At 40.9% G+C, this 144,179-nt stretch overlaps 5 protein-coding genes and 3 long non-coding RNA genes across 12 annotated transcripts; 4 read left to right on the forward strand and 4 right to left on the reverse strand.

Annotated features, from left to right (window-relative positions):
* Positions 1–8,752: 8,752 nt before the first annotated feature.
* Positions 8,753–21,406, reverse strand: LOC119139404. Its single transcript, XR_005101354.1, has 3 exons — positions 21,394–21,406; positions 12,844–12,852; positions 8,753–8,847 (listed from the first exon to the last, which is right to left on the reverse strand). It is a non-coding gene; the product is annotated as an uncharacterized LOC119139404 (long non-coding RNA).
* On the forward strand, positions 14,206–18,663 carry LOC119139405. Its single transcript, XR_005101355.1, has 3 exons — positions 14,206–14,381; positions 14,464–14,555; positions 15,301–18,663. It is a non-coding gene; the product is annotated as an uncharacterized LOC119139405 (long non-coding RNA).
* Positions 21,407–24,332: 2,926 nt separating the features above from the next.
* On the reverse strand, positions 24,333–25,164 carry LOC119139225. The gene is made up of 3 exons (XR_005101328.1): positions 24,980–25,164; positions 24,809–24,875; positions 24,333–24,426 (listed from the first exon to the last, which is right to left on the reverse strand). It is a non-coding gene; the product is annotated as an uncharacterized LOC119139225 (long non-coding RNA).
* Positions 25,165–28,326: 3,162 nt separating this feature from the next.
* On the forward strand, positions 28,327–65,486 carry nrp1a (neuropilin 1a). 2 transcript variants are annotated; one of them, XM_037279310.1, is made up of 18 exons: positions 28,327–28,776; positions 29,762–30,173; positions 30,760–30,934; positions 40,522–40,703; positions 46,073–46,300; positions 47,115–47,270; positions 48,868–49,034; positions 53,350–53,505; positions 55,185–55,329; positions 57,481–57,812; positions 58,659–58,803; positions 60,313–60,423; positions 60,694–60,744; positions 61,826–61,969; positions 62,094–62,371; positions 62,454–62,550; positions 62,641–62,694; positions 62,953–65,486. In XM_037279310.1, the coding sequence occupies exons 2-18, from the start codon at positions 30,107–30,109 to the stop codon at positions 63,237–63,239; spliced, it is 2,775 nt and encodes a 924-aa protein (XP_037135205.1). In that variant the 5' UTR covers positions 28,327–28,776; positions 29,762–30,106; the 3' UTR covers positions 63,240–65,486. The 2 variants fall into 2 exon arrangements, with proteins under 2 accessions (XP_037135205.1, XP_037135206.1); XM_037279311.1 differs by having other exon boundaries at positions 60,313–60,402.
* Positions 65,487–68,109: 2,623 nt separating this feature from the next.
* itgb1a (integrin, beta 1a) lies at positions 68,110–80,941 on the forward strand. Of its 2 annotated transcripts, XM_037279437.1 has the most exons (17): positions 68,110–68,435; positions 73,878–73,938; positions 74,241–74,326; positions 74,491–74,710; positions 74,787–74,957; positions 75,031–75,269; positions 75,352–75,507; positions 75,584–75,679; positions 76,127–76,216; positions 76,718–76,858; positions 76,937–77,139; positions 77,212–77,450; positions 77,522–77,744; positions 78,237–78,472; positions 78,550–78,716; positions 79,345–79,422; positions 79,808–80,941. In XM_037279437.1, the coding sequence occupies exons 2-16, from the start codon at positions 73,878–73,880 to the stop codon at positions 79,420–79,422; spliced, it is 2,406 nt and encodes an 801-aa protein (XP_037135332.1). In that variant the 5' UTR covers positions 68,110–68,435; the 3' UTR covers positions 79,808–80,941. The 2 variants fall into 2 exon arrangements, with proteins under 2 accessions (XP_037135332.1, XP_037135333.1); XM_037279438.1 differs by lacking the exon at positions 79,345–79,422.
* A 398-nt stretch (positions 80,942–81,339) lies between these two features.
* Positions 81,340–85,411, forward strand: rab18a (RAB18A, member RAS oncogene family). Its single transcript, XM_037279439.1, has 7 exons — positions 81,340–81,519; positions 82,175–82,230; positions 82,422–82,483; positions 82,679–82,751; positions 83,369–83,487; positions 83,818–83,884; positions 84,091–85,411. Exons 1-7 carry the CDS (start codon positions 81,452–81,454, stop codon positions 84,258–84,260), a joined length of 615 nt encoding a protein of 204 aa, XP_037135334.1. The 5' UTR covers positions 81,340–81,451; the 3' UTR covers positions 84,261–85,411.
* A 10,408-nt stretch (positions 85,412–95,819) lies between these two features.
* On the reverse strand, positions 95,820–111,140 carry mkxa (mohawk homeobox a). Its single transcript, XM_037279935.1, has 7 exons — positions 110,940–111,140; positions 110,050–110,302; positions 108,005–108,164; positions 107,014–107,167; positions 105,003–105,362; positions 98,349–98,382; positions 95,820–98,083 (listed from the first exon to the last, which is right to left on the reverse strand). The coding sequence occupies exons 1-7, from the start codon at positions 111,127–111,129 to the stop codon at positions 97,882–97,884; spliced, it is 1,353 nt and encodes a 450-aa protein (XP_037135830.1). The 5' UTR covers positions 111,130–111,140; the 3' UTR covers positions 95,820–97,881.
* A 4,910-nt stretch (positions 111,141–116,050) lies between these two features.
* odad2 (outer dynein arm docking complex subunit 2) lies at positions 116,051–134,826 on the reverse strand. Of its 3 annotated transcripts, XM_037279965.1 has the most exons (22): positions 134,760–134,825; positions 134,527–134,571; positions 134,161–134,376; positions 133,915–134,075; positions 133,681–133,843; positions 133,487–133,593; positions 133,271–133,407; positions 132,598–132,711; positions 130,803–130,897; positions 130,245–130,343; positions 129,922–130,075; positions 128,252–128,398; positions 127,954–128,163; positions 127,368–127,601; positions 127,182–127,292; positions 126,959–127,113; positions 124,519–124,699; positions 124,380–124,441; positions 121,998–122,112; positions 119,994–120,182; positions 119,598–119,819; positions 116,051–116,219 (listed from the first exon to the last, which is right to left on the reverse strand). In XM_037279965.1, the coding sequence occupies exons 3-22, from the start codon at positions 134,370–134,372 to the stop codon at positions 116,097–116,099; spliced, it is 2,991 nt and encodes a 996-aa protein (XP_037135860.1). In that variant the 5' UTR covers positions 134,373–134,376; positions 134,527–134,571; positions 134,760–134,825; the 3' UTR covers positions 116,051–116,096. The 3 variants fall into 3 exon arrangements, with proteins under 3 accessions (XP_037135860.1, XP_037135861.1, XP_037135862.1); XM_037279966.1 differs by lacking the exon at positions 134,527–134,571 and having other exon boundaries at positions 134,760–134,824; XM_037279967.1 differs by lacking the exon at positions 116,051–116,219 and having other exon boundaries at positions 119,809–119,914; positions 134,760–134,826.
* Positions 134,827–144,179: the final 9,353 nt, after the last annotated feature.

A 144,179-nucleotide genomic window follows, 5' to 3' on the forward strand; every position in this document is an offset into this window, starting at 1 on the left:
CCAAAAGGTAAAGGAATTAAGCAGCCTTTGTAACCTGTCAGCTACTTGGGAGGGAGTGTTTAGGTAGAATGAAAAGGTAGTCGTAGGTTATTTGGGTCTTGGGTAGATATGATCCCAAGACAACCAATTTATTAGTAAGTTGGCTTTGTGTATTGCGCTTTTGTGTTTAAGGTAAACACAAAAACCGGCATTAAAGGGGCTCGAATTTCTATAACTGTGGAGTAAAATTGAATTCATCAACATGTGGTTTTAAATGTTATGTTTCTGCAACAGGATGTTCTGTCGAGAAAAAAAAGTTGATCAACGACAGCCTGGGGAGCAGGCTGATGATGTATTATGGGCCTTGTTTTCTTTCTTTTTTTTTTCGGAACCACAAGTTTAGTACCAGAAAGACTTCTCCTTTCCTCCCACTCTCCGGGTCTGCCAAGAGGACACAGAGGGGAAAAAAACAAAAATAAGAGCGATGGGAGGAAAGATGAGAACTCTCCCACCCATTTTGGAACAGTTCCCACATGCTGGGCTTTCAGTGGGAGGGCCGGGTTATTACAGTAGTTTGTCAAATGTTCCGTTTGGAACCATCGCTGCATCTTGGTTTTTTCCCGGAGCTGGTTAATTGTTGGAGAGCAATCAGATTTGATTGCAGTGAGTTAAACCTCCGAGCAATTTTAGCCTCTCACTGGGTACGTTAAAAAAGCTTCATTGTGTTCCACATGAATGATGGACACGGTGCACGCTAATGACGGAGCATTACATACATACGAATGACCTAACCGCAACATATGTTGCAGGAAATTTTCTCCGCTTTGTTAAACCTGGAACAGGTTAATAAATAGTTCCATGAGCAGCTTTGTGTTCGGGAATGTATTTTGTGGTATTTCGTACAAAGCTAGAAGGGCTGTGACTTGTTTGTATGAGTTTTTGTCTTTGCAGTCAGGGGGTGGAGCCAGATGGAAAAATATGTCAAGCAAATAGAGCAGAAATTCTATTGTTGTGGGTAATGACTTTCCATAACACGCGGTGAATATGAAAGGAACCCCCCCATCATTTCCCTAAGAAACCCCTTTTTCATCTCATTCTCCTCCTGTCTGTTTTATTTTACAAACAAAGCCAACTACGGTGCATGTGCGGAAATAGTCTTCAAATACTTATAAATAAAAATCGGGTAAAAAGCAGGTGCCAGTCCGCTGGGGGTTGCATTAGTTTCATATCCTATTTTTCGTGTGATGTACTTTTACTGGTTTCGGGCATACAATTAACCTCAGCATGGCGCCGGCTCATAATATTTCCACATCGGCCTAATTTGGGCTCAAATAACAGCGGCTGACCAATAGTGGTTTATGCTAAAGCTCCCACAACAGGGGCCAATTCCAATTTGCCATATTTGTTGCGGCGAGTTTTGTGTTGTTTGGACTCGTGCGGAATTATAATTGTACTATCTCAGAAGCACAGAAAAATGTGCAACTACTCTATTGTCCTACAAATTTTATGTAGTCAATAAAAGGAAAACACAACAAACAGTAGATGGCAACTTTCCCGACCTCCTTCCTTGTGATGAGTAAAAAGCAAAGCACCAGAAGCAAAAAGACAAACGGCAGTCATTACATTGGCTGAGGTGTTCCTTTTGATTCACAAGGAATAGGTTCTACATTAATGGAGTCATTTTGACTCGTCTCCTACTTCACAGGAGGTGAAAACAAAGACTGGGGGAATGATAGCCTCGAGCAGTAGCAACGTTGCTTTGCTATACATTACAGAAGCAAGAAATGTTTTTGTTTTTTTAAATCCGGTGGCATTCATGTTGAAAATGCAATTCTCCAGAGCGACTGATTACATTCAGTTGTTAAAACGATTTAACTATATCCCACATAATTGTCAGTGTTGCTAATTGCTCTATACTGCGATATAAGAGGCACCCAAGTCTTCTAATTGCCGCATTTCTAGAATACAAGCAAACAGATGAGCTCTGATGACAATCAAAAGCAAAATTAGCGACGCACTCTGCAGGTGCAGAGGAAGGCAGCAATAACGGTATTGATTAGCCGTAGCCACCTTTTGCCACGCAATCAGCCGTTCACATGCCATTGCAATTAACCGTTTACATCTGCGCCTTAGCTTTCCATCACTGTCAAATTATCATCATGCGCTGTTTTGTGTTGACCGCTACCTTTGTTCTGCACAAAATGGAGATGACACGAAGGAATGTTGGTAGAGAGATCACAAAAAACACAGAAACAAGGAATTATTGTGTGGGTTGAGGAGGGCACAAAAGAAGCGAAATGGCGCCCGTCATCGGTATCGGACTCGAGTCGTGACATTTGAGAAGCTTTGGGAAAGGAGGCGGTTGGTGAAAGAGTAGCGAATACCTTATCCAAGAAAAAAAAACATATTATACATATATATATGAATATATATATATACTTTGTTTTCTTCAAGGCTGTTACAACGTGGATTAAAATTCTTTGATGATCCTATTTTAGGTCATGCGTAAGGCAGAATATGTAAATCTTTACTGTTTACCCAAAGGATGCATATTTGGTTTTGTCTGTAAAGAAATCCACAGAGGAGCAACCCCATTAGCGCACTACAGGATAAGCACACCAAGACCCAGGGGAGATCATTATGAATAAGCTGTTTGCTGCCCTCCAATATGTAATTAACAATGCACGGAGAAGAATTAGTTCAACAATAGTTGTATTATGGTGGTTGAGGTTTGATGTCATTTACTTTATCCGTGGCGGAAGTTTTCATTGGGTTATATTATTTCATGAACAAGTGATAAAAATAGAATCGTCCCTTTTTGAAGACCTTTTGATGTGTTTTGGTTCGAAAGAAAAAATGGTATTCCCCATTCCCCATGTGAGTCGTGAGTTTGCACATGACAGCTTCATATTTACACGTGAAGACTGCATGAATATAGAACAAATCCATAAGGGATGCGCCTCTGATTTTATTCCCCCAACATGAAGCGAGAGAAATGAAATGAAAACAAAAGCAAATGTGTGTGTTTTGCTGATAAACCAGACATCCATCTTTCATTTGAAAAGAAAAAGAATGAAAAGGCTGACGGAAACAATCACTTTGTGTCGCATTCTTTTGTAATTGACACAAATTCACAGGGAAAGGAACAGGTGGGCAACCGGTTGTGTCCGATTGTGGACCGTCTAGAAACGGTTCCCAGAGGCAATGGGCAAGCATTCAAACAAATGCCAGCTTCGTTTATCCCAACCCTGCCTCATCTCACCATCTAGCCATCGCTTGCCAAGTGCTTCACAGGCTACTGCGTGCGGAAGGCGCAATTTCATGGGCTGTTGGCCAAACTTTCTCAATAGACAAGTTTGTTCAGTCATATAATTTAAGGATGTATTTAATGTAGTGATGAGAATGCTCCGATGTGGTCACGCAACTTCACATTCCATTGCTGACTATTTTTTGATGCATTTCCAATTTCGGCAATCAGCAGGCAAACTTGTAGCATGGATTTTTTTTGTGTGTGAAAAAACTATCTTGATTTTTGGAAGTAAAGGTAAAAATATTGTACAATTTGGTTGTTTTTGTGCAAGATTGTAGAAAGTTCCTGCTGCTTAACGTGTACAAAGCCAAGGCCTTGACAAGCATAAGGTAGCAGCTGGTCAGAGCCGTTTTCATTTGGAAATGAAAATGCTTTCATACATATGCACAGGAACACACGCTCACACACACACAAAGAAGTATAAAAGAGCCTCAGGATGTTTCAAACGTTCCAAGCGAGCAAAACTTTTGAAGTTCTCGGATGTAAATGCTTTCCAGGTTTCGTTTTCAGATGACTGGGTTAGCCTGGAGTCCATATTGTGCTTTTGATGATTCAATACCTGATCCAAAGGATTATGATGGACCCATGGGATGAAAGGTAGCAAAAAAAATCATAAATGTGACTCCTCTCTTACCTTTCTTGTTGTGTCACATCTCATTTGATGTAAGGATTTTTTTTTTTTAGTGCTGGCAAGATGTGCTTGTTGTTTTTTTTTGCTGCAGGTGCAAGTTGCATATTAACAAAAAAGACAAATGGGACTCAAACCGAGCTTTAGGTCATCGGGGTCTTTCATTAGAATGCTGATCCTGTCAGATGAGCCTGGAAAACACAAACTTGGTGAGGAGGCCTTTGCTTGCCTAGTCAGGATTTTGCATTCATCCAACCAAGAGGGCAGTCCCGACTATCTTTTTTCCTTCTCTTTCTGCCTCCTATTGTTCTGCTTCACGGCTTGGTCAGCGTTTTCTTCCCCCGTCGGAAAGTGTGGGATTATGCAAGACGGCCGGCATCAAATGATCGGTAACTTAGCCCTTCTCTTGTCTTTAAGTCTCGTAAATGCTGAGCGTGGATATCTGTGGAGCCTGGAACAACACAACAGGCAAGCCCTGTCAGCACATAGACGCGTGTGGACACGCATGTAGCTATAGAAGCATTCACACGTGTAGCTTTTTGATATCAAGGTCAAATGATGTCGTTTTTGAATGTAGGAAAACAACAAGAACGTCTCTTCTAAGGCTGAAGAATTCTTATTTCAATTTCCTGCCTGAACAAAAACACAGTAAAGTGACTTCACGCTATACGCCGTGTAACATCACGACTGCAGTCGATGAATAACGCAGCATGTAATTGCCGTACGACTGCACTATTTTTCTGTGTTATTCCAGTAGAATTTCCTTTTTTTTTTTTTGAAGGCAGAAGGCCCTCTGTGGCATGTCCCAGAAAACTCGTCTGATGCTTGTAAACTCAAAGCATATTGATTATTGGGTGTCAGTGAGTGAACTGTCTCTGAGGCATTGTGTCTTATCTGAGGCATTGGGTCATCTTTTCAGTCATCACACTGTTTTTACTTCTGCCTGAACCCACACTGTCCTTTTAGTTGATGAAATCTCTAACTCACTCCCACACGCTTTGCCCTTTTAAAAGATCCCGTTCAATACGTGTTTCCAGCTCTGGAAGTTTGTGATCCTCTGATTAAAGCATTTCTCTGCCTTTCATGGATCGGCCTTAACCAGTTTATTTTACCTAAATGATTAAGTCTTAATTTTCTTGTTTGCGGGCGCTTGCTCATTTGCTCTAATGACCGAAATGATGCCAACATTGCAATTACAGAGCTCTTGTTTGATTGAGAAACATGTGTCCAGCTGGTAAGCCAATGAGCTATTAAACATACACACATTGCCAAATCAAATGGATCCACTATTACATCCAGTAAATACTTTGCTCCGTTTAATAACACTAATAAAGTTTATTGTGCGATCAAAACACTACCCGGAGTTTTTCACAGCAGTACAGGGAGGAAAAAAAAAAGTACTGCATTTCACACCACATTATCACTACTGTTCTGTTTTACTGTCAATGTAATGAGCCATTGTGTTTTCTAATCGGTACAGTAGATTTTATTCAGCCACCCAAGTTGGAAGTTTGCATGTTAAACATTTGCCGTGCTTGATAAAACACATTAACAGTCCGATGAAACGTCGAATCCTCTTCCCATGCAGAAGCGTCACCCTGAATTACACTCCGGTGGATGCACAGTCAACCAAACAAGCTCAAGTACAGCCTTGCAGGCAGTCAGTCATTCTGCCCGGCAACACCTTATCCCAGCCATGACAGATAAGTGTGTGTGTGTGTGGGGGGGGGTTCAGTTCGTTGGAGGGTTGCGGTGTGAGTGCAAGAAATGGATGGCTGAGTTGGATGTTTGGGAGTGAAGGAGTGGTGGGTTGCAGGGGTACTTGAGCCTTAGCTGTGGAGGCACTGAAGTGTTTTCCTAGCATATTTTTAGGCTGAATAATGTGTCTCCATAGATTTGTGGGTAGATTCTTACTTCTGCATGTTATTTTATTATTTAGCCAATAATGGAGCGAGGGTCAATCTATTGGACAGCGCTCTCATTAATTGCATTTAGTCATGTCTACAATTTGTGTCATCACATCACTGTCTTACCATCAGTGTACTTATATAATGTAAAATTCTTTCTGATGAATTTTGCCAAGTCTCAACCCCACAGACCTCATCACTGGATTCCTTTGTAGTGAGACAAGAGGAAAGCTGCAACACAAACATTTACATTGCAATGGTGGCTGACGTAAATATGAGTTAGAATTACAATGTGGAAGGGTTTGCGCAATAGTGTGGCAAGTCCAACGGTAGAAAACACCGTACTGATGGATTGCTATAGCTTAAGAACAAGGAGATATATCATGAGGGGGCCTGCCATGAGGAGGGGCCGGGGCGGAAGAAGAACTTTCAGTAGAGCAGAGTCCATGACAGTTAGGACACATGGGGGAAGGCAGGTGGTTCAGTAGTGATAAGGAATGAAAGGGGCTGAGAGACTTTTGATGGCTTATTCTTAAAAGAAGTGGATACGAGGAACCCATGACTGCTTCCAGTCAGCAGTTGAAACAGATTCATGGATGAAAGAGAGAAGGGACACGGTGTGTCAGCGATGCTGGATGCTCACGTCACTGTCGTGGAAGGATAAGCTATTCCGAGTATACCCACTACCATTACCATGCTAATGGAATATTACACACCAATCTAATGAAAGAAAAAAAATACAACCCACAACTCCTTTCTTATTTATTGGCCTGTCTGGGGACAACGGATGAAAATTAGCTTTGTAGCTATAACCCAACATATTTATGTTCATGACTGTGCATTGTCCCTATTTAAATAAAATAAAATGAAAAATCAATTGAATCAGATTTGTTCTGTTATAAAAAAATAATATTTAGATCTTAATAAATTGAAAGAGTCTGCTACAGATGGCCCAAAAGGTTTCGGTAATGGTTGGCTCCATCATTTTGATTTCTGAGAAGGAGATGATGGGTTTTTCAAATCCTGTTATGTCCCTTCTGTGTGTGCAATTGTGTGTGTGTCGAAAAGGGACAGGAGATCATCAGATTAATAACTACCTCTTTTATTAAGAAAACACTGTTACTTTGTTTGTTCATCCAAGCATGACCCAACTAAGCCAATACACTCGCTGCTCCAGAGCTGATTATTGTCCATTATGTTTGTTCGGAGGATTTTGGTCGGACTCAAATGGATTAGAGCTGATTTAAAGACTAAAAAAGAGGGGATTATTTTGGGAGGGTGGGTGCACTTGTGTACATGTGTACAAAAGTGTTTCCTGAAAGTAGGAAGCAAACACTTTTTTTTTTTTTCTTTTTAAATCAAACTGGTACTGTATAGCCTTGTTGCCTGGTGACTCTGTAGCTAGCTGCTCTGACAATGCAAAAGGATAATGAAATCTCTTGCTGTTCCAAGTCTCCAGGCGATGGTACAAACAGAAGAGAGGAAATAAATATACTTCAAGTCTTTGTAGCCTGTGGATTACAACTCACTTAATAAGCCCTTTTGCTCTGAAGCAACAGCTTGGGACATTATATAGTGATGAGAGAGAAAGAATAATTCCCACTGTCCTGTTTTTGTGCCTCCACTTTTTATTCTCCACGCCTTGAATTTGGATCGGTCTATTGTTCTTCATTGGTAATTTTAGCAGCTTTGGTACGCCTCTCCATTCATACCTGTCATTAGCGAGGGGGCCTCCTCTTCCTCCTCTGAGCAGGTCACCTCGTGGAAGGTGTGAGGAGAATCTATTACAGCCACCTTGGGGTTTCGGCTCGAGGACGATGAGAAACTATGAAGCTGCTCTTGAATGTGAATCGCTTTTACCTATTTTAAATATTGTCACGCTGCTGTTTCTTTGCCCTCCTTCCTCATGTTATGCAAGATATTTGACGCAGATCTGGCAGCTTGACAATTACTCGGAGCAAGGAAAACAACAATACAAGAAAAATGCACGGGTGTCAAGTGACGACTGCAGGCTCTACCGCGCAGAGAAGATAAACATAAATCATGTGTGTGTGTTATTTGGTGAAAACACACTCCTGGTGCTTCTAATTAGCCAATGTGTTCATTAGCTCTGTGAAGAGATTAGACGGTCAGTCAATCAGGGTGACGGGCCAAAATGTGACTCCTCTCTCTTGTAATTATGCAAACTAGCGAGAGAAGACCAATATTGGACTGCTTGGGTGTTTCTCACTCCTGCTTAACATTCTGGTAAAAGACTTAAAAGTCACTCTAACTTGTTCAATGTCACCTTGGTGGCTGCTCCTTTACTTTTTTTTCAAAAGCTGCAGTGCATTGTTTCCATTCCACACACCATTTTTTAACCTTGAAGAACCAAGGTGCTGTGCAAAACACGTACTACTCGAATTCAAAAGAATAATGATTCAATGGCATTGGCAACCTAGGGAAAAGAGAAAGATGTGGCCCTTGTGTATCCATGGTTACGTTGGTTTTATTGCTGTTTGTTTTGGGCAGTCGACGCAATAAAAGTCCTGTAAGAGAACTGAATAGGCACCGGGTGCAGTTCCAAAAGAAGGCTCATAGAATTCTCATGAAAAAAAAAAAAAATCCCTCCTTTTCAAAGCCATCTGGTTTCCAAGGGTCTTGTGATTGGATTGCCCCTGAATGCACGCCTTCATCATGTTTTAGTTTTCCAATTAAGATTCAGAGTGCAAGAACTCTCATGTCTGCTATTAAAAAAAAAAAAAAGCCAAATGGAAAATTAAGGGTCTCTAGTAGCAGGCTCGATCAAGCTTGACCTCATTTTGGTGTTAATGAAATATAGCGGCGGCGACTCATGCATGTGCAGAGGAGGGGGAAAGGGGAAGAGTGCATGGTAAAGGGAAAATAGGGAGTGGCAAAACATAAAACGCATGTAAAGGCTTTATTTTGCACTTTTATCCCCCAACTTGTACCTTCCTGTAAATCGAGCTGTTGTTACATGCAGTTTCTCACACGTGAGATTAATAAAGTTCCTCTTATCTTATCTTTATTGATAGTGGAAATCACACATTGTCCTGGTTTGAAATTGTCTGTACGCCTATCATCTATTTTAAAAAAAAATGTTTCTTAAAATTACATGAAATTAAATCCAGTCTGCTTAATTCTAGTTTCTGATCGTAATATGGTTACCTAGTTGCCTTGAAATAAGGCTAGTATCGATACCTGGTATCGGTACTTGCCCATTTCTAATATGTAACAATAGACCACTTTAGACTATTGCACATTTATTTGTTATATTGATTAAATTTATTATATTTATTTATTTTCATTCAAAAAAAATATTGGATTATTTGATTTATTACGTAAATATATTTGATTTAAGTCTAGGTAAAATGGAAGCCTTTCAACCAAAATCTGGTCTGACTTTTGCAAACATGCAAATAATGACTCCAGTAAATGTAGTCAGCCAAACAACAGCAGTAATGTTCACCCATGCTGACAGCCCAACACTTATCCAGGCTAATATTCATCATCTGCCTTTCTGAGGCGTGTTCAACAAATTGGACGGGAGACGTGTCTCTCCAGTTATTATTTAGCAGACTATGAGGAGGTGCCATAAAAGCTAAATGCACCCTGTGCGTGAGTTATGCAGCAAACATGAAATTAGACACACATCACTATCCAAGGGCATACAAATGGGATGATAAAATGCATTCAAGCATTGAAATCTGAACATTTGCCACATTTGACTCGTTCCTGATTACCATCGATTGACCACACAGGAAATTTTATTTTGAAAATAGATTTTTTGAGGGGGTGGAGAGTGAAGGATGACACCAGATGCTTTAAAAACCCCTCTTGATTCATTAAAAAGTCACTGTCACCAGAGACGAGGCAGGGGTGGGGGTTAATCCTCGTTCACAATGTGTGTGTGTGCACAAGTGTGTGAGACACAGCTGAGTGATCCTCGTCATGTCTCTGAGGGGTAATTAGCTTTGGCGTGGCCTGTCGGTGTTCCGCAGGCCTCCCCAGTCCCAAGACTCAGCTGACTGTGTCATGGCGGAGGCAGAGCCTCGTCTGCGGGGAGAATAGCAAGCAGCGGAGCCGTTAGGATGGAGAAGTGACGAGGGGGCTCACGTTGGAATGATACTCCCGTCAGACTTCTCTTTCTGCAAGAAATATGTCTTTTACTCATGTTATTCCTCTTTTTCTGTCCTTCTTTCCCATCTCTTAACTTCTGCCTTTCATCGGTTTGAACATTGTCAAATATAAAACGTAGAGTGATATAAAAAAAAATAATATTGCCTAAACGTAATTCATAATGCTCTGTGGTTTTTAGTGGTGTCTCATAAAGTCGTACCTGTCCAACTGTCAATCAAAAGTGTCTTCTCTGTAAAGTCTCTTGTATTAAGTGTATCTAGTGCTATGGCAGATGGATTTCTATATATAGATAAGAAATCATTTCATTTCAGCTCCCCCCTTCCCTCTCTCTCTCTCTGCCCTCTGTTTCCATCAATTCGTTGTCTTTTCCTCCACCTTTACATTGATTTTCCCTAACATGGAGCATGACGCCTATCAATATTTCCCGCTGCTATGGCCAACAGCCATCCATCAGTGGTTGAAATACACAACTCGCTCATTCTAATGTTAACACGCCGAAGCTTGTGTCTGCCCACCTTGTGTTATATTTCACCAGCTTTGTTCACTGCTTGATCAATTTCTAGTCTTGTGTCTTTAATAATATAATATAATAATGATAATAGAGAAACAGTTTCAACCATTAATGCAGTAATTATATTAAATTTGCAAAGTTTTGATTGTTTTGTGATTGTGAACTCTAGTTAGCCATTTCATCGATATATATAGAAATAATTCATTCTAAAATCAATGTAACTTGAACGATTCTTCGTTGTTAAGAGGATATTGTAACTTGTTTTATAGATTCCAATCGCTCTTCCATCGAAGCATTGTCAGGGAAGTATTTAGTGTTGACATTTTTAACAGAGTGGTCAGGGCATGTTGATTAATAAATAATTAATGGTGTAGATTGATGAAGCCTAAGGACATTGGATGTTCTTGCAAAAAGTTAAACTTTAATGACAAGAATTGAGTTTGTAGAGTGTAATTAATGAATTGAAGGGGGGGGGGGGGGTCACCGAGCCTCATTAAAAAGGCTGACTCGAGACTGCCAGCTTGGGTGACCATCACAATTCGCCATTTTGCTAATGATCGGGTCATCACCTATATCCATACACCCGGCATGCCAATCAGAAACACACACAAACACACAACTGTGTTCTTTCTGAGTGCTTGAATGGAAGCAAAGGCCAAAGAGTCATCAGGACTCCACAGGATGCGCTTGAGCTCAGGCATTCCCCTGCAGTAAGACGCTATCCGCCATCTGCTTGACCTTTTATTTGAATACTTTGGAGGCTAACTAATATTGAACTTCTGTTTACCAGAGCATAAATACAATATCATCCGCACTGTAAAAAAAAGCATATTAGTATTATAAAACATTTGTGCGTAGACTACACAACTAGAGCGATCCATCATTTCAAAAGATGGGAAAGATTGTCACCAGCCCAGTATGAGAAATTAGCATGATAAATGTCTTTGCTAATGATTTATGCAGTGAGCATATAAATATATGGACGTAAACCCGGGGGACTAGCCCAGATCGGGAATCCCAACCCCCTCACAACAGTCAAGACCTTGAGGCGGGTGCTCCAGCCATAGTCGCAAAAAATGGCCTGTCCTACATCCTGACATCCCTTAATGAATGTGACATTTAGCTGATATTTGCATGCCATGCATGATGTTAAATTAGCATGTTGAAACACTAAGCTTGAGATTAGACAAAGCTCAGCAAATGCACACAATCCATCATGCAAAGATTTACAACAGGTGACCCGTGCGGCTTATCCGAAAACCCACTTAGTCCCGCTTCCTGGTGTAACCTTCATTAAAATGTTACACACACGACTTATTTACAAAGCGTCGGAGCGAAACGTAGAATCTCTGCGGGGAAGAAACTTTCAATCCCATCTGTCAGCAGATGAAATTGCATTGGTGACAAGAGGCGAAATATCAATCAGAAGTAATTTCTTCCCACCGCCTTGGCTGTCAAAGCTGCAGGAGAAAGTTGACCCTCTGTCATTATACATTTGTTTAGCCTCTACATCATCCGCTACACCGACTACAAAACACTCTTGAGATGTTGTGGCGTGGGAATATAAAGCAGCTGAGGTCATTTGTGTGACATGCTCAGTGTTGCTCAAAAATGCCAAGTGAGGATATATTGATTGCTTCTTATATTAATCATATAAGAGCAATAGTAAAGTCCACCATCAACATCCCTAACAGACAGCTATCGCCAATAATAGTGCTTCTATCAGCAGGTTGGGGCCCAGAGAGCCTTGGGAGTCCCGTCAAGGATTTAACTGATTGGTATTACTGGTTCCAGTAGAATGAATGTCACTGCAGTCAACACAGTCTATGTATGTGTCTCACATGTCAGACTTCATCCAACCCCAGTGTCGCCTGCAGACAAAAACACCGAAGCGTCTCTGAAATGATTCCTTCAACCCACACACCTTTGCAAAACACTGCAGCGATGGGGATGTTTGAATAGAAATGTCAGGTCATTAATAACTATTATCACAGCCTTATTGCATTTTCTATACCCAAGGCAGAGGAAACACGGTTTACTTGAATAGATTTGTTTCGAACTGGTGAAGCTGAAGGCTGGTATATGGGTCCAGGTGATAAGAATGACATTTGGAGGTAAAAGTCAAGTACAGATGCCAGAGGGACTGCACTTTTCCAAGTAAGATAGTAATTCTGCAAATGTGAAATGAGATGGTGAGCTCCCGTGCTCATTTACACTTGTGTCCACTGTATCTGCTTTCATGGCGACAGCCCTCAGGTTGCGTATCTGTTCATCACTCTCTCCGAGATATCCGCGAGTTGAGAACCCATCTGGGGGCTTCCTCTGGAGCCTCTTGAGAGGGCCACAAAGGCTTCTAATTATCCCTGACCTTCTGGTTCTCCCACAGCTTGCCTCCCTCCCAGGGCCCCTGTGGCTCGCACAGGACTGCCTTCTCCTCATGGGTTCCACATCTTCAGTTTGCCCCCATCTCACCACCGAAATAACCCTTCAGCTTGGCCCCGGACGCTAATTGCTGCCGTTAAATAGACAGAAGGTTTTTGGTGCAATGCAAGGTCAGTCGAGAAGAAGAGCTCGACAATGTCTGCTCCTTTGTTGTTGTGTTGGTTGAAAATGAAAAAGTTACATTCAAGGACAAAGAAAACAGTCGTAAAAATAGTAAACAAAAAAAAAGTTTACTTAATTATTAGCAGATGATGGATGAGTTTGGAACATTGAGCTTAAGCTGTGTTTTTATTTTATTATTTATTCATGGTCATGCATGAATTAAAAAAAATAAAAAAAATCCAAACACACAAACCCTGTTCCGGAAAAGTATCACTTTCTAAAAAGCATCCTTATTGACCCAAAAACAGAGATTACTTGTGTAGTCACTCTAATTTTCTTTTTACGACATGAGAGGGCCATAAACCTTTGGAAATGATAGCGTTTCCACCTGCCGCAAACCACCAACCATCTGGGACTTTTCTCTCTTTTTCATTACACATCATTGCAGTAGATCAACATGTCCAGTGAGTAACCTGACCAAAACACATTGCCTTGGAAACTGCAATTATCTGCGTCCTAATGCGGGAGAATCGAAATAGACATCAGTAAAAAAAAAAGGGGCTGACACTATAAAGCATGTCAGTTAATATCAGTGAGTCAGAGCCATGTTGTAAATCATGACTCCGCTGCTGCACTCCGTCTCTTGCTGCTCGCTAAGAAAAGAGTTACCAAGGAAACCGTGAATTAAATAAATCGAGTGTCTTGACAGGTGCTTTGAACCAGATATGACCATGCAACACTGCTGATATCCTATTTATAATCAAAACGCTAATAATTACTGAAATAAGAATTGTTACAACCCTGGACACCGGAAAAATCTCACAGCTAAATAATCACATTTTTAAGATTTATCTGCTAACATTAACCTTGAATCCTATCGGTGAACAAAAGCTCACTGTCAAGCTGAATCGGAATTAAAAATGGCGTTTTCGAGCACAAACGGTACGGATTGAATTGACCTTGACTCACATGAACCTTTTTTCTTGTTAAGCTTTGGAAGAGCAATATGAACATTTTAAACAACTAAACGTCTCTGTCACGGTCTTCCTCCTCTGTTAAACTAGTGTGTGTGTTTTATCAGTGTGAAAGTGTTTATTTTATCCTTGTTATGCATGTTTATTCTACAATTACAAGAGAACCACACAACACCAAATTCCCCGCTTCATCCATTATGTATCAGGTGATGTCCTAACTGCTCGGAAACGGGCCTTAAACAACTGGCGACGTCTTGGCGAGAAAAGCGAGTACCCATATGACAAGGATTGGGGAGCCGTGGCAGAACAAAGCTGCTCAAATATTGATCAGCGGCGGCGTCTTTGAGGTGTTTAGTCTCAGCCAGACAGCCGCCCGTGGGACTTGGTGGTGGGTTTTAAAGGCTATGCAACCAAAAGTGTAAGTGCAGGCAAGCTTGGTGCGCTTGATCCACCTTCTGCTGTTGATTCAGGTGGAACAGAAGAACACAAGTCCGCAGAGGGAGGAGCGCATCAGCAGAACCGCAGCATTGATCAGTGAAGATCTATTGGATACACATGTATGGTATGCTGTATTTTTTTTCCGTAAATTGGAGGCTATCCAACATATATTAGTTTATTTTGCAAAACAACATTTTTGAATTTACGATGTTTTGTTTTAAGTATGGCCGTTTCGTTGTCATATTTTTATGACTTGGTTTCGATTAGATTTGTGTTGGTAAATTGCCTTGAATCAAACGAATGTTTTGCTTATCATTTGCCAAGATATAGATGGAGCAACATGGTTGATTCCATTTCATTAACTCATTCACTGCCAACCCAATTAATATCTTTGACGTCTATAACCGTCAATGGCACTGAATGAGTTAAATTGTGTACTCTTAATTATTATTTTCATTTGATTTTGCAAAGGGTGGGTGTAACATACACTGGTCACATCACCCATAAACCTAAAATAATTACTAAGAATTATCATTTTGTTCCACATTTGAAATGCCTACAAATGGGAGCTTGTTTTTTGAAGCTTGAACATGATTCGGTGACAAATATTATCAGGAAAAGGGCGGAAAATGAAAGTACTTGCTTGGCTCCCCTGTTCATCTGGCTGTTTTCTAATTAAACTCAACTTTTTTGATGAGCCCCCAACTTCTACTTCACCTAGCTAAGCTGCCAAAACCACTCTGCCTTTCTACCCGTGCTCTCCGAGCTGATTTGGACGTCCGCCACCGATTCCCTGCATGTCGACACAGCATCAGGTGAATTTCCACTCATTCCATGCCCATTTCAAATTTCCATCCTCGCTACCGCAGGCTGCTGACGGGAGACGGCTGGCCAAACATCTCCGCTGTGCCAGATTCCCGACACAAGCTGCAGATGCACACAGTGACACAGGGTCCCTTCACCCTGCTGGCACAAGTCCCCGCCTGGCCATCTGGTGCTTGAGGAACAGGTGCCAGTCACTCCTCACGCCTGCCCTCCTATCTTCCTGAAAGACACAGCCTTCCAACACTAAGGTCCCTTGCACCAGCTTCACAGCTCCTCACCACATTTCTGCCAACGCACTTATCTCCTGCTGGGGACACTGCCCACATAACACCAGAGAGCCAGCGTGTTAGTTGTTCAGAATCAGCTCACATGCACAATGGGTAGCCGAGCTGGAATATTCTGAATAACCTGCTCTCAGCTTGCCTTGTTTTGGCTACTCCTGAAAAAGACATCGATTGAATGCACAATCACTCACATTCATCCGATTATTGAAAAGGAATAAATTTATTGGCGGGGAAGATGGGCCCGCATGGAACAAACTCGACTGGGAGTATCAGCTCAAGTTTTGCAGCTTGTATGGAGAAACTAGAAATGAGTAGAAAATGGCCATTAATTTGAAATAATTGTAATTAGGTTTTTCTTTCAAATAATCATAAGTGCAGATATTCTTGACTCATTAATTTACTATGTAAATATATATCAGTCACAGTCATCAAAAGGTTAAATTAGGGAGCCTGTTTCGCAACACATCGGCGCTCTTATCTGGAACTTCCTAAATACTTCCAGAGGCTCCCATTTGCTCCGCCGTCACGGTTAAATCTTAAACTTGCGGGAGAGTGTAACTCAACCCCTACTGGGTTTTATTTCTATTTGATGTGTTTTCGATTGATTTAGTTTGTGTTCTTAATATAGGCTTTACACCTGGACCAAATATCTTGGAACTCTGTATGTGTGATGGATATTTTGGCTTTAACACACATTCTTCTCAGCAGAATATGCTGCTCTTCCAACATCATCTTCTATATGCACTTAAGTAGCTCTTCAAAGATCCCCCCTTGTATTCCAGCAACGTGATAAATGCCACCATTTCCCCCTCCATCTCTTTGATAAGGATGAGCACAGATGAAAGAAAATCTAACAGAGGGATGCATTTGCCGTTTGATATCCGCCACATGGAAAGGACAATCGAGGTGCAGAGGGACGACTGAATAGAAAGATGCCAAATGTTTTAAGCACAAATGCAACACTTCAGTTATTTGTACCACTGATGTCTGCACTCGGGATTTCTCTATGAAGAGAGTGAATCATTGTGGTACGATAGTTTGGAGTAGAGAGTAATCATTCCTCAATTACCGTAATTTCCAGACTATAAACCGCACCTGAATATAAGGTTAGCTAAAATTAGGGGAAAATCCTGTTTTGTTCATCTATAAGCCACACCGTTCTCAATTCTATTACATATATTACCAAAACTAATCCTTTTACAATATTATAAAAATCATAAAAAAATCTATAGATAAGCCGAACTGGACTATAAGCCAAAGTTCAAAGCTTGTGCAAAAAGTAGAGGCTTTTGTCCTGTACGTTTGGTGCACGGTAAGTTTAGAGTCTAACACTCTACGATTCAAATATCGCTAGAAGTCACCGTTGGCGAGTCAGTTGATGTCTAGGGTTCACCGTTTCTTTTTATATTAAAAATAATTTCGTTTATACGTGCATATTTGTATACTTGTGTGCGCGAGTATACATATACAGTATACCTGAATTATGATGGGGTTTTTTTCTGCAGGAAGGACGATCACAATTCTAATTTAAATGCGATTTAGTGAAGGGAAAATATCATAAATAAAATGATTTGACTGTGTATACTTTCTGCCCTTGGCCAATGATTGCAAGCCTAACAGCTATTAGAGTCACCTAAGTGTTTTATTCTTGGAGATTACCTGCACTATCATTTTGCATCCTTATTATACCGTATGCATGGGAAAAAAAAACAAAAAACATACTCAGCAATCAGCTCTTGATCTCGGCAAAAGCCAATTTGCTCGTTGTTTTGCTTCTGCCGCATATCAACTAAGACGGGAGTCACTTTGGTTTTCCATTTTGATCATCAGCACCAGTCAAGAACTCTTGATTGTGCCCAGCGAGTGAGTCATTTTCAATCATGATATGAGACTCGTACAGTATCTGTCATGAATAAACATGGCCAATAACAGCACCCCCTTCCCTCATATTGTTATAATTCTCACCTGCTGTATTAAAATGCATAATCTTTTCACAATTGCAGCCTGAGTGTGGTCTATTGTATCAACAATATCATAGCAAGCAACAAAGACCTAATTAGTACCTGCCTAGATATGATGAGGAATAATTAGCGGAATCATGGAGAGTCACTGACAGCAGTCTTACAAGCGGCACACGAGGGCCTATGAATGAAACAAAAATAAAATCACCAAATATTGTAAGGAAAGGAAGATAAAAAGTGTCATCCCATGATTGGGTGTGGTTGGCTTTTCCAAAGCTGACGTGGTCACCATGACATCTTCGCAGATGATGTAAAAAGGAAGCGAGACTTGTAATCAACAAGCCAGTGCTGGTTAAAATGACACATTTTGTTTTTCATGCAGTTCCAGCAAATAAAATGGCCTCATTAAACAGGCGTCTTTGTGGCTCGATTAGAGGAGTGGAAAGGAGAAAGTAAGGCAGACAATATGTCTTCCTTGTTATTTAATGTTACGTCATTAATCCGAGTGGTAATAGTAATTTTGGTATTGCTAATAAATCATATGAAATTTACTCGGTTTTCTGCGTAGCGCCATAACTATTTTTGCATGTGTGTGTCAACACAAACATTCGTGACACACCTAATAAATACCATTGGCCGCCTGATCACATGGGCCAACGTAATCCGAGCACATGACAGTTCCCTCATCCGAAACAATAATAGACACAATTTTATGTTGAGCCTGATTTGTTATTATCAAGATGTAATATATTTAACCAGTGCTTATTTGTATGCTAACATTAACTTTTTTTCTCTTTCTGTTTATAGCCCCTTGGTCATTAACGTGCTTACTCATTTGCACATTTTGATGAGTTTACCCCGCAGCTGTCTTCAGGCCCGTTGTGAAAGTATGTGTTGAACTTGTTAATTTTACTCATGCGCAAACATTGTGTGAAATGACTTTTAAGAGGCTTTCAAAAATGGCTGCTTTTATGTGTTTGTGTTTACTCCTAAAATAGTGAAGATTGCTATCGGCTTGCGAATGCTTTCTGGTTTGTCCCCGCTTGATAAGAGAACCAATTGCACGTGTGTGCTTATGCTTGTTTGTAGAGCGAATTGGAAATAGAGAGAGAAAATGTAGAATGCAACACACAAAAAGATTGTTGTGGTAATAACATTTGAAATAAATATTTAAGGGAATCCATTGACAGCATAATTTTTTTTTTTTGCAAAAACATTTGAATACAGCGCATATATTTTCTCACCTTATTTAATTAAAGTTATTGGATATGTGCAAGAAAATATGAATTCTCAGCAATGGCTTCTCCCTCATATCGTTTCATGCAAATGATCTGCTACAAGGCTCTCCGCAGAAAAAAAAAAAAAAGATGAAGGGGGAGCTCCAGCACAAATCCTGGTTGGCTAATCAAAAGATTTAGCAGAGCACTGAAGTCGAGGACTCACCATGATGCTGTACCAGTTGGAATAACGGAAATTTAAATTGAGTCCTGAGGGGTGAGCATGAAGAACTTTCTGATTGACACACGACCCCGCTCATATATATATATATATAATACCGTATTTTCCGGATTATAAAGCGCACCTAAAACCCTAAAATTTTCTCAAAAGCCGAAAATGCGCCTTATAGTCCGGTGCGCCTTATATATGGACCAAATTCCTAAATTTAAACTGGCCCGAAGCATTGTGTCATGAAATCAATCATACGTGAGTGGCCCGAAGACTATGAATCATGAATCAAAAAGACTATGGGTCATTATTTTGTGATTATAAAGTAATTTGTTGCATCTGAAGTTGAAATAAAAAAGATAAAATGGAGAATAATTTGATTTGGATTAAAAATCTGACATGATGCATTAATGGTGCGCCTTATAGTCTGGTGTGCCTTATATAAGGACAAAGTTTTAAAATGGGCCAGTCATTGAAGGTGCGCCTTATAGTCCAGTGCGCCTTATTGTCCGGAAAATCCTCATCCACAGAGGAAATGATCTTCCACACGTGTTAGATCAGCTCCTGTTGCAGCTTGTTTACACTATCCAGACCACTTTGCACTTAGCTCCTCCACACAGAAGCCTGTTTGGCCACAGAGGCCAGGTGACAGATAAAGCTGGCGGACACTCCACATCCAGCGCTGTAACGTGGCTGACCTTAGTCAACACAGATAATCAGTGACTCATTCAGCCCACAAGCACAGGATCTGGGTTGTTCAGCAAGGTTATCTTCAACTAAAAGTGGAGTCTGGACCCTGCAGGCATGTGACAGGATGGCAAGCTTATGTGACCTTGTTAGGCTGTGACTCCATACAAACTCCAACAGTGCCCCTGGTTAAAGGTTAACACCCACAAATGATGAAAGAGGCTCTGTTGTTGCTGAGCTCTCTGGTGAGGAATATGTACATCCAAAAGCTTACAGCCCCCTCAAAAGTAGATATAAATTATATGCCATTCTTTATATTATTAGATTATTTGACACTCATTTTGTTTACATATAAAAAAATCATTCCGCAATAAATCTGAAATAATTGGCATGATTGTATTGCATCATACATCAACATGTGTCTCCAGAAAATTATTAATGTATAATAGACCAAAATAAAAAACTGTATTTAGCCGTAAAGCACAAGTACTGAGATTTTTTTGCACGTCAACAACCTCCAGGCATTTCATTCCGGCTGAAATCCATGACTTGGTGAAGTGCAATATTTACCCAGCACAATGGACAACCTAACTCTTCTTTCACAGTGCTGCGTCCAAACGGAGCACTACAGATCCTATCTATTTGATTTTTCACAGTCCTAATATAACCTCTTCCACGCGAGGCTTTTTATTACCGCTCAGGGAGACAAGCTTTATTTGCAAGCTGTTTGCTGTAGCAAATGGTTATTGCACTGTGGCATTTCAATTGAGTGAGATATCAACGTATTGTGTCATTCACTGGACGGACGTGACTCCAATAGTAAAATAAAAATATTGAAGGAAGGATTTTATTAAAGGGAACGAATGATATGCTTTGACATGAAGAGAAATGTTCGACAATGGACTGATCCAAACTCTGGTTCAGATGGTCACGATTGTTATCCAGCTTCTGCGGACCTTGCTAATTATCTGATCATTTAAATCGGGTGTATTGAAACAGGACACCAGCCCTCGAGGACCGGAGTTGCCTACCCATGCAATCGGCCTATTGCCAAACTGTCTGTTGATTTTCAATTTGCAATAGGCCTATTGCCAAACTGTTGATTTTCAATTCTGCAACCATATGTAGAGTTTTTGTGAAAGCTCACGTTAAGTCTTTATTGGTTGAGATTATCCAGAAAGGCAAGTTATCCTTAGACCTAAGATGTCTCAAGAACCCCAAAAGCCAAATATTAGGTTTAGATAATGATTGCCTTAGCCAGTCAGGGACTTAACAAGCAATGTAGAGTTTCAAATAGTGCTTGCATCAAGTGCGTCTTGCAAGGGGTGAGTGGCAAACAAGTCAAAGCAAGGCCAGTTTTTTAACTCGCCCCCCCCCCCCATAGATCAAATTACGATCTTAAATAAAATGGAAACATGTTCTGCACTGTTTGGCTCTTCCTTCTCTGTCCGGCCCCAAGTGACTTCTTTCTTTAGTCTCTATCGTCTTTGTTTCTTTGCCTGTCTTCATTAAACTTGTCAAGTTGTTGCTGCAGAGGCTTTGCCAGCCTACTTCTTCTGCTTTACTGCTCTCATCAGCGTGCCCTTCAGTTGCCTGGAAACTGAGCGTGACGAAGACCTGAGGAGAGCGGCAACACCTGATGCCAGCTAAACATCAAACTGAGTTATATAAAGTGGACGAAAAGTTTCAGAAGCCAAATGAGATGGGTATGGAATGATTTTGATAAGTGCTGTTAGGATTGCATAGTAAACAACAACACTGATTGAAAAGATTTTTATTTGTATTATCTTGTTTTAGATTCTATAAAATACATTGTCGTAGCCACAGTTATTGTGAAAGCGCAATAGTAAATATTTGATTACACAAAATCTAAACTGGCTAAAAAAAAAAAATCTAGCTGCCAAAACATGATGTTCAGTACATTCGAAGGAATGCACAGCATGAGTTTTCTGAATGATCGACTTTATACCACCAGCAGTTAGTTATGTTCAACCATAGTCGAGTTCACCACTTTTCTCTGTGTATTTGATATAAAATATTTATTAAAGCTCTTCTGTCATTTCGGTGTTAACCAAACAATCTCAGGAATGATGCAGCTGACTGCTTACTGTAATGAGAAATTAAATGACTATAATTTATTAATTAAATTGACACAAAAAAAAAGGTACGGTATGCTATGCATGCACAAACTGCTGATTATTTATTTCTTCCGTGGATTGCCAAAAATGTTGATTGGGAATACACTAATCTACGATACCGAATGAATATTATTAAACTTTGATGAGGTCGCGGCTGTAGAAAAGGAGCAAACACTGGACTAAAGAGTAATCATTTTTCCTTCAGGAATTTTGTTTTCAAGAACCATGTTCCTGTTTCAAGTGTAAACATTCTGATATGAAGTGGATGTAAACCTTATAATCAGTGCCAGATTTCCTGTCTTTGTGGATTCAAGCTCCCTTCTGGAAAGTGAGACTGTCCCACTTTTCCAAGAGTGAAAAGAATAATCTATCAAATCTCACATCACCAACTGCCTCTCGTCAATGCGTAACAAACATTAAAATGAGCTCTTCCCCCATCACTTTTGCAAAGCTGATTCGTACATCACTGCCGGGCGGCTTGTGATGTTAAATCAATATAAGGGGCATGTATTTGTACGTGGCTCCACGGCTACGGAGCTAATGACCCAACAAAACGGATGGAGTGTCTGCTTAGCAGGCTGATGGGACAGCAGAGTGAGGAAATAAGGAAACAATGAGGCACCTATCTGAGAAGAGCACTCCGTCTTTTTGTGATGTGACGCTGATTGCAGTCACCGTGGATAATGTCTGTATATACCGTATGTGCATTGAGGGGCCCATTGTGAGACTTTGAGAGGTTGAAGAGACACTGACAGGGTGGACAAATCAGCAGGTCTCATTGGATGCATGCAAGTGAAACTAATTGAGAAGCTCAACAATCTTTGCATGACAATCTTAATTTGTTGTTGTATAACTGGTGGAAAGTAGAGAATGCACAAACTATGGCTTCTGATCACAATTGAAGTATTACAAAATAAAAAAAAAGCTCAATTCAATTATAATGTAATTATAAATCGGACAACGTAACGAAATATCTGAGAGCTGACACATACCAGTAACTCAAAATCTGGCATCAGATCTGTATTAGACTCGGGCAAGGCTGGGGGTGTTTCACCATTCAGCAGATAGTGTCTGTGTCCAATGGCAAATTAACATAACAGTTAACAAGAATTCAATGTGTTGGAACCAATGTGTGGTTTGTGTTTTGCGCTCTGGCCCATTTTTGAACATTCCCACAAACCTTGTGGCGATTGCACACAGCCATATGTCTAGTCTGTAGCTTCACAGACACTCCAATCCATTTAGCCTTTTCAAAGGATGGCTACGAGCTTCAAACACTTTATAATTAACCATAAAATATGACTGGAGGAATTGTGGTGAGCTGTATGATTTTTTTTTGTCTGACATCCAAAACGGGCTTCTTGTTGAGTGATGTCATTCATTTTTAGAGCAAATTACAAAACCACGACTAACTAATGTGGCATTATTTTTATTAAGTAGAAAAGACTTTGATGCAGATTTACCAAAATAACTTTTTGGTACCATAGTCTTTTTTTTTTTTTTTTTTTCTTAAAATATTTTTGTCCATTCCAGCTCTGCTCGCTCTCTCTACATTTCTTTGTCGTGCTGTCCGTCTCTATTTGTCTCTGTGGACACGTTGCTTTCTCTGAGGGCTGCACTCTGACACAGTGTAAAGAAATAAGTTTGCTCCTGCAGTGACAGCAGCACTTTGCAGTCGGGATAACAGCTCGGGATATTGACAGAGTTGAGGGAAAGGGTCACACTTAGTTGGCAGCAAGGCGGATAGGAAGCTTATTTGTCTAAGGTTACAAAATGGCATTAAAAGGCTTCAAATGAAGTGCTTATGTAGTAGCCGTCCTCACCTTTTTACCTTTGGAAACGGAGCGGGCCTGCTATTTTGTAAAATTGCCAATTCTCGCTATTTTATCACATACCATTCTTCAACTAGAATAAAAATGAGAGAGATCAAGTCTAAACATGAACCCAGACTTGCCGACCTAAACAATTCCATCCCACAGTATTTTTCCACAATACCTATTTTTATCGAAACAATTATTATTTTATTATATCAATGTTGGATTTGTTGCAGTACAAAGTCACTTGACTACACTTGGGTTAGCCAAGAAAAATCATTCCGGTTAAATAATCAGTGGACACAAGCAGCTCTTTAATGGAGATGCTGTCCATGAAAAAAGACTTTGAGCTAAGTATGGAAGAAGGTCAAATTGAATTCATCTTTTCTTTCTTTGAAAAAACAAAATATTCCGATTGCTCGGAGAGATTCTGAAGAGATGAATAAAACAATTCCAATTATTATAATTGAAGCTCGATTGACTCAAATTATTGCTCGCTGTGTTTTTTTTATTGCAAAATATCCTTATCGAAAGACACAATCGGAATGAAACCTTTAGAATGCTGAAACTGTAAAAATCTAAAATGACGTAACCGTATGACTCATTCAGAGGACAACGTTTCATTCTCTTTATTAATAACATTGACAGATCTTGTGATGCGACATACCACACTGCAACCACACTTCCGTTTTAAAAGTCTTCATCACACATCCGTTTTTCCTGCGTGCGAATCACATCCTGTTGGCAACCCCGCCTGTGAATAACGTAAGACCAAGTCATTATGTCCAGTAACTTTTGATGCTTTGTGTGTCTGCAGTCGCTCCATGACAACAGTTAGACCTTGTGATACCGAAGAAAAATGGAGAGAGAGAAAATGAGCAGAATATAAGACTTGGACAACAAATACAGTTCATGCAAGGACACTGGGTTAAAATAGTTTAGAAAATCGGTCGTTGACTGAATGCATAGAAATGATTGTGTAACGCTACTATACAACTCCTCTGGGATTTGTTTCAAGGCTCACATAATGTATATCCACCTACACAAACACTCTGACTGATTGAGGTACCGCCCACCCCTCCAGCAAGACTTTGACACAAAAGCCCAGCTTCTCATCTTCCTCGGTCGCCTGTCTCGCTGTTTCAGCTAATCTTGGGCATCGCAAGCATTGTTGGGATTTGCTCTTCTTAATTGCCGGGACTTTGGGGTCTCGATTTCAAACCTGTTTTGATCAGATGAAGGTGGATTGGTCGGAGGGGAGCTAGCTTGAGCACATGTTGGGGCAGTTCCTGTTATTTAACAAAGCATAGGTGACAAGATTGGTGATTAGTGCATTCGGTTAAATTTTTTAAATTTTACTCCATCGCTTATGACAAATAGAAACATCACGAACCTTGTTGAAAAGCATTTGCAGGACATCTCTGTGGAATAATCCAGTCAACATGAAGAATAGATATTATTGATCCCCCCGGGGAGCTTTTTTTTTTTTGACGTCATTCACCGAGGAGATTTTAGTGGGGTAATCTCTCATGATTTAAGTCAGATGGATTCAGCAGAAATCATATCAGCCTCCCCAGACTGTGAGCTGAGGAGGCAATATCCCGATGCAATTCTTCAATGACCTACATAGCTTTTTTTTTTTTTTTTTTTCTGGCTGGCACTTCCCTCCTGGACCACACCCCCCTCCCCTTCATCATCTGGGGTTTCTCCCGATGTGTGTGTGTGATGATGAGTAGTGTTCATTATCTCAAACTAAAAAAAAAAAAAACATAAAAATTGAGCGAAAAATTCAATTTTCCAAGCAAGGACCCATTCTTGTTTTCCAGAAATGTAATTAAACATCAGAAACAATTGCAAATTGGCTTCTGAAAAAAAAAAGATTGCTTGATTAGGTATCGAGGATTCGCTAATTTCCATCAGCGGTGTGAAATTGGGGTGCTACAAGAGCAACTTTGAAATGTAGGCCGCGTGCACGCGGCACTATAATGGCGTCGCATGTTCAGCTCGCACGCACACCCCGAGACTGACAGTCGGCCGCCTCATCATTAATTCAGGAGCAGTCTCTCGCACCCTCCTTCTACCCCTGAGAAGCTCTCACTGCTTCCCGGCAACATTATGCATATTTATTCATACATCTTTCCTGCTTGGCTAAATGTCACTGTAAATGTGTCTTCTACCAATGAGACCGTTTCTTTGTTTTTGTTTCATTCGCTGTACGCTCTTCTTCAGCCCCCCCCCTAACCCTTTTCTTGAATGAGCAACCCCCACTTGCAAATGTTTCATGTTCTTTAACTATTATCATAATGTGTGTGAACTTCAGATGCGCTTTCTTCAGCCCTCTGCTAATTTCCTTGCCAACGTTTCAGCGTAGCATTTACACCAGAGCTTGATATCACTGAGGGATGTCCCACCTCCCACACAAACATCCTGCTGCTAAAGAATTAAAAGATTTATTTGTGTCCACCATGTCTTCACCCGGAAACAACGAGAACCATCCCATAGTGGTTCCTGGTTGTCTCCTTTCTACATTATTATTGTTTTTTTTCTCATCTTGTACTATAAAACACAAACACACAATACATTCCTCAGATATGACGAAAAAATTCCCAGTTTATAGCTTTTGTCTCAACGAAGGATTTCTTTGGCTAGCAATAACCGACATCTGCCTTTTTAACTGTGACAACGTTTAAGAGCGCGTCAATGTCTTTAACCATGGTTGTCATGAAGGACAGACCGGAATACAGTAATGATGGAAAAAGTCTTAAAATGTTCAAGGGCTGCTCTTCTAATACATGCTGTAATTCCTTGGAATGAGATGCTCATATAAGGTCCCCAAGGTCTGGGAAGGAGGTTTTTTTTTTTCGCCTCTCAGACTTGAGTTAGTCTCATCTGAAAAGAAAGACAGATGTTTACATTGTTAAATAATTGTAAGATGAGTAACATGACTTACTGTGTGGCTTACATCTGCTTCACCACATTTAAAATGAGGATCGTTGGGCATTCTATCATTGTTGCGTCACATGGCGTTAACATTACAACGAAAAATTACATCTGGCCGAAGCCCAATATTTAATCACTCAAAATAATTACATAAAGACTCGTACAGCAATTTTCACAAAATTTGCTAGAGGAGGTGGAGCACAGGCCAAGGTAGAACCAATAAAACGTTCGGGCGGATTTTTATAAATGGCCTTGGAAGAGGTCTGAGCTGTAAAGAGTGCGCTAGCAGTACATTAATGTTTTCCTTCCATTCAAAACCTTTTTGTAACCTCTCATCCAAAATAGCCCCAAAGTATTTAATTGCAAACGGCTTGTTGGGATAAGACTCAAAAAAAACAGATTTTTCAATCCAAACTCCAGGTTGGAATGTTCCCTCCTGAGCCAAATAGCTTGAACCTGAAAAGCTTAGTTTGAAGAGGGGGGAAAAAATGCTAATGAAATCAAATCCACCGCTTTCAACAGCAATAAAAACGTCTGCTTTTTTTTTATACCACAAGTAATTATTCACCCGGCTCTACAAAAGATTATTGGGGTAATATAAGAAAGAGCAAATCCTTTAAATTGTTCTTTTATTGTTCCTCTCCAATCAAGCCCTCATTTCGGATGACACAGTCAGGCACCCTTGTGAAATGACTATCCACATTATTCCTGTTATCCCGAGGACACCAAAGGCTAGTTTTCCCGTCGTCGATTTAACATTTGCTTTATCAGTCAGAATAATTACTACAGTTAGGATGGGACTGTAAATCTTGCTCTCTTCGAGGGTGGAAGAAACATTGTACTGCTTTGAATCCAAGGCTTGTATTACACTAAAAGGCTTTACTCAATCAAGGCCAGCGAGCGAGCGCATATCACAACCATTCATTCAAGTTCAAAGAAAATGCATGTATGAATTTTTGCTGCTGAAATATGTTGTGCCACGTGGAATCGGATTGTAACGCATACAGGATGCTTTGTGCTTTAAGTCTGACAACAAGCCTTATTCCACTTAAATGCACTTGTCTGGGAAGCAGCTGTGCTGTCAGTCTTTGAGGGGGACTGCTAACCACCACCCGACGCCCCCTATAGGGCACAAGGTTCATAACTACTCAGACCTGCAGCTGGAAACGCTCACTTTGGAGTCGGTGCAACTTGAAGCAAGCTTTTTTTTTTTTTTTTTTAACTAGATTTGGCCTCCAGCCAGAAGGACAAAGCAACAAGTGTAGACACAGGCACATTTAAAATTCCCAATTCACTTTTGTGTTTGTTTTTTTGTCATCCCTTCGTGTCAATTCTCCTGGCACTTTTAATAATTTAAAAGGTAATGAAATGGAATTTACGATCTTAAAATGACAATTTGTTATGAATCATTCTGGGAGCTCTCAACATCAAACAGCATTATATAATATATAAGTAATATATAAAAATAATAATCATATATCTCCCTTTGAGTCTTTTTTAATTTATAAAAAAACAAAAAAATCTCTAATGACGAGCCAGATGAAGTAACAGTAAAAGTTAGAAAAATTACTCAATATTTGAAGTGCAAATATCAGAAACTATCAGAAGTATATTTCTTCCCACAACTGAAGAATTTTTCCTTTCAAACTTGCCCTTCAAGCTCCTTTGGGTCAGCGCATGAAGTTCAATAAATGCATATCGGACTCAAAGAGAAAAAAGACAGCTGCGTGAACTCGCGCACCAACACGCGCGCGCGCGCGCGCGTACTCATCCCTCGTAAAAGGGGCGTGAGGGGCTGGCAGGCACTCAAACCTTTGGCGTTTTCCATCAGAGCAGCGGCAGCAGTGTTGCGCGTAAGACACGCGGACGGGAAGAAACTCGCACAACTGGATATATCTGTTGCTTTATGTTATTTAAATCCATCGTTTCAACCTAGTGGAACACTTTTGGGTTCGCCGTGAGACAGAGACGCGGAAGAACCGAGGGAGCGAACAGCAAAAGGCAGCCCCGACAAGCGCGTCTGAATGCAGGGAAGACAGCAAGGAGTCTTCGGGCATCGCCTGCGCGTCTTTACGCGGCAGGAAAATCGGCAAAATTGCGGTTCTCCCTCAGTATGAAAAAAAGGGCGGTTGGGTGTGCGTTTAACTTATTTTAGTTTGTTTTAAAGACCACTTTAAGATTATTTGACGTTCTGAGGCAGTCTGTCGGATCGCAGCTTGGAAGTGCACCGATGCACGCTCCTCCATACAGGTGACTATAATATTTATTCATATATGTATTATTCTTATGACGTAAATAAGATGAAGATGTTTTGTGAGCCTTTAAATGATGGTAGGCTGTTATTTAAACGAGCCATAGACTGCCAACTTTCCCGATTTTCTAATTAATTCAATAAATCCAGGAGAATGCTACATTATTCTAAAATGTGTCTCCTTGTGGTATTAGTGGCGATTGTACACAATTTAGAAGGTTTATGGACATGAATACAAGCCGTCTTTGTTCTTAATCGAGCTGCGTGACCCCATAAAAGCAGCCTTGAGTAAAACACCAAGACAATTCTGCTCCTATCGTTTATGCTTGAATTGATTCCCCCCTGAATTTCAGAGTGCTATTTTGTATGTCAATGCTGGGGGCAAGGTCCCATTGCCTCATCTTGATAATCACTGCGTGCAAAAAAAATAAAATAAAGTCAAAGAATAAACTGTATTATACGAGTTTACGCAGAAAGTGACGTTGCAACAAGCGGTGATGGGGTCCAAGTGATCTGAGCAGAATGATCACATTGAAGTTAGACTGTTAAAAAAAATAACATTCTCATACTTGATTAATGAGTGCAAATCAATTTGGTGAAAATGTTCCATGAATATTCCTGCTGGAAGGGCTGTTGAAAGACTGCGTCTTTTATTAATGGCTTGCTCCTCTGTGGAAGAGAAGACAGGGGGTGAAGAGAGGGTGGCAAAAGCGAGAGATGGTGAGGAGAGAAAGAGAGATAGAGAGGGAGGGAGGCATTCCTTGCACTTAATGGACGACTGCCGCTCTGTCAGCCAGAGCGCAGCTCCGCTTTTACGCATAAAAGGTGCATGGCCAACCTTAACCTCTCATGTAGGTAAAAGGTGGTGGATATTTAAGGAACCTTTTCTGTTCTCCATTCAAACTTGCTCCTGAGTTGTCAAAAGCGCACAAGTTTCCAAACTGCGTGCGCACACCTGTTTAAACGTGTTTGTCTTCTCCACAGCCGAGGATTGCGCGCTGCCAACTCTTCGTCTGACTAAAATAAAGGACGCAAAGTGGGGAGTGGATCGTTTCTTGCGCACCTTGGCTCCGGTGGTGGGGATATGGCCAACTCCGGGCGAGAAAGCAAAACGCAGTGGGTTGATGCGAGAGGAAACAGGAGCTGAATGACAGGATGCCAGCGACGACCTGAAGTCAAAACGCAGAAGCTTCACTTCAAGTGACTCGTTTTTATTTATTTATTTTTACTACCGAGATAAGACTGGACATCTTTCCCAGCCATAAAGTGGATGAGTTTGTCTGGGATCTTTTTTTTTTGCTAATTTTATTTTGGGTTTTCAAAACGAGGATGCATTGTGGATTAGTTTTTGTCCTGTTGATGGGATTCCTCTTGGTGGCCAAGGCTTTCAAAAACGGTAAGTGACATCTGATGTCTATATAAATAATCCTTTTACTCTGCTAATCCTAATATAGAGATATTTAAAGATTAACCCCTTTGGATCCTCACTGATACGACGGTGAACGTTCACAAGCACCGCCTGGCTAGAACAAAAGTTTTTACAATTTGACTTTATACATTTTATAACGCATTAAAGTTAAAAAGTCTGCCCATACCTTTTCATATGCTGCAAAATTCACATCAGATACATTTTAAATTTTTTATGAGTCATTTAATATTCAACAGATTACTTAATTTGATGTTTTGAAACATTTTTGCCCTGCGTTTTAATTAATTTCGTCTTCCCAATTTTTTTTAGCATCACTTTTGCTGGTTACACTTTTGTTGACTTACATTAAAACTAACCTGATCGCAATGAGAAAAATCTTGAGCACTAAGTTGCTAAATAAGATGAATAAATGTTGGGAAATATTTTTCTTTTGCATGCCAAAATTATACAAAACTGCTCACTTTCTTTCTAGTCTATATTTGATCATTCATTAATTTCGTTTGTAAGCAATACTTGGCTCAATTTTAAATGCTGGTCATTTCCCGTTTTGCAGACAAATGTGGAGGCAACATCCGAATCTCAAACGCCAACTACCTCACATCTCCCGGCTACCCCCAGTCTTACACCTCTTCTCAGCGCTGTACATGGGTGATCTCGGCCCCTGGCCCCCACCAGCGGATCCTCATCAACTTCAATCCGCATTTTGACCTGGAGGATCGGGAGTGCAAGTAAGAACTGGTTCTGGAAAGAAAAAAACATTTTATATATCTAGATTGCAATTATGAAATAAAAGTTATTTAATGCATTCTTACCCCATAAATGCAATTAAATTAGATGATAGATGACGAATAGTTTAAATTTGTGGTAAAATAAAATAAGTGGGACTGTTTGTCAAAGTGAAGTTGACATAAGTCCCTTTTGTTTAAGCGTCCCCGTTCCTCAATATTGCACGTGAAACTGCGCCCTCTAGCGATTGATATGACCTCAAGCTTGCACTGCACACATAAGGTCTCACCCAGCTTTGTGGTTGTGAAATGTCCTCACTTCCTGTCTTTGTGGCATAGAGGAGCCACGTGGTTTTGGGCTGAGAAAAGGTTTGTATTGTTGTCAGAGTTGGGCAGACAAATCATCACATGAGGGGATTTTTTTTTTTTTTTTTGCAGCAATGACTCATAGCAAAACTGTAAGTCTTGACCACACATTTGTTTCTTTCCTATCCTCTGAAGTTACAAATTCCAGTGAAATGTTTGCAAAAAATAGATCTTGTTCTCAGGTTGGTTTCATACTTCAAGATCTCTGTCAAAATTAAGATGAATTTAAAAAATATATATATAAGCAGTCCCACTCAGCAAAGTCTACCAATCTGTTGTCGGATTGATAGTTTGAGCAGATGAAACCAGAGACAGAAGCTAATGTGATGAGTCGATGTCATTGTGGGTGCCCGGAGGTGCGCCTGAGCTGGGCAGAATGCCTTGCTCTGATTGCCTGTCTATGCATGTGTGTGTGTGTGGTTGGGTGCGTGTGTCGGAGCCTCTGCCCCGCTCTGTCTCAGCTGTTTGTTTACGCTGCAGGGCTCAAGAGAGTAGAGGGCTTTGCTGGATCCTGTTACTGTATCCCCACTCCACCCAAAAACCTGGACCTGCTCTTCCTTTGTTCTTCCCTGAATGGCTCCTGTATCTGATTACAATTTTTTTTAATCCAGGATTTTAGTCTTTTAACCTATTTAACCTACCTTGATTTATGATTCGGTGTATTTAAGGACTAGATGTGCCACGGTTCTTCTTTGGGTTCAGATTTCAGTTCCAGAGGGACTATAAAACTGTCTAAGGGTGAGGAAGCGACAGGAGGAGTGTGGGGGGATGCCTGCCACAATGATCATGCTAATCAAATTAGCCAGGAATGAATTTCCTGTGTCTCAGCACAGGCAGAGGAAAAAAAAAAAAAGAATCTAGTCTGTGAAGGCTCAAGGATGACAAGAGGGTGGGATTTTGAATCATTCAGGATTTTCTTTTTTTTTTTTTTTTTTTTTTACTTCCAGCCACTGATTGTTGACTGTTGAGTGCCAGTTAGTTGAGATTGTACTGGAAAGCCGGGATGTCCTGACCTCAAACTATTTCTATTTTTAACCAGATGCACTGATGTTTCATTTTTAATGGTTTTATAATGGAGCTGTTTCCATGGGTCTTGAATTTTACGACACATTACTTTCCAGCTTGTGTAGGTGATTTAGCCAAGAGTTCATGTTTTGCTCTTTTCACAATATACCAATTTGTCACATGTGGGTGGATTGTTTTGGGCAAGACTGTATTATGTTTTTTTCAAAGTCCATGTCGCAACACCCTTCGTCAAATCAGCCTTTACAAAAAGGACACTGATGAGAGAGAGACAGAATGGCCTTCTTATCTGATTGACTGGCAGAGTGGATGGAGGCGGAGGAGATGTGGGGTGGGTGCTACAGTGCCACGGTTCACTGCACATCCTTTGCAATCTAATTAGTGGGCAAATGGAACACACATGCACCACATGTTCCTCCAACATGGCCGTTATCAGAAAAGCAAACAAGAAGCACTCAAAGTGGCGCTGGTTGGGAAAAAAAAAAATAGCATTGGTGTTGTTGTATGCGTGCGATACCCTTGTGGGCTTTGTTTGGGGAAGTGCACGGGCCTGTGTCCTGACGAAGAAGTAGGAAAGCACTTCATCACAAAGATAAGGCGACTAAGTGAGCCCTGCGATTCTGAATGTGGAACGTGTTTACCTTTCACGCACCGTTGTAGACTTTCACAGAGCGTGGTTTAAAGTGATGGGGGGGGGGGGAGCCCGTGCAGAAGAAAACCATTCAAACAGGCTCTAAAGCGCAATTGATGTAGAAATTAAAATAACTGTTGGGTTTTTTTTGCAAAGCAATCCCGTTTTTAAGCAATCTGCTAATGTCGAAGCCAGGCAAAAAGCTTCAATCGTCCATCTGTAGCTGCAGGCTGTTCTCGCCATCTCGCTCCCAAGGCTGACTCATGGAGGAGAAGGAGCTTTCAATACATATGATCCCGACAGTCCTTATGAATCATTGATAACATCACATTTGCTGACCATTCCGAAAAACATGTCCTGTAAAATCAATGCAAGTCAGCCAGCCAGTCAGTCGGTCTCATATGTTTGATCATGGCTGGGAATAGGGGACTTGGAGTTTTCTGGATTCCATGGAGAAGAATTCCAAGTAAATTAGACAGTGGGAGGGGTCGAGGGAGGGGGGGTAGACGAGATATATGGCGGAGTGGTAGTAAGCCAAGTTATTTCAAGAATGCCTTCTCAAGCAGCCTTTTGTGAAGGTGAAAGAAGGAAAGCATCTGCAGAAGCCCCCCTGCCTTCAGGTGGCCGTAGCTCAAAGCTCCAAAAGCATTTCTTTCCTCTAATGAATGGTAGCCTTCCTTTTTACTCCACCCCGCCCACTCAGATCTCCAACCGTGTCGCTCCCGTCAAGCCGCTCGGCCTGCCGGGAAGGCAAACAGTCTCTGCTGTGCACCCTTCTCCGGCGGACGACATCCTAGTTTTTCCGAACCAGGTTTGGACTCCACGGTGGAAAGAGGAGGAGCAGGGTATGACTGGAGCTTGGATCTATTGTTAGCTCTTCCTTTGACATTTGAAAGGCCGCTGACAAAGAGTGCCACCTGTTAGTGGGAAGTGAGAGTAAAGGACAGAAGGGTCTTTGGGGTCAGCTCCTCTGTAAATCCGATTAACCTCTCCATCTGAATATCATAGGAGCTCCATGTTCAAGGAAGGTGGACCTGGACGGCTGGAACTTTCCATGCTAGTCTAGACTCTCCTACTCCCGCCACCCAAGCAGACTGCGTGGTTATTTATTAACAGTTGTTATGGTGGTGACCAAAAAAAAAATAAATTCTCTTACTCCTAAAACAGACTAGCATACAATTTTCCTATTTGATATTTTTATACAGGGCGGCTCGGTGGCGCACTGGGTAGCACGTCCGCCTCACAGTTAGGAGGGTGCGGGTTCGATTCCACCTCCGGCCCTCCCTGTGTGGAGTTTGCATGTTCTCCCCGGGCCCGCGTGGGTTTTCTCCGGGCACTCCGGTTTCCTCCCACATCCCAAAGACATGCTTGGTAGGCCGATTGAAGACTCCAAATTGTCCCTAGGTGTGGGTGCGAGTGCAAATGGTTGTTTGTCTCTGTGTGCCCTGCGATTGGCTGGCAACCGGTTCAGGGTGTCCCCCGCCTACTGCCCGATGACGGCTGGGATAGGCTCCAGCACTCCCGCGACCCCCGTGGGGACTAAGCGGTTCAGAAAATGGATGGATGGATGGATATTTTTATACAGGCAAAAGCAAACAGATACCAAATTGAGTGTTGTTTTTTTCATAGGGATGTTTGATATCAGTCACCAAAACCGATACCAAGCACCGATACCACCAGTACTTTAGTTCCCCCAAAAACTCAGATCATTTGATAGAAAGACCAAATAATAGACCAAAAAATAAATAAAAAAAAGAGCAAAAAGATATTTTTTGTTCTCTCAAGAATGACAAATATCACAGGAGTCCAAAGCACAGCTACAATTGTCAAAACAGTGTGTTAAGTGGCGACAATTCTCTTAGCGATGACCATTTTTCCCCAAAAGTGCCCTAAATTATGCACCTGGTATTTTGCACACCGCAGTCGATGACAATGGAAATCAAATTGCTTGTGAAATTACGCCTGAAATGCCTCCCCGTCGTCAAGAAGAGCAATCTACTTTGAATGCTTCTTGTTTGCGCTACACAACAATTACTGCAAACATGTTTTGTCAACATCTTGATAGCGGCCCCTTGCAAAAATACAGTAGTTAGCCGTTGCAAAAAAAAAAATAATCCAGCCGTATAAATGTTAAATGCTCACCTTATCAATTAACCAGAGTCCAGCATACAGGAACACACCGTTGACCTTCACTCCCATTACTTTCTTTCTTCATCACTTTTAAGCATAAAAGGTTACTCGCTGGCTAATGAGCAGGATTAAAGCAGAACTCTGCACATGTGCGATAGAAAGCAGCGCGAATGACCGTGGCTATTTTTTTTTTAAATCTGCCTGTGAAGTATTTCACCTTGGCTTAGACTTGGAAGGGCAACCTGATTGAAAAGCTTCCTGGCTGTGGCATCTGCCATCCTCCCCGCTGCTCTGTCACCACTTTGATTCATGCACAATCGGACCACAAGCGGGAGGTGAGTCTCCCTACCTCACAGCGGGAGAGAGGTGGCCATGTTCGGAAATAAACTCGGCGGATTTTAAGTCTTCCTCACCATGTAGGTTGTCGCAACACATGTTTGCGAGGGATGGAATGTTGCTCAGACATCGGCACACTGTGGATTTTTTTTTTTTTCCTTTTCTCTTTCATCTTGCTCGACTTCTTTCCAGCGCCAGACCGATCCGGGCCGGGAAACTGCTCTGTAAATTGTTTCGACATGTTTCTACAAAAAGAACTACGATTAGGAAATTGAATGGATTTTGTATTGAAATGACAACATTTTATTAACAGTCTGCTTCACTACCATAGACGGCTATAGACGTCAGAGATCAATTTTGACTGGGCTGGCAGTGATGTAGATGCATCTGAGGGAAATATATTTTGTTTGCAGTAGGAAGTTAGGCCCCAGGCCTCCTAGATCCTCTGGGTGATTTTAGGTAACTGTGTTTTCACACAGCAGGCTTCAAATCGCTGCTGGTTGTCCACCACTCAACGTGGCGTGATTCGGCCACAGGACAAGCAGACAGTGATTGATGGGGCGCTTGCCTGCTGCGCTCTGATTGAGTTGGAGCCACTCACAATCTCTCGCTTTGTTTGCTCTTTGCTTGATCTCGCGTCACTTAAGTGGCTCTTTCTTTTTCATTGCCGCCGCTGTTTTTTTTCACAGCTTTGTCTTTTCTGGAGCAGCTAACATTTAAAAATCAGCAAATCATCTGCTTTTAATTGATAGATTAAAATTTGAGAGAACATACTGAAATATTTTGTGATCCTCGACTGAAGTAGACACGGACGCCACATGTTTATTTGAATTTCAAAGAGTGTCCAGTTCTTAGTTGGCCACAAATGATGTAAATAAATGACGCATGTCGGCCGTTGAATGACTATTTTATCTCCTCCTTTTTTTTTGTTAAGAACCTGTTTGCTTATTTAGTTGATAAAAATATGAATATTTGATGCTGAGTCAATACTGTCTGATTCAATGGCTTTATATGTTTATATTGGGTTTGTTTCTTTATCACCAGCTCACTCCAAAAGTCGTTTTCTTTCTAACGGACTCAAAGCCACCCACCCACGACTCCTCTTTTCTCCTTCCTGGCCATTGTGACAGTCGAGAGCAATTTGAACAGCGCCCAACAGCTTTTACCTCGGGTTGACCTGAGTTTCAACTCGCCTCCTCCCCGTCCTCGGCCCACTTTGAATGTCGTCCGCTCCGTGCAGCTCATTACCGCCTTGGCGTTGCTCGCTTGTACAAGCAGAAAGTCTCAGATGGATGAGCTGATGCTCTGATCTGTTGCTTTTTCTCATCTTCTGTGATTTTGGTTGCAGTGTAGATTACGGGCTTTCATTTAAGTCGAGCACCGCAATTCTTTTTCAAGCATCCTAAATCCCTCGCGACAACTCCCCGTTGATTTTTATGATCATCCAGCATCGTTGCATATTCTCCTATTTAAATTGGATTATCATGCTAGCGTGAATAATCTTGATGCTTTAGAGTTTGCTGATGTTAAGTCAAGCATGCACTTGATGTTTTTACGTGACAAGGCAAAGGCAGGAGGACCAAAACCAGCTTAACACAGACATACAATCCGTAATAGTCTCTCCGTGCCACTTGCCGCCCTTCTTTTGCCCTGTTAGTTTTACCCTTGACCTCAAATCGCTGCCACAGTGGCGGATCATCTGGGTCACGTCACCGACCCCTGAGGAGACCTCTCTCTTTACTCACCTTTGCCTGCTCCTCTCTCCTTTGCAATCAGAGATCCTTTCAAATGTCAAGGTGGGACAAATGGGAGCTATTGCCGCCTGTAATGGCCCACAGAAATGAGGCTCTCGCTCTCACACACTCTTTGAGCACTGCAAACCATAACATTTATTTTTATACATTTTGTTTTATACTGCGTTAACCTGCACTGAGTCGAGAAAAAAAATAGCAAACTTCTCGTCAATGTGGTCTCATATATCTCAATGAAGGATTATTCTGTATAGTGTATACAAAGTGGGTAGATGTAATAATGGAGTGTAAATCACCGGAATCATTCAAGTGATTGTTGTCGTCTACAGATCACACGACAGAGTAATTTGGAAAATGAATATATGGAGGCTGGCTACTTCCATCAGTGGTGATGATAATTGCTATTTAGGAAAATGCTTAGGCCGCAAAACCAGAAACATTGGCAGATAAAAACGTGTCCCGAGCGAGTGTGGCCATATTGAGGGTGTGAAAGCCAAAGAGGAACGTTTGGTTGGGTACAGCTGCGCTTTTGAGGCCAGGGAATTTTTACCTTTTCTTATCTTTCCAACCATCCCTGTGGCAATGGAGTGGTGAGAGACGTAATCACACCCTTCTTCCCTCACTGACAAGGAACCACTTCTGAAAAGGCTCTGATTGGCTGTTTTATCCTGCTGTGTTGATTTCTACATCCGAATACTTCAACAATGATTATGGTGTGGGCATACAGGAGTGCGATATATATATGTTTTTTTTTTAATAATATTCTCATATGGATGTTGACTGCTGAGGAGTGAATTAGTTCCCAGATTATATTCCAACGCAAGGAAATAGAGTCGGGAGGGTTTCGAGTGAAGGGTAATGAATGTCATATGCGAACCAGATTTACATGGAGGAGGAATGTTGAGAAGAAAGAGCATTCTATTTCAGCCAGGATCAAAACACGGAAAAAGCACCTCAGCGATCATGGTGTACAAGCGTTAATGATGTTGTGACTGTGCCCCCAGTGACAGTTAGTAAGCATGTGGGCCCAACTTTCCTGACAGCTGACAAAAGCTAATTTTCCTTTTTGAGTCCTCTGGGGCCCTCCCAGACCTGCAAATCAGTTGCTTAGGCTCTTTCGCCCTTAGTGTTACCCTGTTTGAACATGTTGTAGGTGACATGTTTTCATACAACAGCTTTTCAAAAAGGACAGCTGCAGAAAAAGACATGGCAGTTGCTCTTAAACTGCAGCCAGGATCCAATTAAGGGGTTTACATTGTGCTTTTTGAGGCTGATTAAAAAAAATCAAGTTTTCAGAGGCGGCATGTGAAATAGTCCAATGGGGAAAAACTGCAGGCGATATAAATGTTCGATTCTCACGCTGAGCGTTTGTTGCCTTCTTCTTGGCTTTTGCAAGAAGCTACTAATGTTCTCGTCCGATGCTAGCCAATTGCTTTCACTGTGTGCCTGGATAAAGAGGGCAGGCTAATACATCTGAGTCACTGAAGCGAAGGTTGTAGAGAATTACTTTCAGCCCCTTTCCCCATCCCAACACCCCCCTCTCTTTTTTCATTTTAATTTCCCCATTGGATTGACAAACCATTTTGTCTGTGAATGTGTGCCAAAATGTGTGTGCGGCTCCAGAGCAGACAAGACAAATAAATAGGTGCAATGTTCCCTCTAATTATATTGTCGTGAGGCATAAGAACAACACCTTCTGCAGTTATATGATGTGACATGACACCAAAAAGGCCCAGAGAGACAGAATGCAACTTTAACTTGACAGGTTAGGGCTAACCCCGAAACTGAGTGGGGCCGTTTGGGACTTAAAACCGGGCTGTGTTTCCTGCGTGATTATAGATAAGAGACTAATACATGACCTCTGTCATTTCTAAAGACTCTCAAGTTTTGAAATAAATCCTCACAGGTGTAATCGGAACGAAAATAGACAGGGGAGGTGTTAAATTGCCCCACCAAGCAATTTTCTTATAATGCCATCCAGATGATAAGTCTAAATGGATTTTCATTAGCGTAGAGATGGTGGAGTCACTGATGCGGAACTACTGGAGGTCTTGCTGAGAAATCCACTCATCAAGGAGCAATAAAGACATTTTGTCAAATCTTTTTAGTGCACACAGTGGAGCAGGCACGCAGAAAAGAAAAAAATCTATTCTCTCTGGATTCCCATTTTGTCACAGCACCATCTGAGCTGATGATGAAACAGGATGTGACAGATTAAAAATGTAATAAGCATCTTTCCTGGAGGTGTGAGGAGCTAATTTAAACGGTGACAAAAAAAAATTCAGAAACAAGCATGCGGCATTAAAGTTAATCTATGCTCCCTTTATAGCAGATTCACTATATTGGGAAATATAAATTGGCAAACTAGACTAGTAAACCTTAAACGAACTTATAGCACCTGCATCCGAGAAAGTAACAAGCATCGTTAACCCAAAATGTTTAGGGAGATTCTTTAAAAGCAAACTTCCTGACCATGAAACCACATTTCAGGGAGAATAACATTGTAAACACTATGTGCGCCTTGTAATCTTTTTATTGCACTTGATAAAGAAGTTGAAACAAAGTGGTTCTTGTTAAAGTTGCACCAGCGAAGCCGTTCTCACAGCTTGCGGGAAACAAAAAGAGCACGCAGAAGTTTTAAGGCAGGAAACAGGAAAAAAGGAATAAAAAAAAAAAGACTCAGATGCCTTGGCGGCTTTGAAAAACAGAAAATAGAACTCCTGTCTTGTCAGTGGTAAATCACCTGAAGAGGAGAACAGGCGGTGGAATGTTATGCACGTCGAACGCTTTGAGTTGCACTGCACATTTTCATGAGTGCAAAGTAATTCCGCAATAAAGATAAATGCCAACCAACTATCGATCCATCTATACCACTTATCTTCACCAGGGTCTCGGGTATACTTGAGTCCATCCCTGCTGACTATTAAATTAATATTTCTCAAAGAATAATAACAACAAGCATATTAACATCCCGGAGGCTGTTTGGACCACCTTGGATAATCTCAGTCAATTTTTGCATACGTTACACTCTATGTGTGTTTGCATTCATGTCTCCTTTTTTCCCAGAGTCCAATTTCAAAGCTTATCTGCTTCTAAATCCAGTTCTGACTCAATTAGTCTGCTGTTTCCCCCTCCGGTGCTGGAGATCTAAATTCCATCGGCATGTAATTTTTCGCGCGTGTGCGTTTTTAATAGATTTGGCACCTGCTCTGCAGGTTCAATGCACATAGATGGCAAGACTAGCAGTTTTTGTGTGGGTGTGTGTAGAATAGAATAAAATTATGACCACAAATATTTGCGACTAAATCATAAATGTGTTTAGCCATGTAACTCATGGTGGCTCTTTTTTTCAGGTATGACTACGTGGAAGTCCGAGACGGCGTGGATGAGAGCGGTCAGTTGGTGGGCAAGTACTGCGGCAAGATCGCCCCATCTCCCGTCGTCTCCGTCGGAAACCAGCTCTTCATTAAGTTTGTCTCCGACTACGAGACCCACGGAGCAGGCTTCTCCATACGATATGAGATCTTCAAAACGGGTAGGCAGAAGCAAAACATTGTCACTATTGAGAATTTATGATCATTTCAAGCTCCCAGAAATGTGAAGGATCTAGTAAGTCAGGTTGTTTGGATAAATGTTTCCACAGATTAAGACTAACTTGTAATTACGAAATGTTATATTCATGTGTGGGATCTCTGAGGCTCTCTTTGTAATTTCATGCTTTGTTGGTGATCAAGCAAGGCAGCAAAGCATCAAAATGACATGTTTGCAATATGGCATGCAATATGCTGCATTCCAAACCAATGATTCACATATGTTCCACAATTGCTCTGCTATTTATTTTGTGTGAAGGCATTATTAGATTTGTCTGAACTTGGTGTCTGCAAGAAAGTGTTTTTTTTTTTTTTCGGTCAAGAAACTGCTAGCAGTTATTTGAACCATTTTCAGGTTGGCTCTAGCTATTCATCTTCAATGCAACTTCATTTTCATAGTGAAGGAGTCTAAAGTCTATCTCAATTGACTTTGGGGCTAAATGGCGGCCTCCACCCTGTAGCGGTTGCCAGTCAATTGCAGGGTGGTGGTGAACGGGCCATCAAGTGGGAATCGATTCCATGCCAGCTGCACCAATGTCGGATGTCACTCTATTAGAGGCCATATTTTAGGAAACTAAAAAAAAAAAAGTGCAGATATGGGACTGAGTGATAAACATATTGGATACATAGGGGGGGGGTGCTTCTCTATTTCCAAGAGGGAGGAGGCTTGAAACACATCTGCAAGTGACTACCACTTTCATTAATTACCCTTAGCAGAAGTCTACGGGACAGCCCCCGTTGACCTCAAAGACATGATGAACGGTCGGCGAAGGTCCCCGCCTTCATTTTAATCTCGACATACGTGTGTGCAGCAACGCAGCTGGTGGAGCGTGGTTCCATTTACAAGATCAAAGTGACACTCCAGCCCACCAAATGGAAGCTCATCGGCGCTCGCACCGCCTGATCCCCCCTTGATAGACCAGTTAAATCCACAACATTCTTCCTTTGATTAGTCTGGTATTTTCCAGTCCCATCTATTATCATAGATTTGAATTTGAAATGTGGAAGGGGCTTGGTGGTGAAAGTAATGTAGCATACTTAAAAAGCTGAGGACAGACAAGGACTATTCCAGACATTTTTTTTTCCAATCTAATGAAACGGATTTGCTCCCAGTAGGTCGTACGATTGTTAAATCGACGCGACCAAATTAGCAATCTGTATTAAATATAAAAGACCAATTAAAAAAAAAAAGATGGAAAAACAGTACCAACTGCCGATTCTGACGGGACCGCCCCCCGTCTACGGAGGAGCTGTTATTTCTCAGTCGACCAAAAGCCTCATTATGCTATGAATAGACTCCATGTTTTGACTACTGCAGAGCAGGGAGCCAAGAATGAGGCCCTGAGATCAATTAAGTGTGCGGTTTCTTTGACGGAGACAGAGAGCCAAGTCGAGCAAGGGATACAAAGCTAGCTGATTAGCGCCGTCTTATCAACAAGCAGAGTATTAGCTGGGAAAACATTGTGTTGGCAAACACATGTAACGTTAATGATGATGCGCAGATGATCTGATAATGAAGGAATTGCCAACTTGTGCGTGCCAGTAAAGAATGCGGGATGTTTATTACTCTATGATTAAAGGCTCAGCCATCACTTGATGTCAAGCTCCGAGACTGGCACCGCCTTTTGTCACGGTTTCATCGCAACCAAAGGTCACGCTGACATTAAACATACACTCAAAGTAAAATTATGTAAGCACACTAGGATCACGTCCCAAATATATTTACATGAGCTGGTGGACCCATTTCCACTAAAGACTACCGTATTTTCCGCACTATAAGGCGCACCGGATTATAAGACGCACCTTCAATGAATGGCCCATTTTAAAACTTTGTCCATATATAAGGCGCACCGGATTATAAGGCGCACCTTCAATGAATGGGCCATTTTAAAACTTTGTCCATATATAAGATATATACATTTGGCCCGCGAGCCGGACTTTGGACACGCCTGCTGTAGTGGATCAATATTGGACCATATATAAGGCGCACCTGATTATAAGGCACACTGTCGGCTTTTGAGAAAATTGGAGGTTTTTAGGTGCGCCTTATAGTGCGGAAAATACGGTAGGTACATAAATGTACACAAATATCTGAAATATGCAAACATTGGTACTCCTGGCCTTCATCACGGGAGGCTGGCAAGTGTCTAATTGGAAAAAAAGCAGGTTGTTTTGCCGCACTCTACGGTCGGGTCCTCATCCGTCTCTCAGCCACTCCGATCCAATCCAACCATCTTAATTAGCATGGGCTATTTAGTTTATAGCTTGCAAATTGGCAGCCACACTCCACTGAAAATGGAGAGGAAGTGCCACAGGGTGTAGGAAGTGAAATTATCCTAGACTCACAAACAGAAATTAAGGTTGGGAGATTGTTTTGTGTTTCCTGATGGAATCGGCGGTGACTGAAAGCTGTTTCAAATATCATCAACGCAGTCTTGAGCAATCGTGTAAAAAATATCTTCGATAAAATATTCAGCAAATGGTGTGATTTGACCTAAAAAAAAAAATCTTTTATCAGCATGAATAATTGTTTTCCTCTTGTAGAAGACAAAGCCTTTTCGATAAAATCTGCAAGTGTTTCTTAAATGTTAGCATGCTGGCTCGACATATGTTTTCCTTTAGCAGCTTGGCAGTTTGCATAGAGCCACATCAAGGCTGGCTGCGGGCCCATTCAAGTGGGCGAGGTGGCTTCGATACTGCCGTTGTGGACCACCCCTCCACTCCCCCCCTCACACACACCAACCACATTCAAGCTCATCATTACAATTACTCAGAAGCATGACTAAGTCTGCCGGAAGACCGTCTGACATGACTGCTATCTTTGAACAGAAAAATAGCCTTTATTACAATTTGGGTTTTGCACCATAAGCAGTCAAGGTGCTTTTTACTTACACACACCTGTAAAAACACACTCAAGGTGTGTGTTGGTGTGTGTGGGGTTGGGCTCAGAAATTTAGCTTTCATGCCCAAGTGGCACAGGTCACATCTGGCACTGAGACATGCTGTCATCATCCACACACAAGAACACACAAAGAGACGCTTGCTCATGGAAATATATATAAATATATAAAAGACTGTTTGAGGGCAGTCAGGAGGAGACTGCAACATTTTACCTCAAACACCGTCACCCATTATTTGATTGGACCAGGCGGGGGTGACAACGCAGACACTTGAAAGAATTTTAAACCCTGTCAGAATGAAAATATCTTTAAGCTCCGTCTGTTATTAGTTTTGATTAGCACGGCAGGCTGAAGGAGTACGAAAGGATGATAGAAGTGAAACGGTTCCAGGAGGTCGGGGAGTACGACTAGAACATCAACAATTTAGCTGACTCTACCTTCTCCTATCGCTCTTGATGCTAATAACTTCTGACCGAGGAGCGTGAGCGATGAACTAATGGAAACATTAAGTGAAAGACAGAAGCCTCATTTTTTACACTCTTTCCACTGTCCGACGACACGCTTTACAGCTTTGTGTAAACTAAACACAGACATAAGAAGGCACTGTGGAATGTTTTTTTTTTTCATGGTAGTGAAACGGGACATCTGGAACAGCGGAATTTCTCCCTTATAGAACATTGAGTTGATATAGATGCTCTTTATCTAAAAAGAACCTTGGAAATGAAAATGTTACTCAAAACACATCAATAATTATTTGTAGCTAAAGTCTTGGCGAGGCTAAAATCAATGAAATATTATTTGACAGGCATATTTGGGCCAAATTGCAATAAAATGAGCCTGAGTGACATTTGTTTATTCCCCACACCAACACAGCAGGCTTATTTCAATGGAGAGCTCAAAGAATCCATTACTGCTTGCAATAAACATTGTAGCCATCCCGGTTGGATATTGTCACTCAGCATTATTTCTTTTCTCGCTGTCATAAAATGTAGTTTGCTTAAAAGCAATATTTGGACGACTGTGACTGCTTTGTCTCAGATGCGATGACACATCTTAGTGTGCGTCTTGCTCGGCGATGAGCTCGGCCTGACTCAGTCCTCACAAATTCCCTTTCTGTTACTTATTTTGACCCTGCGGGTAAATCCCGCCAGGAGACATCGAAACATCTTGGGCGATAAAGCAAGCAGACGCTGAGTCAGTTGGGAGCAGGGAGCGTGTACTTGGCTGACAACAGGATATACATTTCCTGCAATGCTGCTTGTCATCATGGATCGCTGTTCTCGTGGTCTGGGGACTGATGGTGTCGCAGGGAAGAGGTGCTTTCCTTTCCTTGGAGGAGGGGGCGGGGCATAAATGGTGTAAGCCAAAGAAAGAAAAGGGCACAAAAATTTGAGTCACAAGACTCACAACTATTAAAGGAGTATTTTTTTTTACATTGCTCTAGGCTGCCCCCGATGGTGTCTTTTTAAAATAAAATTTAATTACTCTGTCAAGAGAAGACGGTCAACAAGGTTTTCATGTTTTTCCCCTTCATTCAACTGACATTTTTCGAGCTAAAGCAAACCAGGGGAATAACTACTGACCCGATCCTTCTCCTCAAAGTATTCCCATTTCAAATATGTGCAAAAAGCTGTGAAATTAATATCACCCACTGTTTTCAAAGGGCACACTTTCACTTCTGCTCTAAATGTCAGCTTTCTAAAACGGACCTCGTCCGGGTTTTCAACTTGAATTAAGAGCAAATGGAGATGGTTCTCCCTTTAATTTCTCCCCCCACAAGTAGACAGGTTAAAGCCTGCCATGTATGATGGCTTGAATTTGCGGCCCAGCAAGATGCCTGAGTGTCAAAAGCAGTTTACAGCATTCAGCTACGACAAATGTAGCCTGGTGGTTTGCATCAGGCAGAAAGAAAAAAAAAAAAATCCTTGCAATTATGTTTTTGGTCAACCCCTTCTGCAGGCTGTCAGACGAGCGGGAAAATGATGTTATCCCAGGCACATTTCTGCCACTAATAGCTCCAAATGATTGCACAGGATGTGCTTATGTGAAGCAGGGTCATTGAGAATCTGCATTTGTAGAGAACTCTTCCTCACAAACTTATTCTGTCACTCTTTCAAAACTTTCCTGTGGCTGTCAGCGCCTTTTTTTTTTTTTACCGGATTTTAATTTAATGCTAAGACAGGGGTAATGCATTCATGCTAAGCCATTGACACTAAGCACTTTAAAGCGGGAGTAAAATATTTTGACATGAAGCTTTGTCAAATGTTGGGTTTGAGTTTCAATATTGATGAGGCTTATTTGTGATGTGTATTTTGTTTTAGAAAATAACAACAGACCTTTATACCATTGATGGCTATATATGTTTGTTTTTTGTTTTTTTTAAAGTTAAATCTCCTTCCTGTTCTTTCTTGCAGGTCCTGAATGCTCCAGGAACTTCACCTCCAATAGCGGTGTCATAAAATCGCCGGGCTTTCCAGAAAAGTACCCCAACAACCTGGACTGTACTTTTATGATATTTGCCCCAAGGATGTCAGAAATGATCTTGGAGTTTGAGAGCTTTGAGTTGGAACCTGACCCAACGCCTCCAGCTGGCGTGTTCTGCCGTTATGATCGTCTGGAAATCTGGGATGGCTTTCCTGGAGGTGAGCGTTTCTCTTAGTCGCCCTCAGGAGACAATTAAAAAAGAATAATAAACAACATTCGTCTATTTCAATGCTAATTTTGTTGGATTGACTGGAAAGTCAGGGCATATTACATTTTGCCACTAGAGACAGACAAACAAATGTTTTGTGATATTCTGAAGTCTCAGTTTCGGCTCAACATGACACATAAACAAGTCAATCTTGTCAGGGCAAAACCACCTCAGCCTGTCACGTTATCACAGCACTGAAGTGTTTTTCTATGTGATAGACAGCCTTGGCTAACAGTAAACAGCTGGAGGATTTTTTTTTCTTCTTTTTTTGAGCATCCTGAGGTGCCTGCTGGATCACTTGCTCACTAACGTGTTTTTTTTTGTCCAGCTCCGACTTGATCATGTCTAAAACCGCACATCTTGCGTTTGCGACCGGTTACAAAGATTAATCTGAGCCGTCACGGTGCGCTCCCTAAAATCCCCGGGGCCTGGCCTTTGCCCTTTTATCCATCTGATAGACAGGGAGCGCCGTGTTTTGGGATGACAGCCAGCTGCAGGGAGGTTGTCCTGACACTCGCCACTGATCACAGCATTAGTAATCACAGATAAGACACAGGTCTCAGCACACCAACTCGAGTGCATTCTTACAAAGAAACATGGATCAGAGCGCATAGAGCAAGGTCGTTGCGTTTGTCAGCACCCCCCTGTGCCGCTACCATTTATCACTTTTTTGTCCCTGGCTCACTGACTTGATTTTGTGACATGACTTGCAAACTCCAGTCTAGCATTTGCCTGAATTTCCCCTCTTTTATTTTCCAATTTAGTTGGACCGTACATTGGACGGTATTGTGGACAAAACACACCCGGAAGAATCATCTCTTACACTGGCATCCTGGCGCTTACAATCAACACGGACAGCGCTATTGCCAAGGAGGGTTTTTCTGCCAACTTCACAGTCATCGAAAGGACCGTTCCAGAGGGTGAGTTGGCGTAAACACACTCAAGAAAAAAAAAAAAAAAGAATCATCATCATGATTAGATGACATAAAGAAGAAACAGCACTGTTTTCTTTGTGGAATGTTTTACAAGTCCTAAATTAACGGCACAACATGCCTAGACGTGACCCAAAATGTGGATTCTCCATTTTGCAGACACACACACACACACACACACAGACACACACGTCTGGTGTTTTAACATGCGGCATCGCAGTCACTGCGTTTGACCTCCTGACCCCATTGTACAAAAACGCTCCAACTAAACATTTCATTAAGAAAGACAGGGCAGCTAAGAGTCATAAATCTGCCCGGAGGCTAAAGACCACCCTTAACACATACATACAAAGTCTGCCTTTGACTAACACGGGAGATGTCTGACATTCAACAAATCTACTAATCATCTCCAAAGGATTTAGTTTTACCCTGAGGGGGGAACCACAGATCACAAACATTAGAAGAAGTAAGGCATTGTGATGATGTCATTCTTTGCTGATTTACCCCCCCAAGATACTCGAGCTGTTTTTATCACAAATCTAAGCTCGGGCTGACTTTTTCATAATGATAAAATGGTAAAACAGCCGAGTTTATTAGCTGATGCGATGGACCAAGACAGTCCTCCCTTTTCTTTTTGAAATAGCTGCAAGTCATTGATGAAGGTGATAAGGTGTCAGATCACATTTATCTTATTCGGTGCCTTGTAGGCTGTGACAGCTCACCTGATCAGGTTGTGCCGGTGGTTACAAACAAGCGGCTCTTTGTGTTTCTCAAAGTCAGTCGGCTACACAACTTAACGGATGAAATGTCAGTTTGACAAGACCAGACAGGGAAAAGCGGAGCGTTTGTTTTGTATTTTTTTTACTCGCTCGTCAGGAGTGAGATGCCAACATGCATGATCACATTTCTGTTTTAAGGAAGTTTCGAAAGAAAAAATAGTGACCAATGGACCATCCTCTGTTTTGGCTGGCCATTACAATGGCGCCGCCTGTTGAGGTGTCAGCATGTCTGACCTCCCGGGGTTAGCTGAGTCGACCGCAACCTGACCCGGCTGGATCCGTAACCTCCAAGTTTGGTATGTCCGGAAAGGGCTGCCCCATGTCAACACAAAACAACATCAACCATCTCTTGACACGCTCGCCGGGTCGTTTTGATTGCGATTTACAACCCCAAGATACAGATCGTAAATTCACCTAAACTCTCCCAAGAGACCAAGTCAAAACTAAATAATGGCATGTTAAAAGAAAGTCCCATAGATGAGGGAAGCAGATTCAGTCCCAAGTGGGGAAAAAAAAAAAAGACAAACTTAGCCTGGACTGAATATTTTATGGTGACATTTTTACTTCCTAATGCAGAACACTTCCAACCTGAAGCAAAGAATGAAAACAGAAAGGATTTAGTGAAGCATGTGAAGTTCTTTTCTGGACATCAAGCACTGAGTGCTTGTTATGTGGCATCCTCCTCCCGAGAGATGAGCTCTGAAACTAGGAGACAGTGAAAACAGATGCTCCATCTATTGTGCAGCAGCCAGCACAGCGCTACAGTCTCTCGCCTTCTCATCATTTTGTCAACCTTCCTTTCTCAGACTTTGATTGCGGTGACCCGTTGGGAATGGAATCTGGTGAGATAACATCCGACCAAATCGTGGCCTCATCCCAGTACAACCCGAGCTGGTCCTCTGAGCGTTCCAGACTCAACTACTATGAGAACGCGTGGACCCCCGAGCAGGACTCAAACAAGGAGTGGATACAGGTAACAAAAGACATCATTAAGAACTACAAATTATTCGACACACCATATTGGATAGAAGCTTTTCCCAGCTTTGTATGGGAATAAATCGAGGAGCCCAAGTGACAGCACAAGCACCTTCAGTGACTGAGCCAGAGCACTACCTAGATGCAAATGGGGCGTGTTTGATTTATGATCCAAAGTCCCTTCAGGCCTTGTAAATTCCCAGACTGTTTTTCTTTTCCTTCCATTTTTTTTTCCAACTCTACTCTCTCTGCTTCATTGCTGAAAAGTTTGGCCCCAACATATTCCTGAGGGGATGAATAATAGAGCCGACCGCAAGGCAAATATTTACTTGCCGAGAGTTATAAGCAAGCCTTTCCTTTATTATTGTAGTGAAAATATTGTCTTGGGATCCCTTGGTGCTCCTTCAAACTAATTTAATCAGTGAGAGAATGTTTATGTGTGTCGGTGCTGTGTTCTCCCATACATACTTTTTTTTTTTTTTTTTGGGTACGTTTGGATTTATGGGTGACTGAGCAGGTCTGGAAGGGGCCCACGCTCTCTTGTGGAAGAACACAGCATGAGCTTGAGTGGACCTGGAAGCAAAAATACTTCCTAGTTTCAGCCGCAACTGTTGTTACATTTTCTTCCCACACTAAAATTCGGTCCAGGAATATTCGTCTCCGGCCGATGTTTCTCGAATACTTCGTCCCAACGTGGCTCCTTTCCAGTCGAAAGACCTCCGCAACGATTTGTTGTCACTCAAGACTCCCCTTGTTATACAGTATCGATCCTATCGAAAATTTGATTTGGCAGTAAAATGTGGATTTTAAAATGGATGCGCTCTAATGGGCTCGCTCGATTCTCCAATACTAATCGGATCAAAATCCTTCTAATGTCAAAGCAAACCAAAGAGCCAAGTCTGTGGTTACCATGTAATTTATGCCGTCTGAGGAGCGTGTAGCACTTGTGACGGGCACTTTGAGCACGAGCCCAATTATCACAAGTGGTATTAAAAGACTGGAATTTGTCATTCCGCTTTCATTAAGTCGGTCTGCGTCTACGTAACAAGCTCAGGTCCTCTCGCGGCACGTACAAATCATCTCAGTGTACCGTGAGATGCATCACGACCATTCATTATTTATTTCGTTATCATTCTCTGGCTGGAGTTTGTGGAAAACTGTTTTATAATTCATGACAGGTGACCTTTTGGTTCCTGGACATTTCTTTTTCCTACTTTTGCTTGTTGTCATTAGTGATGATGATGTTGAGGTTGTTAGTTAGATTCATTAGGCTTTTTTTTGAAACCCTGAAAGAATCTTGGCCACCCAATGCCCCCCCCCACTCCAAAGAAAATAAATCCTAGCTCCGCCAGTGGATGAAGGTGCTAATCCTTTAAAACAAGCCTTTCTGTTTTTTTGTTTGTGCTCAATCTCTACCTCTCTCCTTCACTCATCAACTCACTCCTTCCTCATGAAAATTCAGGTCTGCAGAGGAGCATGAAGGTGGGAGATTTGTGCATATTATCCTCCTGTATGTGCCACTGTGTTCTTTGAAGCCTAAGAGGATGAACAGCAGGAGCCTCTGCAGCAGGTTGAAATGAAAATAAATTAGCCCGTACCCAGGACTCCCCCGGCTTAGAGCCTGATCATCGGCTTTATGAAGTCAGGATAGCGCCAGAAGGAAAACTTGATTAACACTTAGTATTGTCAAGAAAACACCTGCATATGCACATTGTGGATCAGAGCACGGTGGCCCGGGAACTAAGGGTTCCTCGGGGACCGTAATGGGGGAAATTACTAAGGAGCTGGAAGCATATTAGACAGAAAGGATCTGATGGCCGCAAAGAGTCACTGGAGTGTCTGAATGATTCAATGAAAGCTGGAGCAGGTCGCTGTCAGGCAGCTACCATTGATTGCATGCACACACAACATGAATAATTAACGCCGTCTTGGAGAGAGCCCAACTGTCGATACTTAAAAGCCTTTTTATTGAACAACTCACAATGGCATCATTATATACACCAGCATATGCGCCATACAGTAAGTCAGCTTTTTATGCTTTATGAGTCACATTAATAATTTATCATAGTTCCCGCTATTGACTGCAATGTTTATTCTATTCTTATTGGTATTTGTTTATTTTTTAACTGATTGGAGATAATACCAAGCTCATAATTAGTGTCATGGATCTCGAAACGGGACGTTGCCAGACATGACGTAAAGCTCCAGGTTGCCTTTGTTTCCTGTCCAATGACCGTGTCATTGTTTCATAAACATGACTCAGACTTGTAGTCATTCATGGACATGTGTCATGAATGATGAAAACAATGGAGGAGTAACTATCATGATTTGTTTCTTGGTATGGTTTGTTTTCCTGTATCCCGTCTTTGTTAAGTGACTATTGTAGTAAACGGGAGTTTTTCGAGCAGTCAAAATTTAATTATAGTCAGAATACTCAAAAAGAAGCAGACCGGCTGCTCAAAGCTCATTAAAAAGTATGACTGAAGCAAAACGTGCTGTCTCACCCCAAAAAGAAAATTTCTTATTATCACAAAAAATGATTATGACTATTTAGGTCAACCCAGAGCAATAATTTGAATCCAATAGAAGGTCACGCTTTTCTATTTGAACCTTCAAAAGCCATAAAATAGTTCCAGAATTTACGTTCTTTCGATGTCTACCAGCTGGTCTTTCCTGACTTTGAAGGCGCTGCTCTCGTTCCCATTTCTCACGTTGTTGTTTTCAGTAGGGTCTAAATCTCACATATTCACCCAGCATTCCCATCACGAATGTTCCCCAACATCGAAAAGGAGGGTTTTTAAAAAAGTATTTGACATTTTTTTTCCCACAGCGCAGACTGCTGCCTTTTTGGCAGCTCAATTATAAGTCAATCAAGCATAGAAAGATATATTGTCAGAGAATTTTGTTGATTTTTTTTTTCCTAACGCCCATTTTAGCAGTTTTCATGCTGCATTCACGCAACAGTGACTATGCTTAGTGTAAAATATATATCATGTAGCTTGAGTAATAGCTCGACTTTGCACTCCCACAACTGCCAGCACTGTGGACGTATAATTTTACAATTATTGCTTCAAAACATCCCCCACCACAAAAAAAATAAATACGTGATCTGGATTAAAATAGTTTTGGATTTACTTGCACCCACATGTGAAATGAGTCACTTACGAGCGTGATTCAGCCTTTCGGCCGTGCACTTCAAGTCATCGCCGAATCTTAATTACGACATCAGTCTCTGCATAAATATCACTTTGCACCGTTCACAAGCTGGAGCAACTGCCGTTAGAACTTTCACTCATTGTTATTTCAGTGCGTTTGTTGTTACTGTGGCCTCTGGGCTGTGGAATGCAAGCACCCAGGCAGGCAGTCTTCTCTCCTCTTGACCCATGTAACCTTGGTCTGTTAGCGCAACCACTACCTTGTTGTTGTTCCCCTAACAAGCAGCCATTAATAAATCATGCTTTGCCCATTATCCGGGCCCCTACTGTCTGCCAGTCTATATGAAAGTGATCCACCCTAGACCTCACTCTGTCTACCTTCCACATCTTCTGAGCACATCTAGCTCGGTCTTCTCAAAGCATTCCCAAACGTACTGCTCAGCTTTTTTATTAGCATCTGAATGCAATTACTCTTTGTTAATATCTGGTGGGCCAATCAAAGTAGAGTTGGAGCTTGTTTCTTTAAATGGCATATACTTAAAATAACATTTCAGTTTGCACATCAGTGCCACTCAGTTTTTGGGTTTAAGGGGTCATGCCCTTAGATTTTTCTCTATTTTATTCATGGGCTAGTGGATTAGCTCTTGCTTAAAAAAGCCGCAATGGTCGAGTTCTACTATAAGCTTACAATATTATATGTAGCAAGATCTTTAAAAATATGAATGTCCTTGCCACGAAAACAGATGCCAAGTGACTTCTATAAGGGTTTGTGTGGTCTTCCTTTCCTGAAAGTCATGGTCGTGGTTGTGATCATGCCTGATGGTTGGCAGACACACACTTGGATTCTTTTTTTAAGTCTGAGGCAGGCCAATTACTAACTTTGCTGAGCATCAGCTCTGAAAACGTAAACATGTGACAAAGATAGAAAGAACAGACATCCACCCACACACTCGCAATCTTGTAAAATGTAGACTTATACTTCTTAAAGACTATCTTTGATAGTCTCTAATTCTTATTGGTCACTTTGGATTTGATCTGATTGCGCAACTGTGTTTCCTGTTAAAAAAAAAATATATATATATCCAATTAGTGCCATCCACATCAGGAAATGAAGTTGTCATCCATTAAAGGATTTTCTGTGTTTGTTCTGATTCTCAGGTGGACCTTGGGTTCCTACGATTTGTCTCAGCCATCGGTACACAGGGTGCAGTTTCCCAGGAGACCGAGAGGACTTATTTTGTCAAGTCCTACAAAGTCGACGTCAGTTCAAATGGAGAAGACTGGATCACGCTCAAGGAGGGCTCGAAACAAAAGGTTCCTCAAATTTATCAGGCACTCTTTTTTTTTTTTTTATATGAGCAATAATGTCCTCTAGCATTTTCCAGATGTCAACAGTCCAATAATAGCATTGCATCATAAAAGTTTTGGGTGATTTCTCTGCAATGGCCAAGTCACAGCAACATTTGGAATATCCCATCTCAAGAAGACCAGCTGATTTGAATTATGGTTTGCTGCATGTTGCCTTTCAATACCACAAAATGGGAAATACCCTGTCATGTATGCTCTAACATGCAATTATGCACTCTGCTCAGCGTGGTCACGTAGCCACGTGCGTGTGCGTAAGCGGTCATCTTTTACTGAGGGTGCTCGTAGTAACCGTCGATTTTCCAAGGAATGTCGTTTTTCTTTGTCTCTTGTAAAAGATACAAGCAGTGACAAAAGGCTTGACAAACAACATTTTAGTGGAATGCTTGTTGAGGATGTCATGTTTGAGCAGCTGCTAGAGAAGAGGAAGGGCGGAATGGTATGCTTGACCGGAGTCTGGCTTCCATTGATTGCTGATCAGCCGGTCAAACAGTTTTTTTTTTTTTTCCATCTGGATGCAACCAGCAAAGTGGGTGTCCTTAGGGTCAGCGAGGCATGTTTGACGTGTAAATACTTTTGAAAGACTGTGGAAGCGACACTTTCTCACTAGCAACGGGGTAAACCATCAAGTTTGTGCACACACACCACTGAGTTTACTTCCTTTTTTCGTCCTCTCTTAAGTACACTGACCCTTGTGTGTAAAGTGCTGGTTGCAAGGTGCCACAGTAAGACTCAACCAACCCCCCCCCCCACACAACTCTAAAGTGCTTCTGGACAGAATGGGCACCATTTACTGCCTGCTGAGTTTGCAGTTTTGCTCTGTAGAAAAAGCAACTTTACACTTAGCAAGGGGAAGACTGATGACATTTAGACTGAGTTGTTTCGTTGCGAGTCCTTTCCTGGCATGTTTAGAAGTAGACTGCGTGTGATAATGACTCAGCCCTTGCATAGGTCAAGTATTTTTCAGTGTATTTTTCTATTTATCCACCTTGCTCGTCTCTGCTTCTCTATAAGTTCAGGAGGTTAGTGGATTGTATGGTCACTGGTAATATTCAATTACCCAGAATGAACTCTTTGGCTGGGTGGTCAGGCTTCATAAATGCCGCTAGTAAACTCAGTGAATACCCCAAGGCACTACTCTGACATCAGCTGTGCCATTCCTGACCTTTAAACAAGACACTGCAGTAAAACATTCACAAATCTGGAGTTGGAGGACAGAAAAAGGGACATCTTGGGTCAATTGTGTCCAGATAGTGTTGCGAATACTTCCTCGGGTTTCACAGGCCGTAGCCCACATGTAGTGCGCAGGAGACGGGGGAAACTATTTATGAGCCGCCAAAGTTCAGGCCAAAAACTTTTGGGGTCATGTGGATTTTCACTTACTAGTTGAATATTATCGTGATCAGATTAAATATGTAACAATTTTATGTCAGACATATTAGGGTATCCAAATTATTTTTGTTCCTTTCACTCACCTGTTTTTCTTAAATATTACTAATATTAAAAAAAAATATATATATATATATATAATAATATTTTATTTGTTATATTTTATTTATAATAATATTATATTTTCTAAAGTATTCCAAGTGCAGGAAATGATTTGCCTCCCTTTTTCTGACTCTCAGGTTTTCCAAGGTAACACCAATCCAACAGACATTGCCAAGACGATGATACCCAAACCCACTCTGACGCGTTTCATCCGCATCCGTCCTGTTACCTGGGAAAAAGGCATCGCACTGCGCTTTGAAGTGTATGGATGTAAGATATCAGGTGAGTACACAGCCGAGCCATTCGTGACCGACCCGCATGCACACATGCTTTTCTGTTGCATTTCTTACTAAAGCTTCAACTAAAAATATCTTTGTTGTCATTTATATTTGAAATTTCACCGATATGAAAAGGTACGATAGGTTGGGGAAGTAGCAGTTGTTGTGAGATTAGCTATTCATGTTATCTTGTTTTTAGATGTAGCTCATAAAATATAAATGGTGCTAACAGCTGGCAGACAGAGGGGTGGGCTTTATATGCTCCGATTCCTCCTGTTGAGCTGGTCTTGGCTTTCTTTTTAGCTAGTCTTTTTTTTTTTTTTTGCAGAGCTTTGATTTTGGCCAGAACTCTTTTTGTGTTGGCCTTTTTTTTTTTTTTTTTTTCTGTTCACAGGCACATCTGTTTAGGACTTTGTGAGAATATGCGGTCATCGGTGTCCACGTAAAGCACTTGAGACATATTAAAAACCGTTTTCCCCGTTTTCAGTTACAGGTATCTCGGCTAAAAGAAGGTTTAGGATTCACTATATATTGATCTAAGAAAGACGAGTGGCTGTTTGTATGATTGCAGAGGGCATTGTGGGTATATCAGTGTTGCAGCTGCGTTGTGTGTTTTTCGGGAACACAACCAAACCAGAGCAGAGCGGGGTAAACACATCACAGGACTGAAGTCACCACAGGGCCTCCGACATGACGTCAGCACACCCCTGGGTGCTCAGAAGACACTGCCAGCTCGACTGCATTAGTACAGCACATGTGGCGGGATAGGAGCTGGAAGGCTCTTGTGGCCTGTATACAACTATGATTCACTCTTTTTTTTTTTATTTGAGGTTAACAATTTCTGATAGCCGAACAGGAACTAAAAATATAAAGTGTTGTGGTACGCTGAGCTTGTTAATGCATCCTTAGTTTTTATGAGAAGTATCGGAACAACTATATGGTTTTTATTAGAGAAACAATTCAAACATCAGAAGTGGTCGGGGCTTATCATAAAGTATTTCTAGTCATTAATATCAAGAATCTCCGCCCACAGTTTGTAAATATAGCCTATGTGATGAACCACTGAGGCTCCACCCGAACCCAAAATGCAAAACATGAAGCTGTGGATGTCCAGCTGGGCTAACTGTTTGTTCCTCTGGGTGTGCCAGTATTTTACCCGTTCATCTAAACAACTCCAGAAGCCCTGACAAATATGAATAAAATCATACTTCTTTGTCATTCTAGCTGGAGATTATTTGCAATGATTGCTGAGTTTCTATGGAGACCTTTTCGAGCGCATTTCTACCAACAGATTACAGAACTTGAGATTTCTCTCACGGGTCTTACATAGGAGTTGCTTTAAGATGACCAGAGAAAGTCTGAATGAAGCCTTGTTCTCCAAATCTTACGCTGGCTTGTCCCAGATGCAGTTAGGCTTCTTAGTTGTGCTGCAACACAGTGGACACTTTGTCTCTTGCTGACACAGAAAAGATGTAATAATGTATGGATGTATTCCTCTGTGCTTACAAGTGGCCTCAGCTTCGGCATCTGGGAATATGCTGGAGGTCAAACGCATGTAGGAGGAGGGGCTTTTTATTACAATAAGCTACTAAGTGTATTCTTCTTTGTGTCATGTAAATGGGAACGGTATTATTGCATGTGTCACATGAGAACAGGAATGCATTTAATTAAAAAAATGCGCCATTCATAATCAGTCACTCTGTGCCATTATAAGTATGAATTTGAAAAGTTGACCAAAGTTGGTAATCAGTTGTTTGCATAAAATTAAATATACAGTAGAAATATGTCAACAAGAAAAGGATGAGCGGATAAAAGAGCCCAGCAGATGTCTGCACCTGTGGAGCAGAAGGTAGATGAGTGCAGCAGCGGATGAAACAAAGTGGTTTTTTTTTGGTTTTTTTATGTGTGAGATTAAACACACGTCTGTTGAAGAAGAAGGGAGGCGAGAAATGAAAAGAAAGAGCGCCTCCAGAATGCAGGAAATGGAAGCACCAGTTGAGTGGAGGCTTTTAATTGGCTGCCTGGAGACAAGTGCCTCGGGCTGGAAAAAAAAATTAGAATGCATGAGATCTGTAGGCAGGGAAGAGAATAGCATCACAATGAGTGACAACCACTGCATAAACCTCAACTGTGCCTATTTGTTTTTCTCTCTTAGAGTACCCATGCTCGGGCATGCTTGGCATGGTATCGGGCTTGATCACCGACAACCAAATCACCGCATCGTCACACACGGACCGGAGCTGGGTCCCAGACAACGCCCGTCTGCTGACCAGCCGGACAGGTTGGACCCTGCTGCCTCAGCCCCAGCCTTTCACCAGGGAATGGTTACAGGTGGATCTGGGGGAAGAGAAAGTGGTCAAGGGATTGATCATTCAGGGAGGAAAGCACCGTGAGAACAAGGTCTTCATGAAGAAATTCCGCCTTGGCCACAGCAATAATGGGTCTGAGTGGAGGATGGTTCTGGACACCAACGGAAACAAACCAAAGGTGAACATGAGTTACCGTATTTTTCTATGAATACCATGTATACAAGGCAGCTTGCAGAGAAAAATAAATAAATAAAAATAAAAATAAATGAATTAAATAAAATGAATGAAATAAATAAAATACATAAAATAAATGAAATAAGTAAAATAAATAAATAAAATAAATAATTAGTCCTTTCGGCTGCAGTTCCAATCCAAATCCTACCTTGAAGGGCATTGTGTTTGTTCACCAAGCTCATTAGTCCTAATTAAAATGAATGTACTGTTTCCCAGCTTTGTAAGTCTCTCTCGAGTCAATGCGAGCAAGTTTCTGTCATGACTTGAATCAATTGAGGATCAGCACCAAGAGTTATTCCCACTGCTCTTTCCTTTTAGTATTCCGTACAGCTCACACAGTTCAACTCTTGCAATGGATGCAAGAAACTTCACCTGAAGAGAGGTTGAAGGGAGAGGGGAGGAGGGGGGGAGGCACAAAGGGTGGAAAGAATATCCATCTTACTGTAGAAACTTAAATGTATTTTCCAGCATGTACCTACATATACAGTACCGTATTTTCCACTCTATAAGGCGCACCTAAAACCCTCCAATTCTCTCAAAAGCTGACAGTGTGCCTTATAATCAGGTGCGCCTTGTATATGGACCAATATTGAGCCACTACAGCGAAGTCGGGCCCGCGGGCCAAATGTATATATCTTATATATGGACAAAGTTTTAAAATGGGCCATTCATTGAAGGTGCGCCTTATAATCTGGTGCGCCTTATAGTCCAGAAAATACAGTACATTAAAAACAAAAAAGTCAAAAAAGCCACCTTCTGTTTATTTCTTATTTTCATTTTCCTCTGTCAGCTTTTCGAAGGAAACAGCAACTACGACACTCCCGAGTTGAGGACGGTGGAACCACTACTAACCCGCTTCATCCGAATCTACCCGGATAGGGCGACCGCGACTGGAATGGGCCTTCGACTTGAGCTCCTGGGCTGTGATATTGAAGGTAAACAATCCATCAAATTACAGTCAGCGGTATCACTTTTATCCAAGCGAGAAAAATATATTCAGCCGTGGTGATGACTTCTCTAAAAGCAGTAATGGCATTGCCACCAATAGCGGTAAAGTGCCATTGACAGTGAAACCTTTTCCCCACTCATGCTAATGACGTTTCCAGCTGTGCTAAGGTTTCTCGGTAATGATGCGTTCACTCATCGTGACCTTATCTTTCCCATCTACACTCAACGAGTAGCATAGATGCACTTATGACCTGTGTGTTATTTCGCATATTTCGAGTAGATGTTGAAATACACACAGGTGAGCACATCTATCATCCCAACCGATAGCGTGACCATGAGTGGCTTCATGGTTGCAACAATCTGAGTTATTTAAAGGTGTGCATGAAGGCTTGGTATTGTTGATCTCACAGCTGTGCAGTTGCTGTTACGTATTCCCACAAGGGACACTTGTCTTGTCTCCCACTTTCATCAAATCTGCCCCCATTGCTCGTCACTTCTTGGGGGGGGTCGGATAGATGCCCACCTGGTCCAGCTGGATTATAACAGCCTGGCGTCCATCAAATTACGCAAGCTCCTGTGCGTTCTTTGTTCTTTCCGAGGCCCCCACACATTATCTTTAAAATTAGCTTTTTTTTTTTTTTTACTCTCCAAGCTGATAGCACAGCAACAGCTTAGCAATATAAGAATGCATAGCAGGCTAGGCCTAAGTGGATTTACATATTGAATTTCAGGGCTGCCCATTTTGTTGTAAGCCTCATTGACTCCCAACAGCAGCTTTAGTCAGATGATAATGCTTGTTTTCAGTTTTAATGCCAAACACACACAAACACGGGAACACACTTGCACACACGCAAGCATAATGTTGGCCAAACCACACATGTACACACTATAGCATAAATACACCGGTGCAGTTTGTGTGTATGTGTGCATGGACACACACACAGCCCATAAGCGGCCGAGCTAAATCCTCATTTCAGTGAGAGGCTCCCCTGATGCAGCAGTGACCCCATTTCTGACCTTCTCCACCCTGAATCTGACAGGGGCTGATCTGCCTCATATTTCATCCAACTGAAGAAGAGCATGCACACACGACACACATGCGTGGAGTTTACTTCAATTTATCTATGTCTGTCTTTATCTCTACATCCCATCTTTTCTCCTATTCCTCTTTCCTCCCTCTGTAATAGTGAGACCCATTCATTACATTATATGTGTGTCTACACTGTCGCCGGAATGGGGACACACACATGCCGGATGGGTTGTGTAGAAAAGAAGCAAGAACGGATTTGCAGTCTTACCCACAACCAAGTGTCACGGGATCATAATGACAAGCCAGTGTGGCCCTGTTAATAACCATCTGAAAGCCTGTTCAAAGTTTTGAGCTCGGACTTTGATTTAACACTATTTATAAACACCTTTACAAAGGTAGATGTAAAAAAAAAAAAGGGTGTCAAAAAAACATGAAACATAAAATCAATGTATTTTGTTTGCCACAGCTCCCACGGTCCCCCCTTCCACGACCCTTCCGACCTCGTCGGCGTCAGACGAATGCGACGACGACCAAGCAAACTGCCACAGTGGCACAGGTGATGACTACGATAACACAGGTGCTAACTTCGCCCACATGAGTCTGCAACTAACCCCTCCCTCTCCACCCCCCCCCCCATCTCATTAATTCAAAGCCCCATTTCCTGCTCGCTTTAGCAGCCCTGACACACATGCATGCACCCATTTGCCTTCTTCCAACTCTAACAGTAACTCCCACCTAAATCATTCTTTGTTCCTCCTCGATGCAAAATATCTATCGCTCACCTTTCCTCAAGTCCTTTAACCACTCATCCTTAATTTCTCGCTAACCCAGTCATTTCTTACTGCAGGTAGTACAACAATGCCAGAAACCACAACGGCTGCAGCCGATCTCGTCCCAGGTTAGTTCCTAATCACTACGGATTCCGTGATTTAACACCGAATATCTTTTCCGCTGATTGTGTTTTGCCACCATGGGCAAATATTTACCTACTCATGGTTTGTTTTGCATTCCGTTTTATCGTGCCTCATAAAATCTTCCCTCCGCTGATGTATGTGCGTTATTAAAGTTGATGATAAGCCCCTCAGAGTCCCATGCTGAGGCAGGAGGTGAGGATATGTGATGCAAAGATGATTAGCACTGGTGCTTTGCTGCTGCATCAGCATATTCACTAATCACCGGGCTGGCATCAACATGCACACAAAAAGAGGAACACAATGCAATTGCGGTCATCTGAGGAAGCCAAACTTCATATATTGCTTATAGAAGGTTCTTTCGATGAGGTGGTAACCAGCTGAGAGCCTGTGCCCTGCTGTGACCTTGACTAATGGACCATTCGGTAGACCATCTCTGGCTCTGAGTTCCGAGTATATAAGAGTGTTTTTTCTTGTGTGTGCAAATATAAATCCATTAAATGGTGAGAATTTGATGCAAATATGACCTTAGATAACATCCCAAACATCTTCAGGCATCTTTGTTAATCCAATGTGAACAAAACACCCAGAGCAAGAACACCCACATATTTTCTGGCCTCTATGGAAGGAACCTCTTTCAATGTGTGGCATGTGTTCATGAAGAATGCCATTGTTGGTCATTGAGGCCCCTGCACTGTTACCATAGTTGTCTTCAAACCTCAGGTCCCTGCTCTCATTAAAATCCACAAATCTCTGTGGGTAGCTTCTATTGAATGGAGCTTTCAAATAGACAGCATGCCAGCAACTCATTTGTCCTCTTGTCCCACATCTTTATCCGCATTCTGTGGGATTCGTTCCAATGTGTCAAAGCCAGTAACTTTTTTTTTTTTTTGTAAAAGACGATAATACATTTGTATATTATTATAGCAATGGTTAGGTGTATACTGCAATAAATGATTATTTCTTAATTTTGAGATGCTGGGCAATGAAAGGACATTTTCTATAGCTATTTGCTGCCCTCTTGTGTTTACAGCGAAATTTTATATATTTGTTTCAATACATTTGCAGACTTTCTTTGGTTCGCCTGCGACTTTGGCTGGGCCAATGACCCGTCCTTCTGCAGGTGGACTTCGGAAGATACTGTCTCTCGATGGCAAATCCAGTCCAGCGGAACCCCCACCCTCAATACTGGACCCAATATGGATCATACAGGTGCGGATTTTCCAAAATGGACCATACAATATTAATACACTGAGCCTTATTTATGGAGGTATTTTATATTGTGTTCAATAATAATTCTGCATATTATATTGTGACACGTTCTTTTATCCAATAGGTGGCTCAGGAAATTTCATTTACACCTTGGCGACGGGTTTACAAGACACAGAGGTGGCTCGGCTGGTCAGCCCAGAGGTCATCTCCCCCGATTCGGACCTGTGTGTGTCATTCTGGTACCACATGTTCGGGTCACACATTGGTACACTACATATCAAACAGCGCAAACAGACTGTCGACGGACCCGCTGACATCTTGCTGTGGACCGTCAGCGGTCACCAGGGTAACCGCTGGAGGGAAGGTCGTGTTCTCCTGCCACGCACTAATTGGCCCTATCAGGTAAATTCAATTACTTTGCATTTTAAATAAATCAACTTCTCCGGGAGCTTCACTGTTTGTTCTTTTTATCTCTGTGTTCTAGGTGGTGATTGAAGGGTCGGTAGAGAGAAAGAGCTGGGGTGATATTGCCGTGGATGACATTAAGGTTCTTAGTGGACTCACTGCAACAGACTGCAAAGGTGACTTTCCATTTTGAGAATAAAACTGACATTTGTGGAGTGTATATCCTTTTTGGCCCAAATGTTGAAATAAATTCTCTGCTTTGACAGATCCAGATGTACCCACCGAACCAATGCTGCCAGAGGATCACTTTAATGAAATCAGTAAGTTATTTCTGAACTTTTGTTTTTGTGCATAGGTTATAAGGTTAAATCAGTGTGTGCCGGATACTGAGTGGAAATGAAGCTTCAAATTTGCTTCATGAACCAGTTGTATTTTTTGAAGGGTTGATTTAAATAGAGGTATTTATTATAATGTATTTATATTTATAAAATTATTATAATTATAAAATGATATCTTCTTTATGGTTTCTTATATTTGAGCTCATATGTCTATTTTTTTTTTTTCAATTCCCTCTGCAGTTGAGGAGATCACAGAATATCCCGACTTTGTGGAGACCAACCAGATCAGCGGAGCCGGCAATATGTTAAAGACACTTGACCCTATTCTCATCACCATCATCGCTATGTCCGCCCTGGGCGTTTTCCTGGGCGCCATTTGCGGTGTTGTCCTTTACTGCGCCTGCTCGCATGGCGGCATGTCAGAAAGGAATTTATCAGCCCTGGAAAATTATAACTTTGAACTGGTGGACGGGGTCAAGTTAAAGAAGGACAAACTCAATGTACAGAGCTCGTATTCGGAGGCGTGAGGCCCGAAGCGGCTCATTCATGTGACTATGTAACGTGCACAGCTTGAAGAGCGTGCACGGGACTCGCTGTAGCTACGTCTCGTGTATTCGTACGAGAAGGCGGACTCTAAGGAGCGCCCGTTACCCTCAGCTTTCCGAATGAGGGACAGATTCAGGAACCGACGGGAGGTTTGAACTAATCTACGCTTTTCTCAGGAGCTGCAGTAAAAAGAACCTACCAGTAGGGGACACTGTGTACAAAAATAAATACAGGAAAAAAAAAAAAAGATGTACAGATACGTAGATGAAATTTTAATTTTCTATTTTGATTTTCCATTCATTTTTACAATCGGATGCTGGTGTTGAGACCAATTTATTAATAATGTTAAGAGTATTTATCATTTTCTGGAGTTTTTTTTTTTTTTTTTTAGTTCATGAAGGCGATAAATTTCAAGTTTTGAAATGAAATATCCAAAATGAACCATATCCGGCAAAACTGTCGATTTGCCCACGCTATGGCATACAGGGTGTGCTCATAATTCATAAATCTGATATATGTACCCATTTTAACCTCCCCTCACTCCAGAATGAGTCGCATCCATGGGAATTTATGGTTCTGATAGTGCCTTTAGTACATATCGGATGGTCTCCTCTTTTGAACTGGGTGTTATTTTTATTTTTTTTGCTGTACTTGGCTTTATTTATAAGGGCAGAAAACAGGGGCACATGATCATACCTGCAAAATGGTATCTGATCTTTCAATCTATCACATCATAGTGCTTTACTTGTTTGTGTCTGAAAACCACACACTGTAAATAAGTTTTAATATATTTTATTGTCTTTTTTTAAAGAAGGTGATAAGAAAAAAAAAAGTCTTTTTTTTTTTCCTCACTGTGTGTCTGTGTGCAAATCACACGTGTGTGTGTAAATACAATCCCTCTGACTGTTTTGTGGATGGTGCAGTGTTAACGTTTCATTTAACATTACCGTGACGATGTTAAAGCAATTTCAACATGCATTCGGGCCAATTGTCATCACAACACCCACTTCATTAAAACCACCGATGGATGAATGAGTTTTAAAAAAAAAAAACACACACAACAAAAAGGCACACACAAAAAAACTCAAGCAATGAACTAATTGCATTATCTTCTGCTCTCATGTAGCTTTGCTGATTTTGTTGGTAGAGTCACCAACATACCAAAAAAAAAATGCAACAATCATTTTTGCTTTACCACTTTTAAATGTCACTGTGGATTGATTGCTCACTGACGGAAAAGCTATCTCGACAATGCAGCTTGTGTGCACTTTGTTACTGATTCCCTCTTGATAGAAATCTATTAAAAGGGGTGAACTGATGAATGGTGCTATACAGTAATTACTTTAAACACACACACAAAGCAGTAAGCGGCTTATAATAATGTCAGAGGTGATCTGAGTAGAATAGAACATTGGTTGGAATCGGGGATTGGGTAGAGCCACCAAATTGACTTTACCTAGCCTCCCTCTATGGCTTTACCAAAGTTTGGTGGTACAATTAGATGGCAGAAATGACAGAAATGTAAATGTGTTTTTCTATTTGCATTTAAAGCAACAAGAGGCCGGACATCAGATTGGTGTGAGCCCCCCCAGAGACTCTTGTTTGTTTGGAAGTAGAAGGATGAACTTTGCAGCATCAGAACACAATATTGCCGCCTGGATTTTATATCCCTGCCCACCCCCCAAAAAAAAAAAAAAAAATGATAGCGAGAACTCGAAGGCATACCTACATCTTTTGTAGTAGTGTGATTTGCGTGTTGTACTGTGGTGACGACATTCTCAGTTTGTTCCTTTTAGATTGAAAATGACACGTTGCTCCATGGCTACACATCATAATGTCTGCGCTTTTGTCTCGGAAAATAAACAAACAAAAAAACAAGTGTAGCTTCAGCGACATCTGCTGCTCAAATAGGGGGTAAAGAATACTGTAGCGTGGACTCAAAAGAAACAATGTTGCACTGATAAATATTATATTTGAAAAGCGTATGTGTTTATAGCGAATATTTGCAAGGAAAAACAAACAAAAAAATAAAGTACAAAAAACACATATAGTGATGATATCTTTCATGTTTTTATATATAATTTCAGGTTATCTGACATAATTCTGAAATGTAAAATACCGGGATGTTTTCATTATTGAAAAAAGAATTATAGATTGCCCCCCTTACATTATAATGGCATATTAACGCCCCACTTTGTACTGTCATTACAATTTTGTGCTTTTTTTTTTTAATAAAACAAGAAAATACTACTTTTATTTTCAATACTGCTTCTGTAATTTGCTGTTGTAGAAAATAATGAATAAACAGCAACGCCTTAAAAGAGAGTGTTTTTCAAAAATACTGACTTATTAGAAAATGGTGTAAGAAACGGCATTACTTAGAATATGTATTTCAGCTGAGGATTGTTTTGTATGTTTTGCACTCCTTGAAATAAGTTGGAAATAAATTACTAAGTCTGTGATGTGAGGATTTACCGCCACTGGACTGGTCAAAATGATTGCATCACGAAAAGGGCGCGTACTTACCACTAATGAGACACTGATGTAAACTTGGTTGGTTTTCCTGGTAGCCTGTCATTAGTTGAAATCAGCCATCCCCCCTACATTGGTATGGCCTCTTTTGGTGCACAAGTATTGCATTACCAATCACTTGAAGTCATGAATGTCTTAAAATAGGAATTGCTATAATATTACTATTCACGAGGGTTAGGTGCTTAAACCCAGACAGGTAGCAAAAAAATAATAATGATAATCACATAGCAGGCTTTAAAAGGTTTGAAATTCCACAGAGGTGCTAGTATATGGTAGCAAATATAATTTTTTGTCGAAATGAAGCTTCTTAACTCACTTTAAATTGTTTCCGTGGCCCATCAGAGTGCTTAAAAATGTCATTAACTTAATTCATGATACCCTGCAACACATGACTATGAAATTTTAATAAAATACAGAAATAAGTAATCCCATATTTAATTATTATATGAAACATTTAATCAATGAGATCTAATGATTTACTGGTGGATTTATTAGTTTGGTGTGATGCATTTAGGGTCATATTCAATTCTCATTAACAAATAACATTTTGTTTAAATATTTCCTGGTGTATTTATTTATTTCATTTTGGAACTTGCGGTCCTCCATAGGTAGGATGACATGGGGAAGCAGGAATGCACACATCGGAGTATATGCAATGTGGTCAGGAGGCTTACAAGGTAATTGGGCTTTTTATTTTTTATCTTTTGTTTATTTAGTCCCTAGCCTTTATTGCTGGATGGGTGCAGCTCCACGTGACAGTTGCATTATTCTTCTGTTGCTTTCCTTCTGCTCACTGGTGTAATTTATGCTGTTTTGGAGATGGTTTTGTCTCCTTTATCCGCAGTAACTAACTTTGACCACAGGAGAGCGCTACAGATTACAATACTCAGCAGATAGGTACTTAACCACACTGTTTGCTTATTAATTCGTCTCGATGGTCTGTAAAATATTTATTTCCATCCATCTACTTTGAAATTCAGCGCACTTTTTAACTTATGATGCAAGTTTTGGCGAATCTTAAAGTTTTTTAACAGAACTTTTTTATTTCTATTTCCCCCAAAAAATGTTATATTTATTATCCGATGTCGCCTGAGCTGTGATTGTTTTGCCAACCTCCTCAGATAACATTTGTCAAATGTCTGGCTTCCTGTTACACTTCACTCATTTGATTTTTATTTTGATATAGAAATACCAGAAATGAAATACAGCTTGATTTCCCTCATTTGTTGAGGAAAGAGTAAGTAAAATAAAGTTTGATTTTCTAATTTTATTTCTAAACAAAAGTAGAATACAGCACAACACACAAATCAAGAAACGGCTCGTAAATGTATTTGCTTTGGATTCCTGGAATTTATCATTGGGTGCAATTCTCGTAATAACCCGCAGAGGGCGACATACGGTACACTTTTGCCATTTTATGGTCAAATCCGGGAATCCAAAAACGAATATACGCTTCGTTGTATTTTTATTTGTTTCTCGCGATATATTCTGTTTTTTGTTTTAGAATTAAAACAATAATATCAAACCACTCTTTTACTTACTTTTACCAGACAACATATTAAAAAAAACAAGCGGTATTTCAATTTTGGTATTTCTATATTAAAATTGAAATCAAATAACGGGTCATTTTTCTGTTTTTAAAAACGGCTTCTAAACGCACTATCCAATAAACAAAAAAGACACGGACCCGAGCATTCTCTGGTTAAACCCTCCTTGGAGACTAAACAGGATTCAAGGCCCTTCCGGGGCTGATATGGTTGTTTTTTTCCCAGTGTGAGTCCCTTGCGTGTAAGGAAACATTTTTTTTTCTCAAACAAATGGCTTTCAAAATATCATTATACAAATTATAGTATCTTCAGTTTTAATTTCTGCAACAAAACAGAATACAGGACGAGCTATATCTGTTTTCTTTGCACGAATACACATTTAAAAGCAAATTTAATCAATCAAATTAATAGCACATTCCCATCCAAGTGCCTTTGGCACCAAGGAGGGTCAGTTTCAATTGCTTACTGTTTATGCGGTTAATTCCCTAAGTAGTGACAAAAGCGCACATACGTGATATGATCACTAAAATTAAAAAAAAGATGAACAGGAACCCCATTTGCACTATCTTCAAATTAAAGCACGTTGCGTGCAAAATAACCAAAGGTTTGCCATTGGAGCGAAACAAAATTTTAAGTGTTTATGACATTTCTTTATTGTGTTTTTATTGGACAGATTTTCTGGTGAAGTAATAAAGAAACAAAAGTGACAAAGAATGATGCCCGAGGTAATTTTATTTTGGTACTGCAACAGGAAGAAGAAAATAGGTCTACGTCATTTCAAGAACAGTGCGTTTCGGGCAGGAGGAGAGAGAAGCGCTTCGTGTCAGCTTCGCCGCTTGTTACTTTACAAAAAACACGCACTACCCGGAGATTATCATTTTACATTTGAATTGAATTGAAAACAATTCCTATCTGGGATCGGGATTAAATGGGCGGTAGTGTAAATCTGCGGTGACGTTTTTATTTTTATTGTTTTGGTGGAGAAAGTGATCGGGTGCCAGCGGAGCGGTGTGGAACCGCCGCTGCTGTGACCGATTGTCTTTGGAGAGGGTTGCTATCTTCTGTGTGCTGCAACGGGATTACCACTTCAACGCAAAGGTAAACAAGATAATCATTTTATATTAATCTTAAATTACAGGGAAGAAAAAGTATGTAGCTGTTTTTTTTTCACTTATGTTACGATTTTTTTTCTATAATTGTAACGTTTTTACTTTCTTGTTCGTGGTCCACTGCTCTATTGATATTGTCTAATATAGTGTTAAAAAAGTGAGCAAAATGATTTTTTCCCCCCCATCAGGCTTTAATATAGTCATTCTCAATAAGATAAATACATGCAACAGTTTTTTTTGTGGACAATAATGTGAAAGTGCATCCCCTCTTCACACATGCTCAGTTGAAATTATTCAGGCATCACTTAAAATCAGGGGATGCTTCTGGCTCATAGAAATTGGTTAAAATATTTATTATAATATATTAAACATATATCAATTGCAGTAAGGAGAATCTGTGCATCGGTGTATCACTTTTTAACTTCTGCTCAGTTTATTAATTTTGCATGGATACAAGCCGAACAATCACCAGACCTCGTCTTCCATAAATGACAGGCTGCATTTCCATTGGATAAAAGCTCCACATGAAGGCGAACACAATGATAAAGACCTTCGAAACAGTCGCTGACTCCGCAGCCAGTTTAATCAAGGAAATGGAGGCGGGATGAGAGCAAGGGCAGAGGAAGCATCGGGGATGTAAGAATGAAAAATGAGGAGGATAGGACAAAGGGGGTTGGATTTAGCGTAAAGAAGAAGGTAATGTCGTCAGCGAAATGGACGTGACCTCAAGTTGCCATGCAGGACACAGCTGCCATAGCCCTCTGTGACGTCAAACCTGATCAAGTCTTAGTCACCAACTAAATGCAATTGGATCTATGTGGTTGAATAAAAATGCTTAACAGCTGCCAGCTTGATGACGCTTAAGGGACCAAGGACTTGTTATCCCCGATTCAGTCCGGTGATTCATGTTTAGCTTCATGTGACAGCCACATACCATCAAAGTGGGAAAACAGCCAGGTCTCCTGCTGATAATCCCAGAAGAACAGTTATGCATTAGGAAGGGAATCACATGCTTGACCAACAAGCCTTCTTTATGGAAATGCATCACTTCCAGTTTTTCTTAAAGTACATACATTGGCAGTTAGATTGCGGGGTGTGTCTTCGGAGTTGTATTTAACCAACAATTTAGGCCTCTCTGTCTTTCTTCCCCTTCCACATTTAGGTCGGATGTCTATGGGTGGTGGCGCCTGCTTCTAAAAACAGAAGAGTAGTGAAAGCTGACCTGCTTGCAAGGGTCTCCTGTGAAAACCAAGCTAAACTTATTATGTTAACGGGGAAAAAATAGTAGCAGAATGCGTTTATTGTCTGAACTGTGAGAGGGAACGGGAATGTTTATTAGGCTCTCAAGCTCCGCATTTTTCCAAATAAACAGAGACTCTGCCTCGGAGTGTTACATTAAAGATTCAGACCTCTACTGCTTTTATATCTTACATTTTGCCTCAATTCCTTCTGCAACAATCCAGCTTGCTGTAAATTACGAAACACAAAGTTCCAAGAGAAAATAGCGACATTGTTAAAAGTTCATAAATTGGCTTGAAGCAGTGACGTGATAAACAATGCAAACACTGTTCTCCGTCTTTTTGAATGACTCTTTGACACTCAACTCTCAGCAATGCCCGGTGAGTCACAATCCGATTCTTGCACATATTGTAGATGAAAGAGTCATAAAAACAGCAGACATTACCAAATGAGGGACAATAATGACCATGACAGCATCCTAATTAGTATGGCAGCTCCAGTTGTCTGTAATTAGACAAATTAAATCCGAAATAAGATTTCCTTCGAGGTACTGAAGTGCATGTTCACTCAGGAACCTCTATCTTGAAAAACAGTCCATCGTAAAGTATTTACTGTTGCCAGTCTGCAGATTTCTCACTCACTTGTGGTTGCGGAAACAGAGGCCTTCTAGGTCAAGTGTCAAACTCGGGGGGCTCTAATGAAAGACATCTGCTTGTCATTAATTCGGCACATTCAAGCAAAGGCGACTAACAGCTGGACTTTTTTTTTTTTTTGGGAATTAACACTTTTGACGTCGCTATTTGTGCAGCACCGAAGATCTTTATGACGTCTTGGCTACTGTCAGCTGGTTTATGTTGTGCTCAGGCACGTGTTAAGAAGTGTACTGTACAACTATTTTGAGTCGCCGCCAGTTAAAGTTTGTCCCTTTGGGGACCGGTAGCTCCGATAAAGTCTAAATCTAGGCGAGGTTTCTGAGTTTAATACTTCACAGCTGTTTTTTTGTCTGACACTGCAGACATGTCGTCATTTTTTATTTATCTTAATGATTTGTTTCTCGCGATGGCAGTTCTTGTTCCTGATCCTAGAAAATAAATATCCAGGCAACTATTTCTTTTATTTATTTATTAAAAACTGTCAAATGACAACTATGATGTCATGCTCATGGGGGTGGGGGGGGTCATATGTGACTCCTTCTCCAGCAACATAATACAGGCTTCCTGTGTGATCTAGTTGAGTTTCCTGTGTTCCAGCAGAGGAAGGGCCAACTCAACAAAGACGTTGCGCTTTGTGGAGATTTGAGTGTTTAGCGACTCCTCCTTCTTAAACTCACAATTGGTCTTTGACGACAGCAGCTCAGGGCAAACACTTGCCAGGTGGCAGGAACAGGCAGTTCTTGTCTTCCATGCTCTCGCGATGACAACTTTGAGTGTAAGCTCGCCAAAGCAACACATTAGAGGCAGATGAGGATAAACATCTGCATGGCAACCATATTGTCTGCTTTTGTAGTTTTGATCTGGTAATGGCCTTACAAGAAATGTCAATCATGAGCCCCTATCCTGGTGAGGATTGAATGTTCCGCTTCTGACTTAAGTAAAGCTCCGCACATTCACGTGGGTGGAAGCTTGGTGCAGTTGAGGTCTTTTTGTGACGGTCTACCTTTTTTTTTAGAGGGATTGCAGATGTCAGGTGAGAAGGATGAGTCAGAAATATCCCCCCACACTGTACAGTTATTTTCAGTCTTGGGATGGAGCCATGAATGGTGATACAGACTTGGAGCCAGTCCCAAGTCTGTGCACAAGTCACAATTGTTTCTGCCGAACGAGTGACCAAACAGCTTTTGAGTGTAGCTTTAATTTAATTTCAACGAGTGTTGAAAAGTAACCAAGACAAGTTATACATATTATTGATCGCCTAACCAGGAAAAGTCGGTTCAAGTCCGTCTCACTGCGTTGTATCTTTAGCCTTTGTCACACACAAGCGGAATGCGAGCTGGCTTCAGGCCAACATTTGTGGCTAAGTGTTTTGTGTGAAATGCAGAGCAGAAATTCAAGCTACTGTTTATACGTATCTGCTGCAGGCCCCAAATGAAGCACAAGTAAGAATAATGCTTTTTCCATCAAGTAATATTATGACGCACGCTCCTTCCCACTGGCAGGATCTTAAAATGTGGAAAAATAACACAAGCTGATATCGTTCTTACTGAAAAGAAAACATCCATGTCGATTTGATTTGAAGACTTAAACAAAAAAAGGAATGACAACCTGAGTGACTGGAAATTTTTTGTTGTTCTTTTACATTCCTTCCCTCCGGGTTCATATTTTCTCTTCTAGTCTAGTTCTATCATAAAAAATATTCACATCGAATTAGATCAGGCCTCATTTGGGATCTCCAAAACCGTCAATTTTTATTTTATTTTTTTGTCATTGTTTGTTTGCTGTGACGTAATTTCTCATTTGAACCAAAATTAAAGGCATCAACATCTTCATCATTAGTATTATTTAATCACACAGTGCCTCTTTTATGGGAGAGGCGGGCACACATTAAGAATCAGATCCTCTTTCATGCTCTCAAAGGACAGCCTGATTCATTGCTTTTGTCCTCCATGAGAGGATCCTCTTGATGGTGATGAGGGGAGGGGGACGGGCAGAGACACCAGAAGACATATTCTCCTTCATCCATGTCATTTTACATCTCTGAGATTGCCAAAATGTTCCCTCTCACCAGTTTGAAGGAAAGGGGAAGGGAAATTTGCTTTTGGCTCGTATTGAGCAAGTGAGTTGCGGATTGTGATGCGGGTAAAGTGGAAGAGGAAGGAAAGAGGAGGGGGAGAGAGTGTGGAATGTCCAAGATATGCCAGACAATTCTGGACAGACCAAAAGAATGATGGAAACCCTCAAAATAGGTTTTGGCTGGTCTGTCCTGCTGTATAAAAATGTGATATTTCTACAAAGCAGCACATTTTGATGTAATAAATGGCATGATTAGAATAATGCTGTTTTTAAGAAAACGCCAGGGCTTTCCTGCATTTAGAATATGTGTTCTTCCCCAGACATGCTAAGGAGGAATGGAAAAGAAGGAAAAACAGGAAAGGGCGGCGCATATTCCCCAACTCCGAGGCAAAGAGCTTGACTCAATTCCAAAGGAAAGGATCCCACAGACTTTGCTTGCCTCTGCTGACTTTGCCCTTTCTCCTCCTTAAACATCAAATAGTTGGATTTACAACATTCTAATGTATGGAGGAGGATTTGAATGTTACTCCAGTAGAACATTCCTCTGTGCAGCTGTAAAGCTTCACTGACTTCTGACACATCATCCAAATTTGAAGCTGATGGTGAATCCCAGATAGGAATTTTACAAAGTCTTGTTTCCTCTGCTCTTAGAAATGTGATGAACCAGTGAACAGTATTAGAGGCTAATTTAAGCGGCTGTGGACAAAATGCGACTTTCGAATGGGACACTGGTGCACACGCTTGAGGAATGCATCACTTAACACCCTACGCTCAACGTCAGTGCTTTCTTTACCACAGTGTAAGGGAATGCAGACTTTTATGGAGCCTCTATGAATAGGCGGTGACTGCCACCGGCCGAAAAATCTTCAGACTCTAATTCGAGACGCCTGCCTGGATTTTGTCTATAGTGGAATTCATTTTAGGATACAAATTTCCATTGTTGTTAAACTACGTTTTATGATTCTATGGTTATCATCGTATTCGGTTATAAAGTCATGAGAGTTGCGTGAAGAGCAAGACAGGATGAATCGATTTGGCTGACCAAAAGAGCTGAGAGGTCAATATGCATTTCTGGAGAAGGACTCCCGGGAGCTCGTGCTATTTACAGTAAAAGGAATTATGGGAAATGGCAGACCTCCGTGCGTGTTTATGTGTGTGTATGTGATTATTCCATATATGTGTGTCTGAATTGAATTAGCTGCCTGTTGCCCTGCGACGGACTGAAAATAGCCAGGCCATCCCCCTCCCCCTTCCCACACACACCAAAGATAATTTATTACCACCAGTTAAACCTCAACTGCTTAGGGATTCTATCAGTCTTTTTTTTTTCAGGGAGGGGAGGGGCAAAAATGAGGAGTTCAAAAGTAAAGGCAACCATGGTTATCAGTTCTGAAGGATTATCACACTTGATTTGTGGATTAAGGTGAATATAGACTAATGCAATAATGTTTGTTTTTTTTCAGATGGACCTGAAGCTGCTTTTGATATCTACGTTGTTAGGAGTCTTCTGCAATGCTCAGAAAGGTAGATTGGAAAAAAATAACAGATTCATATAACTTGTTTGATACTGTAAGCCTGCAGTCGAGGTAGCCACTATCCTGATTCATGATGATGTCATTGACTGAAAGTCCACCTCAGCATCATGCAGAAAATAATGGCGGCTGGGTATTCCGATCCCGTCTCCAATTACGATAGAGCCGCAGCGTTCCAGATGAACTGATGTGTAAACGCGAAGGCTTACAGAGCTGCTTACTTTGCAGGGACCGGGCTGCACTCTGACACTGCATCCTCTTTGTTTCTTTTTTTTTTTTGTTTTTTTTATACAGAGGGGAATGAGTGCATCAGTGCAAATGCCAGATACTGTGGAGAGTGCATCCAAGCTGGAGCAAAATGTGGCTGGTGTACAGACCCGGTATGAATCCATTTACTTAAAAGCAACAACACACATTTTGGATCGAATCGCTTCCTTTTTTTCACATCCTCGTGTAAAAGCATTGGCTAGAACGATTTATCGTCACGTGACCGTCTTTTATTATGGATGTAACATTTACTGACTATAATAAATGATGATTTCAGGACTTCCTAAAACCAGGCGAAGCCGTGTCGACCCGATGCGACGAGCTGCAATCTTTGCAGAGTAAAGGTTGTAGAGATAGGTTGATAGAGAACCCTCGTGGAGAAAAGAGGATCCTCAGAAACAAAGCAGTGACCAACCGAAGAAAAGGAGCGGGGAAACTAAAGCCGGAAGAAATCACCCAGATACAACCTCAGAAGCTCAGTCTCACTCTCAGATCAGGTGAAGAGTTGAAGATGATGTTCTCTGCTTGTTTTGATGTGAGTGTATCATGTAACGTGTGTGTGTGTGTATGTAGGTGAGCCTCAGTCTTTCAACCTAAAGTTCAAGCGGGCAGAAGATTACCCCATCGACTTGTACTACCTGATGGACCTTTCATACTCCATGAAAGACGATCTGGAGAACGTCAAGAACTTAGGAACCAGTTTGATGCTAGAAATGTCAAAAATCACATCTGACTTCAGGATAGGTATGGAATTTAATTTTTGGGTTAATCATATAATGATGTCATTCCTGGGTTTAATTAAAAAAAAATGTCATAGGTTTTGGTTCTTTTGTGGAGAAGACAGTCATGCCATACATCAGCACCACCCCGGCTAAATTGTTGAACCCGTGCACGGGTGACCAGAACTGCACCAGCCCGTTCAGCTACAAAAACGTCCTGAAGCTCACCAGTGATGGGAAAAGGTTCAACACCCTGGTGGGCCAGCAGCATATTTCGGGAAACCTGGACTCTCCTGAGGGTGGATTCGATGCCATCATGCAAGTGGCTGTTTGTGGGGTACGCAGGTTTCTTCATGTCTATTTTATGAGACCTTCATCAATCCCATGTATTTAATGTATGTATTTTCCTCATCTCTCAGGAGCAGATCGGGTGGAGGAACGTGACTCGCCTTCTGGTGTTTTCCACTGACGCTGGCTTCCATTTTGCAGGAGATGGCAAGCTCGGTGGCATCGTACTGCCAAATGATGGAAAATGTCATTTGGAGAATAACGCGTACACCATGAGCCACTACTATGTGAGTGTCCACGTTTGGGGATTTTGGAAATAAGACATGGCCACTATTCTGAAATGTCCTGAATTTTTTCTTTCAGGACTATCCCTCCATTGCTCACTTGGTTCAGAAGCTGAGCGATAACAACATTCAAACCATATTTGCTGTCACTGAGGAGTTCCAGCCTGTTTACCAAGTTAGTTTTATAAATTCTCTCATGCTGAAATATTATTTTGTGAATTTTAAAAAATGGGATTGATTCCTATTACTCGTGTTTCTTCGTGTATGTGATGTTCAGTGTAGCTTCCTAGCGTGTAAATAAATAAATGGAACAATAAAGTTTTTACAAATTCCAACTAGGCCAAGACATCTGTTACAAATTAATGGCAGCCTCTCCTTGAATCTTTGATTATTTCCATCTGTTGTGGAGCCGTGATCTAACTGTGATCAAGGTTCTTTCAATGCCTGACCCCACAGAAGCCCTGGTGGGCTTCCGAGCAATAAAAATGTGTAATGCAATAGTGTCCATCCAAACCATAAAAGAAAACTTTGTAGCGCTCCAGTGCTAGTTGGATTATATGGTATAAATTTAATGGATTTAGAATAAATAACACTGAAATGTGATTTTGTTTTTTGTTCCCAGGAGTTGAGAAATCTGATACCAAAGTCTGCAGTGGGCACGCTCTCTGCTAATTCAAGCAATGTTATCAACCTTATTATCGATGCTTACAATGTAAGTATAATAACAGACCAGATCATTTCTGTTTATTTTTTGTATTTATTACCCCCACATTTACACCCTACCAAAAAAAAACACACAAATCGACATATTTGTCAGCTTTTTCTGAAGAATTATTTGGGCTTGTAATTTTTTTATTTGTTTTGGTGCCCCCCTGGGGCCACCCCGTGCCCCCCCTAGGAAATGAAATCTTAGCTCCGCCAGTGATGTGCCATAAACCACTTTTTAAAGCCTTTTTAATGCAAGGGGAACTTGCAAAAAAAATTGGAATAACTAATTTACTCACAAGCAATCATGTAAAAATGAACGATAATTATTGTTCATCTGTGATCTAAGGAAATATCCTGAAGACTGGCCTGAAAAAAAAAAAATCCCCATGTTACTCAGTGAAGCCATTTGTATAGCCTGCTGTCTAAACAAAACTACCAGATGACATTCCATTGCAAGGGGAAAAAAAATCACCATCCATGTTATTATCTCTTCTTTGTTTGACAGTCGCTCTCGTCTGAGGTCATACTGGAGAATAGCAAGCTTCCAGAGGGGGTGACCATTGCTTACACATCCCGCTGTAAGAACGGACTAATCACTGAGGGTGAAAATGGACGAAAATGCTCCAATATTTCAATTGGAGATGAGGTAAGGAATTGAAATCCGAAAATAAGACCAGTTCATTTTCACGACATATTAAGACTATTCCGTTGTTGTTGTTTTCAGGTCTTTTTTACCATCAGTGTGACATCTCTGGGCTGTCCAAAGCAAGGGAAACCTGAAACTATCAAGATAAAGCCATTGGGATTTACAGAGGAAGTCGAGATTATGCTCAACTTTATCTGTGAGTGCGAATGCCATAAAGAGGGCGTCGCCAATAGCGACAATTGCCACTTTGGGAACGGGACCTATGAATGCGGCGCCTGCAAGTAAGTCAATCCCAGATGGTTCTACCAGATGGAAAATGAGATTAAGGAGTGCATATTTCTTCTATTTCCAAGGTGTTATGATGGACGCGTGGGCAAACAGTGTGAATGCAGCAGCAACGACGTGGCCACAGAGGACATGGACCGCACCTGCCGTAAAGACAACGGCACCGACATATGCAGCAATAATGGCGACTGTGTGTGCGGCACGTGCGAGTGCAAGAAGAAAGACCATCCGGAAGAGCGTTACAGCGGACAGTACTGCGAATGTGATAACTTTAATTGTGACCGATCAGGAAGCAAACTGTGCGGAGGTGAGCAACGTAATGGAAATTGCAAATTCTGAGGGAATCATTCTAAAAGTTTTTTAATTTTGATTCCTTAGGGCACGGCCGCTGCGATTGCAGAGTGTGCATATGCGACCACATGTGGACTGGGAGCGCCTGTGACTGTTCTCTGGATACCAGCACATGTCTGGCAAGCAACAAGCAGATTTGCAACGGCAGAGGGACATGTGATTGCGGCACTTGCAAGTGTACCGACCCTAAATTTCAGGGTCCCACCTGCGAAACGTGCCCTACCTGCCCGGGAGTGTGCACTGAGCACAAGTAAGTTTGACATTTTGGAAAATAATTACCGTATTTTCCGGACTATAAGGCGCACCGGACTATAAGGCGCACCTTCAATGAATGGCCCATTTTAAATCTTTGTCCTGATATAAGGCACACCGGACTATAAGGCGCACCATTAATGCATCATGTCAGATTTTTAATCCACATCAAATCATTCTCCATTTTATCTTTTTTATTTCAACTTCAGACGCAACAAATGACTTTATAATCACAAAATAATGATCCATAGTCTTTTTGATTCATGATTCATAGTCTTCAGCGGGCCACTTATGATTGATTTCATGACACAATGCTTCAGGCTAGTTTAAATTTAGGAATTTGGTCCATATATAAGGCGCACCGGACTATAAGGGGCACTGTCGGCTTTTGAGAAAATTTTAGGTTTTTAGGTGCGTCTTATAGTCCGGAAAATACGGTAGTAGAAAAATGATCCCAACTATAATTTGTGATAACCTGCCTTCCTTTTAGGGAGTGCGTCCAGTGTCGGGCATTTGGTACAGGTGAGAAGAAGGAAACGTGCGAACGCGACTGCAGCTATTTCAACTTGATCAAAGTGAAGGACAGGGACAAGCTGCCTCAGCCCAACGACGCTTCTTACCCTGTGATGCACTGTAAGGAGAGGGATGCCAACGACTGCTGGTTCTACTACACCTACGCTGTCAACAACAATACAGAAAAGGAGGTCCATGTGGTTGAAACTCTTGGTAAGCAAGAAGCAAAGTTGAAAAAGCATCCATTTGCTCCTTGATATTTATTTTGACCTTCTCTTGCTGTGTTTCAGATTGTCCGGCCGGTCCTGAAATCATACCCATCGTGGTGGGTGTCGTCGCAGGCATCGTCCTCATCGGTTTGGCTCTACTGCTCATCTGGAAGCTGCTGACAATCATCCACGATAGAAAAGAGTTTGCCAAATTTGAGAAGGAGAAGATGAACGCCAAGTGGGATACGGTGAGGGTTTGGAAGTACAACAAGCTCTGTGAGATATTCAAGGGATACTTTTATGGATTTTGCAGTTCCCTGACTTGTGTTAATACAAAAACCAGGTGTGGGGGAGTATTTGGTGCGAGGTTGTCCTTAAAACAGTAAATTCATTTGTGATCATGTTAGATGAGCTTTGCAGACTGGTAATATTGCTCACGTTCTTTTTCTAAAGTCTCATGTGGAGAAACAGATGGTTGCCTTTGAACGGCACTCAAAATCAAGCGGAAAATGTCGGAGGCTTCATGGACTTTTTAGGGAATGTTATGCGTAGCCGAAGCTTTTTCCGGGGAGTGTCTGCGCCGCCTCCTTTCCCGACTTCCTGCCTGGTGTAGTCATCGGCCAACATCAATATGACAAGATTGCAGCACGACCTAATGGGCTGTAATCAGACTCCACCTAGTGGTGGAGTAGATAAAATCTTAAATTTATGACACGGGTCTCCTTCGCTACCTTGTGGTGAGATTTGGTAGAGTCCTCAATTGATGAGGCTTTTCAGTACCTTCTTGTGAACCTTTTTGTGTTATGCACGCCTGCGTCTTGCAGTTCTATCATTCGTCTCTGTTGAAATCTTTCTGTGCTCATTCTCTATCTGTAGCAAGACAACCCCATATACAAGAGTCCTATCAATAAGTTCCAGAATCCAAACTATGGACGTAGAGCTGATGTCCTTTAAGTTCGTATTCTTTCACATTTCCTGCATGCGTTTTTTGTGTGTGTGTGCGCAGTCTTTCAGTGTCTTCTTTTCTCTCTGTGTTTGCAAAACCACTAAATATTACATGAGCTTGCAAGGGGAAGAGGAATATAATAGGGACAAAGCGAGTGCATGAGTGTGTTGTGATACACAGGATTTGAGGATCAAGTGTCATATCTGGCTACAATTACAAAAAAGGGTGTTTTCTGGTAAGTATTTAAAGAGGTCTTACCTTCAAACAACTCAGAGGCATGTCCTGATTGTGTTTTCAGTGCACTATAATATTTGCAAATAATAAATCAGGGAATTCTAATATGTTTTGTGTTAGAATGATTCATAATTATGACGTTTTTTGTTCAATTCCCAGGGCGAAAATCCCATCTACAAAAGTGCTGTTACGACTGTGGTCAATCCCAAATATGAAGGCAAATGAGGAAGAAGAATTTGACATTTTTGCTGTACGTTCGGCTTCTGAGGAGGATTGTTGTTTCCTATTGTTGCTTGGTCATTACAATGCACATGCGTCTGTATTTTTTATTAACACGTATTTATATGCTTTTGTTGTATTTTAGATGTACAGTATGTGTATATACTTTTCAAATTTCTTAGAGGTTTATGAATCGAAGTTGTTTTTCTATCCTGCCAAAGGTCTGGTACGGGCATTTCATTTCACTTGTTTTACCAGCAGAAGGTGAATATCATCCAAAATAATTCATGCCCTAGAAATAATCAGCTTCTTAAATGTCACGCTCATCTGCCATCTTGTATGCTATTTCCTCTTGTGTCTTTCTGCACTGACTGTCTGTGGTGTCCTTCTACATATGTGACAAGACCTGAGGTGTTTTGGATGTTTATGTAAATCATCAGCCACAGCAGCACATCATGCCACATCATGTGTATATCTTGAAAAACAAATGCAATAGAAGTTTAGTTGAGAATTTTGGTTAAGTTTTTGTGCTGCAAAAGTGAATAAATATTTGTAAATGTAGTTTGGACTGCAGCTCAGACATAATGAAGTTTTATTGCACTCACGAGTTTTTCATATTTTGAAGGAACTACACCATAATATAAATGTTTAATATCAACAAAACATTTGTATGCTTTGTTGATATGCTATCACAAATGGACTGTATACCACTCGTAAAAATCATTTGATGGCGATGTTGAGTCAAAGGATTTATGTTGTTTTTATAAACACTACCAATTGTAATACATCTAATTTACCAATACGACTGACTCATTTATTCTCAGGTCTTTCCTATGATTTTTTTTTTGTTTTGCCAAAAACTCCCAAAAATATCTTCCTTTGTGAACTTCATTGTCAGTCGTACTTTGTTTTGTTTTGCAAAAATATTTTATCATTCACCTTAATGCCTCAGAAGCACCACACATGCGCCTTTACAGTATTTTTTTTTTTTGAAAAGTGCCTTTTATTTCAATCACCATGTTCTCTCCCTTATGCTGTAATGACTTATTTATTAAATAAACTCCCAAAACACTGTTGATGTCTCTTTATTAAGATAGGCAGAATATATGATTGTTTGTGTTTTGGTAGACAGCAAGTTGCCTTTACAATATGTTTTGATCTATACATTTTTATTATAAATATCTATTAATCTTTGCTATGTATCAATAAACTTAACAATTAAAGGGGGAAAATGAATATGTTTTGTATTTATATTCCAGAAACACAATAGTAATCAGAACGCATTGTTGAACTTGTTTCGCAAAGAGCAAATTATTTTAAGGAAGATTTTGGAGTTGACTTGTCCTTTAACGTTTTCCATAAAAATAAATGTATGGATACATCAACATTTATTTCTTTATTGATAAATTGATTACATACAGAAACCGGAAGCTCAATTAGTATAACTGGATACGTATAACAGGAAAACGCTATCAAGCTCCGCCCACTCACAGCAGTAAACAGGAATGCTAGCTGTTAAGAAACATCGTTTGAACGATCGTTTAAGTTGTTCACTATAGACGGACAATTTGCCTATTAAAGGCGATGGAAGACGACATTCTGACAACGTTGAAAATACTAATCATTGGAGAAAGTGGCGTCGGGAAGTCCAGGTTAGTAACCACGAAGGGTGTTGTTGCAATCGGCTAACGCTGACTAGCAACAAGCTCGTTGTTGTTTTTGGGCGTTTAAGCAAGAGTGTTAAAAGTCGCAACTCTGTCGTGACAGTCTTATCTGCATGAACAATACGGGACCGCTATCACGATTGCGAATTCCCGTAATGGAGTTTAATACGATTAGGGTTTTTTGTAACACGCTATTAGCTGGCAGATAATGGTGACATCATTGCTGTGATGGTTTTCATGACTGCGTGCGTAATTTTGAGCCATAAACCTTCACATTGCAGACTGTGCAAATTGCCTTGATGTGTCATAGGATGAGACAAGAAATGATCCAACCTGATGACTAATCATCGGCTACCAAGAACTGCAAACTGTAGCATGTGCTTTGGGGGTCATTATCTTATTCGTAAGGTTTTGTGAACTTAAGTCTTGCTGTCACGAGTTAAGTTGTAGTTAAGAATGAACTTTGTCCTACTGACCACAACCAGGCAATGGTGTCATCTTGCAATTGGGCAAGTTAAGCACATAGCAGTCAGTTTAGCAAGACCATTTTACTGTCAGCATCGAGTGACGTGTCAAAGTGAGTCTGCTGTATTTTTTGTTTTTCTCAACTGTGTTTTTTTTTTTTTTTTTTTATCCTCTGCAGCCTTCTCCTAAGATTCACAGATGACACATTTGACCCAGAGCAAACAGCCACAATAGGTGAGTAACATTTGATCAAGATAAAACTGAAATAAGTGCTGGGTGTAGAATTACAAAGACACAATGATGTCTCTATTGAAACAAAAACCCAAATCCTTTCAAAGATGAAAATATTCTCCAAGGACACAGTTTAACTTGGCTGGCTGGGATTCTTTGATTGATTATTGATTGGTTGCTTTTTCATTTTGCAGGTGTTGATTTCAAAGTAAAGACCATCAGTGTAGATGGCAATAAGGCAAAGCTAGCAATATGGGTAAGTACCATAACTCAGTAATCAACAAGAGTATTGAGAAAAACAAAATCAGTACTGCAGTTCCAGTCAGTGTCCAGAAGATGGCACTCATGCAACACTCAGTCCAAATTTGGTTATCCTGGCTTTTTCTGCTATGGTCTTTGCTCTGTTAATTTTTTTCTACCCAATCAAAAATGACATGGTTTTATTTTGCAGGACACTGCTGGGCAGGAGCGTTTCAGAACCCTGACGCCCAGTTACTATCGTGGTGCACAAGGAGTCATCCTAGGTAAGCAATTCCAACACTGTGATTATGATTTAATGAGTGAAAATATTTGAAGTCGTTTTCCCATCTCTGTGTTGTTGTTGTTTTTGTGCAAACACTTGCAAAAAATGTATGTTGCAACTTCAATATGTGCTGATGTCATTTTAAAGTTGGGCAAGTGTGGGTTTATGCAATGAATATGAAAAACTGTGTATTTGTCTAATTTAATTAGTTACTAAACACTTGGATGCGAGTCATTCAAGTGTTGGCTGACAACTTCAAAAAAATCTACAAGTGTTGTGTGGATGGAAATCATAAACCAGATTACAACAATAATGCAAACACATCTGTGGCTTTGCCATTCCTCCTTTTGGTGTTTGATGAAATGAGTGAAAAATGTGTCAATATATGTACGTATTGCACTTCTTATGCACTGAACCGATACGGACACTATATTTTATGCATGAAATGTGCCTATGCAGTATTCAAAAAACATCTGAAATGAAGCTTTATTTATTTCAAAAAATGCAACCTTTGTTTCTTGAAAAGAACCAACTGCATTCCGATGTAGCGAAACGTCATCAATATGTGAAATTTGTCGGCCTCCAATCGCCTACCTCTGTTTGTTTGATTGGACCCAGTGTACGATGTCACAAGGCGAGAAACTTTTACCAAACTGGAAAACTGGCTCAATGAACTGGAGACGTACTGTACAAGGAACGATCTTGTGAAAATGCTCGTTGGAAACAAGATAGACAAGGTGAGTTGCCTTTCAGAAAAGGTCACAATTTTATTGACATCATTTTCCACTGTTATGTGTTTGTAACAGTATTTGATACTTATATTAGCCAAAAATATATTTATTTTTTTTGTCATTGATTTACTTTGCCACACCAAAATCCATCCGATTAAGTCATCGTGTAAGGTTAAATTTGTATAGATGCAGTTTAATGGACAACTGACCGCTAAATAGTATTATAAATTCATTGTGTTTTGTTCTTTGCAAAAATATGCCCTCTTAGAAGCTCACAGTAGTTGACAGCTCCACCCGGCAGACCTCAAATAAGCCATTACTACTTCTTTGTTTCAGGAAAACCACGAACTCGACAGGGCCGAAGGGCTGAAGTTTGCAAGAAAACATTCCATGCTTTTTATAGGTAAGCCAGGAGGATTCCCTCTGAACAGCCACTGGGCACGTCGCAGTGGACTATTACAAGAGGGGAAATTGCTTTTTGGCTCTCTAATACTTTTGGTGGAGGAATTTTAGTGTCTATTTATAATTCAAACGTTTTTTCCCCCCCCCCTCTTGTCCTTATAAGAGTTGATGTTCTTAGCATTGACTATGATTTTGAACTCTTCACAGAGGCCAGTGCAAAAACTCGTGATGGCGTTCAGTGTGCATTTGAGGAACTCGTCGAAAAGATCATCCAGAGTCCGGGATTATGGCAGAGCGAGAGCCACGGCCGAGCCGTGCAGCTCACCGACGAGGACGCGGGAGGCGGCGCCTGCGGAGGATACTGCTCGCTGCTTTAGATAACAGGCGTGTTTTTTTTCTGACATACAGGTGTGAATACCCAAAACACTCCGACACAAATCGCCGCTTCCGTCCTCTTCCCCTCACACGTCGTGTTGCCGTGAGCTGAATACCCAGACTTTGGGCTCGGATCATCCACCTCGCCTGCGTTCACACGGGTGTTACTCTTTGCACATGTTCTTTATAAAGGTACGCTTGAAATGCAAAAGCCGCTCAGCCTTGATCTCAACGCAGGATGCGTGGCGCATTATCGGCTTGGAATTTGTGATGAATCGCCATCGTCAGTTTACTTTCTGCAATTGGTGTTGTTTTTCTTCTAAAAAAAGGAAACAAATCTAAGTGTTTAATGATCTGGTTCTGAAGCAAGATCATGGAATTATATTGACTAAGGTTATTTTTTGTTGTTGTTATTGTTGAAGCTGTATCGGTACAGACGCTTTGCTATATGGACAAAAGGATTGGGATACCAGAGCGTACCAGTCCTCTTGATTGGTTGCGGCCGGGGCTCTTAAATCCATCTACTCCGGTCTCAAGGACCTTATTTTGTGCACTGGAGTTGGTCATGCTGGAACAGAAATGGACCTCCTCCAAGCACAAATATTGAAACAATATAATTGTTCAAAACATCTTGGTAAAGTGAAAATCAAGGAAGCCAGCTGGAATTGATTTCAATGCGGTGGTGTCCCAAGACTTTTGTCCATCGTATATTACACTTTATACAGCACACTTTGTTTACGCAGACGTTCTATAATGCCAAACCATCTTAAAGTCCCGAGCAACACTCTGCTCACGGCTTGGATTCCACTCACACAACTGCCTCATTTACTCCCAATATAATCGACTTAGCAAGTGTTTTGGGATGACATTTTATTGACTTTGATCTTTAAGGCTCTTTTTTGTTAATATATATACACACACACACAAGTGGATGAGTCAAATGGATTGGCACCAGCAAAAAAGCTTTCCACCCAACACCGTGGTCAATGTGACACTTCAAGAGAGGGCGAGACACTCTGGCGCTTGCTCGTTCAGACAGATAATATCAGCGATATCACTAACAGCGCTGCGTTCTGTCATAATGAAGGAAAAGTGTTCAATATCCAGCAAGTGTTGCCTAAATTTGAACAGTCACAGAGAAAAAAAAAAAAAAGGCTGTGCTCTGTGCCCCACATTGCAAATGGGTTTAACAGCCGTGCTGGGTTTGAATCTGGGAAATGTACGGTAGCTCCGAGTGTCTGATCTTTTAATACAGGGATTGTGAAAGGGACATGGATAGCACACTACATTGTCTAATCGAAAATTGGAGATTTTTTTTTTACCTGCATGTGGAACTGCCTTACCTATTTTCAGTATGTCAATTTAAATTTAGGTCAAGATAAAACAGTAATTAGGTTTTAGAACTGTTATTGAACACAACATGGTTTTAATATTATTATATTAGTGCATACTCTTGTGATGACTGCCATTTTATTTCGGTTGAGAAATATTCTTGTGTACATTTGACATATTTAGCAATTGATAGGATCATTCCTAAGTTGTAAAGCTGAATGTATACATATTTACTACAGACTGTCCTATCTGTTAAACTATTAATTTTCTTTGTATTTTTTTTTTTTTTTAAATGTCATTATTACACATACTTTAAGGCTATGTCAAGATAAAGTTAACGCAATAAACGATAATAAAGAATGAAAGCAATCTCGTTATTTCCGTTTGTGGAGATGACTGCTGTCACGGTTGCCGTGTTGGAAATGTCGCTGTTAGGTGAGTAGTTTTTCACTCGGCACCCTTCGCATTCCGTTGCCTTCGGAATAAAGATGTGTGTTTGAACAGTGTCGGAGGAAGCCTCAGACCCCAGACGTGTGATCGAACTAAATCATATTTTTTGGCAGACATCTCGGGGAAACAACCACAGTCGTAAGTCATCCTACCAACGCTTTAACCGGGATGTGTATAATTCCTGGGCGATTATGAAAGGCTTAGGCCTGGCAGCGTGAACGAGGACGCTTGTAGCGTGTTCCTCATCTCCTGCCACAGTGCGGCCCGCCGTCTGGAAATATGTCTCAGTCAAATACTAACTGAGGCCTTCATGTGGTGCGACAGTGTGCTGAGCTGTAAGCGCTGCCATATCCTCGTGCCTACATCGGAAAAACATCAGATAGTACGGAAGGTCCTGAACTGACAGATGCTCACTGATTTGTTTTTTTAATTTGGTGGAGGGTGTAGTGACTTTCTTTTTAAAAAGATGATTAGCCAACTACCGACAGATCAATTTGATTGAGAAGGCAGAAAATTTCCTTGTCAAAGTATCCTTGAGCAATATATCAAACCACGAAGACGGTAAGTTTCATGAAGGCACCACGCCAGTGACGCCTATGCACCATCAGTGCTGTTGACGTGAACGATAGACTAAACAGAGTTTGGAACTTTTCTACAATGAGAAGTCAAGAGGAACTCCACAGGGAACGCTCGACGGAATACTTTCTGTCCTTCTGTCAGTCTCTTCATGTGTCAAGAAGAAATCCTCCGTTAATAAAGCTTTGTCCTTTTTTGCTCCTCTGCTTTGCCAGTATATCTCTGGCAGGTATGGACAAGAAGTCGGACGAACTTCTCTCGGGAGCAGTCAGAGCTGCCATGTGTTAAAATGTTACGAGACATCAGACATCATTTCATAAGGTGTCCGATTCCCGGGCGTCACTCACAATGTCATGCTCATGGTTAGATTGAGTGCCTTGCTGGCTTTTAAAAGCACGATTGGAAAGATCATCCGTTCGTCCTCTGCCATGCATTTAGGAAAGTAATATATTTACCATAAGGGGAGCTTCGTAGATACTCTGGAAATGAAAAGCAAATGATCTCTGATTTAGGCTGAAGGAACTCCTAACAAACCTTCAGGTGGTTTTGTTACTGTTGTCCGAAATCTGGTTCTCGTGTCTCTTCGGTTACTTTTAAATAACCAGCAAGCACAAGGGCTTCGGTTTTGTACCATTTTCTTCAAATTTCTTCTGAGTTGGGAGGTCTGATCAATGATATAGGCCTAGGTAGCAAGGTTCACCATCTCCTCATCCACAAAACAGCTTTAATAAGAATGAGCTGGAAACTTCCACCCTAGTTTGAACCTTTAGACTCCATCCCATGTAAGGTAGATCAGCTATAATTGAGTTTTACCATATTTTGATATTCACTCAATCTAATTTAAAGCAAAATGGTTATTTTGTAACCCGCTTTTTATTTTTTGAAAACAGTACCCCGTGGACAAGGCCCAAAAGGAAGTGAAGGATGAGGACTTGTCACCCTTTAAAAGAAAACTCCTCTCACAGGAGGGGATGCTTTCATTCGGGCCTCGGGTTACTTTTTGCAATAAACATCTGGGGCAAGGACACGCCGGCAACTCAGGAGATGCCTTTTGCTACCAAAGTATAAAGATGAGCGCATTGCCTTATCTTACCGATAAATCCCCCCCCCCCCTCCGTGACATCTGGTCACACGCATCCTCAGATTCCACGGGAATGGCGTCATTGCGCGTGTCAGGGTACCCATCCGGATCTCTACAACATGGAAACACCAACGGCCGATGTAGTCAGACCTTCAGCTGCTATAATAAACTAATCACTTTGTATCAACATGGCCTGGGTGTTAGTTTTCCATGAGCCTCAAACATTGTCATTGACTTTACACATGCTCCACTGTAGCCCCCAGTGGAAGGGAGGAGAAGGGGGTCCACATTAATAAACTACCTTCTGGTTGAAATGATTGGCATGTATAGAAACAAATTCATTATTTTATGTAAATAATCTACCCTCTGTGTTATAATTGCACGGCTTATTTTTCTTAGCCAAAGACGATCTTAGGTTTGAGGTCGGACCAGAAAAATTAACTGAAAACCACTAAGACCATGCGACCCTGACAAGAAAAGGTCTGGAAGGCTGATCGGCTGGTGGGGATACGTTGAGCGCTTCAAAATCTTTTAAACCTTTTTCGATGTCAATTTTATTTTGTTACGAAAAACATCTGCAGTCGTTTGCGATGTCACTATAGGCTAATACGGATCACAGATATTTAGAGTATTTTAACAAACAGTGGACAATTGGATATGAAAAGTGTCCTACTCTCCCACTTGCAAAGTCAAATAAAAGAGTCCCTGAGGGTGTTGTACCCCGGTCACATGATCATATGATGCTTTGTATTTCCCAACTAATTTGTTTGAACTATCCAGGTTGTTGTGAGTGTTTTATTTCACCGAATAATGTGAGAAAAGAGGCAAGATGAGTGTTTTGTAACGGCAAGACTATTGATCTTAATACGGGTATTTTTACATGTCCTTAAGAGCCCAGACTTCAGTTTGATTGAACATCTCTGCAAAGATGTGAAAACCAAAACTTCCCCTCCAACTTGATGAAGTTTGAGAGAAATGGCCAAAGCTGCCCAAATTTTCTTTATTTGTCTTCTTTTTATGGTTAATAACCGGCAAAGTTAAGAATCTAAAAATATGTCTTACTCAAATGTTTTATTATGGTGACAGTCTCATGAACAGTATATTTTTATATTTTTTGTTTCTTTTTTAAAGATAATGACACTAAGCCCAGAAGGTTTTTTTTTTCCTTGCAAATTATATTTCTTCAACATACACCCAAAATTCTTATAAGCAAACACTGACAAGATTTGGGGGTAACTACAACTATTGCCTTTGCAACTCAACAAAGTTTTGAATTTCAGAAAATTACCTTTTCCAGACTCGATTGGACATCGTCTCACTTTCAGCCTGTCGGAAATTTAAGCCAGTTTTGAGAGTATAATACCGGTAAACTGTATTATGGGGTAATAATGTATATTGTATGCGGTAAAATTAAGCTAAAGGAGTTTTAGTCTGATCTTGGTTTTGCTTTTCTAAGAACTGGAAATGTTGAGCCGCTTTTTTTTTTTTTCTCTCCCCCAGTTGAAACTGACACCTTTAGATGCCTTCGAATTCCGAACCAGATGTTTGTAGATGTGGGCAATCTCGTACAGTAGTGGGCCAACTATTTTGGCTACACCTCACCCACCTTCTGTTGCAATGTGGCTCATGTTATGACCCCGCTGCGTTTCAGCTTGTCTCGGTCCTCCCCTGTCTTATTTTACACGAGCTCTTGCAAACACTCGCCAATAGTAGACTTGTTATATTAGACCGGGTCATCACCCCCGACCGCTGTCTTGTGCCTTCCTGGGGCTGCGAACAGATGCTATTACAGCGGTTCTACTTCCAAACAGTTCAAACTTCAGTTCTTTGCTCATAGATCCCAGAGTGGCCCCTAAATTGGGTTATGATGCGGGATGCCTGAGCTCAGCATGCCAGCAGGCAGCGGTGCTGTGTTCAAATATTTACATTCATCCAATCCAGCATCAGACAGTAGCGCATGTATGTTTGAGGTAGGTCATGAGATGCCATCCGTCACCTTTGACCCTGGATATCAAGTACTGATTGCTGGCCTTCACAAAGGCTTTGAGTTAAAGCAACACAATGTTGTAACTTAACCTGTAGAAAAACAGCGACACGATCATTTTGATTGCACATTAAATTGTAATACAGAGGCCCCGCCCCCTTGACCAGATAACTTAGTTGTACTTAGTTTTGTATAACAATTTACATACAAGCAATTTCAAATTAATATTTTCGTGATATGACCTCTTATGAAAGAAGCATTAGAACAACAAAAAGAAAAAGTAATCACATTTAAAAATTTGCAAGCAGTGCATTTGGTACCCGGTCCCAAACCATCAATAATATCTTGAGCACTTCAGAATGAAAATGTATCAAATCACATGACTCAAAATATAAAGTGATTTATACTTTGGCATCTTTTTTGGTTTGATGCTTAATTTCTACCCTTTTCCAGTCCCTGATTTCAAGTCTGTCTAATCAGAGCGTCCCAACTTTACCGTATAAAACAACGTTGTCAGTAATAATCCAGACGTCAGGCTATATATTTGCATTCCCCTGCAGTTCACACTCAGTGAAGAGACAACCCAAGTCTCATTTAACATTTTCTTGGTACGCCCAGTGAATAATCGCTTCAAATATTGCCTCCTCTTGACTTTAACGACCAGTACATGAAGACAGATTGTTTGATGCCGTGGCTAGTCGAAGCAGAACGGGATTAGATCTTTCTGTCCTCAAAAATCTAATGAAAATCACCAACTGACTTCATCAAATTGCAACTCACCCGCGCTTCGATTGCACGTCCAGACGGTTCCATAAGCAACATCTGGAGGAATGAACTGCCGCATTGGCTCAGTATGCCCGTTCGATTCCAGATTTATGGTAACATGCAGTTTTGGCTTTGGCTATGTACAAAATGTGAGGCCTGTTTATTTGCTAGCCTTCAAAAGTGGCTGTTATACGTCTGCACAAAGCTGCCTGTGAGCGTTAAAGCCCCTAAATCTGTCTCAGCGACTTGGCCGGCTCGTCTAAATATCACAATACATTGTGCGTTAATGAAATAGATGAAACGTGCGTGCGCATCTGTGTTTAATATGCCATCCTTTTTCAAATACATCCAGACGCTTTCACCAGCTCTGAACACATGGCTTTACGCGGGACGCTTCATCGATCAAAGGGATTAGAGACCCTGCGTGTTTCACAGATAGTGCACATGGCAAAGGCAAGATAAGCAAACCGGATTCAAGCTCAGTCCGTCAACAATGTAGCTTTGTATTCCTAAACACAAAGCGTTAACATTGAGAGGACGCCGCAGGAATCAACATTCGGCCAAACCGCATTCCTCCGGCAGCTGCCATTTCTTACATCTGCTGTATTGACTTGACTGTTCCGAGGAATTTATTTAGCCCTTCTGTGATGAAATATTACACAGAGCCACCGGGCCCAGCTCTTGTCCATGCCTTATTTGTGATCCCATAGCTGTCATTATGTTATGAATGCTTGCAGCTCCTTGTTTTCCTCAGCAGCACAGCAATGGAAATACTGTCGTTTCTCTTCTCGCCGAGCAAAAACATTGTCTTGATCGCCGTGTATATTATTTAGATCCAAATATATGTCTACCTACTGCTCACAATATTAATCATTCAATTTTACAAGTGGTCATAGTTGCATCATGATAATCCAATGAAATTTTATAGCAGGCATGTCAATAGTCATCTGGCCCAGTTTTAGATTTTTTTTTCTATTTCAGTTGGTCTCACAATTATTAAATAAATATTCCGGCGCAGCGTTATGTTTTAAACAAGCAGTTAAAAATGTATGGACATGCATCATATAAGTAGTTTGTCGGACAAAATAATTGTAGCATATTTCACTATCTGGATTTTTTTATTGGTTTGTACCCAACACACACGCATATATTTTCCACATAAAGTTGGGATGGGGAAGTAGTAATGAGGTAAAATCATTTAACAATGATGTGACTTCAAACACGTGGAGCAAAGATCGCTTTGCCAACAGATGCAGGCGAAAATGATTAGAATTGAGGAATTTCTCTGCTTAAAGGGCAAGGGCACATCTCAAAGCGATCCAAACATATGAGCTCAGGATTACTTTGGCAAATATTTGTCAAACACTCCAATACGTAGCTACATCCTCATAAGCCAGATCAAACTTATCGGTGCCAAAAGGAAGCCTTTAAGTTAAATGTGTCCAGAGGAGCTGTCTCTGAGCGTTGCGGTATCTTGTGATGGACCGTCACAGTGGAAACCAGACCAGTCTGTATTTGGATGTCTATTCTGGACGCAAGGGTTGATATGTGTGCCAAATATGACCCTCCATACCATTATCATCAGCTAGGGTCTGTCATGGAAGGGGGTTCAACATATGGGCCTTTGTCTTTTCCCGGGTTAACGCAATTGTAGGTATTTATTGTAGCTTCAAAATGACAACCTAGACCAGGGGTGTCAAACTCATTTTTATCGGGGGCTGCATCGTACTCATAGGTTCTTTCGGAGGGCCATTATGACCATCAACAAACCGGAAACCGGAGACTAGTAAAAACTTTTACAATGGTAACAAAAATTGCTAGGAATTTCTGTATTCTTTAAAAGTGAAGACAATTTGTAACTTTAGTATTGACAGATGAAGCACAATTTGTCTTCAGGGGCCACATAAATGATGTGGTGGGCCGTATCTGGCCCCCGGGCCTTAACTTTGACACCTATGACCTAGACCTAAGTAACTCCATTCATAAATAACTCAGAATGGTAAGAATTATTATTACTATTTCTTAAAGTGTGACAAAGGACTGGCAAGCTATACGATATTACGTAACATACCAACGGAAATTTACATTTCTTGGCGACAAAGGCGCAATATCACTGTCAGTGCAAGAAGCTTTGAGAACAGCCATCCTATAATCATAGCATATATTTGATTTGATTTTTAAATTGTTCTGCCTCAGCCTCTGACAACACCCAATGTGGAGAAGTCGCTACCAGGAGCAAACAGCATGGACAGCTTTTGATCTATTTATATGTTCAAAGAGTGATCTTTTATTTTTCATCAGTCACTTGTTCAATGCCCACAAAATGTATTTTTAGTTTTAATTCGCTTTATGAAATAGCAGCATGTTAAAATGTGTTGACAAAAGTTCAATTGTTAATTTTTAAGTACTTACTCCATGTGGAAATATGTCAAATATGTTGATAAGCAAAATAAAAGATCAGTGGAAAGTTGAGAGACTTCCAACAAACAACTAGTGCAAGGCTTAAACACGACACGTGTTGTCGTGCACATCTTTTGTGTAAAGACATTCAATCACCGGGGAAAGACAAGGAATTCTTTTTTTTCTTCCTTGGTCATGCTTCATTTATTGTCCATCCCATTCCCATTAAGAGCGACATGCAAGCAGCGAAAGTAGCTCATCTGTAAGGCCTTTGGAAACGCAGGGTCACGGTTCAAGTTCATCTCCGAACAAAAAGAAATTGCATGCCTGCGTGTGTGTGGTCTGCACCAAAAAATATACACCAGTCTAAAAAGAACTTGATGGATACAAATTGGTAAAAAGTTTTTAAGAAAAGCCTAAAGGGACTGCTGAATCAAAACACCCATTAAATTTGATTTTCACAAAAACAATGATCTATTTAGTGAAATGAATCTCAATTAATTGATTAATAGAGCATCAAGCTAATCAGTGGCTATTTTAATAAACTAGTCATCGTTTTATAATCGAGTCCGGAAAAAGTCACAAACATGATGTTCTTATTGCAACATGACAGGTTTGTTGCTGACCCAAGAAAAACAGTAAAGCTAAATTTAAATAGCTAAATAAGATAACATACTAGCATGCATGATTAAAAAGTAGCTATAGGTTCCGTTCCATTTAGGTTTTGGAGAAAACATTTTAATGGAAGGTCATACAAACCACTTGGATGGCACTGTACATTTATTGGCTAAATTATAAGAAACAGCTGTCACTATGATCCAGTGCAGTTCTAAACCGGTGCAAACCACAAGACAATAATAACCATATTGTAGAAAGTATCTCATTCAAACTGAACATTGAACATGATACTGTAATGCTTTGCGGGCAAAATGTTTGCTGTCGTACTGAACGTCATTATAAATAGTTTCTAAAATTGATAACAGGGTTTTCAACACTCTGGAAAGACTTCTGATGGAATTATGAAATGCAACTTGCCAAATAGTGAGCAAAATAAATCATGCCGTTCATCTTCCACACAATGTGTTTTCCACATTTCACTATATCATGCAAAGTTACAGATTGCCCCTGCAGAAATGATGCTAATTTTTGGAGTGTAATTAATCTGCGGTGTAATAATACATGTCTGGCCCTTTTGATTATGTCTGCTTTTCACAATAACCATGACCTGATCGCACATCACCTTTAACAAACATCCATGAAGTTATGGCTTGATCCAAAACAGCTCAAATCCCCCCAAAGTGATTGCAAGACCCGTCTACGTTTTTAATCAGTCCATTCTTTCAGGAATCAAATAATTAGCTGCTGCAGTTTTTCTCATATTTGTCGTTCAAGGGGGCAGGCATAAGTTTTAATGAACACGGCATCCTTCACATCATGATGGCTAATTACTTCAGCATGCCACAGGAGTCATATTTCCTCATCAAATGGGGAATTATTTTCAAGACCTTCTTGTATTTTATTTCGTGGTTCACTTTTGGGCCAACTAACCTGCCAAGGTGAAACCTGGAGTCTGTCAAATGGCAGCAAAGCGAGAGTCTTTACTTGTCTCTGATTTGGATGAAAATATGAAACATGAGCTGCAGGAGCATGAAATGCCACTAGTCGTTTTTCAGCGTGTATATATATATAAGAAAAAAAGAATCGGATGGGATTATTTCAGGGAGGGCCACGCCGAGGTCCTCTGATACACAGGAAAACAAGCAGGCCTGCATGTTTGGACTTTTGGCAGTCTCCATTGGCGCTGACTGACAAAAGAACCACAGGATGCAGCGACGTCCAGTTTGTGGCATCTTCTGCTACCAATCTGGGACGGGCTCCTGTCAACATCTGTCTGTCAAATTTTTACAATCTTGTTTTCGCTCTCATGTTCTCTCTAGTGCAAGAAGGTTCATGACTTCTGCTCAGGTCAATTGAATCCACCCTAGAAACTGAAGGACACCTTTAGACCCAGACAGTGCACAAACGCCATCGAGGCTACTGTCAGTATCACACAGGAAGCTTATCACCACAGGATTTCAAATTATATGTTCAGACTTCCTTAGGTATCCACATCACAACCTCAAATTTTAAGAATTTTTTTATTCCAAATCCTTTATTCATTTATTTTTACTGCTGCTGCCCTCTTGAACTCGCCTAAGATTGATTATGATCCAAATCCCGGGTTATACAAATAAAGAATGATGCCAAACATGCTTCTGAAGGTAGCAAAAATACACAAGAGATAGTAATGGCAGGGGCTCAAACCACTAATGTGCGGCATGAGGCAGACACAGCTCGCCGCTGTATACATTCGGCTCTGCTTGTCATGATTAGTTTGTTTAGCTCTTAAAAACCGCTGCGCCTTGTGCGTCATAAACAAACATGCCCCATTTTGTGATGGGACACAAATTGTGGCCGGGTGTTAGAATCAAGACTTCAGTGTCATCATCAACAAAAGGAAAAGGACAAGTTACATAAATGAAATATTCTTAGTTGTTCCTTTTACTGAAAAAAATGGCGACAATTTTCCAACCCTTTACTGCGCCAATGCACAAATCGTATAAATCGTTTAAATATTGAAATTATGATGACCTCGTCTCATTCCATGCGATTAATATTCGGTTGTACGAATGGCAAGCGGTGAATACACAAATAAATCGTAGCTTCTGCCATCTAGTGGAAGACCATTGAATTGTTCGGTCTGTAACTGTGTCGCTGGCTTAGATAGATCACCTAATACTGTCGCAAATATTTAATCCTTTTCGGATCACTCGCAGCATTTGCAGTATTATATCATTATATATTATTTTTCCTAATTGAGTTAAAACAGAACATTTCATCAAAAGAAACTGTGTAATCTTTGGTGCAACATCTTTTTCCATGTCATTAAAAATTAAATGAGACGAAATTTCCTTACCAGGAACAAAAGTAATATTTTTTTTAATTCTGAGGTTTATTCAATGCTTGACCAAGTAAAAACCGTTTGGAAAAGGAAATTTTACAAGAAGTAAAAACAATACAATGAGATATGCATTTGGTCATTGGATTGAAAATCCAGTCTCTAGCAAATAGACAAAAGGAGAAACAATTCATATAACTTAACAGTAATAATAAAAAAAAAAAAATTGGTCACAAATTTCTTCGTTTTTACAAAGTCAGTAAGAATAATTTATAGGCTTTATACACTGTTGTTGCCTTTCATTTCTCATGGGATGCAGCCAAGAGAAAGGCATGTACAGCACCAACATTTTAGCAGTAGAAACCCTTCTGTTTGTGTCACTTTCAAGGATGCACCGTGAGTGGAATTGAAAGAAGAAAAAAAAAGAGGCCTCCTAGCTCCCTTGTACAATCTCCACCCAGAGAGTGGGTATCGTGTGAGGTGTGAGGGTTGCGGTTAGAAACACAAGGAGCAGCTCATACTGCTACCCTGCAGCTACCCTGTCTGGGTCAGGTGGATAAAAAACACATGTGGCCCCCACTGTGTAAATAGTGCCTTGGGGTTAGCTAGTGTGATTCATTTCATTATACATCCATAAGCGCGATAAGATGAAAAATATCGGGTTCAATTCTTGGACTTTGTGTAAAAAAAAAAAAAGGCTTCTGATTAAATGACAATACATGTCTATAAGTGCATCTTTTTTTTTTGCACATTCATATAGAAAGGTCAAAAAGTTACTTTGTGCAGCATTACTCCTTCTTCTAAATCCTTGGCCGTAATCACAGTCTGGGTTTGTCAAAATAAAATAAAACTGCAGAATTTACAAATGAATGTATACATTTTGACATGATGGAGTATTAAGGCCACACACGAGACATGGGTCCATAATGACACAGTACCTTGAAGATATACATACACAGTACCTTGAAGATATCTTAAAAAAAAAAAAAAAAAATCAGCTTTAGTTTCTCCAGTTTGTCAAACTTGAATTTGCAAACATTTTGGTACTTTCTATCAAAGAGTGTCTTCAAATGTCAAAGAAGCCCTTAATGTGGCAGGCTTATGTAAAAACCAAGTACGGAAGCTTGATCAAAAACACACTGTAACAACCACACATGTACAGATTAGCAATAACAAAATATTTAAACTGAGATACTACTGCAATGCTGCGTACATAAAGACAAACAAAAAAGAAAGACAAGGGGTAAAAAGTCAAATGTTTAAACTTGTCCTCCGGCTTCTTGTAAACAGCAATTTGAATGTAATGTTAAACAGCTGAGGATGAAGCAGGGTGGTGGGAGTTGTCGTTTTTTTACATTTTTCACCCTTCTTGCGAGTACAAAAATGTGAAAAACCAATACTGTCCATTTAAAACACTGATAATAAAAAAAAATCCCTTTTTCGTCCAGGGGTCATTCGTAGAGTGAGTATCACTGCATTTGTGAGCGTGATTTGATTTTGGGTCCAGCTTTTGCATGTTATGTTCCGATTAGAGGGAGCGTCGTCGCTAATAAATCACAATTCAAGGATGAGATACGTTCCACCGACAAAACACGGTTCAGTTTACAGTCTAATGGAGGACTCCAGTCAAAATACACAGGAAACCTTCAAGGAATTACTTCTAGTTATTTTATAACAAAGTGTGTGTGTGTGTATTTGTGTGTGCGGATAATGATTGATGACCTCATTTGGTCTTTCAAGGCACACTTCCACTTCCTGAATCACGACAGTGACTCTAAACATTGGTCAAATAATCCTTCACAAATTCCAAAGAGGCACTACTAGGATCTGAACTTTGCATTGACAAGAGCAAAAGTCACTTTGGCAAAATGCACATTGATCTTAAAAAATAAGGGGAAAAAAAAAAAGTCATAAAAAAAAAATAAGTTAATATTACAAAAAAAGGTATCTTGTAATACTGCAGTACATTGTATGTCAGCGTAAAAGGTCCTATTGAAGACACTTTTAATAAACAAAATATTAATTTGTCCTTTAAAATAGTCTTTTTCGGAATCAAAACAGGAATGTTTGCATAGAGTGAGGAGTCTCAGCTTGCAGCTAATAATTGCGCACAAGTGGCACTTTAACAGTCTTGATTTCTGCTATATGGGAAGACTTTTGGATGATGCAGCTGGTGGTTCCAGGGGCGCTGTCCTTCCCCTGCGCCAAGTTGGTCAAGGCCATGGCGGCATTGATCTCCTTCCAGTACGTCTCATCTTTGCCCTTCACCTTTTCCTTGTGTTCTGCTCTGACGCCACCGCTGATGACACGCAAGCATGGGCCATGAAGGAAACAAAAACAAAAAAGCAGAAGCAGAGATTAAGATAGGGTCAATACGTACGGTGTCTTTTTTTTTTTTTTTTTTGCCTTTTTAGCTTTAGGTGATTATTATAATTATATAATAATCTTAATTTAACATCTATATATTGATAAACACCGTTATAAGGCGCACCAAGAACCTTTAAAGATTTAAAATTTGCCATATAGTCCGAAAAATACGGTAAGGCAAAAGACGGTGAACTCACTTGTCATATTTACTTGATCCATGCTCTGTGGTTTCTGAAAGAGAAAAAAAATAGATGAGTTTATATCATTTTGTGGATAAGAATATTTCTGAAAAAGCCATCAGGAAAGAAAGTAGCTAATCGGATCGAGACTTGTGACTCATAGACTCCATTCTGTAATATTTAGTTCGAAAACAATTCGGCTCCCGCCAATGTAATTGTGAGGAAATCATTTAGCAAAGGACTGAGCGTGAAAGACTTGAGTGGAAATGAAAGAACGCAACGTGAGTCAGCGAGCGCTCTCTTTTTTTTTTTTCTCTCTCCTAAAATGGAAGCAATCATTATCTCATATGTAAATCATTAGCAGGCAATAACGTCGTCATTAGACAATCTAACCAACTTTCTCTTCGGGGCAACTGGTGTGTTTACTTGAATATGCCGTTCGGTAGAAGACGACCAAGTGCGTGTCAGTGTGTGTTCCGCGTTGAGTGACGAGCTCGAGACTCGAGCTTTGTTTTGCTTGCAGTGAGTCTTATGACACACTTTTGGCTTTGAGGAGGCTAAGCATCTGGATGTCCTCGCCACTCGCTTTCTTTAAGCTACCCAAACACACAACTAAGGCACCCGGGAGCCTTTAAGTAGCTCCATCTTGACCAGGTACCCGAAAACTTCCAGACACCTAAACATTCTGCAGAGAGCCAATTTTATTTTTAGTCCAAAACATACCAATGTTTTTCTTTCTCGTTGCTTTGAAACTTTAAAGGCTCACGTTTAAGACAAACCTGTCCGAATAACCCTCGAGAGAAACACAACTTCTAGTTTTTGATCATTGGCAGACAAAAGATGAGAGGAACGTGGAAGTGTAGAAACCGCAAAATGAAAGTCCCTCAAAGCATTCCAATTAAATCCTCTGGATTGTCCCTGAGGTCCTATCAGTGCTCAGTCTTTATTTGGCTTTATCAGAGAGGCATTTTTCTTTATTGACATTGTTCAGGTCTCTGTGCTCTACGTGTTCACCTCTACTAGGAAGTTCTCTAACACCCTCTGGATCCAGGTACAGGACATGGACCATTCCGGTAGCTCTCTGCCAAAATAAACGCAAGGCTTCCTGTCAATGTTTGGCTTTATGCTTGGTCGAATATCAGCACTTCTACAATTCCAAAATATTTTTATGAAAACTCTTTTTCAGCTTCTGTTTTTTTCAATATTATTATTGGGAGTCGGATTGCTTCGATGAGTAACTACTCGGTCGATGTTTGAGGAGAGTGAAGGCATCCTCTTCATTCCATTTCCATCTGTTCTCTCTGCTAGACTGCGGATTGGCAACATTCACCGTCATCACAGCGGTGTAATTATAGGGCCAATGTTCATATGATGTTTATATTCCCCTATGATATATTAGCTCAGTGTTTGGCTCGTCGTTGGCAGCGGCGACAGTAGCAAGTAGGTCGACTTCGCTGACATGAAAGACGCGCAACATGTGGGGTGAAAATGTGTGTTTGTGTGGGCAGACGGTCGCCGGGTGTGTGTCTTTCCATCCACCTTTTAAAGTGTTTTCACTATGTGTGAGGCAGCCACCTGATCCATTCAGAACATCCAGCATGTCAAGCCAAGAAAATTTATGATTCAGAATAACCAATTCGGGTTAAGTGGCTTGTACAGACAATACAAAGTGATATAACAGATGCGCAAGTTTGCTAATTCTCAGTTTCCAACGACCAAAGCATGAAGAGTAGGCAATCATTGTTGGTCCCTCCATTTCTTTGTACCGTATTTTCCGCACTATAAGGCGCACCGGATTATAAGGCGCACCTTCAATGAATGGCCCATTTTAAAACTTTGGCCATATATAAGGCGCACCGGATTATAAGGCGCACCTTCAATGAATGGCCCGTTTTCAAACTTTGTCCATATATATAAGATATATACATTTGGCCCGCGGGCCGGACTTTGGACACGCCTGCTGTCGTGGCTCAATATTGGTCCACATATAAGGCGCACCTGATTATAAGGCGCACTGTCGGCTTTTGAGAAAATTGGAGGTTTTTAGGTGCGTCTTATAGTGCGGAAAATACGATACTCCATAGTTCTTGGCGGATAAACCAGGAACCTAAAACGATGGGCTGATCTAGTTTGATTTCAGGATTTCATACAGACTAAATGCAAAACTGACTGGTGGACTCGGACACCTGTATTCACTTCTTTTATCCCACAACCATTAAATCTGATACAGCTATTCTAAAAAAGTTTCCAAAGATGTGTGCCTAAAACATCTTCAAGCCAGACACTTTCAAACAATAGCTTTGCCAAAGACCATACGAATCTCCATTAAAAGACTAACAAATATATAGATATGTATTTTTATTTCAAGTTCAGAGTAGTCGTTGCTTTTGGGCTCCACTGACAATGGGGTTTCACGCAACACCGAACGGGAAAACTAAGAAGTCTGACGGTTTCTGGCATGGGGCTGTTAGTCCAAAAATACTAGCTCACTTAACATCCCTGCGGGGTGATGGTGGGAGGGCATGAAGGAGGCAAAAAGAGAGAGAAAAAAAAACAAAAAACCTCACGGAAATGAAGGGGGAACATAAACCAGAGCTGACAAATTAAAGAGAGGATGAGGTTACACCTGTCCGGTTGAGTGCGCCCCATTATCATCATTCCCATGTGGCGCTGTTGTTAGCAACAAACAACAATAAACAAGCTCTGCATTACGACCGCAAATAAATGTACTAACACATGCTTTTATATTTACAATATGTGGGAAAGCCTCTGGCAAGGTGGTGAGCTCATCGTACTTAAGAAAAATGAAATGCCGCCTAAAAAGTTGAGGACTGTATCAAAGATTTTGAAGTTTCAACCACTAAAATAGAATTTCAAACTCAACATCCGAAAGAGAGAAAATGAAGTGAACAGATTTCCACTGAAACATCTCATCGGCATTCCGCTCGACCCCAACCTGCAACCGTAGGTCAAGACTTGAACAGATCACGGTGTAATTAGAAAGTCCTTTTGGATGTTTCTGGCAGCCCAAATATGAGTCAGGGGTTACTGTCATCATCGGCCATCGGCTGGAAAACATATTAACCAGTTTTACCGCCTTTGCAATGACGCAACTTTTACCAAAGCCTCATTCAAATTGCTGGACTTACAGATGTGAATGCTCGGACACAGGTTTTTACTTCAAATCAAAGTGGAAGGAACAGATAACCACATCTCCCGATGCGGTTTTCTGATTTGAAACCGAGCCAGGCTTTTGATTAGGAGGCACGACACCGTCGATGCCTTTGGGCTCGCTCAAATTCAGCTATTGTTAATGATTTGTATGTTTAACAATGTCAAAAGCGGTCTGTCGCCAACTTTATTATTTGTCCTTGTAACGCGCACTTATCCTGCCCATGTGAATCCATCACTTGCGCCCATTTAGCCAAAGACATTAAACACGCTGCAAAAGGCAGCCTTGCACTGTGTGACATTTACAGACCCATCAAGAAGGCTTTCGGAACAGAAGTGAAGAACCAGTCTGAGCAAGATGAAGAAACAAGCTTGTTTCCAGTATTTTAACGCTGCCAAGTTGTCACTGTGTTTACGTGGACCTGTAAACAGAGTGTAATCAGGGCTCCAGTAAATCAGCCAGAAGGAGAAGACAAGAGAAGTAAATATATTGTCAAAGTTAGTGTCTTCTTTTTTGTGTGCGGCAAGCCAGACTGCTGCAGGGACGCCACGGACAAACAACAGACTATTATTACCGTGATGAAGAAGATCAGAGTTTATGTCATGTAGCCTGACAACACGAGTCGTACAAAAATAATCAACACAGGAGATTCAAAAGTAAACAATGAGAGTCACACCGCAATGACTTCACCACAAACGGGATGTGCTTGGTGATGAAAGGATGAAACTGTTTCACACCAAAGCAGGTACTAATGCCTGGCTTTGAGCATTACTGTATTTTTTGCAAATAGTGGCCAGGAGTGTTTACTGCCGGGAGCACTTTGTGTTTATTTGAAGGAGGTGTCTGTTCGAGTGGAGGCATTTATTCACACTAGTGGTTGTTTATAAGGCTGGAGACAAGAAAATATATTCCCTGACTTGAGTTAGATGCAGAAATATAACGTTAGACATTGTAGACATTGCTCACTACGGAATGGAAACAGTTTCCTTCATAGATGAGGGCAGCAGACTGTGTTCTCCGAAAGCGATGACCTGATTGTGGGCGTGTCAAGTTGATGATATAAAAATGATCAGTTGGAGAGGGCTCGGTATGAGTTCGGTATAAACAATGTCTGCGTTGGTCAGTCGACATCGCCGCAGGAGTGACGGTTAGAAAGAGGGTCATACCACAACTCTGCCAACTTTTCTTCGTTCCCACTGTTGGATCCGCCACTCCCTCAAGGACACTTTTTATTTTACGTCATTGCGGACAACAATGTTGCGAAGGCTTGACTTGCACTTGCGTGTAGCTATATATGACACATCTTTAATCCAAAGGTCACTATTAAACCAGTATGATAGTGATACGTGAAACCTGCCCGCGGCCACTAACTTCCTCCAGGCATTCACGTCTTTTCCACATCAATGGAGTCACTTGCACTGCATTAGCCATCTGGCTACTGTATTCATCAACTCCAGTCCATAAAGTAGTAATTCTCGCCAAATATGCCTTTCTCAACCTTGTGTAATGTGTCTGACCCAGATCACTCAGTCTGCTCTGGCAAGGACTTATTTGGCCAATAATGATCTATACGATACCGGACAGGGCGAAATCTAGTACCGAGCAAGAAGAAAAACATTCAGCCAGATTCCTGCCATTTAATATCCCATTAAAGGGTCATTTGGCGTGGACCCCTGGCATGTGGGATGGAATTCTACTGTTCCTTGCCTTCAATGAAATTCCCCAAAGGCTTTGGACTGTAGGTGTGTGTGTTTGGACTGGACGTTGTGTGTGTGCAGCTTGTGAATGGTAGGCGTGTGTGTGTGAGTCATTTTAAGCCAGCAGAAGTTTAGTTTTCCATCGGGGTAAATCTACACCCTCCATCTCTCCCACGTCTGACTGCCCTCTGTAGTCAGAGATAACAATGCGGGTTCACGACACCATTAATGGACTACCTTTTTTCTTTTTTTTTTTTGCCAATGGCGTGATGGTTGCCAGGGATGCCACTTCCGCCTTGACCAATCACAAGTGATCCGTTGAAAGGAATTCTTGAAGAATGTGCCAAAAGAAACTGATTGTGTTTTTGTCCTCCTCTCCTTTTGTGTCCTTTTACTGACTGAAAATGTAAAACACATTGCCGTGGAATGTTTCATACGGTATGTCCCCTTTAAAAAATCGGATTTTCCAAAATGGGTGAGCAGATCAGAAGTCACCTATCCTCAGGCAACTTTTGTAAACTTCTGTCAAGACTAAAATATCATATTAATATGAAGTAGCTACTTCCAATTAGAAACATACAGACAGTCCAATGAAATTGTCCTTGAATTGTATTCCATTTAAAATCAAGTCACACTTGGTCTCCGGGCTGACTTTCCTCCCTATCTTTCAATCCAAAAGGATTCCTACTATTTTTCACAACAAAACACACACATGCACACATCCTTTCTCTTATAATAAAAAACACATTTGCTCATGTGAGGAACTTTGAACAAAACAAGCTGCTAAAAATCCACTCAATGCTGCAGAATGTGTCCACGTTAACCACAATGTATAAAAAATGACTATTGGTTACAAAGACTGAGTTTGAAAAGGATTTAAAAAAAATAGTTCAGTGTTTGAAGAAGAACCAGCACAGATGTGGCCTTCATGGTTGAGATGAGCCACAGTGTCAAAGGTCTTAGGAAATGACATTGTAGAGAATGCAACATAGTGGATGCTATTGTCTTTCTTTTTAGATTCTTAGATTAGTCGGTGAGAAAGATAAAACACGTGGCTGGATTATGAATGGAAGCATTATGCTTTCTGCAGACCTTTTAATTCTTTTCTCCAATAAAATAACAAAGCAGGCGAGATGAAGCTTTATCTTGGTCGGTAGATTGTTTTCCATTCTGAAGAAAAATATTTAACATTTTATAGGACACTCATAAAACTACTGGAAGATTAAATATTTCTACTAATAATATTTAATGGAGCATAAGACTTTTTTTCTTTTGTGACTTTTTGTGCAAGTGATCACATCCATCCAACAATAACTACTTGTTGCCAGTCAATGATGTCGATTTAAATTGAGATGGGTTAGTTAAGGATCGTTGACTTGTTGATCTCTAGAAATGTTCTAAATAATGCTGCCTGTGACGCGTGTACTTTGAAGGACTGGAAGTAGAGAAGATGAAAAGCAGGCCAAACAGTAGTCTTAGGGGAGAGCATGTTCCATACAGCCTTGTTGTGTCTGGCTTGCAACAGCTTGGTCAGAGTAGTTGGCTGGAGGGAATTCCTTGTCTGCTCTGAGTGTGTGCTCCAATGTGTGAACATGTGTGCTACTGGGACTCGTAACTGCATTAAGAAAATGGCATTCCTCGACACAGGCGCCGGATCAAATACAACAAGGCAGATGGGATGTGTGTGTGATTAACAGGCTTAGGAATAACATTGCAGCTGCACAAAGTAAAACAAAAGTGTGCAGATGGAAGGGGACACAGAGTGAAAGATGGCGAAGGAATGCAAGAAACATGGCTCCTTACCAGCGCGATAAACAAAGTTCGCCTCAGCCTCCGAAGAGGTCGGCGAGAGCAGATCGTCGTCGTACTCGTTGGAGCTGAAGGAGCCCGAGTGGTTCCTCTTGCGAGCGTCCATCACGGCGTTGGCCACCATGACGTGGCGCAGCGAGTCGTTGAGATAGCGGTGCAACAGGCTGCTCTTGTATTTAGGCGGGGACACGTAGTCGTCCGCCAGCGAGGCGGCTTCGTTGGCTGAGCGGAGGCCCGCTCCCATCCCCATGGCCATTCCCATCATGGCGGAGCCTTCCTTTTTAATGACACTCTGGTACATGGGCTTGGTGAGCTCCACGGCGCCGTTCTGGGTCCTCTGAGGGTTGTCACCATCTGAGACATTTAAGAATTCATGTAGACATTTAAGATTCTGGAAGACTCATGCACTTGTGCTATGTTCAAACCGGCCATTATTATTAATATATCCTGAATATACTATACAGTATATATGTCTGTGCGTGTGTGTATATATAGTTTGTTTTTGTCTTAACCCTTCATCAGAATTTGGCCATTTCATTCAGACATACCAAAACATGTTTACATTTGTAACTGCTCATTATCACAACATGGAAGCCACTATGGGAACAAACACAAATCCGAAGCGGTAAAGTCAAACAAGTTGAATTTGAGTCGCAATTGGAGACATGTAGGTGGATTAAAGGTGGAGTCAAAGAGTGCAATATGACGTTTGTCTCGGCTTGATGTCACTGGTAATTATTTCTATAATATGTTGTTTTTTTATGATTTTTAATGACACCTTTTGATGCCACCGAGGTGACTAATACCGTATATAATTTTAAAATGTAATTACTAGCCATGTTAATGTTTAAGGGCAGTCTGTGCATGCGCAGTAAATGATGAAAAGCTCAATAAAAATGAACTAATGTTTAATTTCCGTTGGCATTCCACTCCAGAGAATAAAGCAGCTGAGAAATGTGAGAGAGAACCATAATGGATGGGAGATTGTTTCCTATCCATTTAAAACACATTGCCCCTTTTATTTCCGTCTGCATAAAGTTTACAGCACTATCCGTGGCACTGTGCACTGCTAAGGTAATCACATTAAATGAAAGAAGCAGAGGAAGTCGAGAAAAAACAATGTTCTGGCAAATCGGATATCAGGAGGGAAATCAAGATGGATGGTTTTGTAGTTTGAGCAGGTTGGGTGTATTCTAAGCCAAATTATAATCACAGCTCATGAAGGTACGTTCACGGTGCAGACAAAGTCCATCCAAACAATGTCGATCTGCCTTTATGATCGCATGGTCGACATCCAAGTCTGGCACCTCCTTAAATAAACATCTTAAACATTTTCTTTTGGGTGTGCAAGAGTAGCTGCGAAACAAGCTAGAGGAGTTCACCAAAGAAGAATGGTCAACGGGTCAGCGGGGTCACTACCCGTATAAATAACCCCTGGAGCAAAAAAGCATAGACTTTAAAAATAATGGTGGGCCTTTTCGGTGTATGGGTCAAATGTGGGCTAAGGCTGCGGAAAACTTCATAACCATAATGTGACAGGGGGAAGAGTCCGGGAGATATAGCGAGCCACTGGTGGTACAATGGCATGCGGCGGACACAATGCAAACAACATGCGCGCATTCCTTTGCAGCCGCACGCTCGACCTCGGCCTCTCAAAGGACCTAATTAAAGATTACTCACACCACAGCGCGCTTCCTCTCTGTTCAATCTCTCACTATGCGAGTATACACCGTGTGTTTTTTGTTTATGTATTTATCCCCCCGCGCAATGTTTTCTGTCCTGTCAGTGGCTAGCGAGGGGCAATTCTTGCAGCATGTGTTTGCACTAAGTACATAGCTGAAAGAAAGTTAGTCATTCCCAATTGCAGACTGGGCGACGGAGGTTGGCTAAGCAGGGTGTCTTAATAACAACGTTTTACAGCCCACCAGCCTCAGCGACTCGAAGCTAGCCGTGTAGATATATTGTACTCAGAATAGAGATAGTTCGAGTGGAGCGTCCTTCGTACCGTCTGAGCAGCTGTCGTCGCTGCTGACGCTCAGTCTCTCCGCATTGCCTTGAACATACTTGTTGTAAAGCTTGATCCGGAGCGCCCAGCTCAGGTCGGGCTGCCTCACCGTGTTCTTCAGCCGCCTCCTGGCATTGGCGAACCAATTGGAAACCTGACAGAGAAATGGAAGTTCGGAAATACGACGTTACTGTCTTGACTGGATCCGCATGGACAGTGAAACATAGACTTTATAAAAACGTCTGCTCAGACTTGACAAAGCGAAACAGGACGGTTACTAAAAGGAATTCCAGACAGTTTCATCTCATATTTTCTGCACCTAACACCTTCCACATGCTGGACGGCCAATAAAAATCAGCTATTATTGATAAATGTTGACTTAGATGGATGTCCTCTATCTTCATTCTGGATTCACTTGGCCTCATTTCAATAAGACATAGATCCAGCGCTGACCTCAAGTTAAGATGGAAAAAAAAAGACACTCGAGCTCGTTCTTCCTTTTATTGGGAAAAAAGACAATTTAATGTTAGACTAGAATAACTTTTCACGCTCAATTGACTTAGTGATTTTGCCATTCCCTTAAATCTCCACTTGTTGCTATGCAGAATTTGTCATACGAAGGAAATTAAACCGAAAAGTAGCATACGATACACATTGTGATAATCCAAACTACATTATGTATAAAGACAAATCTACTATAAATAAAATACTATATAAAATGCTGGATCTGGTGTGTAGCCCACCACCAGTGGGAGTGCGAAAAGAAAAATTGCAGGAGTTATAAGAAGGTAGAAATAATATCCACGGGTGCACGAGTGTAATAAAATAAACAGCTCAAGTTGTAAAAACATGTTCTCCTCACAGCCTGTCAGTTCCAAAACTCAAGTTCACATCTAGCATTTTTTTTCCCCCCGAGCTGATTAGACACACACGCGCAGACGCGCGCTCGCACGTGTGCGTGACAAAGACAGAAGGCCGCGGGCAGACCCACCTGAACCAGGGTCATCTGTGAACCCAAAGCCAGCAGAATCTTCTCGGTCTTAGTGGGGTAAGGGTTGTCTCGGTGTTTGTACAGCCATTGCTTGAGCGGTCGCGCCATGTCTTGCAGGGCCTGACGCTTGTGTCGCACTTTGCTGCCGCCGGGTCGACCCCTGACAGATGGAACAAAATGTAGTCCAGTATGTTTTCCATACAGTACATTATAGTCACGAGTAGAGACCAACGAGAACCAATGTCAGGTATTGGTATCGGTACTCACGACCGTTACTCAATGATAATGATTGAGAAGTTAGAAGAATTGAAAATTGACATTGATTTTAAGCAATTGTAAGGAAAAAAATGTAATAAGGCTTTCTTAAGATTATCAATCATTGCTTTTGTGGAGATATTTTATGTACTTTTAGTACTACTGATACCGGCACTCAAGAATTATTACTCAAGTAGTATTACTCAAGAATTGAGGGTGGAAAAACGTGATTTCGAACAGCCCTTGTGATGAGCCACATTAACCTGACACAACCAGAGTTGAAGCAGAAATTTAGCCTTGACAAAGAAAATAATGCTCTGTTTTGATTGACACTGTCAGAAAGTTATTCACTTAAACAATACATGTATTTTTGTTGTTATAGTTTACAGTAGGGCAGAACTGCACTCCGTCATACTGAAAAGTTTATTTTTTCTTGGGTCTAAGCTTTTAAATAAACGTACCCACCACTGTGAACTAATAATAAACATATTGTTGAATTAACAAAGAACAGGACAGAATTGTAATACGTCTCATTGTGTCATTTTCAACGTCTATTGTCGTTTCCATTAAAACCATCTGCAGGACACGTATAGCATCAGATAACTCTTTAAGACCGATTAGTTTTCCATTTGACATTTATCTCGCACTTCAAACTCAGCCTCAATTACACACGTGGAGTTAACACTTCAGCTTGATGTAAAAAGTGGCCCAAAGACCATGAAAGGGGGATTAGATGTTTATTTATCAAGCAAGTAATGTTTCACAGCTTCCAGGTGGGAGCAGTAGCTTGTGTGAAATTGTCAGTCATGACATATAAAGTAAGCATATATGGCAATTTTCTCATCCTAAATCTGCAATTAAGCTTAAAGAGGAGTAATGGCACCACCAAAAAGACTATAAAATGATGACATCATTTTCCATTTCAAAAACTGTCTGTTTTTAGAGAGGCACCTGTACGAGACACAACTTTGGCATTTCAGAAACCTGTAGATGTCAGTATGGTGCAAGACTCTGGGCCCCTCCTTTATCTCCCGAAAAAACTTGCACACGTAACATTCTAGTCTAACCTCATTCTGAGGTTGGTGTTCTCCAAATATTTTTCTTGTAATCTAGATTGGAATGAACATCTTTAAAGTACATTTTACTCCCTGTTCTGAACATTGGTTTAAACAATGGCCTCACTTGCACGCACACACGCGCTGTGACTTTACATCTCTGTTTGGAGGTTACACTTTGAAACACCTGACAAGCATATAAACTCATATCTCTGTCCCTGAAGATTTCCAGTTAAGGTCACTGAACCCTCATATTTGCTCAATTAAGGAAAAACAAAAACAAAATTACAATAAACAATCTTTTCTTACACCTGTTCCCTGTCACAAAAAATAAATAAAATTCTTGGAGAACTAACACATGGCCCCTGTGTGATGGATTAGACCACACAGAAAGTTGAAGGGCAAGTGTATTTATTGGAAGCAGATGGAGAGATCTATGAGACAGCTACTGAATAAGGCTGACCTAGTTATTACACCACAATTAACTAAATGAACAGCACTGGGCAAAACATTCATCTATTAATTAATAAATTATGCGACTTGACCATTTGGATGCGCTCGGTCACGTCTAATTGCGCACACGCATGGAGAGACGCGCAAGACAACGCCTTATTATGTTATGATTTCAAAAGTAATCAGGTCATAGAAAGTGTACGTCTCAAATGAACTCAATGTCCCCGTCTTGTCAAAACGCTGAATAATAATAATTCTGCTGCAAGTGGTTTTTATCCTTACCCGTTCCGTCTGTGTCTGATGGCCTGGTTGTCCATGATGGCCTGGTTGCTGGACAGAAGGTCCGGATGTTGTCCGTCCATGACTTCCAAGTAATTTCTGCTGCTCATCTCCACCTCGTTGGCCTTCTCCTCAAACAGAACCTGGCCGCTCAGCTTGTTAAACACGATGGCGTTCATCTTTGGCCAGATAGTCCCCGAGTTGCGCAAAAATGAAAATATCCCCTCGGGTGCGTCACAGTGCGCAAGTGGCTTTCCTGTGAAGAACACGCGCGTGTTTAGTGATGATGGACTTGCAAAATCGCTCTATTAAAATCTCACACGTCGTTTGCAGCGTTTTGTTTCACTGCCCTTTAAAGTTTGTTTTTACTGTTAACATAAATTCCAGCTTGGTTTATACAAGACTATGAATTTAAACGGAACCACTGCATTAAATGTTTTGATTCAAGCTGCGTTGAAATAACAACCCCATTTTATCATTAAAACAAACATCATCCAGCTTCAAAAAAAAAAAAAAAGCAATGTACAGACGATTGATGCATCAATTGCAAAAGTGCATGCGGCAAATGTTTAAACATTCATGCAAATGTTTTATCCATGCAACGTGGATTAATTAAGCTGCGCGTTTTAAACGCATCACAAACACCACTGCAGAACGGACTATTGTCTTTGCATTTATAAATTACCATAATTGCACTTGTTCCGCGTAACAACGTGCGCGTAAATTTGCGGGACTGAAACTCAAATTAATTTGGTTCAGAATAAGTTCTCGACTTTGTATTGTAAGTGAATCCCACTCAGGTGCACGGTTATCCTCCTCTGCATCCCAAATTTAAGGCGCAAAAAAAAAAAACATTTGCATGCGTCAGCATCCCAATTGCGTGCTTCATTTACCTGTCACGGGCTCCTCCTGAGTCAGTCCGCAATGTAGAGCAGTAATCCTGTCTCCTCTGGCCCATTCCCCACTCACATGTTCCTCTCTGGAGGTCTTGTGCCTAAAATCGCGGAGCTCCGGCTCCTCTGCAGCTTTATCCGGCGACCTGCGCCGCTCAGCCCGGGACTCTGAATATGTCACCCCGCTCATGTTTCCTCGCACACAAGCTGAGCCTGCGAACATACTGGGGATGGCTTAGGCCGGTTCATGGGCAGGGTCGACGGGCGGGAGGGAGGCTCCGGGGGCGGGGGCGAGGCACCGTGCAAAAAGTTAACCGTGACAAGTTCATCTGGTTTAAATACAATGTGACTCAACTCAATTGCACAATCTGATATTGATGTAGTCTTACTTTTTAATTGGGGGAAGTCATCTAGTGATTATAACACATCTGTTTTGACATCTATGGAGTTGTTTTTGCAACTCTTCACAATAATCTCTCTAATTAGTTGAAGAGCTCACTTCTAAGAAATTAAAATATGCATTTATTTAAATATGACCATCCTGACTAGGATATCATTCAAAATCAGCAGGGCGTTTACTATGATTAAAATCACACAACTTGAATTTTTTTTCTTGCTTCATGAAAATCGTCATCGTCACGCCGTTCTGAGTCTGACTAATATTCAAGCTATTATTTTCCTCTAATTAGACAAACTGCCCACAGCAAAAGCCGCTATCAAATACACGACTGGCGTGTTTTCCTGCAACATAAATTATTCCATCAGGAGCAAACTCAATCTACATTCCCAAAATGTGGATTCAGGCTGTTTATAACCACGCGGTCGCTGATTACATCTGATCAACCCTCTCATTGACTTCCATTATAAAACTTGTCACGTGATGTGCTCGTGAGTCATAAGCTCCGAGGTCCTCAGCTGTGTGTTCCTTTGGGGTTTATCCAAGGTAGTGATTCGAAGGAGGTGACTAAGCAGCAGGACCCATAAGAAGAATCGGGGATCTGTGTAATTGCTGTTTATTTGTGCTTATTTTCATTTAATAGCGGAGGTTAACTTTTACTAACGGCAAACATGTTCTCTTCTGAGTTGTCGAGTGGTACAATCACTTTAATTAAGGTCAAAGAGGGTTTATTTGCTCAAGTTTCTTGGGCTTTCCTTCTCACCTGATGTGAACTCACCTGCCATGACCTCCCCGAGAGAGAAACGTTCACCAAATGCCTTTTGTACTTTTGTGTTTGTGACAGATCTGTAAACCAGAGGTGGAACACCAAAAAAAAAAAAAATCGTACCAGTGAGATGATTTGTGATGTGACTTCAGAGAAAGCAACGAAGCAAGTGCTGTCTCTCAATTTCAAGGTATTTCAATCCAAATTATTTTTTAAATCTCTTTTCCAAAATGTGCCCCTCAATTAAGGTGATGTTTTTACTCTAGACTTAAATCTATGTAAACCAAGTTGGAATTATACATTGCAGCACGCAGACTTACTGGGTTAAAAGCCACAGACGTATTTGTTCACTGCTTTGCCTGCCATGGTGGAAAAAGTGACTAGGAAGAAATTTGCGAGGTTGTTTGAAATGACCCAATTACTGTTTTTCAGATGGGGTTAAATCATTTAGGACACAAATTTGCCATTGAAAACGTGCACTGAAAGCAATCAAGAATCAAAACCGAATGTTATTAGACGTTGCTGGGACTGCTGCCTTAAATTACAGTGTGGCATAATTGCAACTCACAACACCCATTCCTTAAATCTTCCATGCCTGTTGTCTTTCTATTTATGGCTTCCCAAGGGAATAAAAACAAATGACTACTAAAAACACACATGCACACTTTAAAGGGATGAATGCACGTGTTAATGTTTTCTTTGGAAAACTGACCCAAATCTATTTCAGTCAAGCAGAATGTGTTTGATGGAGCATAACAAAACTAAATAATAATATAATAATAATAATTATTATTATTATTATTATTATTATTATTATTATTATTATTGGAGAGCTGGATATGTTTGGTCCCTGCACTACTTGGCCCTAATGGAAGTGAACTGTTACAGTCAATAATCTTGCCAGAACAGGAAACTTTTTTTTGTGCAAAACTGCAATGACTGAGGTAACAATACCCTGCAACTCATCAAATGTCCTCTAATGTACTGCGAGGTTGTAAACAAGAAAACCAAGACATGCATGCACATTACTGCCCTCTATGACCAATCAAGCAACAGTCATACTCTGTGAATCTCGTCAAATCAGAGCTTTGTCTAAAATTTCACAATTTCTCCAATTTCATGGTCAGGTGCATTAGAAAAGAAGTTAACATAGCTGACAAGCATATAGAACCCGAGGCCCTTCTTTAACAACAATCAAAGAAAAGCTAGAGAGGGTCATTGAAATGCTCCAATTTAAAAGCTGTATTAAATTTTCTGCTCTGATTGAGAGGAGCAAATCCATCAAAAGCAGCCATTACATTGCACACGTGTACCTAATAATGTGTCCTCATAGTAGAACTGTCCGATCACACCAAAAAGTAATACAATCACTTAAATACATATGTACATAGCTCTAGTATAATTGACAAACATCTTGAAAGTCACTAACAAGGCAGTTAAAGTTTAATTTGCAGACCTGCAAACATTGCATTAGGAAAAAAAAAAAAAAGATGGAGCTGAGAATATAAACTAGCTAAGGAAATGTTTACTGAGTAAATAAATAAAATGAGAAGTGGAACCACTTGTGTCCCCTTTCAGATCTTCAGGCAAACATCTAAGTCCACTTTTTGGACCTGAATGGCATTATCGAGCATACTTAATTGTGATTATTCCTAAAAAGTGCTTTTTTTTTTTGCAAGCTGGGTTATAATAGTTTGTTTGTATTAGGTTTAGTGTTCTTCTTCTCATCATTCTTTAAACTCAGTATGCTACGCTAACACTTCATGAATAAAAAGTTTATGCTTCAAACCTACAAAAAAAAGCTTGACTTTGTACTTAAAGGCCAAATCTGTCATGTTTAGTAGGATAATAACAAACATTACTGAAACCTTAATGGAGATGTTTGTATCCTTGTAAATGTGACCCAGATGCTGCGGTATTTGCTCACTCATTTCTCTATTTATTTATTGTCAAGCTTGCTTGATATTTACACTGTATGGATGTGAATGTCAGAATTCATACGTGGCGTGAAAGTCAATTTGAAATACAAAAAAAAGTGGATAGCAGGAGATCTCATTAGACGCCTTTAGGATTCGCCAGGAAGCGGATGCATGGCCGCTGAGCAAACACGAGGTGAGCGCGACACCAGACGCTCCTACCGCGAGACCTGCTACGGTGCGAGCTCGCTGGAATGATAGAAAGGCTAATACACGGTTAGAGAACAGGAGCTGTGTTCTGCCTCTCTTAACTTGGACGCGGCTCTGAGAAGGCTGTTGTGCGCACGTGTATTTTTTATGGCAATGCAGCGAGACAACATTGCTGCCAACTGCTGTGATCTTATATTAAAAAATGCTTCCTAGCCATTGAAAATGGAGGGCGGAAAGCTGCTATTCATTATTTTTTATGAAATGTTTCAGAAAAGCACTTAGGAAAATGTGAGAAACCTCGAAAGAGGACTTGCTTTACTTGACACATCGAAAGACAATGTCAAATCAAAAGGTCGACCCAGAAACGATTCTACCAGACTCCCTCGATCATTTCGCCTAAAATGTCCACTTTAGATTCCCAGGTGAAGTCAGGCCAATGGTGAGACATGAGGCACAGATAGCAGGGTCCTCATTTCCCCTGCACAACATCAACAGGGATATCCCTCCACTATTTCCATGTGAAGCAATGAGAAAACATGGGATGTTGAAAGGTGACCAGGAAGGCCAACGCTGGACGTAATTGCTGCCTATGCTGAAGCGCGCAGGCCTAACCTCTAATTTCCCCTTGAATAATGTCGCAGTGTCGGACAGCGAGCCAGAAAAAGTGGCACTTTCTTTTCTAAGAGGGTTTGCGGCCCAACTAATACTCTCAGCTGTGGCTTGAAGACTAAAAGGCAGACTGTGACATCCTTCCAGCTTTTCCCTTGCGCTCCACAAGGTTCGGATTGAACGTCAAAAATCTCGTCACAATGTCAACAATATTAGAAACCCCCTTTTTATCCTTAAACATTATTATCAATGACATCATAATGACAGGCTGTTTGAAAAGAACATAAAGGGTGGATGAAAAAGTTTTTTTTTTTAAAGCAGTTCCTGATGTTTTGGGTTCAACCAGCTTCTGACATTTTGGTGAGGAAGTTGCTTCATTCATGCACTGCCCACCATGGATCATGCTCCTCCACTTGACCCCGTCTAACAGCTGGGAGTGGTTTAAACCTCAGAGAGTGATGGAGTTCTGCTTTTGCCCCTATTTTTGAACACAGCTAATATAAATCTTAAGGCCCAAAGTAGCTTCTGTGGCATCTCAGATAAATTGGAATGAAATCAGACTGACTTCAAATGTTGCCAATTTCTGTTGTGATGGAGTCAAACCCAATATGGGCGGGTTAGTTAGCCAAACCAGATCAGATGGAAAAAAAACACATTTACAAACTTTGGAGTATCTATTGGAAACACACTCAAACAAGAAATCCAAGCAAAAAAAAATTCTCATTTTATTCATTTCACATTGTGGAGCCTCCAAAATTAAATAAGGTCATTCAGAATTCAGGTAAAACTGAATAGAGATTTCCAATTGCAACCCTGAGTTACCAAGTTTGGTGACAAGAAAATCAATAAATAAAATCATAGCTTCAATTACATTTTATTTTTGGAATGTACAGTACTGTAAGTATTCAGTTGTTTTCTACTTGAGTTTTTGTCCATGCTGACCTCAAGGCCTGCCCTGTCTGTGATCTTTTATTTGAGTGAGTCCTTTATTTATTATGTTACTGCTCAGAAGCTCCTTTGTAACCCTCAAACTTCCACACACCCAAACAAGTCATAAATCCGATTGTTTAAACCTTCAGTGCGCTTGGTAAATAATCGTAAAAGGAAATAACAATCAGTTTGATGATGTCATCCTTACATGCATTACCTCACCCTCATGAGGCAACAGATCAGAAAGATTAAGCACAACAGCAAATAAATACAAGCCCTGAGGTTTTTGGATTTAATCATAACATTTTATTTATAGCCACCTGCTTCCATTACATGCGTGGTGATTTTTTGGCCCGAGACTGGTTTGGGAAGAGCAGACGAATGTTGCGCACGCAGTCGGCGGCGGCGTTGCGGACCTTATCATCATCACAGCCCATGAAGTGGATCAGAGGCTGCAACGAGTACACAAGAGAGCGTTGAGCTGGCAGGAGGAACACAGACAAACGTCTGTAAGAGCAAAAGTCACGCATGAACCGCGTGCACGTGTGTTTTCGATGTGTGCTAACACACAATTTCAAGCCGGACATTAAAATCTGAGCATGAACCACGTCACTCAGTTTCCTTCTCACTGCCCAGATCAGATTTATATCTATCTGACTATTAGTGGCTTGTGTAATGGAACAAGTTATAGATTGTTCTGTGACACGCTCCTGCATTTTTTCCCACAATCTCAAGATTTTGATAGCACAGAAATGAGCAGTTGAGGGAATTTGCTTACTGTTTAGTTTTTGTGTCATGTAGAAACTCTCTCGATATATTTAGAGAGAGAAACCAACTCTGTTATGTTTTTTTTGGGGGGGTGAGCTTTCTTTTGTTTTATCTGGAGAGAAATCACTACATTACGTTTGCGGGTGGTTGTGGGATTGAATCAAAATAAAAGTCAATGTAAGCGTAAATACGACGGAGCTAAATTTATTCAATGTGTGCTTCTTCTTAAATTCCCATTGAGGTTTTCCAAACCACACTTTATTTTCAAAAGGGATATTTACACTGATAATAAAGTGACAACAATACATTCCGATAAACACGAATGTTGTTTACTTCATTTGGTAGAAAACACCAAAAGCTTCAGCTCACGTCAATGCAGCAGTGTTGGGATTATGTGAAACATTTGCCCTTTTGGTTTTATTGGATTTTTAAATAGCATCCAAAAACACCTCGGTGAGCAAACTCACATCCACAGGCTGGAGAAAACATGCAGCTTGCTAACAAGTCTCTTTTGTGAAAAGAGAGGATGCCTGAGAAGTGCCAGAGGCCGAGATGTTGCCAACGTTCACTGCGTGTTATTCAGACGCCGCCAAATAAGTTCTCGCAAAGCACGCAGCTCTGCTAAGATAAGCGTGTCTCTCTTTGCAGCCCCCCCCGTCCTCTCAAACTTGCGCTTCCCCTCCCAGCTGGGATCTCGTAGAATATAAAACAGCGCTTGTTAGATATTCCCCGAGTGTGGCGAACACTTTCCGCTACGTTTGAAATTGGGAATCGTGCTCTTCTGAGGTTGTTGCACTTTACCGAACTCCAGTGACCTCCAAGACGAAAGGGAAAGGAAGTATACACGCTTCATAGAACTCTCTCGGGCCTCCCCTCTAAAGCAGTCTGGGAGGGCTATGCACTCAATTGCACATATTCGATCACACGTGGAGGTGTCACGGTGTTAAGTGTGCTCACGTTTGACCAGCTGCAGGTAGTTCAGACTTACACTTGCCCCAACCTGCCATTTATGGCTCCATCATCTCCCAGCGTTCCTGGGATTCAAGCGTTAGGATACGCAGGGGGCACCAAGTTTAGCTGAGCCAAGTTGGGGAGAGGAAGTTGGTGAAGGAAGTCAAAGTAAACATTCCCTGCAGTTGAGAATGTTTTGCTACCTTTGGTTTCTAGAGAGGATGGAGCAAGGAGGAGCTTTTAATTAGGAAATTTAGTTGGAAATTTTGATTGTGATTCCAATTTTATTTATTTTCTTTCTTTCTTTCTTTCTTTCTTTCTTTCTTTCTTTCTTTCTTTCTTTCTTTCTTTCTTTATTTATTTATTTATTTATTTATATATTTTTTTACTTTTTATTTATTTATTTATATATTTTTTACTTTTCCCAGTTAGCGGCAAATCTTCATTTCCTATGAAAGAGCCAAAAAGTGTCCATGTGAATTTTTGCTTTGAGCAAACAATCCTTTTGGAAGCAATGCAAAGCTTCATCCAAAAATCAAGCGCATCCGTATAAAACTGTGAGATACCAAGAGTAGATGTCAAATCAAACGATGATGGGCAATCCATCTCTCTGGCTTCAATTCTCAATGGCAAATCCTTTGAGATGCCTCTGATTTACAAAAACTTGAGCATCCGTGTTAAAAAGATGTGTGAAGGACAACAAGTAAATTAAGATGAATGGAAGGACCACATTGGAGCATTTCGGAAGGATTAGAACAACTATGACAAAGGCAGCTAATCGATTTTCCAGAGCGAGATGCTTTTCTTTAGGATGCCTAATTTCCTTTGCGAGCCTCGGGGTGCTGCTACACACATCATTAAGTGTGCTACAGCATGAACATTACGTTCTCAAAAAAATCCACGCTCATTTGAAATCGTACACTACACGTGGGCGAACATGTTTGGAGAGCTTCTCCGCGGCACAGAAAAACACACTGAAATATTGCTGCAATAACACCAAAGGTGGTCTATAAATTTACACCAGAGCATAAATTAAACACGGACTCCCTGATATCAATAGTCAATAAACTACCGATGATGTTGTTTTCTGACAAATTCTTTCTACGGGGTGTCTAAATGTCATCGGAGCAGATCATTTTGATGACCGTTGCACGGTGGTGATCGACATGCTCTCAAAGCGGAATGTCTCCCCCGGGGTCGGCCAGGTACGTTGAGACTGAAGCCAGACTCAACAATGAGACTGCCTGTGGTGGCTTTCCACATCTGAGATTAACAACAAATGCAACACCGGGTGCAGTTAAGCTCTTTAAAAGTCCCAAAATACATTATGGAGAGTTGTTGCAATCCTTCACTGCTACATTAATAAGGTCAAATACTGCAGCAGATTACAGTGGGCGGTTTGTCATGCATTCGTACACACTTGCCGAGATACCGTGGAAAAGCACGCGCGTACACACACAGGATGATAAAAAAATATTGCGTATAATAAAACAGTTCTTTAAGAATTTGACGTCATTGTTTTGGGAACACCCAATGTTCAGTGAAGTGAAGCAATTACAGCTAAATGCTTAACCACTGTAACAGCATAAAGTGCACCAATTTTATGAACATGGGAAAAAATGCTTTGGTTCAGATATAAATAGTATTTAAAAAAAATTAAATAACAGATTTGCAGTTTGTAGATTTCTGTGTATGCGTCTGAGGCATGCTGGATAAAGCTGTACATTAAATTATTATTTTTTTTTTCATCACAGAAGCTTTAATTTAGCATAGTTTCATCTAATCTGCTCCCAAAAAGTTGCTGCATTTTACCCTGATGTCCAGGAAGCGGCCTTAGCAACGGTTGCCACCAGCTACAAGCCTTTGACTTGCGCTGTAATGGCATGTAGGCTCTACCAGAGAAATGACACTTTGCACACACTGCCTTGTTTGCTTTCCTGAACTCCCATGATGGTTCGACATTTGAGCCGTGTTTCCTCAGCCGAATAAAAAACACTTTTGTTGCCGGTCAAAGGATGTCAAAATATTCACGGTTTTGGTTTGAACAGTTTTCACACGATTCAAACAAGGATGGTGTTAATGATCATTTTCGACAAAATCCTGTGACTGACCTTGACTACTCCTTCGCTGTGCATGATGATGCAATTGTTTGACTCCTTGGACAGCTGATGCATGGCCATCACTGTACTATGACGGACTTTGGTGTCCTGCGACTTTAAGTATTGCGCCAGGTGGGGCAGGATTCCCGCCTCGCCGAAGACCGCCCTGTTGTTACGCCACGGGCAGCACTGGGCGATAGCTTGAGCCAGGTGGCAACGAAGTAGGTCACCGGGCTGCGTGGAGAACAGGATGCTATCAAAGATCAGTCAAGGGAGCAGAAAGCTGCCTAGCAACAACATCTACAGATGTCTCATTAGTGGGATGGATGCTGTGAAGGATACAAAGCAGCAGCATTTAATGCTTCTCGAGTGTTTTCGAGAAGAACACAAACTATGGAGTACGCTTACTCTGTCAGTCAGCTTGGCCAGTAGCGAGACCACCTCATAATCGGTCAGAACTGCCAAATTGTACTTGTCTTTGGCGATTTTGGCAATCACGGCGCAGATGCTTGCCAGCACGTCGTCATTGGATGACTTGAGCAAATCTATGACCAGCTCCATAGCACCCATCAGGGAGCTCACCATTTCCCCTGCTTCCTAAAGACAAAAAAGTGCTTAGGTTAGACACTTTTATTTGCTTTCCAAGCAATCAGCCTGAAATATTCTACAACTTCTTCAGCGCTCTCACCAAATCCACCACATGGAATTTAAAGCTTAGAGGTGACATTTATAGACCCCCCCTTCCCCCCCTCAGAGAACTGTTGAATTGTGAGAGAAACCTCACAATTCAAATTCATGGCCATGGCAGGTACCGCAAGGGCTTTTTACCCACTTATGGAGCAATGCGTTACCAAACCAAGAGTCTAGTGGGGAGTACTAAAAGAACCACAGCGGAAGAGCTGGCAGGGGCACGGGCTTCAGTAGGGCTTGGCACATCGGGGCACTCTTTTAAAAATACAACTCGCTAGATTGCAGAAGAACAGACCAAAGTGGCCAGGTCTAAATCTAAAAAGCACACAGCCTCCTTGGACATCATGTTGGAGTACGTCTGTGGGAATGTTTGCTCATCGCGTGTTGAGAGGGGCTCACAAGTCCTGCTCGTTCATTCCAAAGGTGACAGTGGAACTCTTGATGCAACCATTAAATGTATTCTGATTACAATTTAGGATCTTGAAGTCGTTTGCTTACAATGTCTATTTTCTCAGTATTGTAAAGTCAAACAAAATGTCGTGTCCAGCTATATTAAGTCCCACGGGTTTGTGTTTAAAAGCACAGCTTCAGCTTGAATTGAATTCTAGCCAGGATGCCGTCTATGGCCTCTGTGATGCTTTGCCAGGAGATGAGAAACGTGTGCAACGAAGGGTAGAAAAAGTTGGGTAATGGAGCTCAAGGCCAGCGAGCTAACCCTTCCATACACACACAGGAAGCTCTCCGTCAGGAATACTGATGACGGCTGGCCGCGAGTCCCAGCGACAGCGGAAGCTCTCACAAGCACCAGCTGCGATGTGACTGGCCCCGAATCTCTTTCATGGCAAGGATGGACCCCCAGATGCTGTATAATGACACTCTTAAGCAAGATCGGAGTTTAACAAGCACTTTGTTGTAATGCATTTCAAGTTTAGCTGCATGTGTGAGTTCATCAACGATGAAAATGCACGCTGTATCTTGATAACAGCATGTTGAGTCGGGATTTTCAGCGCCAGAATAAGAAGCAACACCACAGGATATTACTTGGGTCTTTTCACCCCGCCCGCTCACCCGCTTCCCACTTCAACAACCTTGGTGTGCCAGAGGAGCTGTTCTGCTTCTTATTAAGCCGTGGTTCATGTAAGCCCCGTCTGACACCGCCCTGCCCCTTGCTAACGTTAACCTCCCAGCAGCAGGTTGCAGCGAGACAGGCTTGGTGATATTTAAAGGCGTTTTTGCATTGTGAGTGGTGCTCAGTTCATTGTGGAACAACAAAAACTATTTAGGCCCCAAGGTTGTCTTAAAGTTGTCGGAGGCTTTGTGGAGAAACAGGATAAAAACTATAAAGTTAACAAAAGTAGAAAATGCCTTATTTTTTTGTTGTTGTTTTTCTCGGCCATATGAGGTCAAATCCTGGTTTTACAGAGGATGAATTATAGATGGTGAATATGGAACGGGTGGAGCTGTTTTATTGTTACACAAATCGTAAAGAGACAAAAAACACATTTGCAGAAAATGAAAGAAAAGTGGCGTGCCACGTTTGTTAGATGTATATTTTTGGTTCAAACTGACAATACATTAAGCAGATGTGAATCTGCTCTTCCAGAATGACGAGAATTGTTCCAGTCAAACATGTAAAGAGAGTAGAAATTAAAAAGCATTGAGTATTTCTGGAAAACAGCTGTGTAGTTCTTGTGTAACATTGCTAACAAACAAATACTCTACCTTTGCATTCTCAATACATGGACAAAGAGCCCAAGCGGCACTGGATTGAACATCTGGGTTAGGATTTTTCAACAAGCTCCAAACCCACCGGATTGCATCAAGCTCCTGAATGATCCTTTGGAAGGAAAACCACTCATGTGAGAAAGTAAAAAGACAGAGTGGAATAAGGACAGAAATAATATGCAAATTATGTTGAAAGAAATTTCAGGCTGTGAGTTTAGTCAAGATGGAAAAACTGTTCCAGTCAACCCTAAATCCTAACCTAACCCTAAAATAAAAATAAATGTTTTTGGAATGTCCCAAACAAAGCCCATGCTGTGCATTTCCTAATTTGGAGCTCCAAATAACAAAACAGAATGTTGTGATTAAAGAAAAAAAGCAAAAAAATCATTATTTCTATGGTAATTTATGGTATGAGCTAATGTTATGCGAATATAAACACATGCATATGTCTATATTGTACATACAGCAGCCACAACATCGCAGAGAATCAAATTTAGAGCTGTTCCTCATTTATTTTACTCTGGTAGCAACCATAATTACTCTCATTATGGCGTAGTACAGTTCTACCCTGCTGCAAACTACAACCAAAATCATAATTATATTGTTTGATCTGAAAAACCTGCCCCATCAATTCTGAGTTGGGTAGACCAAGTTCGGTCATGTTACCCTAAATCCGCCCGGCTAGCAGCAGGCTCCATAAAAATTGATGAATTTCAGCATCAGCATTTCACCACAACACATTCTCAAGTCCTACTCACTTCCTCCCCGGGCGTAAAACTCACTCAGCTGCTCTGCTTAGTCCAAATCCCACACGACGGAAAAGCTTAGGTCAGAGGTTAACCGACATCTGTGTAAAATGCTTCATGCACAGATTTATATATAGACACACAGACACATTTTTAGTATGCATTATGTTGGCTTGACTAAAAAAAAAAACGTGACCCCCCCCCTTTCCAAATCAAACAGGTCACTTAATATTTTTGGTGCTTGTGTGAAGTTTACTCAAACATTAACCATATTTAATTTTGCATCGTCCAGGTTCAGAATGTAAATAAAAATTGACCAACATTGAATGCTGTCATAATTACTTAAACATTCGGTTAATTGCGCTATCTCTATGACTAGCAATGAACTCATCAGAGGCGTCCCAAACACCATCTGTCTTCTCTTTGCACATAAATCAGTCTCCAATGATCATAACATCAGATTCCAGTCTGCTGGGCCTCTTAAATCTGCACCAAAAAAAAAAAAAGAAGCTCCATATCATCGGCCAGAACAGCTCTGTCTGCCTGTGAAGCAGGTATGAAACAGATTAGCATAGAGGTTGCATCTGACATTGATGGATTAGAGGAGGCCACCGCAGACTCTGGAGGTATCAAACAGTGTGTGTTCTCTCTTGTAGCAACACAGGATCCATTGGAGAAAACGCAACTGGAGTTATTCATGGAAAAGCTTGAAAAGGACTTGGAAAAAAAATCTGGCCTTATGATGGTGATATTTGAGAAAAATTTTGATGTTGAATTAAACACAGCAGAAAGCATTTTGGCTGAAACTGGTCGGCAAACTGCTGGACTAACACGTCTTAAAATACAATTTAATTAAAAAAACGCAGCTATTGACATATCATTTTGTTTACCGCTATAAAGTCAATTATAAAACGTAATTATACGGTCTGGCCTAAATATACCGTCGGGTTAGGGTTGGAAAAACCCACTCATTTACTCGCCTTAATCTGACATGGTAGTTTTAATGACTGATATGATAATAATGCCAGTTTTTTAACGATGTGAACAATTCCCTGCCAGTTTTATTCGCGTCTTAATTCAGAAGTGTCTCGCGGTCCCTTTCGGTCTCGTAAAAGCCAACGAGGCACCGATGGAAGTCCCTCGCTGTTCTCCTGTATCGAGCGTGAGGTTTTTAAATGAACACAGAGTAAATACTGCATTGGACTGCGGGTCACTGTGCATTCCCAGCCGTGTTGTCTTGGAAATGGGAAGGGCTTTACATGTATTTGTCTTGACAGTGGCCACAAAGCTGCAGTAAAACGCCAGGAATTAAACCAACCGGTATTTAGAGCAGCAGGTAAAATAAGCAAAGCCTAAACAAAACTATGATTAAACCAGGGATCAAAGCAAAATCTATCTGCACAATACAAATTAAAGCCCCATAGCTCTTTAAACATCAACATGTGACAAGTTAATGACACAGTAATTCTTTCTCTTGTCATAGGAACTGAATGACAAATAGTGTAGTCTAAAGTTATTTCCGTGGTGACATGAGTAAACTGCACTGAATTGTTCTAACAAGGAAGCCACATCAAATAGGTACGCTATTGTAATGTCATCATTAACAGTGTCAATTCTGTCGAGACAGACTTACGCCATGTTGTCCAGATCTGTGGCGCAGGCCTCCACCACCCTGGTTACATTCACCAACAGCGCCTGGTGGAAGGACAAGACCTTAGATACACTTAGGAACTAATTTAGAGGAGGCTACAAAAACACACGGTTGGGCATGCCTCGTTTCGTCCGATCAGGAGCCGCACAAGTGGTTGGAGGCCTCCGCATTTGCGGATGGTGATCTTGTTTGCGGGCTTTTGTGCAAACTCCGCCAGGGCTCCCACCACATTAACCAGCACATCTTCGGGCTGGTTGCCCAGAAGGGTGATCAGGGTCTCCAGGACTTTTTGCTCTTGAAACCTTTCAAGGATAAAGTAAAGGACCATTTTTTTTTAGGGGAGGTTCATTCATTTGACTTTCACCCAGCTGATTTTGGCAGATAAGGATTTTCCCGACGAATGCTACCCAAACAATTTTCAGGAACGGAGGTAGCAAGGAAACTTGTCTAGAAGTTATTTGTTATTTTTGATTGTGCCTTGTTTCCTGACTGGACCGAGTAGTAAACTAGAGCACATATTTAAGAAGGATATCGTGGTGGAAGCAAACCTCCACAAACCCCTGATGTCCAGTTAAATTTCACTATCTTTATTCACGGTTACGGTCGCTGGCGTCTTGATGCTTGAAGCTATTGTAGTGTACAAGGCCAAGGTCATTTCGGTTTGGTCAAAGTCCATTGAAGAAGCATAGCCTATTCTTGCAAGAATAAACATTGCTAATGAACAGACAAGCTGCCAAAGCTAACTTGGGTGAAATTCACCTTAAAGATGAGCCAAGTGTGATAAACAGACTTTGATATAATCTCGTAAATTATACGGAAGATCAAGATTTTTTTTGAACCTAAAATTTGACCAAAAAAATTCTGTATTAGCAAAATTGGCAATCGTAATTTTCCACTGGAGGAGTTCTTTATTGTTTTTGTTACACGTGTCAGTAACACCTCTATGTGCAGACTGACTAGGTCACATATTGATGCATTCATAAATCTGCGCTAAATAATAAAGTTCCCTTTTTTCCACACATCACTGGCAGAGTCCTTTTCCCATTCCCAAACTTGATAAAAGTTTGGCCCACGTTGCCCGAGTTTTGGCAGGTTCATTGAAAATCACAAGCGCGTGGTAGACAATATTGTCTTAAAATAAACACGTTGATGAAACATTAATCAGACAAAATGGCTAACACATGCTTCCTCTTGTCTTAAGTGGGAGTCCCCCAGACTAGTACACTGTCCAGACCGTGGAGGACATCAACGATGTTAAAAAAAAAAAAAAATGCTACGACCAAGGTCTGTTTCCTTTGAGCTTGTACTTTCAAAAAAAAAAAATGTTGCAAAATGATTTGACAGTAATGACTTGGTCACCTCAGTCCACAAAGCTCCTGCCTGACCTCGACATTTTCAGAAATTCAAATAAGGCAGCGTTGAAAGAAAAAAAAAAGATCCTAAATATATTTGCTCTGCGCCATGCTGACTTCCTAGCGAAGACGTGACCACATCTGACCCTTCCTTCACACCCAAGTGTCCGCAAAATGAGAGCTCGATTCATATTTGGGTCCTGTGGCACCATCATTAAGATAACTTTGTGACAGTGTGATTTAGTGTGAGGGCAAACAGACACTTTAGTGTTTATACGTTTAAGTGCTACTAAATAAGCTGTACAAGTGATGTTGGGCACCATTTGATTTATTGCTTTTGCTGCTATCAATAGTAGCTATGTGCTATTTTAAAAAACGGGAACAGATGGCATGTGGCCCGCACTGGCAGTGACTTTTCCAAACTGTCATATTAATCAAAGGCTTGTGCAGTTCACTTGTTTTATATGAATCCAAGTTGCGGTCAGAGAATTTACAATCCGCTTATTTGGAAAATGTTTTATGAAATGATTGTGTAGCAATAATCAATTAAAAAAATATTACACTCCATAGCTTTATTCTACATGCCATATAGTTTTGTTTAAAGGCAGTTAAAATATGAAATATTTTGTGACGTTTCTGCTTTGCTTAACTTGTGGCAGCTCCACTTCAGGGGGAAGACTTAAATTAGACTTTAAATGTAGGATATCATTCTGTCACGTATGATATATGAAGTGCTGAAAGATGCATTTAAGAGCGACTCAGCCTTTTTCCCCCTAAAAGAAATTCTCTCGTCCATTTCAACTATTCACTCGGGAGGAGGGGAAGGTATTTTCAGATAATCTCACCTCAAAAAACAAATGTCCTCCTAAAATCACATCTCCATCATGGCTCACTCACTATAACATCTCAAGTCTTAAACTGCTGATATTAACAAGTTTTATGAAGCTGCTATTTTTTTTAACAATCAAATATTTACTTCACTGTATTTGAGTCTGGGTGCTAAAGACCACAGAACATTTTATGCAGCAAATTACATCATCCAGACACAATAGTAAAGACATCATCATGCAAGTGGAAACAGTGATACATCCACTCCCCCCCCTTCCTCGCGATAAAATTTAAACGCTCTGAGATGATGACAATAACGCATGTGTGTGTATGTGTGTACCAGTGGGCAAAAAAACAGGGGACACTGTGTCTTAAGCTTACACATCCAGGTTCTCCGGGCTGAGGGAACACTTCCAGATAGCTCCAGTGGCGGCAGCCATGAGCGTTTTGTTTTCCGTCTTGCCTAGAAGTGAAACCAGAGCCTGCAGACCTCGGCTCTCATTCACTAAGGTGCGGGTCCGCTTGTTTTCTGCACACTGCAATTAAAAACAATATATTTTGTGTCTAACTGGGAAATGAAAATTGATCATCACACAGATCAAACCTTGAAAATGACATTTGCGCAATGTATCCGTAGTTCGTCATTGTCAATGCTGAGGTTCTGGACCAAGTCTTTGATCATGCCCTCTGTTTGAATGTCATCTTTGCAACTTTCCTGCGGTTACAAAACAATTCCTGGATGTGAAATGATCTTGCTGTTAATATATTTAAGTCTGAGGATGGGAGTCACCTCGTCAGCGCAGTTCTGCAGGATGCCCACCGCTGGGATGAGCATGTTCATCTGTGTAGACTTGAGCAGGCGGCCCAGTAGAGGAACGCCACCAGCATTATGGATGGCCTCTTTGTTTTTAGGACTCTTGCTACAGCTCCAAAGTGCCAACACCCCAAATCGGGCCACCTCGACATCCTTCTCCTGCTTTGCATCTACATTTGCTATATCGGGAGCACAATCTAGCAGCTTCACCTGATCAGAGACAAAAATTCAACATCATTCAGTTTCAATCTCTCGTTCCTAATGAGACAGAGCAGGCAAGGCGAACACTGTCCGGTTCAAAGGTGGTCTCGTAGCACGGCGTGAAAGTAATTTACTCGTTTGAGTGACTCGCACATTAGAACATCTGATTTTGGGTCCGAGGAAAATATACAAGAGTGTAGAGCCTTTAATCACAGGGCGCTCTGTCAACAAACATGAATGCAGGTCAAAGGATGTTGGCGGGACATTCTATCTGATTGGCTTCAACACCCAATCTGGTGTTTGTAAAAAGACTCAGACAGGTGAACCAATATTATGAATGATTTGATTGATAAATACTCACAAGTTTACTAATCCCGTTGTACTTTCGAACAGTTCTCCTCGCCCGGCGGAAACTGGTTAGATTAGCGATGGTCTCGGCAGCTAAGGCCTTCACGTCTTTATTCCGTGAGTCCAGGACGTTAACGATGCTTCGCAAGCCTCCGTTGTCGACGATGGCTCGGCGGGTTTGAGCGTTGTGGCTGACGTCTCTGAGGATTTGCAGAGATCCAAGCTAATCCAATCACAAAAAAAAAATCTGTTTTTTGCGGGAGTCGTGACTTTAATTAAGGTGAGCAAGCATTTTGTTGAAAATAACTCACTTGGAGATTAACTTCGTCCAAATGTAGAATATTTGTGAGGACTTTGAGGCCACCTGAGTCCTGCATGGCCCAATGATACGTCTCATGCGTCAGGTCGTAATCCATCAAGGCGTAGAGAGTCAACAAAGTGGCTGTCTGGTCGCCTGCCTGGAATTAGAATTGCCATCAGTCAAAAGCTGCGTCCCAATTCGTAAGCCCTTCGGGAAGTTTATAGAAGTTAGGTTTTAGCGAAATCCTCACCTTCCCTTTCTAGTATCCCCCATAACAACCCCAGCTAAAATGTTTTAATGCCACAGCCTGTTGGCTGTTTAGCTTTGCGGTGGGAGCTGATGGAAATAAATTATTTGCTAACACAAGGCAGCGCTCCGACTCTCGTGCCAAGACCAGAAGCCATTAGGTTCTGCTCCAAGAAAGAAAGAACACTATTAGCATTCAAAGCCCCAAAACTAATGTGGCTCGGGCATTTGAAATGACAAATATGTTTTGACAGTTGCTAAACACTCACCTATTTTTATACCTGCACCCGAGCGAACAACAACATTTTAACTGAAACATTAAAGAGAACAAAATAGAACGTGTGGATATTTTTTTTTTGTCTTACTATTTGCCTTTACTTAAAACTCACATAATCACTCATAACTCTTGAAATGCCTCTTCAATTTTTCCCCCTGACATAAAACAAATATACTGATAAATTTTACATAATCATTCCTGACTTCAAATTTTGGAAAAGCCATGTCACTGTTTGGCAGTCAAAAAAAAAAAAAAAAGGTAATGTGGGCAAATGAACATAAATTACATTAAACACAAAACAGAGCATCAGTGTGTGGCTTCGAGAAAGTATGAAACTTCCTGTAGTACAAACTTATGTCTATAATGCACAGGGATAAAGATCAGCCTAAAATAAAACAGATATTTAACTTGGCTCTTGCTCCGTTTCAGCCTCTGACGGTAATATAAAAACGAGGGCTGGACAAAGCCCATAAATAACTGCCTGGTGTGGTTTGAAGACAGATAGATAGCTGGGACGTGTTGCTTCCTACTGCGCACAAGATTGTTGACACAGGAACACACACACCAAAATACAGCTGAAAAGTATGAAACCCACTAAAGTATTTTTTTAATTCCCTTTCCCCTGACTGAATCCACTCCTTTCATATCACACCCTTGTATGATCTTTTATTATTATTGTGGGTGTAGTTCTGTATTATTTTTCTTTGGAAACTACATCCTGACAATCTAAATTGTATGACGTCCCCCATAAAAAAAAAATAAAAAAAGTCAAGTAGTCAGAAGGATTCCAAGTCAGTCTGGGTAACCCGCATTTTTTTTTTCCCTTTCCTTTCCTCTCTGACACATTAATATTCACCATATGTCCTGTCCGACTTGTCACAGGCACGCTTCATTTTTATATATCTGCGGCGTGGGCAAACACTGCCTACAGCTGGTGCCGTTGGACAGTTCTTTCCCCTCTGCTTTGGCTCGCATAGGCGACCAAACAAGCTTGTCTCACAAAACAGGAATTCACCGACAAAGCCAAGCACTTCAATCAGACGGAAGCGTCGCCTTTAAACTTGGTCTTTCTTTCCTCCTGATCAGCAGTTCAATATGACTAAAATCTCAAATTGAGGTTAAAATCCTTCATGAGTGATGCGTTGACGTTCCCCTACCCGAAGGTACTTGACCAGTTTCTGGATCTGCCAGTACTCTGAGGGCAGATCTGTGTTTCGTTGACGGCGCACTGGCTGTTCTTCTTCCTCGTAACTTTGATCGCTCTCAGATGAAGTCTCACTATAAACGTCCCCTGGTTGTAATTGGGACTTACTGAAAAAGGAAAAAAAAAAAGCAGGAAATATTATTATTTGATCCCTTAAGACCAGACGGTAATGTCAGAAACTTTGAGGGCGACTATCCTGCATGTTTTAAGTGTTTCCCTCCTCTATCACACCTGATACAAATGCATCAAAATTTGAAAACCAAAAGAGACACTCACACTTTCATAGAGGACAGTTGATCCGGGTACGAGGACTGTGACATGTTCTTGGGTTCCTTCTGTGACTCATCAATTTCAGAAGTCTTCGTTTCATCCTCACTGTTAACACAAAAAATAAAAATACTCAGTTAGAATTGGAACATATCACCATTGTAACAATAAATAATTCTATATTTATAATTGTAACTCAAACTATGTATAAAAGTTTTACTCAGTCCCCCACAGCAGCTAGTCCAGGGTTTCCTTGGCAACGACAGAACGCACTCATTATTTCAAAGCAGCGTACCATCAAAATGTTTTCAAATCTATTATTTTAAGGTCAAATACTACATAGCGTTACTTAAAAAAGCATTTCCTATCTGTAGATCATATCTTTAATTGTGCAGAAAGGCTCTCCATGCTGTGATGGCATTTATTAGTCTTGCTGACTGTGTAGTTCCACTGGCTAACTACCCAAAGCATGTAATGACTCAAAATATCACTTTCCTCTCAGTAGTGTTTTCACCAAGCCGTTTTTTTTAGGACAATTACAATTTGGAAACAGTCGATGGATCTTACCGTTCGGTCGGTGTCGACTTCCTCTCGATCCTTTTTAATGACAGTTGTGTCTGAGCATCCACTAATTTCGGCGTACTCAAAAGTCCTTGGATATTCTTTGAAATGGTTAAAGAAGAAAAACAAGTCAACAACATCTCTGTTATTGTTTCAATTTCACACCCCGAAAAGTGGGACTGGCTTGGCACAGACAAAATAATGGCTATGTGTCATACATTTTCCGTGATTATTTTTGGGGTTAAAAAAAAAAACTTGCATAGATGCCAATAAGACAAATCGTTGAATAGTTTGCAGGCAGTTTTAATCACACCTGCCTTGCAAAAATAGCGCCGACTGTCGCAGGTTGTTAGGGGCTTAACATTTTAAAGGGTCGAGGAAAAGAATTAAGATGTATTTTAGTCGACGACGTCCACATACAAGCTGGAGCCAAGCATGAACGATCACTTTTCCAAAGACTTGTTTTTGCTTCAACATAAAGTGACCGGCTATTGGAAATATTCAAGTCAGTCCAAGCAAACCACAGAGCCGCAGTCTGACTTTATTCAAACTAATTGACCTTCTTTAATTCCATTATACGTGTAATGGACAAAATCCATGTGCTCTCACAGAAGGGAACGCTCAAATTTCTTTGACATGCCTCAATAAAATGTTACCAGTACTGCAAGTAAACCAATCCATAAAAGCCAGAGGCCTGCAATCGTCAACCCATTTATAATTAACCGATATAGTCGTTGACACTTTTTGTCATTTTGTATGTATTCCGTGGTCTTCACAATTAGTGATGCAAATTGTAATGTAAATGGTAGAGTCCCTGACAGCCTTTAACAAAAAACAACTGTCAGTGTCTTTTCCTACCACAGACTCCAGCATACAACAGTTGGTATTAATTTTAAGATTTTTTTTTTTCTCTCATGCAACGACACAGCATGCCCAATTTCCAATCTTGCTGAGATGTCAAAATGAATCCAAAACACTAAATGTAGAAGGAAAGTCTGCTTACTCCCTTTCTGCTTTGTTCATTTGAAGTCATCTACTGTATCTGTCGGGTCTTTCCAGTCATCTTTGTGCAAATCGGATTTTCACAGTTTGTGAATGATTATGAATCCGTCGAGGCTAAACCAAATCTGCGCTCACAGCTCGCACGCTTCAATGGTGCAAACAAAATGAGGGAATTTTGAACAAGTGAAAATTCACAAATGATTATCAGATTTTTGAACGGAGCTGGTGTTGAATATCAAGATCATTTATTATCTCAATAAATTACCAAAGCAGGAAGCAGTACTACTGAATAAATCATAGATTTTAATGTCTGGAAGCTTGCATCATTGTGTGTGCATGTGTGGTGTGTGAAGTTGTTTGATGTTGGATCAAATATACGTCATACTGCCAAGCAGACACTAGCTCACCAATGTAGTGCAGCACAGACTAATTACACAATGCACACAGTTTACGTTGTGCATGTGAGTCATACAGTGAGCAAATCAGGGAGGACCTGAAAATAATGATAAAAAATAAAAAACATGACCTGGAACAACAGGTCATTTTTATAGGACACTGCGGTAAAAGTATTGTACTGGCATTATCCTTATTCAAGGTTGTTTTTCTTCAGCTCCAACCTTTAGTCAAGGTGGAAGAACTCATGGATAGTTCCAAAATACCAGACAATTTTGGCTCGCAAGCTTCAGATGTCTGCTAGAAAGCTAAAGCTGAAGAGGAATTTCGCTTTTCAATAAAAAGTATACATCGCAATCACAAAAGAAAAGAATGAAAAAACATGAGGCGTTTGGCTCCACTGTACCTGTGAACTTTCAGCAAAGACTTGTGATTTGTTTTTCAGAAGATCAACCAGGCTCTTGAACACATCACCCGTTATTCCATAGGCACTTTCGTCCTCCTCGTCATGCTTAACACCCTGCGTGGGGAATAAAAAATAAAACACTTTCGTTAATTCCGACTAAACCGCAATCCTAATGCGACCCACATGCCAGTCGGGGAGTAGCTCAGAGGCCAAGAAAGAATCTCCAGGCAGCTGCCGAAGGGAAGTGTAAAGCCATGTTAACCGCTAAATTAGGTTTAAGACACTACCGTATTTTGAGGTTTCATTTGCATCAATGTCACCCGTTCCATGCCAGGCTGATGTTTCTACACACACCCCACCCCTCCACTTTGGCTGAAATATTTCCAGGTGAAGAAACAGACAGGAAACCTCTGGCTTGTCAGCAAAGTCAGTGAAAGAGTCAACGTTGCAGTGAGCGTTAAATTAACGTTTAAAATGATTGAAAACAGATTTAAAGGGAGCCAATGTTTGGTGGCCATTCAGTTTCCCGATTGCCTCATTTCTCCATATTATGCTAGCTTGCCTAAATAAACCCAACCATATTATTATTATTATTATTATTATTATTATTGGACACTGCTCAGTCAATATCAGCTATGATTTCATGGTGTTTTCACCATTTCACTCGTCTTACCATGTTGAGAAAATATCCAGTACTGCTGCAGGTGATGTAGAGCGTCTCTGTGTCATTCGTCTCGATCACCAGGTAACACATCTCACCTTCTATCTGTCTCCATAAAGGGGCGCGGCATCCATTGGGATGTTCATAGTCTTGAGAGGCGTGAGAAGGACAGATGGTATTAGTGTTAAGAGCAATTTCAAGCAAGTGGAATATAAATAAGACGCAAACCTGATGTGTATTGAACCGACTTTAACAGACTATCCTCCCCTATACCGCAGAAACCTTGTAAATATTCCACTTCGTTGTCCACAAACGAGGGGTTGAGACGGAACTTTCTGAAAAATGTAAAAACTATTTTTTTTAAACTTGCAGCAGATATCTAGCATATGCATTATTTGAAAGAGAGGAAAAAAAATACCCACTCTGATATTTCTTTGAGCAATATGCGACCAATATTTTTCCCTATATCTTGTAAAAGACGTAGCAGCTGGATCTTGCACTCTGACTCTTCATCCTGTGAGTGTTCTTTGTCAATCATGCTAGCAACAGTTGGACCAACAATCTTCACCTCGATCATTCTGTTTTCTGAATACAAAAGAGGAAATTAGATTGACAGTGTATTTGAACTAAAATCCAGGGTGAAGTTTATTTCTTACCTTCAATGCAAGCCCGAACTTCATCCAATCTCTTATCATTTTCCATATTCATGATATTGGCCAGCTGGTTGAAGTTCCGCACAGAAATAGTCGGAGGAGAGTGCTCTAACGTTGGAATTCCGTGCTCATCTTTCTCCTTGGACTCTACACACCCTGACTCACTGAAGGGACAACACAAATTGCATTTCTAGTCTTCGGTACAATTGCATTAGATTATAAATTAAGTAAAATCATAATTAGACTGACTTTAATTCATAATCTGCTTCAAAGTCATTTGCATCTAAAGTGGTATTCCACTGCAGCGGCTCCTCAAACAAGATGTTTGACTCCTCTGGGTGCAGAGAGCTGAAATCCGCCACGTATAGCATGATCTCTTTCAGCAGTCGCTCATTCAGCGGGATCAAATCAAGTTTGTCCTCTGAGGACCACTTTACTGATCTGGTCAGTAATGTACCCATTATGCTGGAGACAAAAAGAGAATTGGGGAGGGGTTAAATATAATATAATATAATATAATATAATATAATATAATATAATATAATATAATATAATAATAAATAATGAAGCACTGAGTCCACTACAAATATGTTGCACTTGTACTGGCAAGCTTACCTGATATTTGTTAACAACCTGTCCCGTTTGGTTGCTAGGAAACAGCTAAACAAAAATGCAATGTGGGAAAACAATATCATGGTTGCCTCATATTTATTACAGTATGTTTAAATTATAACAACAAAAATGCATGTTAACATTTGTATTATTATTGCAAATGTGCAATGCATATGCAGTTTACAAACTCAAGAACTTCATCTTCCACATTTGAAACACAAAGTGCGCAAACGTACCTTTACTTGCAGTCGCGCTTGAAAAACCTCAAGCAAACACTCTTCCTGTTAGTCTAGTCGCCATGGTTACTGACGACGGTGTTACCGTAATGTTTAGTAAAGATGCGCAACTAGAATCTGGCGTCAACGCGACTGATTTCATATGACGTCATAAAAACTCCCTTTTCCATTGCATTTGTCAATTATAATGACGCCTGTTTATTGGTTACCATGCTTTTTGTCACTTTATGCATTCAAACCGTGCACAATTTATTAATCAAAGCATGATGCATAGTAAAATAGTACTGGTAATAGTGAATTGTGTGCAGAGTTTGATACCTCTTGTGCATCTTATAATTTTGACTAAAGCAGTGTGTTGTTTTTGTGTTTCTAAAAGTGCTGTTGGTGACTTTCAGCTTTTTGTGTGTGTGTGTAGCACTTGCACTTAGCTTGAAGAGTAATGTTGGGGATTAGTCATGCATGTTTTTACCTAACTTTATTAGAAAAACACTTTTACTCACATCAATCTGTTACTTCCATCTTAAACCCTTTGTTTAAAAAAAAAGCAACAAACAAACAGAACATAGCACATAATTAAAGGCCATTTACTGTTTGTCAAAACTCTAAATGAAACGATTCACTTTTTTTCTTTTTGCAGAATCAAATTTGGATGTTACTAAGCTCAAAGGCTTAATTCAACATAATAAACACAACTGCTCTTGTGATGTTTACATGTTGAGTCCTTGATTAAACAGAACCGTAACACAGAGGACACTAGCTTCCCTTACTAAGGAATATCCTGATTGCATCCGCTCACAAACTTCCACAACAGACCATTAACCATAACAATAAACATACCCATAGGCCAAAAGGATGTTTGCTACTGTTCCCCTCCTTCTAGCCAGATTCCGATTCACAATTTAGTTCAGCTTTTCTCGCAGACTTCTATGAGGAAATTTTTTAAGACTCTGTTCAGATTATGTCCAATCATAGATACTTGCTAAAGATAAAAAAAATAATAATAAATTAAAACAGCAACTATATTCTGGTTCAATGAGTTTCTATCGATAAAATATGATATTGCTAAATTTATATTCTTTTTTTTTGCAAGAATAAACTAGCTTGAAGCTCTCATGGTTATGAACCGGCAATTATGGCTTTCAAATACACCGGAGTGTATGTATTTCAAATTACACTCATTTACTGCCAGGGCTTTCTTTGGAGTGGACCGATGCCTGTCAAATATAGAGGACTTAAAGAGATTTAGGACCCTGAAGCCATTGAGGAAAAACGATGACAGTGTCTCTATATGACATGAAACAGTTATTTCAGTTTTTGCATTGAAGCTCTACACTGCTGATTTTGCATCTATTTTTACAAAAGGAGTATGATGTAGTCAGTTTATTTTTAAATCATGCTGACTAAAGGTTTAAAGATGCATTTCAAATGTGCTGGGTGAAAGAAAAGGTCCCATTGCTGATATTAATTTCAGATATATTGGACAGCGTTACTGATTCGGAAGGTCACTGCTGTTTCCATTCATAAGATAAAGATTGATGATTGTCTTATAATTTAATTTTATCCCAGAATTTCTAAGGTTTATTTTTGCTTGACTTTTATATTCTTATTCTTCTCGCTAATGATTGGTTTGCATCTTCAAGGGTAACCTCAAGAAGTCTGCACTCCTGCCCTCTGGAGGTTTTGGGTGAAGTCAAATTTTTTTTCTAACAAATGTAAGAAACACATTTATCTAACAGATAAGACTTCTAGCACACTTTTTGAGCAGACATGATTCAGTCTATGACGTAGCCTCAGCTCCCACTCCTCATCTTGCGATAACAGCTGGTTCTACTTTTTCAAACATTTAGCGCCATTAAAAAAAAGACATCTTTCCCCCCATGTTGCTTTCCTCCTTCCTTCACCCCCTTGCTCATCTGTCTCCCTTGCTTCACCTCCACTAGTGTAATTATTTTGGGGGTCTGAGAGACTTTCCACATTTGGCAGTGTCTCGTTCGGTTAAACCCGAGGAGCTCTAACAAAAGTTGACTTTTGCATTTTAACCTCTCTCCGGGAAGCTTTTTGTTCCCCTGTCGGAAGACGAAGGTGGGGTTGGGGTGAGAAAGGAGTGGGCAAATGGGGCAAGATGGAGGACAGCGGCTCTGTTTTTGGAATTGGAGCGAAAACAAGTGAACAAACACATGGGTGCTTCTAATGGAATAAGATGAAGATAGCTGTTGAGTGGAAAGTCAGATAGAGTGGTCGATTCAGGAGGGACTTGATGCTGGCCTCGTCATTTGAGGAGGTGCACCTTGAAACCTTTAAGTTGGTGCCACTCCAAAATCTGTCCTGCCATTCCGATAAAACAGGAGAACCAGGGAGTAAAAACCGCCAGCACACATTTTAGTGTCTGGTATCATCACTCTCAAATCTCAGACGTTTCCAAGAATTTGATTTTCACTGCAGCTTGCGGATGGAGGAAAGCCCCAAAGGAGATGGTGTCGACATAGACTGGCCGGGACAAATGACAAGAAGGCCCAAACAGTAGCGACCCCAAAGGAAAATGCTAAATAATATCCTTTCTTGACATAGATGAATTTGAGCAATGAAATTTCTCAATAGGATTCGTTTAACTCGCCAGCGCAACATCTGCAATGTAATTATAAAGCCCCAGCAGACTAATCAGTCTGTCTGCACGGACGGCGGGCTTTTTGCGTCAGCTTCTAGGCGGGTTCCCCCCCGGAGAACTACATTGTGCCAGACAGCTAAACAGACTTTAAACCTGTGGGCATTCCCCTTCTCCTCAGATGGATCCAGTTTGGAGATGATCTTTTCTCTCTTGAGCCGCTATCTGGCCATGAAGCAACCCCCAGTGGCTCATCACTCATTAGGTTCTTTTGTCTGGAGCCAAACTCAAACAGCTTTCGAAGTCCTCACGGTCTGACTCCGCCCCCCCACGTCAACACCTGCTAACATACTGTTTGAGCCAGGGGCTTCCTGTGACTAAAAAAGCCCCAGCACATCTCGCCGCTTGTCAGATGCGTCCCTATTAGCCACCATTTCTTCATGACCTTGTGGTACATTTCCTCCGAAACACTTCAGATATCCCAAAGTCATCACCCTTGAGTGTTAAGCTAACTGTTATTAGTTGGCAAAGGTGAACCACTTTACAGTTTGTTTGTCTTGGGCCCCGCCACATGGTTTCTTTCTTGTGACTCACCGCCACCTTGACAGTTTAATGTGTTGCGTGGACATTTGCACAGATCTGTCCTCTATCTGCCGTCTCTGATCTGGGTAGCGTTCCTGTCTGGTCAATATGTAATATACCAACATCCTGATGTGACCTCGTGAGGGGGACTCGTCTCAGCGGAAAGTCTTCTTGTTCATGAGTCATGTGGCCCAAATGGAATCTTTTTCCTCTTGATTTTGTTTGTTTTGTTCCGTCCGGTACGGGCTCTCATCGCACATCCCAGGTGGGAAATGCGGGCTGAACTAGTGCTTGATTAGAAACATAAACAGCCACAGCACGTTTACACCTTTAGACCGACCACTACTATATTTAAAAAAAAAAAAAGATTGACAGTGTGTCAAAACATGGTTTGCAGAGTATGTAGGTTCATGGGCTAGGTCTTGGGGAGGCCAGGTCTAACGGATACATCTGCCACTGTCATGGTCAGGTTCCAGACCCCTGTCAGCCCCCCTATGGCGTTGATCTTGATTTTCCAGAAGCTCCTCCACCGAACGTGTCAAGATGTTTCCCAGAACATACCAAACATAAAGTGACACCGACAAAGACCCTCTCGTAAGATAAATATTCCTCGAGGGCTTCGTGTGAGAGCATTGTTGAACTTTTCGGTGTTCTTATAACAAAAAGATTTTCATGATTCAATTAATGAAAGGAAGGGGATGCTGTCATTTTTGTATTATGACAAATCCTATTTCATGGAACCTTTTATGGTCAACCACATTCCGTTGGAGGTCGCGTCAACCTCTGATTTGTTCATATTTCAAAACAATTTCTTCTCCATTGGAAATAATGACGGTATAAATAATCACTTTCAGAGTATAGATCGATTCATCATTAAACTTGTTAATAACAAGACTTATGACATGATGACATTTGCCAAGTCACATCGAGTTCCGCTGACTTTTTTTTTTCATTAAGGTAAATAAATTCTATTTGGTCAGGGCGAAAAATAATGGCAAAAATCCTGAATATTTGAGTTCCTCATGAGACCATCGTGTGCTATTTCATAATTGTAACACATCACTCAAGCAGTCACAGAAGCAGTTATTAGGCACCGCACTTGGCACCGGAGTTAAAAATGAAAAATAATTGAATCCTAGTCATTTTTTCTTGGCCGCCATCAACTTCTATGACTCTCCCTGTGAATAAATTGGCTCGTCTAGTTACCTTGAGGTTCAGCACTCGATTCCCTGTAGTGCAGCGGCTGCCACATGGAAGTAACTTTAGTGGACTAAATATTAGCGACCAGTGACCTGGGCCTTCTTGTAATCCACTTACTGTCATTAGCCACTGGGTCAGCAGGGACGCTGCCGCTGCTGCTGGACTCTCAAAGCCCTGCTGGACATACGACTACATTCCATTTCAATGGCGTATGGCTCGATGATGGAGAAACAATGTTTTGCTACTTACATTCGCATGTGTTGGATGTGAAGTTGCGCAAAGATGTTCCAATGGAAGACCCGATGGAAACCTATCATAGCGAGAGCTTTTCAAAACCATTCAAAGGAGACATTTTTCTATCGTCTGCGGTCGACACTGATTTGAAACCCCCGGGACTGAGTTTCCGAACATTTAATAGTGACAGTTGAGAGCGGGCATATTAATTGAGATGGCTTTGACAGAGGCAAAAAAAAAAATATCAGAAAGTAGGGTGTGGTTAAATTTAATTTCAAATGAAACAACTATATTGTATTTTTAGCATTACCACAACTTGCTCTTTAGACTCCGCCCATTTTTCTTCCCTCATCATCACTTCAGGCTTCAGTTGCCGCAATAAATGTATAAACATAAGAAAAATCGTCCAAAAGAACGATTCATGAGACCGAGCCGGATAATAACACAGGTAACATAAAACGCTAGCATCTGCAACTAAGGTTTAGCTTTACTTAACATAAATCTTCAAATACAGAAGGCATTACGTTGGACTAGTTGAGTCTTTGGAATGAAAGCAAAATAGGCAGACTGTACGCTTTGATTTGATGAACGTTAGTATCCATGTCTGAGCTGGAGAAGCCATTGCTGAGCTTCACTCACACGCCAGCTTGCGTTTTTATAATAACACGTCGAATAATAAAAAGGAAGGAGATTTGTTATCTCAAATCTGTCATATCACACAATAAAGAAAACAGGAAGAGACAAATAACAGAATATAGAATGTGAAGTATAAATGATTTCTTTCCCCATGCAGCCTTAGTGAGTGTTTTTACCTTTTCCTGACCTTCTCTGCAACTTCCTCCTCACTGAGTTCACCAAATTTACCCCCCCCCCCCCTCCTCCACAATCCACACAGCCATCAAAGTGAGCACTGTGGAAAGGGGAAACGTGAAGGTTAGACAACTCGAGTTGGTCGACTGATGAGCTGTGGAGGGGGGGGAATTTTTTGGAGCTTCATCAAACAAGCTGCTCTATACTCTGGTGGACAATTCAAGAGCCTGTACGACTGCTCCTTGCATTGGTTCAAGGATTCTCCAAAAAGCACTTGATCAACTAAAATATAATATTGATTTGAGGAGCAACATTTTTCTGTTATTGTTCAAATTGAATGCAGATGGCCCATATGCGAGAAGACAGTCGGGAATTGACTGTACTTCTTTCCAGAACGGCCATTTACAAGATGAACGGTGGCAGCTCTGTTTACCTAAATGTGCATTTTTGACTGAGCCGCTGTGGGGCAGTTGATAGACGGACCTGGTGGGGTTTCCCTGAAATTCAAACTTAGTCAAGTGCAACTTGAGTGGCACTCAAGGCGAACAAAGTGAGAAACATGACATTTGAACATTTTTCTTCAACATGTTCAAATACTATAGGCATTACAAATGAAGATCAGGGTGCAGATAGGATTTTGCAACTGGGGGGGCACAGAAACCAAGCTTCTATTTACGCAATTAATTTTATGGATGTTGGTGCAAAATATTATATTACGTTACTTTTCCCGATTTCATAAATAGACAAATAGAAATTCAGATACACAATTCAAAGACACAAGAGCTCTTCTGAGAATGACAGGATGATGGGGTGAGACTAAAAAGATGACAGGGACGAGAAGGAAGTTTGTTAGCCTGTAGAGGAAACTGATCCGCTGTGGGACAATAATTTTGTCATATGGACAAAATCTCGTCCACTGACGATAATAAATGGTAACCATGTTTTGGTGTGTCTGTGTTACATATATGCTGAGTAAGTTTTCCGAATGTCAAGTGAAATCTAACACAATAGGCTCATCTGATTTTGTGTAGTTAAAGTAAATGCCTTATCAGAAACATCTTTACTGGCCAAGGATATTAAAAACACACAAGGAAGTTCATTATAATCAGGCAAAGTTGCTCAAGTAGTCGAGCTCTTGTAGGCTTCAATTAAGATCTGTAAACTCGAATGCTGAAATCTGAAAAGGCGTTCTTCAAAATAGTTGTCCCAGAACAACACTGCCCGGCAATCACATTTTAGCTCTTTGCAGAAAATCGACTCTGTCCAGCTCCAGTTCAAACAATACCGCTCAAGTTTTTGAAACAATGAGACTACTGTTCCTCAGCCTATTATCATAAAAGCAGACTTGTCTTTTTTTTGTGTGTGAGGGAAACACAGAATCAAATACAGAGATGTTCCAAACAACTCGACCGATATGAGTTTCTCTTTCTAAATTAAAAGAATGTTCACTGCCCTACTTTCTGGGAACAGGTATAAATTGTGCCTCCTTTTTATTTTGCCTTCATTACCAAATATTGCCTTAATAGTTTCTTAGTGATATTCCTTTCCTCTTACTCATCGTCCGTTATGACGTCCCACCAGGTGTCAGGTCATCCCCACTGTGTTACAGACCTAACACTCAGCCTCAGAGCAAGCATGGGGTGATCCTGCATGGCTGGGAAAACCATCAAGCAGCAGCAACCTTTCTTCCCTTAGCTGTCAATTCACAGCAGCAGTGAACAAGAGTTAATTAGTTTCATCTGGATGGCCGCTGGGCTGGGAGTAAGGTGTGTAAGGCCTGACCTTATCACCCACATACTAGACATGGGGTGCAGATAGTATTTCTGTTCATTCTGTGTCTGGCCGTGAAGTCTTTTTTTTTTTTTTTCCAATCACCTCGAGGATGTAAATGAATCCAGTGCTTTATAACTTCAAAATGAAAATGTTGGTTAGTTAGTCGGGTTAGGCTACTGGCAACTAAGATGACCTAAAGAGAAAGATAATCACGATGGTAGCAATTTGTGTTATTCATATGACAGTAATGTACTGTAGCAAAATTATTTTGAGCTTATACAACCCCGCAAATGAAACCCAAAATCAAATATGTACTGGATATAAATATAGGAAGTTACAGATAGTAAAAATGCCAAAGGGAGCAAAAAAAAAGAAAAAACTGCAGCAAGTGGTGGCGAGAAATCATTTCTGCCACTCACGCAAGTCCATTAGAGCCAATTTTAGTCTCGTGTCGTAGTAATTCCCTAAGTACTGGTTTAACTTGAGAGGTGAGATGGAAAAAGAAGGTAAGTGTTGAGCTGAGAAGATTGCATGGAACATCTCGATAATATTCCCCCTACAAATTAGCATTTGAACCCATGTACTTTGGAAGTAACTTTGAATTTGCGTCATGCCGGACAAAAGAAAATCCATCAGCTAGGTGATTTACAAAAATCCTACAAATCTTCAAGATTATGCTTTTTAACTGCTGACAGATCTGGAGATAGTATTCCTTCACAAATGGAAAAAACAGACATTTGGGCCCAGCTTGTTTTTATATGATCTCGGACATTTACCCTTTCAATCAATAACACCTGTCAGCTCGACTATGTCTATGAATGCCGAAATTTCGACTATCTGTTGGGATTTTTGCCCAAAGACTGGTCACGAGCAAACTTCTTTGTGTCATGAATCCAAAGTAATGAGCACTTTTTGGGAGTAGCGGAAGGAATTTCAAGTTAATGGCATGCATGCCGTGTTAGGCTCAGTCCGTCAAGTGTGACTGGCACAACATGTGAAAGCTGAGTTTTATGAGAATTGGTCATGTAAGAAGATTTTATTGTGGTTGGTATACAGCTTGAAAATAATTTAAGGGAACACAGAAGCCTGTTTATAACTCTTACAACTTTCTGCTCTGCTTATTATACGTGGATTTTTGTTTCAAGGCATGTCACGGGAGCTTTGGTCTCATTGAGAGGACGGATTGTAGTTTGACGGAATTTGTTTTGACTCAGTTTTTCTTTTTATACCAGAGTGTGCTTTGTTCCTATCATGTAAGGAAAGATCCAGATTGTAATATCTTTCATCATCTGACATACACACCACGCCATGTCTGAAATATACAGCCGCTCCTTTGATTCCGACCATTAAAGTGGACTTCAACCCAAAAATGTTCTTTGTTATTATATTTTCTGGGCAGGCCAACTAGTTGAAACAGTGTTCTGAATGTTTTATTTCTCAAATATGAGTTTATCAAGCATTTGTGGCCATTTTGCCTCTTGTTGTTGATTGAAAATGACATCACAGTTACCAGGTCTCAGGTCACAACCAATCACGGCTCAGCTTTAGAAAACCGGTGAGCCGTGATTGTAAATGTTGCTGCTTAACTGTTATACCACAAATATTAATCAGATTACTGTTTTTAGACTAGTGGGGGCACATATAACAAATTGTAAAGAAAATCCATACGCTTGCATCAATGCTCAATAGATTTTTTTTTACAAACACTCCCAAACTGTATTTCTCCTCCTTTATTTGTGGCAGCGCACCTTTTAAAGACATCAATCATTCTCATGGCTGTTACAACATATATTTAGGCCTGTTGTCCACGTGCATTATGTCACATATGTGGCCAAATGTAGAAAGCGTGCTGAAGGAGAAGGGGAAGCAAAGGCAGGAGACCTTGGGGGCCAACGTCTGGAGATCCGTTAGCAATGCAAGGCCCGGTCCTGTCAGCACCAACTCACACTGAGTTACACAGACGCTCGAACGCCACAACTGCAGGGAGTCTGTGTTTGAACAGTAGCTACAAGTGCAGGACGGCTCCCACAGCTGCTATTCCGGTTAAAAAAAAGTCGGATGCTTCCATAACAAACAAATAAGTAAATAAAACTTTCGACTTTGACAATAAAAACATGAAACAAAAACACAAGGAGACCAACGGGTTTGTCAAAATAGACATTTAATATCACAAAAATATTGAAAACCTTTCAACCAACAAAAGTGACGGAAAATAAAGT

This window comes from Syngnathus acus, chromosome 20 (assembly GCF_901709675.1).
Source record: "Syngnathus acus chromosome 20, fSynAcu1.2, whole genome shotgun sequence".
NCBI classification, from domain to species: domain Eukaryota; kingdom Metazoa; phylum Chordata; class Actinopteri; order Syngnathiformes; family Syngnathidae; genus Syngnathus; species Syngnathus acus.

What these genes read in the sequence shown, in the direction of transcription:
- nrp1a (XM_037279310.1), top strand. Translation starts at nt 30,107, where the DNA reads ATGCATTGTGGATTAGTTTTTGTCCTGTTGATGGGATTCCTCTTGGTG. An exon ending in GGCCAAGGCTTTCAAAAACG is followed by an intron (nt 30,174 to 30,759) that starts GTAAGTGACATC and finishes CCCGTTTTGCAG; the next exon opens with ACAAATGTGGAGGCAACATC. An exon ending in GGATCACTTTAATGAAATCA is followed by an intron (nt 62,695 to 62,952) that starts GTAAGTTATTTC and finishes TTCCCTCTGCAG; the next exon opens with TTGAGGAGATCACAGAATAT.
- itgb1a (XM_037279437.1), top strand. Translation starts at nt 73,878, where the DNA reads ATGGACCTGAAGCTGCTTTTGATATCTACGTTGTTAGGAGTCTTCTGC. An exon ending in CTTCTGCAATGCTCAGAAAG is followed by an intron (nt 73,939 to 74,240) that starts GTAGATTGGAAA and finishes TTTTTTATACAG; the next exon opens with AGGGGAATGAGTGCATCAGT. An exon ending in CACATCTGACTTCAGGATAG is followed by an intron (nt 74,958 to 75,030) that starts GTATGGAATTTA and finishes AAAATGTCATAG; the next exon opens with GTTTTGGTTCTTTTGTGGAG.
- rab18a (XM_037279439.1), top strand. Translation starts at nt 81,452, where the DNA reads ATGGAAGACGACATTCTGACAACGTTGAAAATACTAATCATTGGAGAA. An exon ending in AGTGGCGTCGGGAAGTCCAG is followed by an intron (nt 81,520 to 82,174) that starts GTTAGTAACCAC and finishes TATCCTCTGCAG; the next exon opens with CCTTCTCCTAAGATTCACAG. An exon ending in ACATTCCATGCTTTTTATAG is followed by an intron (nt 83,885 to 84,090) that starts GTAAGCCAGGAG and finishes AACTCTTCACAG; the next exon opens with AGGCCAGTGCAAAAACTCGT.
- mkxa (XM_037279935.1), bottom strand. Translation starts at nt 111,129, where the DNA reads ATGAGCGGGGTGACATATTCAGAGTCCCGGGCTGAGCGGCGCAGGTCG. An exon ending in TCAGGAGGAGCCCGTGACAG is followed by an intron (nt 110,303 to 110,939) that starts GTAAATGAAGCA and finishes TGTTCTTCACAG; the next exon opens with GAAAGCCACTTGCGCACTGT. An exon ending in GAACTTTGTTTATCGCGCTG is followed by an intron (nt 98,383 to 105,002) that starts GTAAGGAGCCAT and finishes TTTCTCTTTCAG; the next exon opens with AAACCACAGAGCATGGATCA.
- odad2 (XM_037279965.1), bottom strand. Translation starts at nt 134,372, where the DNA reads ATGGGTACATTACTGACCAGATCAGTAAAGTGGTCCTCAGAGGACAAA. An exon ending in TTGCTCAAAGAAATATCAGA is followed by an intron (nt 133,594 to 133,680) that starts GTGGGTATTTTT and finishes TACATTTTTCAG; the next exon opens with AAAGTTCCGTCTCAACCCCT. An exon ending in CATGTATTGAGAATGCAAAG is followed by an intron (nt 120,183 to 121,997) that starts GTAGAGTATTTG and finishes TTTTGTCTTTAG; the next exon opens with GAAGCAGGGGAAATGGTGAG.